The 121,896-nt window shown below is 44.5% G+C and overlaps 3 protein-coding genes and 1 long non-coding RNA gene across 4 annotated transcripts in view; 2 read left to right on the top strand and 2 right to left on the bottom strand.

The window, feature by feature from the left end:
• The window catches only part of fam151b (family with sequence similarity 151 member B), a 24,125-nt gene extending 5,139 nt beyond the window's left edge, over positions 1-18,986 (top strand). Inside the window, exons 2-6 of the mRNA XM_033018734.1 lie at positions 1,707-1,832; positions 6,291-6,441; positions 8,318-8,532; positions 17,070-17,205; positions 18,763-18,986. Of these exons, the coding sequence (XP_032874625.1) occupies positions 1,707-1,832; positions 6,291-6,441; positions 8,318-8,532; positions 17,070-17,205; positions 18,763-18,907 (773 nt within the window). The 3' untranslated portion in view covers positions 18,908-18,986. The remainder of the gene's footprint in view (positions 1-1,706; positions 1,833-6,290; positions 6,442-8,317; positions 8,533-17,069; positions 17,206-18,762) is intronic.
• A 37,249-nt stretch (positions 18,987-56,235) lies between these two features.
• Positions 56,236-90,190, bottom strand: LOC116971501. Its single transcript, XM_033018735.1, has 3 exons — positions 89,948-90,190; positions 56,832-57,009; positions 56,236-56,749 (listed from the first exon to the last, which is right to left on the bottom strand). The coding sequence occupies exons 1-3, from the start codon at positions 90,148-90,150 to the stop codon at positions 56,516-56,518; spliced, it is 615 nt and encodes a 204-aa protein (XP_032874626.1). The 5' UTR covers positions 90,151-90,190; the 3' UTR covers positions 56,236-56,515.
• A 1,668-nt stretch (positions 90,191-91,858) lies between these two features.
• Positions 91,859-112,046, top strand: LOC116971503. The gene is made up of 3 exons (XR_004411509.1): positions 91,859-92,140; positions 110,414-110,416; positions 112,010-112,046. It is a non-coding gene; the product is annotated as an uncharacterized LOC116971503 (long non-coding RNA).
• LOC116971502 lies at positions 107,356-121,693 on the bottom strand. The gene is made up of 4 exons (XM_033018736.1): positions 121,181-121,693; positions 109,649-109,865; positions 108,000-108,177; positions 107,356-107,915 (listed from the first exon to the last, which is right to left on the bottom strand). Exons 1-4 carry the CDS (start codon positions 121,602-121,604, stop codon positions 107,682-107,684), a joined length of 1,053 nt encoding a protein of 350 aa, XP_032874627.1. The 5' UTR covers positions 121,605-121,693; the 3' UTR covers positions 107,356-107,681.
• Between the last annotated feature and the right edge of the window lie 203 nt (positions 121,694-121,896).

Raw genomic sequence — 121,896 nt, forward strand, 5'->3', positions numbered from 1 at the left:
CCAGTGAATACAAGCTCCATTCTTTTATCATTGGGGATGATCAGCCATGATCACATTGAATGGTGGTGCTGGCTCGAAGGGTTGAATGGCTTACTCCTGCAACTATTGTCTATTGTCTATCATCATATGACAGTCCTGCCATCCCCGGACATAATCTTGTAAACCTATGCTGCACTCCCTCAATAGCAAGAATGTCCTTCCTCAAATTAGACCAAAACTGCACACAATACTCCAGGTGTGGTCACACTAGGGCCCTTACAACTGCAGGACCTCTTTGCTCCTATACTCCTCATCTCGTTATGAAGGCCAACATGCCATTAGCTTTCTTCACTGCCTGTTGTACCTGCATGCTTACTTTCAGTGACTGATGTACAAGGATACCCAGGCCTCATTGTACTTCCCCTTTTCCTAACCTTACACCCTTCAGATAATAATAAATAACCTTCCTGTTCATGCCACCAAAGTGGATGACCTCACATTTATCCACATGATACTGCATCTGCCATGCATCTGCCCACACACCCAACCTGTCCAAATCACCCTGCATCCCCATAGCATCATATAACCATATAACCATAACAGCACGGAAACAGGCCATCTCGGCCCTTCTAGTCCGTGCCGAACACTTACTTTCACCTAGTCCCATCTACCTTCACTCAGACCATAACCCTCCATTCCTTTCCCGTCCATATACCTATCCAATTTATTTTTAAATGATAAAATCGAACCTGCCTCCACCACTTCCACTGGATGTTGCGATGATACAAGGACGCCAGCTGTGTCACTTTCTGTCTGTAGGCAGATTCCTCCCCATCCTGGATCAGTCCAATCAGGGTTGTGTCATCCGCAAACTTGAGAAGCTTGACAGAGGAGTCAGTGGAGGTGCAGTCATTGGTGTAGAGAGAGTAGAGGAGAGGAGAGAGTACGCAGCCGTGTTTGAGAAACTCAGTGAGTCCGGCAGCATCTGTGGAGGGAAGTGAATAGGCCACGTTGTACTTAGTTTGATTTTTTAGGGCTATTGGAGTATTGGTGTTACTGGCCTTGTGTGGGGTGTATCACTGCCTAAAGTTATTTTGTTGCTTAATTGAGACTTCTCCTGGTTAAATAAAGGTTAAATAAATAAATAAATTGATGCAAATCTTTTTGAATATTATTAATCATCATTTATTTCTGCAGAAATTCCGGCATAGATTGCTCTTGTGTTTGTACCCATTCTTCATGTGGCTATTTTAAACTGAAAACATCTCTTTATATTTTTATTTGCTTACTTAATTTCTGTGTAAAGTTAAAATCTGCCTCAAAATTCATCCGTGATAGTGTAGACAATAGACAATAGGTGCAGGAGTAGGCCATTCGGCCCTTCGAGCCAGCACCGGCATTCAATGTGATCATGGCTGATCATCCCCAATCAGTAACTCATTCCTGCCTTCTCCCCATATCCCCTGACTCCGCTATCTTTAACAGCCCTAACAATCTCTTGAAAGTATCCAGAGAACTGGCCTCCACCGCCCTCTGAGGCAGAGAATTCCACAGACTCACAACTCTCTGTGTGAAAAAGAGTATCTCTACTAATACTCTGTAGAAAACAATCCTCTTATCCCCTGTAACTCTGCTTGAAGTATTCTACCCACTCGACATAATATGAAAGCTCAATGCAAAAATATTTCCTTTTCTGATTATGACCTAAGAACTGCTTTGTTGTTTAGGTGGCGGTGGGGAAAATGCAGTGGAGTACTTTTTTAAACAAGGAAGAATCCATTCCAAAGATGCCCTGGAAATCATCTGGTATCACGCTGCCAACAAAATAGCACAAATGAATGAAGCATTGGAAAGTAAGAAACTATAAGTCACGAACGGAAATATCACGCGTGTAAAGCAATTCTGATCCAGTGGATGAAGGCACTGCATGGTGTGCAAGTAAGGCCCCAATTTAGTTTAGGTTAAGTTAGAGATACACCACAGAAACAGGCCCTTTGTCCCACAGATTCCGCGCCTACCAGCGTTACACTAGCACACAATCCCCGTTACACTAGCACACTCTACGGGCCAATTTACAGTTTTTACCAAAGCCAATTACACTACAAATCTTGGAGTGTGAAGGAAACCGCAGCACCCGGGGAAAACCAATGCGGTCACGGGGAGAACGTACAAACTCCGTACAGACAGCACCCGTAGTCAGGATCAAACCCGTTCTCTGGAGCTGTAAGGCAGCAACTCTACCGCTGCACCACCGTGCCGCTGCAATTCTTCGCTGTACTGGTCTCAACTGAACAATGTTTTGATCTAACACCCGTTGAAATTGATAACAAATACGGCTATATTGAATCGTGAAAGCCGTGGAGTAGATGTATGAAATATAATTTGAATGCTGACTTAAAACATTGTGAACGGTAATAACTCAATGTGTTTCCACATAACTGCAAAACAGTTTAAATGGCAAAGTTATATTCAACATTACATTTCAGATAGGAATATCATATTTAAGTGTTTGACAAAGTAATGAGAGAAATATTTTGTTGTTCCAATTTAATCCATTTTTATCGCTCTTTTCAAATAATTGTATTTGAGAGATACACTTACTGTAAGAGTTTCCAAACACAAGCAAACTATTTGCAATGAATTCACAATAGTAATATAAATTGTCGACTTGGAAATGACAGAAATGCAGTCGAATGGTTTAGGAGATTTAGTGCCCGGTTAATTTGACCGAGACTCTGTTTTACTGCATTGCTTGCTTTTGTTTCCTTCCAGCTGCAGTCTGGAGAAATACAAATCATAAGATCATGGTACATGGTTCTTTATTTCCCTCGTGTACCAAGGTACAATGAAATTCATTTTTGTATACAGTTCAGTACATATCACCATAAGCACTTAGATACATCTTAGATAAACATGTGGCGGCACTGCCTTGGCAGCTGCGGCTCGCCTGCAGTCTGTTCTTTCTTTTTTTGTTGTTTTCTTGTCCTGTTTTAGCTAGTTAATTTAACCATATAACCATATAACAATTACAGCACGGAAACAGGCCATCTTGGCCCTTCTAGTCCGTGCCGAACACGTATTCTCACCAAGTCCCATCTACCTGCACTCAGACCATAACCCTCCATTCCTTTCCCGTGTATATATATCTATCCAATTTATTTTTAAATGATAAAATCGAACCTGCCTCCACCACCTCCACTGGAAGCTCGTTCCACACAGCTACCACTCTCTGAGTAAAGAAGTTCCCCCTCATGTTACCCCTAAACTTTTGTCCCTTAATTCTCAAGTCATGTCCTCTTGTTTGAATCTTCCCTACTCTCAGTGGGAAAAGCTTATCCACGTCAACTCTGTCTATCCCTCTCATCATTTTAAAGACCTCTATCAAGTCCCCCCTTAACCTTCTGCGCTCCAAAGAATAAAGACCTAACTAATTTGAGTTATTAGGTTGTGTATGTGTGGGGGGGAGGGTTGGAGAAACTTGTATTAGTCTCTTCCTTCGGGGGGGATGCAACCTTTTCTTGTCGTATCCCCCGTCTCCGTCTCCGTCTGCGCTGAGGCCTAATGGCGGAGCTGGCGGCCTCCAACTGGGACCGATCTCGAGGCTCCGGAGGCAGAGCCAGCCAGGACTTTCCAGCGCTAGGCTGGCCGACTTCGGGGCTGTGGCTGCGTTCCGGCGGTGGCCCGACTCGGGGCTGAGGCGGTGTTCCGGCGGTGGCGGCGGCCCGACTCGGGGCTGAGGCGGCGACCTGAATTCGGAGGCTAGGCCGCGGGCCCAGTGGACGACATCGTCGGGAGCCCGCAGGTCACAGGTTGGTGACCTGTTTTTCCGGAGCTCCCGCAACAACAGCTTCGTCCGCTGGGCTGGAAGGCGGCAGCTTCGGTAGCTTCGACCACCCCGGGCCGCGGAGTTTGAACCGGCCCGTTCGCGGAGCACGGTTGAGCTGCGGGACTTACTTGCCATCACCCGGTGGGGTCACAACATCGGAGGCCTGGGTCGCCTCAGCGCAGAGGGAGAACAAGGAGGGAAGAGACAAAGACTTAAGACTATTGCCTTCCATCACAGTGAGGAGGTGCCTGGTAGACTCACTGTGGTGGATGTTAAATTTGTGTTTATTGTGTGTTTTGTTATTTTATTATATGTATGACTGCAAGGCACAACATTTCGTTCAGACCGAAAGGTCTGAATGACAATAAAGGATACTTTGACTTTGACTTTGAGATACAGCACAAACGTATAGCAGTTATAAACGGAGACAATATACATAGTCGCCAGTTTTCGGTGCCTATGTCAAAAGACTTTGGATCACAATTATGCCATTCAGCCCATCGAATCTGCTGCACCATTGAACCATGACAGGTCTATTTTTCCATCACTGCTCCATTCTCCTGCCTTCTCCCGTTACCTTTGACGCCCTGTCTAATCAAGAATCTATCAATCTCCGCTTTCAAAATACCCAATGACTTGACTCCACAGCTATCTGTGGAAATGAATTTCACAGATTCACCACTCTCATTTAATAGACAACAGACAATAGGTGCAGGAGTAGGCCATTCGGCCCTTCGAGCCAGCACCGCCATTCAATGTGATCATGGCTGATCATCCCCAATCAGTACCCCGTTCCTGCCTTCTCCCCATATCCCTTGACTCTGCTACCTTTAAGAGGTCTATCTAACTCTCTCTGGAAAACATCCAGAGAATTGGCCTCCACTGCCTTCCACAGATTCACAACTCTGGGTGAAAAAGTGTTTCCTCGTCTCTGTTCTAAATGGCCTACCCCTTATTCTTAAACTGTGGTCCCTGGTTCTGGACTCCCCCAACATCGGAAACATGGTTCCTGCCTCTAGTGTGTTCAAACTCTTAATAATCTTATAGGATCCTCCTCATCTTCATTCTAAAGGTACGTCCTTTTATTCCGAGGCTGTGCCCTATAGTCCCACGAGTGAAAACATCCTCTCCACATCCACTCTGTATAGGTCCCTCATAATTCGGGAGGTTTCAATGAGAGAGGTACCTTGGTATGCTTGTAAAGAGGGAAGAAGATCTAGCGTGCCCAAACGTGGTGGCTTGAGGTGTACGGCCTCGCGGGGCCGGTCCCACTTCCAACCGCGGAGCCGTCTGGAGTTGTGCGGGGCTGGTCCCGACATCATACTCACCAATCAGCTGGGCAGGAGGCGGGCCTACTGAATTTGGACGTCGCACGGCATCGGGCGGTTACGTCATCACGCAACGGCACGCCGGGCGGTGATGTCATCGCGCAACGCCACGCGCTAGGCGTACGCCGTCAAGACGCTGCGTACGGCGTCAAGACGCTGCGTACGGCCTCAATGCGGCTGCAAGCCGACAGGCCGTTGCCGCGCGGAATTTTTGGACAATGTCAGTTTTTCGGGGCCCAGCGCGATGTCGGGACCAGCCCCGCACAACTCCATACAGCTCCGGCGATCGAAGTGGGACCGGCCCCGCGAGGCTGTATGGCTCAAGCGACCACGTTAGGTCGCGCTCGCCGCATGCTGGTGGGACAGGCCCTTAAGGAGTTTAAATCTCTGCAATCTTCCACTGCAGAGAAGTATATTGCTTGCTATTTGTACATGTGTAATGGGGGTCATGATGTCATCTAGCTCAGATAACCTAAGGCAAAGAAGCAGATATCATATTATTGGATGACATTCAAGCAGTCTTCTTGCTGCTGACACATACGAAGTGCTGGAGTAACTGGGCAGGTCAGGCAGCATTTCTGGAGCAATAGGATGGGTGACGTTTCGGGTCGGAATCCTTCTTCAGACTGAAAGTAGATAGTGGCAGGGTGGGGGTTGGCTGAAGAGCTGGAGGCGAGAAAAAACCAGGACCCATCAGGGCTGGCCACAAATTACCTCGGTGGACACACTGTTGGCTAAAATAGGTGTGATCTCAAGAGGAACCATGTGCAGAATTGTGGAACTGGTAAAACAACTAGGTTAAAGGAAGGAGGCAAGGAGGGAGGGGATGGGGAGTGTGAGATGGAGTTCCTTAAAATTATAGAATTTAATGTTCATACCACTGGGTTGTAAACTACCCAGGTGGAATATGAGGTGCTGTTCCTGCAGTTTGCAAGTGGCCCACTCTAGCAATGGTGGAGGCCCAGGACGGAAAGATCAGTATGGGAATGGAAAGGGGAGTTGAAATGGTTGGTGTTTACGTGCAAGGATCGCAGGTCGGCGATTTCTAAACTAGCCTTAATGTTCTTGAAAGTTTGAATAAAAGTTGTGCTTTGCAATAAATGTTGGGTATTTTGGATATCATTGCGAACACTTACCTTACTTCTACATTATCATAGGTGATGCACATATGATTGAAGCAGATATTATTTTTGGCAGCCAAGGTCCAATTATGGCCCATTCTCCTGCGACTGACAATGACAACACTTTGCAAAATTGGTTGAATGAGGTGCTGCCATCAGATAAAGGCATCAAACTGGATTTTAAAAGGTACATCCACTAAAAAAAATCCATATTATTTGTTGAGAGTTTGATTTTGATAACCTATCAATGAATACTCTTCCATTCAATTGGTCAGTGGCAGTGAAAGTCTCTCATTTTAAACGGGACTTCAACTAGTTTGGCAGAGGGTTTGAGTGATGAGAAGTTTAAAGAATCAAAAATCCACTCTATCCAGGCCCTTCACTATTTGGTGAGTTTCGATCAGGAGAACATTTGTAAGTTTTCACTGCAGATATTTTCTGTCCCTCCTTGTGAATAATTGCTGCCTATCCGCAGACCGGGAGGTAGATGTTTGGTGGGGGTGGAAGTAAGAATTATTTTGTTCAACTAATTAGGGATAGGAATTTGTTATGAAAAATTTGGATATTTCGCCAGTCGGAACAACGGTCTTATATTTGTTTAAAAATCAATGTCAAAATGACCGAGGAAGAATAAAATCAGATTGTTCTATAACAACAGTTACATGGATAGGAAAGGTTTAGAGGGATATGGGCAAAACGGGGGCTGGTGGGACTAAGGTACAGGGGGCATCTAGGCTGGCATGTGCATGTTAGGCCGAAGGGCCTGTTTCCATGTTGTATGACTATGTAAGATCAATTCTATGCGCCTGTCCCACTTAGGCAACTTTTTAGGCGACTGCAGGAGACTATGCAGTCACCACATGGTTGCCACGTGGTCGCGGGTGGTTGCCGGGGAGTCGCCTTCATGGTCGTGAGGAGTTCCCACATTCTGGGAACTAGTCGTGGCCTTATTATGGCCGCTGTTAATTTTCCAACACGTTGAAAAATTAACGGCGGCTAGAATGAAGCCGCCATGGAGAGTAGGGGGAATTCTCGAGCCGTAGGTGGGTCGTCAGGAGGTCCTAATGGGTTGCCAGGAGGTCAGAGGTTCTCGTAGGTTGTAGCCGGTGCTGACCGGTGAATTTCATTGGCACATTGGGAAAAAAAGCTAAGCAGTTGTTTTCAGAACCAAGGATAATAATGTTAACTGTCTGCCGAGCTTCACAGCCGTGTATCTCTGGCTTCTTAAATGTTGCTTCCACTCCTTCTCTCCCCTTCTTCCCCCTCTCCCCCCCCCCTCTTTTAAAGGACTTACTGTACACTGTGCTTCCTGTTCATCGCGGTATATGTCTGTTTCACCATTGCTTTGCACCGTGTGAATTTCACTCAGACAGCGCTCTCCCCGCTTGCCCTGTCCCCCGCCTGCATAACAGGCTGCTGAAGGAAGAGATGTGTGTGTGTGTGTGTGTTCCACTCTGACAGTCGCCATTCCAGTTGCCGGTTTTTCAGACCGTCGCCGGCAGTCTGCTGAAAAATCGCCTAAGTGGGACAGGCCCATTAATTACAAGGCTTTTGCATTGTCCTAAAAAAACAGCACATAGTGTTTGAGTCTAGTCAAGTTTAGTCAAAAGCTTTTGTTGCGTGCTAACCAGTCAGCGGAAATATAATACATGATTACAATCGAGCCATCCACAGTGTACAGATACACGATAAAGGGAATAACGTTTAATGCTAGATAAAGCCAGTAAAGTCTGATCGCAGATAGTCCGAGGGTCTAAAATGAGGTTGATAGTAGTTCAGGACTATTCTCTGGTTGTGGTAGGATGATTCACTTGCTTGATAATAGCTGTCCCTGTATAACCATAAGACATATAACATATAACCATTTAACAATTGCAGCACGGAAACAGGCCATCTCGGCCCTTCTAGTCCGTGCCGAACACTTATCTGGAGGTGTGCGTTTTTTTTCACACTTCTGAACCTTTTGAGACGTGCGCTGTGTGAGAGTTTGTGACATTAGTGGTCACAGTTGTGCCTGGTCCAATTACTTGGCATTAAAATCCAATCCTTTGTTATTTTTGAAGTTTGTCAGCTGTGGAACCTGCGATGAAAATGTTAGTTTCAATGAAGCGTTCCCTCGTGCGGCCAGTGTGGATCAACGCCGACATCCTGCCGGGATCGAATGCGAGCAGTACAGCACTGATCGCCAAGGAGTTTCTGCACACTGTAACGTCGTACCTACCCGATGTAACGCTCTCTCTGGGATGGACAACCAACATGTTGGGTGACCAAACGCAAGGTAATGCTTGTGGAATGTAATAACATTGATTTGGTGAAAATGGACCGATTTAAAGGAAGCACTAGGAGGTGGCGACCACAGCATGATGTTTTAATCTGCAATTTGAGAGGGAGAAGGTGAAATCGGATGTGTCGGTATTGCAGCTGGGCAGAGGGAACCACAGAGGGAGGAGCTGGCCTAAGTTGACTGGAAAGAGACCCCAGCAGGGGTGACGGTGGAACAGCAAGGGCAGGAATTTCTGGGAATAATTCGGAAGATGCAGGACCTATTCATAGAAACATAGAAAATAGGTGCAGGAGGAGGCCATTCGGTCCTTCGAGCCAGCACCGCCATTCATTGTGATCATGACTGATCGTCCCCTATCAATAACCCGTGCCTGCCTTCTCCCCATATCCCTTGACTCCACTAGCCCATAGAGCTCTATCTAACTCTCTTAAATCCATCCAGTGATTTGGCCTCCACTGCCCTCTGTGGCAGGGAATTCCATAAATTCACAACTCTCTGGGTGAAAATTTTTTTTCTCACCTCAGTCTTAAATGACCTCCCCTTTATTCTAAGACTGTGGCCCCTGGTTCTCGACTCGCCAACATCGGGAACATTTTTCCTGCATCTAGCTTGTCCAGTCCTTTTATAATTTTATATGTTTCTATAAGGGGGCCCCTCATCCTTCTAAACTCCAGTGAATACAAGCTTAGTCTTTTCAATCTTTCCTCATATGACAATCCCGCCATCCCAGGGATCAATCTCGTGAACCTACGCTGCACTGCCTCAATCACAAGGATGTCCTTCCTCAAATTAGGAGACCAAAACTGTACACAATACTCCAGATGTGGTCTCACCAGAGCCCTATACAACTGCAGAAAAACCTCTTTACTCCTATACTGAAATCCTCTTGTTATGAAGACCAACATTCCATGAGCTTTCTTCACTGCCTGCTGTACCTGCACGCCAACTTTCAGTGACCGGTGTACAAGAACGCCCAGGTCTCGCTGTACCTCCCCCTTACCTAACCTAACCCCATTGAGATAATAATCTGCCCCCTTGTTTTTGCCGCCAAAGTGGATAACCTCACATTTATCTATATTATACTGCATCTGCCACGCATCTGCCCACTCACTCAACCTGTCCAGGTCACCCTGCAACCTCCTAACATCCTCTTCACAGTTCACACTGCCACCCAGCTTTGTGTCATCTGCAAACTTGCTAGGGTTGCTCCAAATTTCCTCTTCCAAATCATTAATATATATGGTAAACAGTTGCGTCCCCAACACCGAGCCTTGCGGCACTCCACTCGCCACTGCCTGCCATTCTGAAAAGGATCCGTTCACTCCTACTCTTTGCTTCCGGTCCGCCAACCAATTTTCTATCCATGTCAACACCCTACCCCCAATACCATGTGCTCTAATTTTAGTCACCAGTCTCCCGTGCGGGACCTTATCAAAGGCTTTCTGAAAGTCTAGATACACTACATCCACTGGCACCCCTTCATCCATTTCACTTGTCACATCCTCAAAAAATTCCAGAAGATTAGTCAAGCATGATTTCCCTTTCATAAATCCATGTTGACTTGGACTAATCCTTTTACTGCTATCCAAATGCCCCATTAGTACCTCTTTAATAATTGACTCCAGCATCTTTCCCACCACCGAAGTCAGGCTAACTGGTCTGTAATTCCCCGTTTTCTCTCTCGCTCCTTTCTTGAAAAGTGGGATAACATTAGCTATCCTCCAATCCACAGGAACTGATCCTGAATCTATTGAACATTGGAAAATGATCACCAATGCGTCCACTATTTCTAGAGCCACCTCCCTGAGGACCCTGGGGTGCAAACCATCAGGCCCAGGGGATTTATCATCCTTCAGTCCCATTAGCCTACCCAATACTATTTTCGCCTAATGACATTTTCTTTCAGTTCCTCTACCCCCTTAGATCCTCTGTTCTCCAGTTCATCTGGAAGGTTGTTTGTGTCTTCCTTAGTGAAGACAGATCCGAAGTACCTATTCAACTCTTCTGCCATTTCCTTGTTGCCCATAATAATTTCACCCGTGTCTGCCTTCAAGGGACCCACAATTGACATTGCTACTCTTTTTCACTTAACATGTCTAAAGAAGCTTTTACTGTCCTTCTTTATATTCCTGGCCTGCTTCTCCTTGTACTTCATCTTTTCAGCCTGTATTGCCCGTTTTGTTTTCTTCTGTTGTCTTATGAAAGTTTCCCAATCCTCTGGCTTGCCTTTACAATTCCTCAACTCAATCCACAGTGACTCTACCTCGTCAGTCCCTATGTCTTCCCTCGCAAGGGACTGAATTCCATCCCTCACCAGCAGCTAACCCCCTCCTCTGCCCACCTGCCTGTCCTTTCTATAGGATGTATAACCCTGAATATTAAGTTCCCAGGCCCGATCCTCCTGCAGCCACGTTTCAGTAATCCCCACAATGTGATATCTACCAACCTCTAACTGAGCCTCAAGCTCATCTACTTTACTTCTTATACTTCGCGCATTCATATACAATACTTTTAATTCCTTACGCATCTCACCTTTCACATCGATCCCTATTACACTTGGCCATACGCTCCTATCCCTTTGTGAGCTTCCTTTCCCGTTAATTCTGGGGTCATTAACCATCCCTTTACTCTCTTTCCCTTGAACTCCATCCTCGACTATCCTATTTGGTACCCAAACCACCCTTATTCAGTTTAAAACCACCCGTGTAGCAGTGGCAAACCTGCCTGCCAGAATGCTGGTCCCCCACCTGTTAAGATGCAATCCGTCCCTTTTGTACAGTTCCCCCTTACTCCAAAACAGATCCCAGTGATGTAAAATTATAATCCCTGCCCCGTGCACCAGTTCCTCAGCCACACATTCAGGTCCCGTATCTCCCTGTTCCTGCTCTTGCCAGCACGAGGAACTGGAAGCAAACCGGAGATAACAACCCTGGAGGTCCTGCTTTTCAGCATTTTTCCGAGCTCTCTAAAGTCACGCTGCAGAATATTCATCCCCTTCTTTCCGACATTGTTTGTGCCGACATGCACTACCACTTCCGGCTGGTCACCTTTGCCCTTGAGGATTTTCTGCACTCTGTCCGTGACATCCTGGATCCTGGAACCAGGAAGGCAGCACACCATCCTCGAATCCCGTCTGTTGCTGCAGAAACCCATGTCCGTACCTCTCACAATGGAGTCTCCAGCTACAATGGCGTTGCCTGACGTTGGCCTCTTTGCTTTTGGCTCAACAGCCCTTTTTGCTTCGCAAGCCAGTCCACCGCTCAGTGTGATAACGTCTTCTGTCCCGACAGCTTCTAAGTGGGTGAACCTGTTCACAAGAGGTACAACACACGGGGACCTTTGCATTCCAAGTTACCCACCCTTTCTCACCATAACCCACTTTCTCTCTTCCAGTACCTTAGGTGTAACAATCTTACTTGTCGAGGAACGACTCAGTTTCTCGGACGAACCTGAGGTCATCCACTTGCTTCTCCAGCTCCCCAATATGGTCCTTCAGGAGCTGTATCTGGATGCACTTCTCACATTTGTAGCAGCCAGAGGCACCAGCAGTGTCCTTGACCTCCCACATACTGCAAGCATCACACGGAATCAGCTTGCTTGACATCTCCTTCTTTCGTCTCTCCCTCTCCAGCGTTTTGCGTAGCCTCCTCTCCTCAGCCTCCTCGCCGAAGAGTCCAAAGAGGAAGAAAGATTCTAGGGAGAGAAGGAGGTGACCGTGGCTGACAAGAAAAGTCAAGGACAGTATAAAACTAAAAGGGAAGACACAAAGCATAGCAAAGATTAGTGGAAAGCCAGAGGATTGGGAAGGAGTCAATCATGGTTGATCTATCTCTCCCTCCTAACCCCAAACTCCTGCCTTCTCCCCTTAACCTCTGTACTAATCAAGAAGTCTTCATAGTGGAAGACACCAGCAACGTGCCTGAAATTCAAGAGAGTCAGGAGCTGGAAGTTAGTGGAGTGGCTGTAACTAGGGAGAAGGTGTTTGGGAAGCTGAAAGGGCAGAAGGTGGAGAAGTCACCTGGACCAGATGGACTGCACCCTACGGTTCTGAAAGAGGTGGCGTTAGAGGTTGTGGAGGCATTGATAGTGATATTTCAAGAATCACTAGAATCAGGAGTGGTTCCAAATGAGAGGTTTTCAAGAGAGAGTTAGATTCAGCTCTTAAGGCTAAGGGAATCAAGGCATATGGGGAAAAGCTGGAACGGGGTACTGATTTTGGATGATCAGCCATGGTCATATTGAATTGTTTAAGAAGGAACTGCAGATGCTTGAAAATCGAAGGTATACAAAAATGCTGGAGAAACTCAGCGGGTGCAGCAGCATCTGTGGAGCGAAGGAAATAGGCGACGTTTCGGGCCGAAATGTTGCCTATTTCCGGGTTTCGGGTCTGAAGAAGGGCCAATGTTTCGGGTCTGAAGAAGGGTTTCGGCCCGAAACGTTGCTTATTTCCTTCGCTCCATAGATGCTGCTGCACCCGCTGAGTTTCTCCAGCATTATTGTGTACCATGGTCATATTGAATGGCAGTGCTGGCTCGAAGGGCCGTATGGCCTACTCCTGCAACTTGGAAAATTGCCAATCTTACCCTGCTGCACAAGAAAGGAACAAGGCAGAATAGTGGGAACTATAAGCCGACTGTTAATCTGACTTCGGTGGTTGGCAAGCTTTTAGAGTCCATTATAAAGGATGAGGTTACAGAGTACAGGTACTTAGAAGTTCAAGATAAAATAGGCCGAAGTTAGCATGGCTTTGTGAAGGGGAGGTCTTGTTTGACAAATTTGCTGGAATTCTTTGAAGACGTAAATAGCAGGACAGGCATAGGAGACTCAGTAGATGTTGTATACCTAGATTTTCAGAAAGCCTTTGATAAGGTCCCACATGGGAGGCTGCTAAGGAAGATGAGAGCCGATGGTATCAAAGGGCCGATACTAACGTGGATAGCAGGTTGGCTGGATGGCAGACAAAGAGTGGCAATAAAGGGGGCTTTTTCTGGTTGGCTGCCTAGCGGAGTTCCGCAGGGCTCGGTGCTGGGACCGCTGCTTTTCACATTGTATTTTAATGATTTTGACGAGGGGATTGAAGGCTTTGTGGCCAACTTTGCGGATGATAGGAAAATAGGTGGAGGGGCATGTAATGTACAGAAAGCAGGGACTCTGCATAAGGACTTGGACAGGTTGGGAGAGTGGGCAGAGAAGTGGCAGATGGAATATAGTGTAGCAAAGTGTGGAGACATGCAATTTGGTAATAGGAAAAAAGGCGTAGATTATTTTCTAAATGGAGAGAGAATCCAGAAATCGGAGGTGCAAAGAGACTCGGGAGTGTTGGTGCAGGTTTCCCAAAAGGTTAATCTGCAAGTCAAATCAGTAATATAGAAAGCAAACGCAATGCTAGCATTTATTTCGAGAGGGCCTACATACAAAAACAGGGATGTAATGTTGAGGCTCTATCTGAGATGGTGAATCTGTGAAATTCTTTGCCACAGAAGGCTGTGGAGGCCAAGTCAGTGGATATTTTTAAGGCAGAGATAGATAGATTCTTGATTAGTACGGGTGCCAGGGGTTGAGGGGAGAAGTCGGGAGAATGGGGTTAGGAGGGAGATTGAATGGCAGAGTAAACGATGGGCCGAATGGCCTAATTCTGCTCCTATCACTTACGACCTTATGAACATAATGACAAGACCATCAATAATCTACCTGCACAACCCGTAATACTCCATTCAGTGCGTACCCATAAGCCCATCCAAATGTCTTTTAAATGCAACTAATGTATATGTCTCAACCAGCACATTTCATACATTTACCACCCTCTGTGTAAAAAATGTTGAAAAGATCATAAGATATCCTCTCCACATCCACTCTATCCAAGCCTTTCACTATTCTATACGATTCAATGAGATCCCCCCTCATTCTTCTAAACTCCAGTGAATATAGGCCCAGTGCCGTCAAATGTTCATCATATGTTAACCCACTCATTCCCGGGATCATTCTTGTAAACATCCTTTTGACCCTCTCCAGAGCCAGCACATCCTTCCTCAGATATGGTGCTCAAAATTGCTCACAATATTCCAAATGCGGTCTGGCCAGCACCAGTACGTCAGTCACAGGCCTCCTGTCCACGAAGCATGCAGGTTGAGCAGGCAGTGAAGAAAGCAAATGGCATGTTGGCCTTCATAGCGAGATATTTTGAGTTTAGGAACAAGGAGGTCCTACTGCAGTTGTACAGGTCCCTGGTGAGACCGCACCTGGAGTATTGCATGCAGATTTGATCTCCTAATTTGAGGAAGGACATTCTTGCTATTGAGGGAGTGCAGCGTAGGTTCACCAGATTAATTCCCGGGATTGCGGGACTGTATTAATCGAGGAGAAAGACAGTAGGGCGGAGGAACTTGGGGCAGTCAATGGAAGTGTCTTGAGAGCAGTCAGTGTTACCGTCGAAGAAGTACTGAAGGTGCTGTCGTGTATGAAGGTTGACAAAGCTCCAGGGTGTGTTCAGATATATCTGAGGACATTGCGGGAAACTAGAGAGGAAATTGCGGGAGACCTGGGTGATTTATGAGTCGTCCATAAATACTGGAGAGGTACCGGAAGACTGGAGGGTGGCAAATGTTGTGCCTCTTTTCAAGAAGGCTGTAGGGAAAATGCTGGGGACTATAGGCCGGTGAGATTAACATCAGTAGTTGGTAAGTTACTGGAGAACATTCTGAGGAATAAGTTATACAGCCATTTGGATGGACAAGGGCTGATTAGGGATAGTCAGCATGGTTTTGTACATGGGAGGTCATGTCTCACAAATCCGATTGATATTTCTGAAGACGTGACCAAAAAGGTCGATGAGGGCAGAGCTGTAGATGTTGTGTACATGGATTTCAGGAAGACATTCGACAAGGTTCCGCATGGTAGGCTGCTCTGGAAGGTTAGACCGCATGGGATCCAAGGATAGCTGAATGGATAGAAAATTGGCTCCATAGACGGAAGCAGAGGCTGATGGTGGAAGGTTGCTTCTCGGACTGGGGGCCTGTGACTAATGGTGTGCCTCAGGGTTGGTGATAGACCTGTTACTGTTTGTCATCTACATCATGATTTGGATGAGAACATACAGGGCAAGATTAGCAAGTTTGCTGATGAAACAAAAGTGAGTGGTTTTGCAGATAGTGAAGATTGCAGCAGGATCTGGATTGATTGGCCATGTGGGTGTAGGAATCGTTGATGGAATATAATACAGAGAAGTGTGAGGTGATGCATTTTGGGACGTCGAACAAGGGCAGGACCTACACAGTAAATGGCACACCTCTGGGTAGTGTTGTAAAGCAGAGGGATCTAGGAGTACAGGTGCATGGTTCCTTGAAGGTGGAGTCGCAGGTAGATAAGGTGGTCAAAAAGGCTTTTGGTACTTTGGCCTTCGTCAGTCAGAGTATTGAGTATGGAAGTTGGGAGGTCATGTTGCAGTTGTATAAGATGTTGGTGAGACCGCATTTAGAATATTGTGCTCAGTTCTGGGCACCATGTTGAAGGAAAGATATTGTCAAGCTTGAAAGGGTTCAGAAAAGATTTACGAGGATGTTGCCTGGACTAGAGGGTGTGATCTATAGGGAGAAGTTTAGTTGGCTGGGACTCTATTCCATGGAGCTCAGGAGGATGAGGGGGAATCTTATAGAGGTGTATAAAATCATGAGAGGAATAGATTGTGTAGATGCACAGAGTCTCTTGCTCAGAGTAGGGGAATCGAGGACCAGAGGACATAGGTTCAAGGTGAAGGGGAAAAGATTTAATAGGAATCTGTGGGGTAACTTTTTAACACAAAGAGTGGTGAATGTATGGAACAAGCTGCCAGAAGAGCTGGTTGAGGCTGGAACGATCCCATCCTTTAAGAAACAGTTAGACACGGTTTGGACAGGTTTGGAGGGATATGGACCAAGCACAGGCATGTGGGACTAGTGTAGCTGGGACATTGTTGGCAGGTGTGGGCAAGTTGGGCTGAAGGGCCTGTTTCCACACTGTAGCACTCTATTACTGACATTTGATGAAAGGATGGATCGACTTGGCTTGTATTCACTGGAATTTAGAAGGATGAGAGGAGATCTTTTAGAAACATATAAAATTCAAGGGATTGGACAGGCTAGATGCAGGAAAAATGGTCCCGATGTTGGGGGAATCCAGAACCAGGGGTCACAGTTTAAGAATAAGGGGTAGGCCATTTAGGACTGAGATGAGGAAAATCCTTTTCACTCAGAGAATTGTGAATCTGTGGAATTCACTGCCAAGAAGGCAGTGGAGGCCATTTCACAAGATGTTTTCAAGAGAGAGTGAGATATAGATCTTGGGACTAATGGAATCAAGGGATATGGGGAAAAAGCAGGAACGGGGGTACTGATTTTAGATGATCAGCCATGATCATTTTGAATGGCGGTGCTGACTCGAAGGGCCGAACGGCCTACTCCTGCACCTACTTTCTATGTTTCAGTGACATAAAGCATGCATGTGATTTGAAAACAATGAAAAAACGTCTTTAGAAATCAATTGACTTTTGCATCTAGGTTACACCTGGGAGATGGTAAAGGAGATGGAGCACATTTGCCAGACGCTAAGCCAGCCAGTAACGTTCCCTGTCAGAGCAGCACTGCTTCGATCGTCCTGGCCACAGTTTCGCTGGTTGCTGCAGCAGTCAGAAAGGTAAATGGAACCTTCTCCCAGCAGGTGGCTCACTTTAAACTTGCCTTTCCCTGAAGTCGACAGTGTTCTGATCAAAGATACTATTTTTGGTTCTGATTTTGCAGCTTACACATATTAGTAACTTTGATGCATAAATGATGCATTTATGCATTTGATGCATTCTCTTTTTCAAATCCTCATCTTTTCAGTTGTGTTTCATTTTATTTGTGCTTTTGTTAGAGGGCGGTGAATCTGTGGAGGCCAAGTCGGTGGATACCGATTTTAGGGCAGAGATAGATAGATTCTTGATTAGTTCGGGTGTCAGGGATTATGATGGCGAAGGCAGAAGAGTGGGGTTAGGCGGGAGATTTAGATCAGCCATGGAGTCGACTTGATGGACCGAATGGCGTAATTCTGCTCCTATCACATGAGCTTACACTCTCTGTGTTATCTGAAAGCGCGATGAGAGAAAGGGAATAGAGATCAGAAACAGTGCTTTTAGCCCATAGAGGGTGTTAGAGACAGAAACATTTCCCAGCAGTGGTGATAAAGAGGATTGTATCTGCACCATGAACGCCAGATCAATACATTCTGACAGGAGCCATTTATTTTTTTTAAAAGAGAGGGCGATGGTGGGACTGCAATAAAAGATCAGGTTGATTAGATTTGTTCTGTTAGGGTTTTAGAAAAAATGAGAGGAAATCTAATTGAAATGTACAAAATTCTGTCAGGATTAGACAAATTGGATTGGGGGAGAATGACTCCCTTGGCTGGCGAGTCATGAGGTCATAAGTAATAGGAGCAGAATAAGGCCATTTGGCCCATCACGTCTACTCCGCCATTCAATCATGACTGATCTATCTCTCCCTCCTAACCCCATTCTCCTGCCTTCTCCCATAACCTCTGACACCCGTACTAATCAAGAATCTTTCTATCTCTGCCTTAAAAATATCGAGGAGGTTAGGACTGAGATGAAGAGAAATGTCTTCATTCATTGGGTGCTCCAACCCATGGAGTTGGCTCTCGTGGAGCACTATTGGGGCAAAGTCATTAGTTTAGTTCAGGTTATTGACACGTGTCCCAATATACTTAATGAGATGGAAACTTCAAGAAACAAAAGGCATTAATGGGTGCATGGGCGTATGGATATAGTCATAGAGTGATACAGTGTGGGAACAGGCCCTTTGGCCCACCCACACCAGCCAACATGTCCCAGCTACATGAGTCCCACCTGCCTGCGCGTATCCCTCCAAACTTGTCCTATCCATGAACCTGTCCGTTTCTTAAACATTGGGATAGTCCCTGCCTCAACTACCTGACTCTGGCAGCTTGTTCCATACACCCACCACCCTTTGTGTGAAAAAGTTGCCCCTCAGATTCCTATTACTGCTGTTGAGTGAGGAACAGCCATGGTTGTTTTATATGGTAGATGAGTTTCAAGGTTCAACGCTCCAATTTCTCTGTTTCCATGTCTTATTATTGAGTGTTCCAATGTGTTTTGTATTTCACTGTGTTTTGTTGCCTGTTTGACCCCGCCTGTGATGAAAGTTTAGCCTGAGTAATTTTCCTTTCATGCAGATACAGTCTGACTGTGTGGACGGGAAGAGACGATTCATACACTCTTGAAGACATGTTATACATCCGAGAGGACTTCGACAAATCAAAGATCTATTATGATCTTTTTGAACCTAAAATCAGTGCCTTAAGGCAGGCAGCAAACTAGAAAACTGCAGACCTCAAATACCAGCAAGTTAATCACAAAGACAGAACTTGCATTTATTTAGTGCCAATTTTATACCACTATTAAATAAACTGAATGATATGATTAAATTTTGGAAAACGCTTCCGCTCTCATTGATAGGTAGAATTAACGCTATAAAAATGACTTTCTTACCACAATTAATATATTTGTTTCAAGCGATCCCAATATATATTCCAAAATATTTTTTCAAAAAACTAGATTCCACTATCACTAATTTTATATGGGATTACAGAACACATAGAATTCAACAAAAGCATTTGTGTAAATCTAAAGAAGTTGGGGGTTTATCATTACCTAACTTTATGTATTACTACTGGGCAGTGCATATTAAGAACATAATGTACTGGCTGGATAGTTCCACTCAGCAGTTGGAGTGGATAAGAATGGAGAAAGAGGAGTGCTATCCGCACGATATAGGAACGATCCTGCTCTCACCGATAAAATTGAATAGTATAATATATAAGAAGAACCCAATTATTCACAATATAATAAGAGTTTGGAAACAAATAAAAGTATCCTTGAAATGAAATAATTTATCAGTACTAACCCCACTATTGAACAACCCCGCATTCAAACCTTCTCTCATCGACAACACATATCAACAATGGGATAGACTGGGGATTAGGAAAGTAGGGGATATGTATGAATTGGGCAAACTGTTATCATTTCAACAATTAAAATTAAATTAAATTGAAGGATAATCAATATTTTAAATATATACAGGTATGTGACTTTATGAAGAAATATACACATAGATTTCAAACTATATTTTTAGACCCTTTAGAAGAAGCAATGAATATTAAGGCTGATTCACAAAAATTAATATCATACTTTTATAATAATGTATTATATAGAGAATCACCCTCAACAGAAGCACTAAGGGAAGATTGGGAACATGAGCTAATGATAAAGATCTCGAAGGATAGATGGGAAAAGTATTTGATGAATACACATAACTGTTCTATTAATACAAGACATAATTTAATTCAATTCAAATTATTACATAGACTATATTATTCAAAAACGAGGTTGAATAAATTTTATCCAAACGTCTCTCCCAGATGCGATAAATGTTTGTTTCAAAACGCTAATATAACACATTCATTTGTAGGATGTACAAAGTTGAATAAATTTTGGAGTGATATATTTGATATATTTACAAAGCTCTTCAAGTCAAGAATAGAACCCAAAATGGAATGGAGTATATTTGGAATAATAGGAGAAGATGCCAATTTAAATAAAGACCAAAATGTTTTTTTTAATTATGGGTTAATAATTGGAAAGAAATTGATACTTAAATTTTGGAAAAATACAACCATACCAACTGTTAAAATGTGGATTAGGAATATGATGGACATAGCACGCCTTGAAGAAATGAGACTCCGACTAATAGATAAATATGACCAATTCTTAAGGAGTTGGTCTCCTTTCATCGACTTTTTGGAATCATGTGATGCAGCGGTACCATAAGGATTGCTGATTTCAGTTCATGACGTGGATAGATTTACATCTCCGAATATAGATTTGAAAAATTCTCTTTTAAGGGGCCTTCTCTCCTATTTCTACTTTCCACTTTTTCTTTTTTCTTTTATTTTTTTATTTTTTATATACACACTTCACGTTTTTCTACTCTCTACCATCTATTTTTCCACTTTTTCCCCTTTCTATTGTTTTCTTTTTCTTGTCTTGCTTACTTCCTTCTCATAACATAAAACTAGAGGTTGTACATAGAATGGATTACGGTGTGACATAGTTGGCATCTAAAATTAGGTGCCACTGTATTGTTTTGTACTGTATTAACTTCTAATAAAATAAACAAAAACAAAAAAAAAAGAAAAAAAAAAAAAGAAAAAAAAAAGTGCCTTAAGGCAGGCAGCAAACTAGAAAACTGCAGACCTCAAATACCAGCAAGTTAATCACAAAGACAGAACTTGCATTTATTCAGCGTTTTGAACATAGTAAACCACCCCAAGATAATTATCAAATGCAATTTAAGACGCGTTGGGCGGCACAGTGGCGCAGCAGTAGGGTTGCTGCCATACAGCACCGGAGACTCAGGTTCGATCCCGACTACGGGTGCTGTCTGTACGGAGTTTGTACGTTCTCCCCGTGACCTGCGTGGGTTTTCTCCGAGAACTTCGGTTTCCTCCCACACTCCAAAGACGTGCCGGTTTGTAGGTTAATTGGCTCTGTATGAGTGTAAAAATGGTCCCAATGTAGACTATTGTTAAAGTGCGGGGACCATTGGTCAGTGTGGGCTCTTCCCATGTTGTATCTCTAAACTAAACTAAACTAAAGCATAGGTGAACCTGGCACTGGGATTAGCATGCCGCACTTTAATTTTTGTTATTCATTCAACGGACGTGGGCTTTGTAGGCCGAGCATTTAATTACCCATTCTGGATTGCCTTTGAGGAAGTGGTGGTGATATACCTCCTCGACTGTTGCAACTCATGAGGTGTGGACAAATCCAACAGGGCTGCCAGGAAGGGAGTTCCATGATTTTGACACAATGCCGGTATGAAATATTGTAATCGTACATTATCTCTTCATAATTCAAATAGTTGGCCTGGATTGGAGCATCATAGTTACAAGGATAGGCTCGTTTTTTTCCCCTGGAGTAGAGGAGCCTCAGGGGTGCCTGTTCCGTAGAGGAGGCTGAGGGGTGCCTGTTCTGTAGAGGAGGCTGAGGGATGCCTGTTTTTTTATAACTGCAGGTCAAGGGATCATGTCTCCTGTGTCTTTGCTCCAATATCATGGCAGTATTTCAAACTTGCCCTACCCATTCTTTGAACATTTGGAACTTACGGGCAGAAGTAGTAAAACATTGTTAACTCGGGTTTACATCTGTTGTCTTGGGCAAAGGTGGCTTAACAGGACCTTTGACCTATTTAGCAAGAAGAGCGTGTTTCTGGAAATACAGATAATATTCACCACCTTCAACGTGAAACTGATTCTGTAAAGTCTCATATCCAGAAATCCTTTATCCTTTCCCGGGGGGCACAATGGCGTGGCGGTAGAGTTACTGCTTTACAGCGCCAGAGAGCCAGGTTCGATCCTGGCTGCGGGTGCTGTCTGTATGGAGTTTATACCTTCTCCCCGTGACCTGTGGTTTTCTCCAAGATATTTGGCTTCCTCCCACATTCCAGAGACATACAGGTTTGCAGGTTAATTGGCTTGGTATAATTGTAAAATTGTCCCTAGTGTGTGTTGGAGTAGTGTTAGTGTGTGAGGATCGCTGGTCAGTGCGGACCTGCAAACGCGGGCCTATCTCCGTGCTGTATCTCTAAACTAAACTAATCTAAACAGCTGTGCAAAGTTTTATTCAACCATTATCCAGTCCAGGAAACCGCACCCTGCACGTGAAAAGGGTTCATTGAACTTTGAAACAATTTCCCAGCATTTGTTGTGTAAGTTCAGAATGTAGATATCAAATGTGATGGAGAACCATACATAGATTAGATGAACGTACTGTATATTTGGATGTAAGCCTTGAAACTGGATTGTATACCTCTGTTTTGTTTTCAGCATAATGCTTTTTAAAACCCATTTAACCTGAAGTAAACGATATTTGTAACACCCCTAGTTCAAACTAGACCAACTGTGTAATGCAACTGAAGTGAAATTCACCTTTGTGATTCCAATGCCGTTGACATGCCAGGGATACACGCAATGATGTTTTTGGGTGACATCATCTTAGCGTAGTTCAATTCTTTCGAAGCATTTGAGTGTTTCATACGAAACACCCAAATGAACATGGTCTTAATCGCACATCGCCAATATAGGATACGCACAGATGAGCAAAATACTTAGCTAACCTCAGGCCACCATCCTCTGCATTAAAACAACCCACTAGAGCAAGAATACATAACTTGCGATAATCTAAAAATTGAGTGCAATTCATAACCCATGATATTATCATTAATTTAATTTAAAATTTAAACGATTGTGGTGCGTAGGTCTCGAAACGAAAGAGAGGAGTCAGGTATTTCGAGAGGCACCTTTATTTGTGTTCCTCCCGGTTGTAGGGAAGCCCACGAGAGAAAGATGGCACCCAAACCCTTGCCTTTAAACCCTCTGGTTAAGGGCCGCCTCCGGACTGAACCATTCCCGTGCCGAGGGGTTTGACAGTTAGGATGGCCCGACCCTTGGGAGCCGCCACAGGACCCCCCCCCCCCCCAGAACCCGAGGCACGAAACGCGCCGGCGGGCGCACGACCCGGCCGGCCCGCATGCGGAAGTCCGCCGATCATGGGGCTGGCAGAGGCACAGGTGGAGGCACAGGTCGAGGGATAGGTCGAGGGATTGGCGGGAGGACAGGTGGAGTGACAGGCGGAGGGAGCCGTGAAAGGGGGCGCTCTCGAGGCCGAGGTTGGGCAACCAGCACCGGCTGGTCAATGTCCAGGTGTGCCGGCTTCAAACGGTCAATCAACACTGCCTCCGGCCGGCCCCCCATGTCCAGCACAAAGGTCGTCTGCCCGTGTTCCAGCACCCGGAACGGGCCCTCGTACGGCCTCTGGAGTGGCGTCCGGTGGGCAACACGGCGCAGGAAAACGTGTGGGCAGTCCCGGATGGCTGATGGCACATTTGCAGGCGAAATGTCCCATGGCGGGACGTCGGGACGAGTGCGAGCCTGCCAACTCGCTCGCGAAGGCGCTTTAAGGTGGATGAGGGCACTACCTGCTGCACCGGCGCCGACGGCATGGGCACCGTGAGTAGCGACCCGTACATGAGCTCCGCTGATGATGAGGCCAAGTCCTCTTTAGCAGCAGTCCGGATGCCCAGCATGACACACGGCAACTTGTCCATCCAGTCCGGGCCGGAGCGTCGTGCCTTCAGCGCTGCCTTGAGCTGCCGGTGGAACCTCTCCACCAGACCGTTAGCTCGGGGGTGATAGGCCGTGGTGTGGTGCAGCCGCACCCCGAGCAAGCGAGCCATGGCCGACCACAGCTCGGAGGTGAACTGTGGCCCCCGGTCCGAGGAGATATGCGCCGGCACCCCGAAACGAGCAATCCAGTGCGCGGACAACGCACGTAGCTGTTGAAGTGTGGGCCAGTGGAATGGCCTTCCGCCACCGCGTGAAGCGGTCCACCATCGTGAGAAGGTGGGTGATGCCCCGGGACGGCGCAAGAGGCCCCACAATGTCCACGTGGAGATGGTCGAATCGCCGGTGAGGTAGACCGAACTCCTGGAGAGGCGCACGGACATGGCGCTGGATCTTTGCCGTCTGGCACGGAATGCAGGTGCGAGCCCAGTGGCCAACCTGCTTGCGCAGACCGTGCCACATGAAACGAGCGGCAACTAGTGCCGTTGTCGCCCGGATTGATGGGTGAGACAGTCCATGGATATCCTCGAAAACCCTCCGGCGCCAGGCGGCAGGGACGATGGGGCGCGGCTGACCGGACGACACATCGCACAGGATCGTCGCTCCTCCAGGACCGAGAGGGACATCCGCGAGGCGGAGGCAGGAGACGGCAGTCCGGTAGGCGGGCATCTCACCGTCCGTGAGCTGTGCCTCTGCCAGGGCAGAATAGTCAATTCCGGGCGCCACCTCAAAAACAGCGTCGGTAGCGGGGCGGGACAATGTGTCGGCCACCCGGTTCTCTTTCCCCTCGACGTAGCGGATGGATGTGGTATATTCAGAAATGTAGGCCAAATACCGCTGCTGTCGTGCGGACCAGGGGTCGGAAACCTTCACCAGGGCGAAAATGAGCGGCTTGTGGTCCGTGTAGGCGGTGAACGGGCGGCCCTCCAGGAAGTAACGGAAGTGGCGCACTGCCAGGTACAGAGCCAGGAGCTCGCGATCGAACGCGCTGTATTTGGTCTGCGCGCGGTTGAGGTGCCGGCTGAAGAAGGCCAGGGGCCGCCAACCTCCGCCCGTCAGTTGCTCCAGCACGGCACCAACCGCCGACTCCGAGGCGTCCACCATGAGAGCAGTCGGGGCATCTTCCCGCGGGTGCACCAGCATAACGGCCCGAGCAAGGGCCTCCTTCGCTCCGCCAAATGCTGCCACTGCCTCGTGGGTCCATTCGACGTTCTTGTTCTGCCCACCCGCCAGGAGTTGATATAGAGGCCGCATGATGTGGGCGATGGCACAAAACGATGGTAAAATGCCACCATGCCGACAAAGCCCTGCAGGCCGCGCACCGTGCGTGGGCGGGGAAACCGACGGATGGCGTCGACCCTGTCCGGCAGGGGAAACCGCACCTTGCGAAGTCACGCGGTGGCCGAGGAAGTCGATCTCAGTTACCCCAAAACGGTACTTGGCGAGGTTGATAGCCAAACCATGCTCGCTGAGCCGCTGACAGAGCTGCCGGAGGTGGGCGCAGTGCTCCTGCTGCGAGCGACTGGCCACCAGGATGTCGTCTAGGTAAACAAACACAAACTCGAGGTCGCGACACACCCCGTCCATCAAGCGTTGAAAAGCCTGCGCAGCGTTCTTGAGGCCGAACGGCATCTGCGTGAATTCATACAGTCCGAACGGCGTGATGATCGCTGTTTTGGGTACATCCTCCGGGTGGACCGGGTTCTGGTTATAACCCCGTACCAGAACCACTTTGGAAAATATTGTAGCCCCAGCCAAGTGGGCGGTGAAGTCTGGATGTGTGGTACGGGGTATCGATTCGCGGTTGTTGCGGCATTCAGCCGTAGGTAATCCCCGCAAGGTCGCCAGCCCCCGCTTGCCTTAGGGACCATGTGGAGTGGGGACGCCCACGGGCTGCTTGAAGGGCGGACGATCCCCAAGGACTCCCTCGTGCGGAATTCCCGCCGTGCCAGACGCAGTTTATCCGGCGGCAGACGGCGTGCTCGTGCGTGGATAGGTGGGCCGGTAGTCTGTATAAAATGTACCACTCCGTGACTGGGGGTCGATGACCGAAACTGTTGGGTCAGGATATCCGGGAACGCGGCCAAGAACCGAGCGAAGCGGGAATCCACGGACGACAAGGGGCGTTCCACCGGCTGATCCAAACGTAACGTGATCGGCTCCATCGTAGCGGCGTTGACCAAGCGCTGACTCCTGACGTCCACCAGGAGGGAATGCGCCCGGAGGAAGTCGGCCCCGAGCAACGTCTGGGAGACATCAGCAATGGTGAACCGCCACGAGAAATGGCAGGAGCCGAACACGATCGGGACCATGCGCGCTCCATACGTGCGGATGGGGCTTACATTCGCCATGGTGAGGACGGGCCCCCGCTTACCGGAACGAATGTCGGCCAGCGAAGGGGGCAGGAAGCTGAGCTCCGCTCCAGTATAAACGAGGAAGCGGGTCCCGGAGCGGCGATCCCAAGCGAAGAGGCGGTGAATTTGGCCGGCCGCCGCGGGGACTATTGACAGCCGGCCCAGGCGTTTCCCGGGAACATGCACGGCTGGCGGCATTGCCGTGCTGCAGCACCCCAGCGCTGATGGTAGTAGCACCAGCGCCCCCTGTTGGTGGCACTTGGAGCTTGCTGGCTCCTGGTGGTGGCACTTGGAGCTTGCTGCCGCTGGACTGCAGGTGCAGTATCCGACACGGCTGCGGGGGGCGATCTTACATGCCGTTGGGCTGGAGCTTCCACAGCTCCTCCGCCCCACCGGTGGAAATCAAGAGCTGCCGGGGTGACGTCATCGGCGCGCCTGCCGACGGCCAGCGCGTTGACGTCATTAGGGCGCGCCATCCACAGCGCGTCGGTGCGCCTACCGAGTGCCCTGATGTCGGCGAAGGAGGCATCCGTGAGCTGAAGACGGATGTAGGCTGGCAGCAGATGGAGGTATATATATTTAAACAATAGGCACGGCGTGTGCCCATCTAGGAGAGCAACCATCTCTTTTAGGAGGCTTGATGGCCGTCTCTCGCCTAGGCCCTCCATATGAAGGAGCCTGGCAGCACGCTCCACGCTTCTTGGTGGCCGGGGGGGCTGCGAGGAAGTCCGTGACCTCTTCAACCGTGTCCTGGTCGAGGGCCCCCACCAGGTAATAGAAGCGGGTGGCATCGACTGTGATGCCCCGCAGGTTGAACTGGGCCTCCGCCTGCTGGAACCAGATGTGCGGCCGGGTGGTCCAGAAGGTGTGCAATTTAACAGAGACCGCGTCCAGAGACAGGGCCGGCCCGGCCTGTGAGGTGGTAGGGCTTTCGGCTTTCTCCATCATGACGACAATGGAGTGTCGGGGTCACCAACGTGGTGCGTACGTCTCGAAACGAAAGAGAGGTGTCAGGTATTTCGAGAGGCACCTTTATTTGTGTTCCTCCCGGTTGTAGGGAAGCCCACGAGAGAAAGATGGCACCCAAACCCCTGCTTTTAAACCCTCTGGTTAAGGGCCGCCTCCGGACTGAACCATTCCCGTGCCGAGGGGTTTGACAGTTAGGATGGCACGACCCTTGGGAGCCGCCACATGGTGAACGTTTCAAATAGGCTGTAAACTGCAAAGGAAATCCTGAACTTTTTTACTAATGAAGGACATTTTTTTAATTCTGGATTCTTGCGACAGCACTGAGGTCACAAGTCATTGCCTAAGTAACAAGATTATGCCGTGCCTCTTCTCAGCAGGTGAACGCAAATATGAATAAAGAAATATACGGCAACAGGTTTTGGGCTACTGATAAACTTTTCTCCACCAAGCATCTGTGTTGTGCTAATGGTAACAATAGACAAATAGGAAGGAGAATGGCATAAACAAAGGAATGTTTAGTATAGTTTAGATATACAGCACGGAAACAGGCTCTTCTGCCCACCGAGTCCACACCGACTAGCGATCTCCGCACATTAAAACTATCCTACACAGTAGGAACAATTTACAATTTTTACAGAAGCCAATTAACCTAAAATTGACCTGCAGTCAGGATCGAACTCTGGTCTCTGGCGCAGTAAGGCAGCAACTCTACCGTTGTGCCGCCCCTATGTTGGGTCAATCTAGTGGCTGTGATTTTTGGATTATGAGCAGCTCGGGTGGAGGGGGTCAACTTGCAAGGTGTTGTGGCAGAACATTCCGAGTAGTCGTCATGGTGAATTGTATCTGAAATCATTTAGGACTAAAGAATAAATAATATTTTGATTAAAGGGAACTGCAGCTTGAGTGACTAGTTACAGTTAAGGGTAAAAGTAGTATAAGGCATAGAATTCAGCAGTCGTATTGGAGTGTAAGATATGTGATATTTTATATCATAACTTCAGGCAGCATTGCATGTCATGTGTTTTGTAGTGTTTATTTGTGGGGGTTGGTTATATTTTAATAAATGTTTTAAAAGAGTTGTGTTGTGTTGGTCTATGAGCCGTAACAAATATTCCTCACTTGGACATTTTAAGACCAAACTCAGTCATACAGCATGGAATAAGCCCATCGCCCCACTTGCCCACACCGGCCAACATGTCCTAGCTACACTAGTCCCACCTGCTTGCATCTGACCCATATCCCTCCAACCCTGTCCTGTCCATGTACCTTTCTAACTGTTTGTTAAATGTTGGGATAGTTCCTGCCTCAACTACCTCCTCAGGCAGCTTGTTCCATACACCCACCACCCTTTGTGTGAAAAAGTTACCCCTCAGATTTCTATAAAATCTTTTCATCTTCTCTGGTCCTCGATTCACCTACTCTGGGCATGAGACTCTGTGCATCTACCCGATCTATTCCTCTCATCATTTTATACACCTCTATAAGATAGAGTCCCAGCCTACTCAACCTCTGCCCATAGCTCAGACGCTCTAGTCCTGGCAAGATCCTCGTAAATCTTCTCTGTACCCTTTCCAGCTTGACAACATCTTTCCATGGTGCCCAGAACAGAGCATAATACAGTCTGAAGAATGGTTTCGGCCCGAAACGTTGCCTATCTCCTTCGCTCCATAGATGCTGCTGCACCCACTGAGTTTCTCCAGCATTTTTGTGTACCCATAATACTCTAAATGCTGCCTCACCAACGTCTTCTACAACTGTGACATGACCTCCCAACTTCTATACTCAATATTCTGACCGATGAAGGCCAATGTGCCAATGTTTCCTTATCACAGCTGTACACTGTGAATGGATCGATTGTAATCATGTATTGTCTTTCCGCTGACTGATTAGTACGCAACAATAGATTTTCACTGTACTTTGGTACACATGACAATAAATCTAAACTCAACTTAAATGTGCAGTGGTGAAGGGTCACAGTTGTCCACCTGGCCTTTCCACGCGATTCTTATAATCATTCAGAATACGTTAATTCATGCAGAATACAACGGATTGGCTAATTTTAAGATTTATTGACAGGCTAAATAATACGACAAAAAAAAAAAAGAACAGAATCAGTCCAGCATGGTTAAAGCACTCTTTATAAAGGACCCCATTCCTTATGTTTAATGTTAAGCAGTTGCAGGTTTCTCTCTCGATAGAACTTCATGGAGAGATGTTGCACATGTATTAAATACATTTTGGGTTTCCCATGAAATTTACATCTCTCACAAGATAACCACAGGAGAATCCTTCAAATCTGACTGAGCACAAAGGCATCTGGGGATAGGAGTTATGGTTATGAATGGTCAGGGATCAACGGTTGGTCCAGTGAGTGCTATGTTTACATATCTGTTGTGCTGTTGCAAAATTCATTGTTCCATTTAGGGACATATGACAATAAAACACTCTTGACAGTGTGAACTGCGAGGAGGATGCTAGGAGGTTGCAGGGTGACCTGGACAGGTTGAGTGGGTGGGCAGATGCAGTATAATGTAGATAAACATGAGATTATCCTCTTTGGTGGCAAGAAGAGGGAGGCAGATTATTATCTCAATGGTGTCAGATTAGGAAAAAGGGAAGTGCAACGGGACCTGGGTGTCCTTGTACACCGGTCACTGAAAGTAAACATGCAGGTACAGCAGGCAGTGAAGAAAGCTAATGGCATGTTGGCCTTCATAAAGAGAGGATTTGAGTACAGGAGTAAAGAGGTCCATCTGCAGTTGGAAAGGGCCCTGGTGAGACCACATTGTGTGCAGTTTTGGTCTCCTAATTTGAGGAAGGACATCCTTGCTATTGAGGCAGTGCAGCGTAGGTTCACGAGGTTAATCCCCGGGATGGCGGGACTGTCATATGAGGAAAGATTGGAAAGACTGGGCTTGTATTCACTGGAATTTAGGATGAGAGGGAATCTTATAAAAATGTATAAAATTATAAAAGGACTGGACAAGCTAGATGCAGGAAAAATGTTCCCAATGTTGGGGGAGTTCAGAACCAGGGGCCACAGTCTAAGAATAAAGGGGAGGCCATATAAAACTGAGATGAGAAAAACATCTCAAGAGAATTGTGAATTTGTGGAGTTGTCTGCAATGGAAGGCAGTGGAGGCCAATTCACTGGATGAATTTAAATGAGTTAGATAGAGCTCTAGGGGCTAGTGGAATCAAGGGATATGGGGAGAAGGCAGGCACAGGTTACTGATTGTGGTTGATCAGCCATGATCACAATGAATTGTGGTGCTGGCTCGAAGGGCCAAATGGCCTCCTCCTGCACCAATTTTCTATGTTTTCTATGACATAAGGAAGCGATGATTTGCATGGAATAACATTTAAGAATTCAAAATAAAGACTCTTATGTTAGTGCAAGGCCTTTAACTGCAGAATTCAACAAGCACCTTGAATTATTATACTTTGAGTATTTAAAAATCTGAGGGGTAACCTTTCCACACAAAGAGTGGTGGGTGTATGGAACGAGCTGCAGGAGAAGGTAGGAATCATTTGGGACTTGAATGAAATGCCATGATTTTTTTTGTTCCTACTTCCAAGCAGATTAGTCGAGTTCATTTTCTGGATCTTCCAGAATATTGTGTATTTTTCCTTGCAACCATTGAAAGGTTTTATCTGCAACACGTTCGAAAAGGTTTACATCAGCGTGGTAATAGTGATACAGGCACTTCTGGTTACAGCAGTCATTTAAAACATCCAAAAAGTTGCAAAATGACTTTGACAATGTGTTCCACTGATGAGGTTCTGGGTACTTTTCTCTTGTATGTAAATAGAGAATCTACAAAAGGAAGGAACAGTGAGACATTTGAACAGGTTTGTAAAGTTAAGATAGTTAGAATATAACTGAACGAAAACCTACCTTCATAAAAAAGGAGTTGAGAAAAGGTTTTGTCTTTCCTCGGTAGTCACTGCACAGCTGATCCACGGTCCAATAATAACTATTGAGAGATTTTAATATTTTGAAGGCTTTTTTACAGTAGCCTCCTTTACCATCTATCTCCCCAAATACAAAAGCATCGATTCTTGAGAAGGAAGGTCTAGAGAAACAAGAAAGATTGGTGTCATTGTACCTTTGTTTGATTTGGTTATCAATTACACTAACTCCTATTTGTGCCCGGGAGTTTGCAATTCACACTGGGAGTTAACAAAGTAATGTAAATATATTTTATGTTTATATTATAAAGCATGGTGGCAGAGCAGTAGAGTTGATGCCTTACAGCACCAGAGACCTGGGTTTGATCCTGACTACAGGTGCTGTCTGTACGGAATTTGTACCTTCTCCCCGTGACCTGCGTGGGTTTCGTCTGGGATCTTCAGTTTCATCCTGAAACAGTTAATTATTAATCGATTGTTGTCATATTTAAGCTTTCCTGTTGTAAAAAGCCAATTGGTGTTGCATGATGGATACTTGGCCAAAACCATCATGGCAAGATTTTTTTTATGTAAGAAGAATAGGTCACAGCTCTCTTGCAAGTTTTTTTATGTACATTGAACAGTTTATTCAGATATGAAGGGGCCAGAGGATGCCATTGGGATGACTGGCTTTTGGCAAAGAGTGAAAAACAACTCCATATTTGGTGGCGGCTGATGGTTCCTGGTACATTACCACATAGAAAATAGGTGCAGGAGTAGGCCATTCGGCCCTTCGAGCCTGCACCGCCATTCAATATGATCATGGCTGCTCATCCAACTCAGTATCCCGTACCTGCCTTCTCTCCATACCCCCTGATCCCCTTAGCCACAGGGGCCACATCTAACTCCCTCTTAAATATAGCCAATGAACTGGCCTCAACTACCTTCAGTGGCAGAGAATTCCAGAGATTCACCACTCTCTGTGTAAAAAATGTTTTTCTCACCTCGGTCCTAAAAGACTTCCCCCTTATCCTTAAACTGTGACCCCTTGTTCTGGACTTCCCCAACACCGGGAACAATCTTCCTGCATCTAGCCTGTCCAACCCCTTAAGAATTTTGAAAGTTTCTATAAGATCCCCCCTCAATCTTCTAAATTCTAGCAAGTACAGGCCGAGTCTATCCAGTCTTTCTTCATATGAAAGTCCTGCCATCCCAGGAATCAGTCTGGTGAACCTTCTCTGTACTCCCTCTATGGCAAGAATGTCTTTCCTCAGATTAGGAGACCAAAACTGTACGCAATACACCAGGTGTGGTCTCACCAAGACCCTGTACAACTGCAGTAGAACCTCCCTGCTCCTATACTCAAATCCTTTTGCTATGAATGCTAACATACCATTCGATTTCTTCACTGCCTGCTGCACCTGCATGCCTACTTTCATTGACTGGTGTACCATGACACCCAGGTCTCGTTGCATCTCCCTTTTTCCTAATCGGCCACCATTCAGCTAATAGTCTACTTTCTTGTTTTTGCCACCAAAGTGAATAACCTCACATTTATCCACATTATACTGCATTTGCCCACTCACCCAACCTATCCAAGTCACCTTGCAGTCTCCTAACATCCTCCTCACAGCTAACACTGCCCCTCAGCTTCGTGTCATCCGCATACGTGGAGATGTTGCATTCAATTCCCTCGTCCAAATCATTAATATATATTGTAAATTGCTGGGGTCCCAGCACCGAGCCTTGCGGTACATTGTGAAAAGGACCCGTTTACTCCTACTCTTTGCTTCCTGTCTGCCACCCAGTTCTCCATCCACATCAATACTGAACCCCCAACACCGTGTGCTTTAAGTTTGCATACTAATCTCTTATGTGGGACCTTGTCGAAAGCCTTCTGAAAGTCCAGACATAACACATCCACTGGTTCTCCCTTATCCACTCTACTAGTTACATCCTCGAAAAATTCTATAAGATTCGTCAGACATGATTTACCTTTCATAAATCCATGCTGACTTTGTCCAATGATTTCACCACCTTCCAAATGTGCTGCTATCCCATCTTTAATAACTGACTCTAGCAGTTTCCCCACTACCGATGTTAGACTAACTGGTCTGTAATTCCCCGTTTTCTCTCTCCCTCCCTTTTTAAAAAGTGGGGTTACATTAGCTACCCTCCAATCCTCAGAAATTATTCCAGAATCTAAAGAGTTTCTGGGGCTACTTCCTTAAGTACTCTGAGATGCAGCCTATCTGGCCCTGGGGATTTATTGGCCTTTAATCCATTCAATTTACCTAACACCACTTCCCGGCTAACCTGGATTTCACTCAGTTCCTCCATCTCATTTCACCCCCGGTCCCCTGCTATTTCCGGCAGATTATTTATGTATTCCTTAGTGAAGACAGATCCAAGTAGTAATTCAATTGGTCTGTCATGTCCTTGTTCCCCATGATCAATTCACCTGTTTCTGACTGCAAGGGACCTACATTTGTTTTGACTAATCATTTTCTCTTCACATATCTATAAAAACCTTTGCAGTCAGTTTTTATGTTCCCTGCCAGTTTTCTTTCATAATCTATTTTCCCTTTCCTAATTAAGCCCTTTGTCCTCCTTTGTTGGACTCTGAATTTCTCCCAGTCCTCTGGTAGGCTGCTTTTTCTGGCTAATTTGTATGCTTCATCTTTTGTTTTGATACTATCCCTGATTTCCCTTGTTATCCACGGATGCACTACCTTCCCTGATTTATTCTTTTGCCAAACTGGGATGAACAATTGTTGTAGTTCATCCATGCAGTCTTTAAATGCCTTCCATTGCCTATCCACCGTCACCTCACCCCTTTAAGAATCAATTGCCAGTCTATCTTGGCCAATTACCGTCTCATACCCTCAAAGTTACCTTTCTTTAAGTTCAGAACCCTTGTTTCTGAATTAATTATGTCACTCTCCATCCTAATGAAGAACTCAACCATATGATGGTCACTCTTGCCCAAGGGGCAACGCACAACAAGACTGCTAATTTTACTTTGGAGTCACTTGAGTGACTACGTGAAGACCCCGTCCAGTACGCATGCGTGCCAATATCGTCTATCGCATTGCTTGACGACTGGCAGGGTGAACGTGATTCTCCTGCCAGCAACAGACCTGAGGTACGTTTTTTTTTAAACTTTCATGTTAAATCTTCTTGCAGGAAGCTCTACTTAGAGGTCCTGCTAAAAGTCCGGGGTTAAGTCGGGCCGGAGGGGAAACCCCAGTCTCGAACTTCAGGGAACCCCGGTCACAGGAAATCCCGCCCACGGGCCTAGGCGCTCGGAACCGCGGAATGCGGGTAGCGAGCGATGGCAAATTCACCTTTGAGCCGCTGGCAGTAGAACCAGCGGCTTCATATTGGTGGAGAACCCGCTCGGGAGACCGCGGGAAGCCGGGAATGGACTGCGGTGGATTCACCTTCGAGCCGCTGGCAGTGGAGCCAGCGGCTTCATATTGGTGCCGGGGGCACCTGGACAGCCGCCCCGGAGACCGTGGAATACGGGGAGCGACCTGAGAACCCGCTCCGTAGACTGCGGGATGCGAGAAGCGGACGGCAGTAAGTCACCTACTGTGCCGCTGGCAGTTAAACCAGCGACTTCATATACCCCCCCCCCCCCCCCCGAAACAGGATACCCCCCCCCGACATTGTAAATCGCGGCTATCCCTTTTATAGGGATCGCGGGGATATCCCGGCTGCAGCTACTGCGGGGATACCCTGATCGGGGGGGGGGGGGGGGAAAGAAAGCCCCGACTGGAGAACACCGTGGGGAAGCCCTGTTATAAGGGACCGCGGAGAAAAAGCTCGGGGGAGAAATAACCCGCAATGGAAGTGTTTCTACAAGGACCACAGAGGGAACCCCAGCTGTAACAAACCACGACCACGAGACCAGGCTCGGGAGGAGCGTTGCCCCGCAGCAGAAGGTTTAGAAAGGACATGCAGGTAAATTCCTTACTCGAAGGTCGTTTTGTGCTATTTTGTAAGAATATGTTACAGGAATGGACCGCATCCAGACTGACTGCGGAGGACCACGGAATTGCGGGCAGTCAGCAGCGGTAGACTGCACCTGGATCGCTATTGATCAGCAGTCTCCGACCTGGCACCTGCACAGTCGGAATCGACACCACAGACTGGTGGGAAAGCCAAGCAGAAGTCGGACAGGCCGAAGACTCGGACAAGTCGGGCTGTGAAGACTCACCGCCGGCGGGAGCAACTGTGATCGCATATCCCGCATGGAGCGTGTAGATGGTTTATGCATGCAACCAATAATATAGCTACCTCAATACCACTAACCACGCCTTAGTTACCAATTATAATAACGCCTTCTTCTCCTTCTGCGCAGTAGAGTAGCAGACTGGAGACAGTGACTGCTGATGTGTGTTTAACCCTGTGTTCTCATTAAAGACTAGTGTAAAGTACAAGTGTGTTTGATCACTCATTTACATGGTGTCAGTCGGAAAAGACTCGCGTCTCCTGTTTCCCGGGTTTTATTTCTTTTTCTGAGTTTTATTTCTTTCTCTGAGTTTTGCTTTCACTGACCATGGCATCCTCGTGCCGAAAGCCCGCGCCCCTCATCTTCGATTCTGACATCGCAGAGCGCTGGGCTACCTTCGAGTTGGACTTCAGCCACTACATCAACATCGCACATCGGAACGAGCCCGATGCGGTCAAAGCCTCTCTACTTCTCAACCTTGCCGGCCCCGATGCCATGAGGAGAGCAAGAACCTTCACCTACGACCCGCCGGTCTTGGGTCCCGATGATCAGGTACAGATACCTCTAGAGACTGCTGACGACCCGGTATGCCTGCTGCGCAAGTTCAGGGAGATTTGCGACCTGCCCTCGAACCGTATTTTAGAGAGGGCGCGTTTTTTCACCAGAAAGCAGCTGCCGGAGGAACCTGTTGAATGTTTCATTGCTGACCTGCGATACCTAGCCCAAAGGTGCCGTTTCGGTGCAATGACAGACCAGCTTACCAGGGACATTTTAGTGACGGGGATGCTCGATCAGAGGTTAAGATCGGAGCTCCTCAGGAAACCAGATCTGACTCTGAGCGAAGCCATGCACGCCTGCAGAATGGCTGAGGTCGTTGACCCGCAGGTCGGTCAGCGGGGGTCGGACACGAAATCGATCAATCTGACCGGGTTTAACAGACCGCGTCCTCGGATGGATAACATGAAATTTGTGCCACGGGCCAGCTACGGTCCCGGCGGGGTGCCCCCCAGTAAGTGCCCCAATTGCAACTACATGCATCAAAAGCAGTCGCCGTGCCCAGCTTACGGCAAATCCTGCAACTTTTGTAAGAAGTTAAATCATTTCTCTGCAGCTTGCTGCTCCCGTGGGAAAGTTCCACAGGCTTCTAGACCTAACTTAAACATGCTGATGCAAATTGGTAACCAGTATGGTTCCCAGTCCTCGCTAGACACGGCCCTTGATTCTGATCCAATTAATTCTCAAGGGGAGGCGAGCGTGTTCTCACTCCTCCACGCACCTGGCCGACTACCCGATCCGACTGTCCTGGTTACTGTCAACAATCGCAGTTTCCATGCTAAGCTCGACACGGGTGCCAAGGTCAACGTAATGTCAACAAGCCTGTTCAAGAAGATTAGAAACAATGAGCTCCTAACTGCAGACCTGGTCCACTCTGCATGCTTACGGGGGCGAGGTGCTGAGACCGATGGGAAAGGCCACCTTCATTGCGTGCTAAAGAAAACATCGCGGGCCCTGACGTTTTATGTCTTGAACTCTGACTGTGTGACTCTGTTGGGCAACCAGGCATGCCAGGACCTGGGACTGGTGTCGTTCGACCGAACGGTCCACAAAGTGCTGATTTCGCTGGATCCGATATCGGAATACCCTGACCTGTTTAACGATGAGCTGGGCAAGCTGCCCATCACCTACAGAATTGCCATTGGCCCTGAAGGTGGCGGCCGTGGTCCGCGCACCGCATAGAGTGTCCCACGCCATGAAAGACAAAGTTGAGTCGATGTTGAACGACATGGTCGCTATGGGAGTGCTGGAGGCGGTCAGCGAGCCCACCGAGTGGGTCTCCACCATGGTTGCCACCCTGAAAAAGGACAGAAACGAAATACGGGTGTGCATCAACCCGAAGGATTTAAACCTCGCAATCAGGCACCCCCACTACCCCATGAGGACCGTGGAGGACATTGCAGCCCAAGTCGGACAGGCCACTGTCTTCTCAGTCCTCGACGCGAAGAGTTCCTTTTGCAAATACCACTGGACAAGGGCTCCTCTGACCTGACGACGTTCTCGACACCGTTTGGTTAGATTTAAGTTTCTGCGGATGCCATTCGGCATCAATTCTGCGAGCGAGGTGTTCCAGAGGGCGATGGAACAGTTGTTCTCCGGCCTGCCGTGCGCCATCATCGTGGATGACATCCTGGTTTATGGAAAGGACGTTGCTGAGCACGACATGAACCTCCGCCGCGTCCTGGATCGGGCTCGGCAAATCAACCTGAAGCTGAACTCTGAAAAGTGCAGGTTCCGGGTCTCGTGCATAATCTCATCGACGGAGGTCAATTTAAAAACAATCCTAGCTACCATTGGTGGCTTTTTTGTAAGATATCGCTTTTTTGATAACTTACACTCACTTTTTTGGTTTATTCACAATTGTGTGTTGTATAACAATTTTTATGTACACTTTATGTTATGTTTTTCTCTTTCCCTTAATTATGTTTAATAGTGTCAGGAGATGTAAAACTACTGCAGAAATTATGAAGGACAACTCTGGAATCGGAATTCCGAGGTACTTGGCTGCATCACATGAATCATACAGTCTGGTAATAATAGTCAATGCAAGATAATAGTCGAATAAATATCGGAGGTCTCACTTTCTGTAGTTGGAACATCAGAGGTGCGAACAAGCCAATTAAGAGGGGTAAAATTATGGCACAATTAAAATCATTAAATATGGATATTGCTTTCCTACTAGAGACACATTTGAAACAACAAACTCAGATCAGATTAAGGGCAAACTGGATAGGTCAAACCTATTTTACTTCGGAGTCACGTGAGTGACTACGTGAAGAACCCCGCCACGACGCATGCGTGTCATATCGCTTCACGCTTGCGAAACGACAGGCGGGGTGGAGTGTCCCCCACAGTGGTAAGTTTGAAACCGCGACCTGCAGGTAAGTGATTTACTCTGCGGTAGTTTTTGTCCCCGCGCTGTTTTTACACAGGGGGGGGGGGAAGTTGGACAAAATAGTGTCCACAAGTGCTGCGAGTAAAGCTGGCTGGGGAGGACCGCGAAGTTGCGTGAGCCAGCAGCAGCTGAAGGCACAAGCCCCGTAAGGAATCAGCTGTGCCGACTTTTGGTCCCGCGCCGGCCAGAACACCACGGCCGGGCGGGAGACTATTCAAATGGGGCCGTCGACTTTTTGGACAAGTCGAAAACGGCAGGAGACGGGGTGGAAAGACGTTCCCCCGTAGCGACAATTTTAACTTGGACCTGCAGGTAAGAGCTGCGGTCTTTTTGTGTTTTTACCATGCTAATTACAGGTGGAGAAACCAACGGGCTGTGACAAAGCTGGTGGGCTAGATGGGATCAGCTGTGCCCGATGTCACCTCCGCACCGGCTAGATCCACTCCACGGCAGTAAGGACAAAGCTGGTGAGGGAGGACCGCGGAGCAGCGGGCAGCCAGCAACCAGCAGCAGCCAGCGGCACTCGGATCACCGATAGTGGGATCAGCTGTGCCCGATGTCGCCTCCGCACTGGCCAGATCCACGCAGCCGGGCGGAAAGGCTAGACACAAAAACAAACAAGGTCGTGGACTCAGAGGAGTCCGACTTTGAACAACCGCGGGCGGCCAGCGACCGAGAGCGCTGGAGCCGGATAGAGCGGTGTGTGGAGCATTTGCTCCAATGTGACAGACTCCGGGAGATGGAGTCGGGTCACTGTGGGCCCTATGATAAACCCACAGCAGTACCTCTTGAAGGGCTGCACAGTGCTTCTACCTCATCAGAGGGGAGCACTGCGGGTCAGTTCTGGGCTGACCTGGAAGAGGGGTCCACAGAAGGAAAGACAAGTGTGCAAGGGGTGCAGGAACAAGAGAACCTACTGGACTAATAAAATGGACTCCAACAAACACTGCAGCCAAAGACAGCACCCCTATGCACCCACCAGTAGAACTGGTGAAAGCTCGAAGGCCCGGTATTCAAAACATGAGTCTTTTTAGGCCATGGCCCAGGCCGGCCTTCTTGGAAGATGCGGGGACCTCCAACGCCAACCAAACCGAAAATCCAGACACCAGCACAACAACAGCAGCGAAGAACCTACACAAAGAAGTAAACCTGCCACTGGTAACTATGGAGGTAGGTGGGTCTGGTTCCCTACAAAATACAGGGAGCATGGAGGTTGTGGGGAGACTACACTCTTTTCTGAATGCATGGAGCATGTTAACAACCGATACTTACATCTTAAGCAGTATCCAGGGATATACAATAGAGTTTATACACAAGTACAGCCCTCCAGTTCAACATATACCGAACCGAATGTTCGTGCCTTCTGATAAAGAAAAATCAAAAGCGCAAGCTGAACTGGAGCGGCTTTACATAAAAGGTGTAATTGAGAAAACTCAACACGAACCATTAGAATTCGTGTCCAATATATTTATCAAAAACAAAAAAGATGGTGGTTGTCGCATCACCATATATCTGACAAAATGGATACCTTTGTTACTGCTAAACAATTAATTTCCAAAGGTTACTTCATGGCCAGCATCAATTTAAAAGATGCTTACTATTCAGTGCCTATACGAGGTGACCACAGATGCTACTTAAAATTCAACTGGATGGGCAACTCTGGCAGCATAAAGCACTGCCAAATGGGTCATCAGCCCCAGGCTGTTCACAAAAATTTTGAAACCAGCCCTAGCGTTTCTACAGAAACGTAAACACATGGTCATGGTATATTTAGATGACATACTCATTGTGGGCAAAACTTTGGAATTGGCCAAACAAACTGTAACAGCCACAAAACAGTTATTTGAAAAACTGGGATTTATTATCCATCCAATTAAATCTAAACTAACGCCTTCCACTACTATGGACTATTTGGGGGTTTCACCATTGACTCAGTTCACATGTCGGTCACTCTGCCTAAGGGAACGGCTAGAGATTTAATAGAGGCTTGCATAACCTCATTGACATCAGCAAACCATCCATCAGATTGGTAGCAAAAGTAATTGGCAAATGGTGGCTGCCTTTCCAGCCACACAATTTAGACCTCTACATTACCAAAACTTACAGAGAGCAAAAATACAAGCACTCTAAATTAATGCAGGTCACTTTGACAGACCTATGAAACTACCAATCAAGCTAAAATGGAATAAAATGGTGGATAGATAACATCTGGCTTTGTTCCAATCCAATCATTGTCAGTAACCTTTCCATGGTACTACAAACTGACGCCAGTGCACTTGGGTGGGGAGCCACCAATACCATCACCAGCTGTGGAGGTAGATGGACTGCTCAGGAGGCATCATTATTACTCACACTGGGCATAAACTACCTGGAAATGTTGGGTGCATTCCATGGCCTAAAGTCATATTGTACTGGATCATATCACCAGCATGTTAGACTACAGATAGACAATACCACCGTGGTAGCATACATTAACCACATGGGTGGAAACAAATCGACATCATGTGACAATCTGGCTAATACAATTTGGCAATGGTGTACCCAGAGAGATATTTGGATATCAGCCACTTACCTACCAGGAAGACTAAATTTAGTGGCAGACACCAGGTCACGCAAATTTAATGAAAACACCGAATGGATGTTGAATAAAAAAGTATTTGCTGATATTACAGCAAAATATGGAACACCAGATATCGATCTATTCGCATCCAGACTTAACCACCAGTTATCAAATTATGTTTCATGGCAACTAGACCCTGGGGCAGCGGCGACAGATGCATTTTCGCTGCATTGGGGGGGAAATTGTTTATTTACGCATTCCCTCCTTCCTGCCTCAGTCGGGTATTAAGGAAAATACAACAAGACTCTGCGTCTGGTATTGGTAGTACCCGATTGGCCTACTCAACCATGGTTCCCAGTGGTATTAAACATGGTATTAGAACCATGTATCACCATCCCACATAGACCAGATTTATTGCTACATCCCGTAACAAGGGATAGCCACCCATGCCATAAACATTTGAACTTATTAATTTGTAGAGTTTTAAAAACACCTCTACTACAACTGGGACTGACAGACCGAACAGTGAACATGATCTCGGCGGCCCAAAGACAGTCAACCAAAAAAAACCAGTATCTGGTCTATATCAGGAAGTGGGCGATGCACTGCCATAAAAACAACATCACCTACAGAGACATGAACATCCCGTCTGTTCTGGAATATCTGGCAGGCCTCCACTATGATGAGGGGCTCAGTTACAGTGCCATCAACTGCGCCAGAAGTGCCCTATCGACTTACCTATGGCAGCGTTACTCTGTTGGGACTCACCCACTGGTAACAAAACTTATGAGGGGAATTTTTAATACTAATCCCCCAAGAACCATGTACTCCCAAATATGGGATGTAAGTATTATCCTGAAGATGCTCAGGAATTGGTCTCCAGCAACAGCTCTGTCCCTACACAGATTGACATTAAAAACAGTCATGCTAATGGCATTGGTCACGGCACAGAGGGTACAGTCACTGCATAAACTAAGACTGGACAACATGACTTCCTCAACAGAAAATATTACGTTTCATATCTATGAGTTAGTAAGCAGAACAGACAGGGATCAGCAGGCCTCAATATACAATTTAGGTCATACCCAACAGATGACCGTCTGTGTATAATAAGACATCTGTCGTTATACATGGAGAAAACGAAAATCCTAAGAGGCAATGAGAAGGCACTTTTTGGTCAGCCACTAGCAACCACACAAAAGAGTGACGGTCCAGACCATCCCAAGATGGCTGAAACAGGTGCTAACACAGGCTGGGGTGGATACTAATATTTTAAAATCTCATTCCACCAGGGCTGCAGCTACATCGGCAGCGATACAGTTGGATGTACCAATGGACCAAATCCTCAAGGCAGCAGGATGGTCTGGGGGAAAAAACATTCCAAGTATTTTACAATAAACCAGTAATGAAACCTGGAACGTTTGCAGAAACAAATTTAAGTTCTGTAAATTAATTTAAACCCATAAAAAGGGGTTATAAATTTGTGTTAATAAATTTTATGATTTCAATGTCGAATTCATGTCCAAATTATGTTAACACAATTCCTCCTACAGTCATCAAGGCAGACGTGATGCATGGACTCGTTTCCACGGCATGAAATCACAGAGCTTTAAAATCTTCACGTAGTCACTCACGTGACTCCGAAGTAAAATAGTAAGATTAAACGAGAACTTACCAGTTTGAAGTTTGATCTGTATTTTATGAGGAGTTACGATGAGGGTTTACGTGCCCTCCGCTCCCACCCTTGATCATATACTTAACAGGTATCTCTTCTCTAATCTTACTATGTTTAGTCATTACAGTTATCTGTGATTTCACACCGCTGCTTTGAAGAATGACACGCATGCGTCATGGCGGGGTTCTTCACGTAATCCCTCATCGTAACTCCTCATAAAATACAGATCAAACTTCAAACTGGGAAGTTCTCGTTTAATCTTACTATTACTCCTCATTCACCTCTAAAGCAAGAGGCACGGCCATTATAATTCGGAAGGGTATACCTTTTAAATGAAAGAAATCCATATCTGATAAAGAGGGAAGATACGTTATAGTCACGGGAGAAATTTACAATACACCATTAACTATGATAAATATTTACGCGCCTAATTTTGATAACCCACAATTTTTAAAGAAAATAATAGATTTTATCGCAGAACATAATTATCAAAATATAATAATGGGGGGAGATTTTAATTGTGTTATAGACCCCTACTTAGATAAATCAATAAAGGTAGGGAAGCGTTTTGTTAAAACGAAGACCTGTGAATTTTTAAATACTTATATAAAAAATAACAACATAGCTGATGTTTGGAGAATAGCAAATCCAAGTGGTAGGGAATATTCATTTTACTCATCAGTTCATAAAACTTATTCACAAATTGACTATTTCTTATTGGACACAAAATTAATCCCGTATACGAATAAACCATCATATCATAATAGTATTATTTCTGATCATTCACCATTAACTTTTATACTTAAAATCGAGGGAATGCCGGGTATAAAACCTTTTTGGAGATTCAACGCACGCATATTAAATAACCCGCAGGGCTATGAGTATATAAAAGAACAAACAAAAAATTTTTTCGAAATAAATGACACGCCGGGTATTTCTGCACCGCTATTATGGGAAACCTTCAAGGCATATATTCGCGGCGTCATAATCTCTTACCAAAGTTTTCAAAATAAGGAAAATAAAAGAGAACTTCAGCGGATAGAACAGGAAAGAAAATTACTAGAACTGGACAATGCAACTGACCCAACCATAGATAAACATAAAAAGATAACTTTATTGAAATATAAAATCAATAGAATACTATCGGCAAGAGTAATAAGATTATTCCAAATTACAAAACAAGCACACTTCGAATTTGGGGATAAGCCACATAAATTATTTGCGAGGCAACTGAAGCAACAAGAAAAGGAAAAAACTATCACTAAAATTAAATCGGATAAGGGTGAGTTTCTAACACTGCCAAAGGATATTAATAAGAGGTTTGCCCAATTTTATCATAATTTATATACATCTAAAATAAATACAGATGTTAGTAAAATTACAAATTTTTTAGATAATTGCAATCTCCCAAAATTGGATAGTTTAGAACAAGAGCAATTAGGAGCACGGATTACTAGTGAAGAAATAAAACAAATAATAAACTCACTGAAAAATGGGAAGACCCCAGGACCAGATGGTTTTAGTAGTGAATTTTATAAAAGATTTCAGGAGTCAATTGTACCAAGATTATTCAATTTATACATGCAGGCTTATACCGAAAATAAACTACCAGAAACCCTAGCAGAAGTAACAATAACGCTTATACCAAAAAAAGATAAAGATTTAGATGAACCGGGTTCTTATAGAGCTATTTCACTTCTAAATACGGATCAGAAAATTTGAGCAAAGATTGTAGCTAGAAGACTAAATAATTATATTAACAATTTAATAAATACGGATCAAACGGGATTTATACCCAAAAGACAATCATTTAATAATTTGAGAAGGCTTTTCAATATAATGTACTCTCACAATGAGGACAATGAAGATATTTCAGTTGTTACGCTGGATGCAGAGAAGGCATTTGATCAGGTAGAATGGCAGTATTTATACAAGGTACTCCAAAAATTTAATACGGGAGAGAATTTTATTAGATGGGTTAAACTACTTTACGATAGACCTACAGCAAGAATATTAACTAACAATATGCTATCTCCAAAATTTTACTTATCAAGGGGTAATAGGCAAGGTTGTGCCTTATCACCATTGCTATTTGCCCTTATGATAGAACCGCTGGCCGAAAGGATTAGAAATCACCCGAATATTCATGGGTATAACACTAAGGACTCAAAGAATAAAATTTCATTATACGCTGATGATATCCTTTTATATATTACTAATACACAAACGAGTATACCCACCTTATTAACACTAATTGAGGAATTCGGCTCTTTTTCAGGATATAGAATAAATTGGAATAAAAGCGAAATTATGTCTTTAAAACCACAGGATTCGAGACACTTACTAAAATTCCCCTTCAAAATTGCAACAGAAAAATTCAAGTATCTGGGTATTCAAATTACGAGAAGACACAAATCATTATTTAGTGCCAATTTTATGCCACTATTAAATAAACTGAATGATATGATTAAATTTTGGAAAACGCTCCCGCTCTCATTGATAGGTAGAATTAATGCTATAAAAATGACCTTCTTACCACAATTAATATATTTGTTTCAAGCGATCCCAATATATATTCCAAAATACTTTTTCAAAAAACTAGATTCTACTATCACTAATTTTATATGGGATTACAGAGCACACAGTATTCAACGAAAGCATTTGTGTAAACCTAAAGAAGTTGGGGGTTTATCATTACCTAACTTTATGTATTACTACTGGGCAGTGCATATTAAGAACATAATGTACTGGTTGGATAGTTCCACTCAGCAGTTGGAGTGGATAAGAATGGAGAAAGAGGAGTGCTATCCGCACGATATAGGAACGATCTTGCTCTCACCGATAAAATTGAATAGTATAATATATAAGAAGAACCCATTTATTCACAATACAATAAGAATTTGGAAACAAATAAACGTATCCTTGAAATTAAATAATCTATCAGTACTAACCCCAATATTGAACAACCCCGCATTCAAACCATCTCTCATCGACAAAACATATCAACAATGGGATAGACTGGGGATTAGGAAAGTAGGGGATATGTATGAATTGGGCAAACTGTTATCATTACAACATTTAAAATTAAAATTTAAACTGAAGGATAATCAATATTTTAAATATATACAGATATGTGACTTTATGAAGAAATATACACATAATTTCAAACTATATTTTTAGACCCTTTAGAAGAAGCAATGAATATTAAGGCTGATTCACAAAAACTAATATACTTTTATAATAATATATTAAATAGAGAATCACCCTCAACAGAAGCACTAAGGGAAGATTGGGAACATGAGCTAATGATAAAGATCTCGAAGGATAGATGGGAAAAGTATCTGATGAACACACATAATTGTTCTATTAATGCAAGGCATAATTTAATTCAATTCAAATTATTACATAGACTATATTATTCAAAAACGAGGTTGATTAAATTTTATCCAAACGTCTCTCCATTAATGCAAGGCATAATTTAATTCAATTCAAATTATTACATAGACTATATTATTCAAAAACGAGGTTGATTAAATTTTATCCAAACGTCTCTCCCAGATGCGATAAATGTTTGTTTCAAAACGCTAATATAACATTCATTTGTAGGATGTACAAAGTTGAATAAATTTTGAAGTGATATATTTGATATATTTACAAAGCTCTTCAAGTCAAGAATAGAACCCAAAATGGAATGGAGGATATTTCGAATAATAGGAGAAGATACCAATTTAAATAAAGACCAAAATGTTTTTTTTAATTATGGGTTAATAATTGGAAAGAAATTGATACTTAAATTTTGGAAAAATACAACCATACCAACTGTTAAAATGTGGATTAGGAATATGATGGACATAGCATGCCTTGAAGAAATGAGACTCCGACTAATAGATAAATATGACCAATTCTTAAGGAGTTGGTCTCCTTTCATCGACTTTTTGGAATCATGTGATGCAGCGGTACCATAAGGATTGCTGATTTCAGTTCATGACGTGGATAGTTTTACATCTCCGAATATAGATTTGAAAAATTCTCTTTTAAGGGGCCTTCTCTTCTATTTCTACTTTCCACTTTTTCTTTTTTATTTTATTTTTTTATTTTTTATATACACACTTCACGTTTTTCTACTCTCTACCATCTATTTTTCCACTTTTTCCCCTTTCTATTGTCTTGCTTACTTCCTTCTCATAACATAAAACTAGAGGTTGTACATAGAATGGATTACGGTATGACATAGTTGGCATCTAAAATTAGGTGCCACTGTATTGTTTTGTACTGTATTAACTTCTAATAAAATAAACAAAAAAAAAAACAAAAAAAAAACAAAACAAAAAAAAAGTGCCTTAAGGCAGGCAGCAAACTAGAAAACTGCAGACCTCAAATACCAGCAAGTTAATCACAAAGACAGAACTTGCATTTATTCAGCGTTTTGAACATAGTAAACCACCCCAAGATAATTATCAAATGCAATTTAAGACGCGTTGGGCGGCACAGTGGCGCAGCAGTAGGGTTGCTGCCATACAGCACCGGAGACCCAGGTTCGATCCCGACTACGGGTGCTGTCTGTATGGAGTTTGTACGTTCTCCCCGTGACCTGCGTGGGTTTCCTCCGAGAACTTCGGTTTCCTCCCACACTCCAAAGACGTGCCGGTTTGTAGGTTAATTGGCTCTGTATGAGTGTAAAAATGGTCCCAATGTAGACAATTGTTAAAGTGCGGGGACCATTAGCCGGTGTGGGCTCTTCCCATGTTGTATCTCTAAACTAAACTAAACTAAAGCATAGGTGAACCTGGTACTGGGATTAGCATGCCGCACTTTAATTTTTGTTATTCATTCAACGGACGTGGGCTTTGTAGGCCGAGCATTTAATTACCCATTCTGGATTGCCTTTGAGGAAGTGGTGGTGATATACCTCCTCGACTGTTGCAACTCATGAGGTGTGGACAAATCCAACAGGGCTGCCAGGAAGGGAGTTCCATGATTTTGACACAATGCCGGTATGAAATATTGTAATCGTACATTATCTCTTCATAATTCAAATAGTTGGCCTGGATTGGAGCATCATAGTTACAAGGATAGGCTCGTTTTTTTCCCCTGGAGTAGAGGAGCCTGAGGGGTGCCTGTTCCGTAGAGGAGGCTGAGGGGTGCCTGTTCTGTAGAGGAGGCTGAGGGATGCCTGTTTTTTTATAACTGCAGGTCAAGGGATCATGTCTCCTGTGTCTTTGTTCCAATATCATGGCAGTATTTCAAACTTGCCCTACCCATTCTTTGAACATTTGGAACTTACGGGCAGAAGTAGTAAAACATTGTTAACTCGGGTTTCCATCTGTTGTCTTGGGCAAAGGTGGCTTAACAGGACCTTTGACCTATTTAGCAAGAAGAGCGTGTTTCTGGAAATACAGATAATATTCACCACCTTCAAAGTGAAACTGATTCTGTAAAGTCTCATATCCAGAAATCCTTTATCCTTTCCCGGGGGGCACAATGGCGTGGCAGTAGAGTTACTGCTTCACAGCGCCAGAGAGCCAGGTTCAATCCTGGCTGCGGGTGCTGTCTGTATGGAGTTTATACCTTCTCCCCGTGACCTGTGGTTTTCTCCAAGATATTTGGCTTCCTCCCACACTCCAGAGACATACAGGTTTGCAGGTTAATTGGCTTGGCATAATTGTAAAATTGTCCCTTGTGTGTGTTGGAGTAGTGTTAGTGTGTGAGGATCGCTGGTCAGTGCGGACCTGCAAACGCGGACCTATCTCCGTGCTGTATCTCTAAACTAAACTAACCTAAACAGCTGTGCAAAGTTTTATTCAACCATTATCCAGTCCAGGAAACCGCACCCTGCACGTGAAAAGGGTTAATTGAACTTTGAAACAATTTCCCAGCATTTGTTGTGTAAGTTCAGAATGTAGATATCAAATGTGATGGAGAGCCATACATAGATTAGATGAACGTACTGTATATTTGGATGTAAGCCTTGAAACTGGATTGTATACCTCTGTTTTGTTTTCAGCATAATGCTTTTTAAAACCCATTTAACCTGAAGTAAACCATATTTGTAACATCCCTAGTTCAAACTAGACCAACTGTGTAATGCAACTGAAGTGAAATTCACCTTTGTGATTCCAATGCCGTTGACATGCCAGGGATACACGCAATGATGTTTTTGGGTGACATCATCTTAGCGTAGTTCAATTCTTTCGAAGCATTTGAGTGTTTCATACGAAACACCCAAATGAACATGGTCTTAATCGCACATCGCCAATATAGGATACGCACAGATGAGCAAAATACTTAGCTAACTTCTCAGGCCACCATACTCTGCATTAAAACAACCCACTAGAGCTAGAATACATAACTTGCGATAATCTAAAAATTGAGTGCAATTCATAACCCATGATATTATCATTAATTTAATTTAAAATTTAAACGATTGTGGTGCGTAGGTCTCGAAACGAAAGAGAGGAGTCAGGTATTTCGAGAGGCACCTTTATTTGTGTTCCTCCCGGTTGTAGGGAAGTCCACGAGAGAAAGATGGCACCCAAACCCTTGCCTTTAAACCCTCTGGTTAAGGGCCGCCTCCGGACTGAACCATTCCCGTGCCGAGGGGTTTGACAGTTAGGACGGCCCGACCCTTGGGAGCCGCCACAGGACCCCCCCCCCCCAGAACCCGAGGCATGAAACGCGCCGGCGGGCGCACGACCCGGCCGGCCCGCGTGCGGAAGTCAGCCGATCGTGGGTCTTGCAGAGGCACAGGTGGAGGGACACGTGGAGGGATAGGTCAAGGGATTGGCGGGAGGACAGGTGGAGTGACAGGCGGAGGGAGCCGTGAAGGGGGGCGCTCTCGAGGCCGAGGTTGGGCAACCAGCTGGTCAATGTCCAGGTGCGCCGGCTTCAACCAGTCAATCGACACGGCCTCCGGCCGGCCCCCCATGTCCAGCACAAAGGTCGACTGCCCGTGTTCCAGCACCCGGAACGGGCCCTCGTACGGCCTCTGGAGTGGCGTCCGGTGGGCATCACAGCGCAGGAAAACGTAGGGGCAGTCCCGGATGGCTGATGGCACATGCGGGCGAAATGTCCCATGGCGGGACGTCGGGACGAGTGCGAGCCTGCCAACTCGCTCGCGAAGGCGCTTTCAGGTGGATGAGGGCACTACCTGCTGCCCCGGCGCCGACAGCATGGGCACCGTGAGTGGCGACCCGTACACGAGCTCCGCTGATGATGAGGCCAAGTCCTCTTTAGCAGCAGTCCGAATGCCCAGCATGACCCACGGCAACTTGTCCATCCAGTCCGGGCCGGAGCGTCGTGCCTTCAGCGCTGCCTTGAGCTGCCGGTGGAACCTCTCCACCAGACCGTTAGCTCGGGGGTGATAGGCCGTGGTGTGGTGCAGCCGCACCCCGAGCAAGCGAGCCATGGCCGACCACAGCTCGGAGGTGAACTGTGGCCCCCGGTCCGAGGAGATATGCGCCGGCACCCCGAAACGAGCAATCCAGTGCGCGGACAACGCACGAGCACACGTAGCTGTTGAAGTATCGGCCAGCGGAATGGCCTTCGGCCACCGCGTGAAGCGGTCCACCATCGTGAGAAGGTGGGTGATGCCCCGGGACGGCGCAAGAGGCCCCACAATGTCCACGTGGAGATGGTCGAATCGCCGGTGAGGTAGACCGAACTCCTGGAGAGGCGCACGGACATGGCGCTGGATCTTCGCCGTCTGGCACGGAATGCAGGTGCGAGCCCAGTGGCCAACCTGCTTGCGCAGACCGTGCCACATGAAACGAGCGGCAACTAGTGCCGTTGTCGCCCGGATTGATGGGTGAGACAGTCCATGGATATCCTCGAAAACCCTCCGGCGCCAGGCGGCAGGGACGATTGGGCGCGGCTGACTGGACGACACATCGCACAGGATCGTCGCTCCTCCAGGACCGAGAGGGACATCCTCGAGGCGGAGGCAGGAGACGGCAGTCCGGTAGGCGGGCATCTCACCGTCCGTGAGCTGTGCCTCTGCCAGGGCAGAATAGTCAATTCCGGGCGCCACCTCGAAAACAGCGTCGGTAGCGGGGCGGGACAATGTGTCGGCCACCCGGTTCTCTTTCCCCTCGACGTAGCGGATGGATGTGGTATATTCAGAAATGTAGGCCAAATACCGCTGCTGTCGTGCGGACCAGGGGTCGGAAACCTTCACCAGGGCGAAAATGAGCGGCTTGTGGTCCGTGTAGGCGGTGAACGGGCGGCCCTCCAGGAAGTAACGGAAGTGGCGCACTGCCAGGTACAGAGCCAGGAGCTCGCGATCGAACGCGCTGTATTTGGTCTGCGAGCGGTTGAGGTGCCGGCTGAAGAAGGCCAGGGGCCGCCAACCTCCGCCCGTCAGTTGCTCCAGCACAGCACCAACCGCCGACTCCGAGGCGTCCACCGTGAGAGCAGTCGGGGCATCTTCCCGTGGGTGCACCAGCAATACGGCCCGAGCAAGGGCCTCCTTCGCGCCGCCAAATGCTGCCACTGCCTCGTGGGTCCATTCGACGTTCTTGTTCTGCCCACCCGCCAGGAGTTGATACAGAGGCCGCATGATTTGAGCCGCGGATGGCACGAAACGATGGTAAAACGCCACCATGCCGACAAAGCCCTGCAGGCCGCGCACCGTGCGTGGGCGGGGAAACCGACGGATGGCGTCGACCCTGACCGGCAGGGGAAACCGCACCTTGCGAAGTCACGCGGTGGCCGAGGAAGTCGATCTCAGTTACCCCAAAACGGTACTTGGCGAGGTTGATAGCCAAACCATGCTCGCTGAGCCGCTGACAGAGCTGCCGGAGGTGGGCGCAGTGCTCCTGCTGCGAGCGACTGGCCACCAGGATGTCGTCTAGGTAAACAAACAGAAACTCGAGGTCGCGACACACCCCGTCCATCAAGCGTTGAAAAGCCTGCGCAGCGTTCTTGAGGCCGAACAGCATCTGCGTGAATTCATACAGTTCGAACGGCGTGATGATCGCTGTCTTGGGTACATCCTCCGGGTGGACCGGGATCTGGTTATAACCCCGTACCAGATCCACTTTGGAAAATATTGTAGCCCCAGCCAAATGGGCGGTGAAGTCTGGATGTGTGGTACGGGGTATCGATCCGCTGTTGTTGCGGCATTCAGCCGTCGGTAATCCCCGCAAGGTCGCCAGCCCCCGCTTGCCTTAGGGACCATGTGGAGTGGGGACGCCCACGGGCTGCTTGAAGGGCGGACGATCCCCAAGGACTCCCTTGTGCGGAATTCCCGCCGTGCCAGACGCAGTTTATTTGGCGGCAGACGGCGTGCTCGTGCATGGATAGGTGGGCCGGTAGTCTGTATAAAATGTACCACTCCGTGACTGGGGGTCGATGACCGAAACTGTTGGGTCAGGATATCCGGGAACGCGGCCAAGAACCGAGCGAAGCGGGAATCCACGGACAACAAGGGGCGTTCCACCGGCTGATCCAAACGTAACGTGATCGGCTCCATCGTAGCGGCGTTGACCAAGCGCTGACGCCTGACGTCCACCAGGAGGGAATGCGCCCGGAGGAAGTCGGCCCCGAGCAATGTCTGGGAGACATCAGCAATGGTGAACCGCCACGAGAAATGGCAGGAGCCGAACACGATCGGGACAATGCGCGCTCCATACGTGCGGATGGGGCTTACATTCGCCATGGTGAGGACGGGCCCCCGCTTACGAATGTCGGCCAGTGAAGGGGGCAGGACGCTGAGCTCCGCTCCAGTATCAACGAGGAAGCGGGTCCCGGAGCACCGATCCCAGGCGAAGAGGCGGTGAATTTGGCCGGCCGCCGCGGGGACTATTGGCAGCCGGCCCAGGCGTTTCCTGGGAGCATGCACGGCTGGTGGCATTGCCGTGCTGCAGCACCCCAGCGCTGATGGTAGTAGCACCAGCGCCTCCTGTTGGTGGCACTTGGAGCTTGCTGGCTCCTGGTGGTGGCACTTGGAGCTTGCTGCCGCTGGACTGCAGGTGCAGTATCCGACACGGCCGCGGTGGGCGATCTTACATGCCGTCGGGCTGGAGCTGTCACTCCTTCCACAGCTTCCCCGCCCCACCGGTGGAAATCAGGAGCTGCCGGGGTGACGTCATCGGTGAGCCTGCCGACGGCGAAGGAGGCATCCGTGAGCTGAAGACGGATGTAGGCTGGCAGCAGATGGAGGTATATATATTCAAACAATAGGCACGGCGTGTGCCCATCTAGGAGAGCAACCATCTCTTTTAGGAGGCTTGATGGCCGTCTCTCGCCTAGGCCCTCCATATGAAGGAGCCTGGCAGCACGCTTCACGCTTCTCGGTGGCCGGGGGGGCTGCGAGGAAGTCCGTGACCTCTTCAACCGTGTCCTGGTCGAGGGCCCCCACCAGGTAATAGAAGCGGGTGGCATCGACTGTGATGCCCCGCAGGTTGAACTGGGCCTCGGACTGCTGGAACCAGATGTGCGGCTGGGTGGTCCAGAAGGTGGGCAATTTAACAGAGACCGCGTCCAGTGACAGGGCCGGCCCGGCCTGTGAGGTGGTAGGGCTTTTGGCTTTCTCCATCATGATGACAATGGAGTGTCGGGGTCACCAATGTGGTGCGTACGTCTCGAAACGAAAGAGAGGTGTCAGGTATTTCGAGAGGCACCTTTATTTGTGTTCCTCCCGGTTGTAGGGAAGCCCACGAGAGAAAGATGGCACCCAAACCCCTGCCTTTAAACCCTCTGGTTAAGGGCCGCCTCCGGACTGAACCATTCCCGTGCCGAGGGGTTTGACAGTTAGGATGGCCCGACCCTTGGGAGCCGCCACACGATGAACGTTTCAAATAGGCTGTAAACTGCAAAGGAAATCCTGAACTTTTTTTACTAATGAAGGACATTTTTTAAATTCTGGATTCTGCGACAGCACTGAGATCACAAGTCATTGCCTAAGTAACAAGATTATGTCGTGCCTCTTCTCAGCAGGTGAACGCAAATATGAATAAAGAAATATACGGCAACAGGTTTTGGGCTACTGATAAACATTTCTCCACCGAGCATCTGGGTTGTGCTAATGGTAACAATAGACAAATAGGAAGGAGAATGGCATAAACAAAGGAATGTTTAGTATAGTTTAGATATACAGCACAGAAACAGGCTCTTCTGCCCACCGAGTCCACACCGACTAGCGATCTCCGCACATTAAAACTATCCTACACAGTAGGAACAATTTACAATTTTCACAGAAGCCAATTAACCTAAAATTGACCTGCAGTCAGGATCGAACTCTACCACTGTGCCGCCCCTATGTTGGGTCAATCTAGTGGCTGTGATTTTTGGATTATGAGCAGCTCGGGTGGAGGGGGTCAACTTGCAAGGTGTTGTGGCAGAACATTCCGAGTAGTCATCATGGTGAATTGTATCTGAAATCATTTAGGACTAAAGAATAAATAATATTTTGATTAAAGGGAACTGCAGCTTGAGTGACTAGTTACAGTTAAGGGTAAAAGTAGTATAAGGCATAGAATTCAGCAGTCGTATTGGAGTGTAAGATGTGTGATATTTTATATCATAACTTCAGGCAGCATTGCGTGTCATGTGTTTTGTAGTGTTTATTTGTGGGGGTTGGTTATATTTTAATAAATGTTTTAAAAGAGTTGTGTTGTGTTGGTCTATGAGCCATAACAAATATTCCTCACTTGGACATTTTAAGACCAAACTCAGCCATAGAGTGATACAGCATGGAATAAGCCCATCGCCCCACTTGCCCACACCGGCCAACATGTCCTAGCTACACTAGTCCCACCTGCCTGCATCTGACCCACATCCCTCCAACCCTGTCCTGTCCATGTACCTTTCTAACTGTTTCTTAAATGTTGGGATAGTTCCTGCCTCAACTACCTCCTCAGGCAGCTTGTTCCATACACCCACCACCCTTTGTGTGAAAAAGTTACCCCTCAGATTTCTATAAAATCTTTTCATCTTCTCCTCTGGTCCTCGATTCACCTACTCTGGGCATGAGACCCTGTGCATCTACCCGATCTATTCCTCTCATCATTTTATACACCTCTATAAGATAGAGTCCCAGCCTACTCAACCTCTGCCCATAGCTCAGATGCTCTAGTCCTGGCAAGATCCTCGTAAATCTTCTCTGTACCCTTTCCAGCTTGACAACATCTTTCCATGGAGCCCAGAACAGAACATAATACAGTCTGAAGAATGGTTTCGGCCTGAAACGTTGCCTATCTCCTTCGCTCCATAGATGCTGCTGCACCCACTGAGTTTCTCCAGCATTTTTGTGTACCCATAATACTCTAAATGCTGCCTCACCAACGTCTTATACAACTGTGACATGACCTCCCAACTTTTATACTCAATATTCTGACTGATGAAGGCCAATGTGCCAATGTTTCCTTATCACAGCTGTACACTGAATGGATCGATTGTAATCATGTATTGTCTTTCCGCTGACTGATTAGTACGTAACAAAAGATTTTCACTGTACTTTGGTACACATGACAATAAAACTAAACTCAACTTAAATGTGCAGTGGTGAAGGGTCACAGTTGTCCACCTGGCCTTTCCACGCGATTCTTATAATCATTCAGAATACTTTAATTCATGCAGAATACAACGGATTGGCTAATTTTAAGATTTATTGACAGGCTAAATAATACGACACTTAAAAAAAAAAAAGAACAGAATCAGTCCAGCATGGTTAAAGCACTCTTTATAAAGGACCCCATTCCTTATATTTAATGTTAAGCAGTTGCAGGTTTCTCTCTTGATAGAACTTCATGGAGAGATGTTGCACATGTATTAAATACATTTTGGGTTTCCCATGAAATTTACATCTCTCACAAGATAACCACAGGAGAATCCTTCAAATCTGACTGAGCACAAAGGCATCTGGGGATAGGAGTTATGGTTATGAATGGTCAGGGATCAACGGTTGGTCCAGTGAATGCTATGTTTACATATCTGTTGTGCTGTTGCAAAATTCATTGTTCCATTTCGGGACATGACAATAAAACACTCTTAACAGTGTGAACTGCGAGGAGGATGCTAGGAGGTTGCAGGGTGACCTGGACAGGTTGAGTGGGTGGGCAGATGCAGTATAATGTAGATAAACGTGAGATTATCCTCTTTGGTGGCAAGAAGAGGGAGGCAGATTATTATCTCAATGGTGTCAGATTAGGAAAAAGGGAAGTGCAACGGGACCTGAGTGTCCTTGTACACCAGTCACTGAAAGTAAACATGCAGGTACAGCAGGCAGTGAAGAAAGCTAATGCCTTCATAAAGAGAGGATTTGAGTACAGGAGTAAAGAGGTCCATCTGCAGTTGTACAGGGCCCTGGTGAGACCACATCTGGAGTATTGTGTGCAGTTTTGGTCTCCTAATTTGAGGAAGGACATCCTTCCTATTGAGGCAGTGCAGCGTAGGTTCACAAGGTTAACCCCCGGGATGGCGGGACTGTCATATGAGGAAAGATTGGAAAGACTGGGCTTGTAGTCACTGGAATTTAGGAGGATGAGGGGATATCTTATAGAATCGTATAAAATTATAAAAGGACTGGACAAGCTAGATGCAGGAAAAATGTTCCCAATGTTGGGGGAGTTCAGAACCAGGTGCCACAGTCTAAGAATAAAGGGGAGGCCATATAAAACTGAGATGAGAAAAACATCTCAAGAGAATTGTGAATTCGTGGAGTTCTCTGCAATGGAAGGCAGTGGAGGCCAATTCACTGGATGAATTTAAATGAGAGTTAGAGCTCTAGGGGCTAGTGGAATCAAGGGATATGGGGAGAAGGCAGGCACAGGTTACTGATTGTGGATGATCAGCCATGATCACAATGAATTATGGGCCAAATGGCCTCCTCCTGCACCAATTTTCTATGTTTTCTATGACATAAAGAAGCGATGATTTGCATGGAATAACATTTAACAATTCAAAATAAAGACTCTTATGTTAGTGCAAGGCCTTTAACTGCAGAATTCAACAAGCATCTAGAATTATTATACTTTGAGTATTTAAAAATCTGAGGGGTAACCTTTCCACACAAAGAGTGGTGGGTGTATGGAACGAGCTGCTGGAGAAGGTAGGAATCATTTGGGACTTGAATGAAATGCCATGATTTTTTTTGTTCCTACTTCCAAGCAGATTAGTCAAGTTCATTTTCTGGATCTTCCAGAATATTGTGTATTTTTCCTTGCAACCATTGAAAGGTTTTATCTGCAACACGTTCGAAAAGGTTTACATCAGCGTGGTAATAGTGATACAGGCACTTCTGGTTACAGCAGTCATTTAAAACATCCAAAAAGTTGCAAAATGACTTTGACAACGTGTTCCACTGATGAGGTTCTGGGTACTTTTCTCTTGTATGTAAATAGAGAATCTACAAAAGGAAGGAACAGTGAGACATTTGAACAGGTTTGTAAAGTTAAGATAGTTAGAATATAACTGAACGTAAAACCTACCTTCATAAAAAAGGAGTTGAGAAAAGGTTTTGTCTTTCCTCGGTAGTCACTGCACAGCTGATCCACGGTCCAATAATAACTATTGAGAGATTTTAATATTTTGAAGGCTTTTTTACAGTAGCCTCCTTTACCATCTATCTCCCCAAATACAAAAGCATCGATTCTTGAGAAGGAAGGTCTAGAGAAACAAGAAAGATTGGTGTCATTGTGCCTTTGTTAGATTTGGTTATCAATTACACTAACTCCTATTTGTGCCCGGGTGTTTGTAATTCACACTGGGAGTTAACAAAGTAATGTAAATATATTTTATGTTTATATTATAAAGCATGGTGGCACAGCAGTAGAGTTGATGCCTTACAGCACCAGAGACCTGGGTTCGATCCTGACTACAGGTGCTGTCTGTACGGAATTTGTACCTTCTCCTCGTGACCTGCGTGGGTTTCGTCTGGGATCTTCAGTTTCATCCTGAAACAGTTAGTTATTAATCGATTGTTGTCATATTTAAGCTTTCCTGTTGTAAAAAGCCAATTGTTGTTGCATGATGGATACTTGGCCAAAACCATCATGGCAAGGTTTTTTTTATGTAAGAAGCATAGTTCACAGCTCTCTTACAAGTTTTTTAATGTACATTGAACAGTTTATTCAGATATGAAAGGGCCAGAGGATGCCATTGGGATGGCTGGCTTTTGGCAAAGAGTGAAAAACAACTCCATATTTGGTGGCGGCTGATGGTTCCTGGTACATTACCACATAGAAAATAGGTGCAGGAGTAGGCCATTCGGCCCTTCGAGCCTGCACCACCATTCAATATGATCATGGCTGCTCATCCAACTCAGTATCCCGTACCTGCCTTCTCTCCATACCCCCTGATCCCGTTAGCCACAGGGGCCACATCTAATTCCCTCTTAAATATAGCCAATGAACTGGCCTCAACTACCTTCTGTGGCAGAGAATTCCAGAGATTCACCACTCTCTCTGTGAAAAATGTTTTTCTCACCTAAAAGACTTCCCCCTTATCCTTAAACTGTGACCCCTTGTTCTGGACTTCCCCAACACCGGGAACAATCTTCCTGCATCTAGCCTGTCCAACCCCTTAAGAATTTTGTAAGTTTCTATAAGATCCCCCCTCAATCTTCTAAATTCTAGCGAGTACAAGCCAAGTCTATCCTGTCTTTCTTCATATGAAAGTCCTGCCATCCCTGGAATCAGTCTGGTGAACCTTCTCTGTACTCCCTCTATGGCAAGAATGTCTTTCCTCAGATTAGGAGACCAAAACTGTACGCAATACACCAGGTGTGGTCTCACCAAGACCCTGTACAACTGCAGTAGAACCTCCCTGCTCCTATACTCAAATCCTTTTGCTATGAATGCTAACATACCATTCGATTTCTTCACTGCCTGCTGCACCTGCATTCCTACTTTCAATGACTGGTGTACCATGACACCCAGGTCTCGCTGCATCTCCCCTTTTCCTAATCGGCCACCATTCAGCTAATAGTCTACTTTCTTGTTTTTGCCACCAAAGTGGATAACCTCACATTTATCCGCATTATACTGCATCTGCCATGCATTTGCCCACTCACCCAACCTATCCAAGTCACCTTGCAGTCTCCTAACATCCTCCTCACAGCTAACACTGCCCCTCAGCTTCGTGTCATCCGCATACGTGGAGATGTTGCATTCAATTCCCTCGTCCAAATCATTAATATATATTGTAAATAGCTGGGGTCCCAGCACCGAGCCTTGCGGTACATTGTGAAAAGGACCCGTTTACTCCTACTCTTTGCTTCCTGTCTGCCACCCAGTTCTCCATCCACATCAATACTGAACCCCCAATACCGTGTGCTTTAAGTTTGCATACTAATCTCTTATGTGGGACCTTGTCGAAAGCCTTCTGAAAGTCCAGACATAACACATCCACTGGTTCTCCCTTATGCACTCTACTAGTTACATCCTCGAAAAATTCTATAAGATTCGTCAGACATGATTTACCTTTCATAAATCCATGCTGACTTTGTCTAATGATTTCACCACCTTCAGCTGCTATCCCATCTTTAATAACTGACTCTAGCAGTTTCCTCACTACCGATGTTAGACTAACTGGTCTGTAATTCCCCGTTTTCTCTCTCCCTCCCTTTTTAAAAAGTGGGGTTACATTAGCTACCCTCCAATCCTCAGAAATTATTCCAGAATCTAAAGAGTTTCTGGGGCTACTTCCTTAAGTACTCTGAGATGCAGCCCATCTGGCCCTGGGGATGTATTGGCCTTTAATCCATTCAATTTACCTAACACCACTTCCCGGCTAACCTGGATTTCACTCAGTTCCTCCATCTCATTTGACCCCCGGTCCCCTGCTATTTCCGGCAGATTATTTATGGCTTCCTTAGTGAAGACAGATCCAAGTAGTAATTCAATTGGTCTGTCATGTCCTTGTTCCCCATGATCAATTCACCTGTTTCTGACTGCAAGGGACCTACATTTGTTTTGACTAATCATTTTCTCTTCACATATCTATAAAAACTTTTGCAGTCAGTTTTTATGTTCCCTGCCAGTTTTCTTTCATAAATTATTGTTTGATTTGGTTATCAATTACACTAACTATTTTCCCTTTCCTAATTAAGCCCTTTGTCCTCCTCGGTTGGGGGGGGGGGGAGTGAAGCCCTGTTATAAGGGACCGCGGAGAAAAAGCTCGGGGGAGAAATAACCCGCAATGGAAGTGTTTCTACAAGGACCACAGAGGGAACCCCAGCTGTAACAAACCACAACCACGAGACCAGGCTCGGGAGGAGCGTTGCCCCGCAGCAGAAGGTATTCAAAAAGGACATGCAGGTAAATTCCTTACTCAAAGGTCGTTTTGTGCTATTTTGTGAAAATATGTTACAGGAATGGACCGCATCCAGACTGACTGTGGAGGACCGCGGAATTGCGGGCAGTCAGCAGCGGTAGACTGCACCTGGATCGCTATTGATCAACAGTCTCCGACCTGGCACCTGCACAGTCGGAATCGACACCACAGAATGGTGGGAAAGCCAAGCAGAAGTCGGATAGGCCGAAGACTCGGACGAGTCGGGCTGTGAAGACTCACCGCCAGCGGGAGCAACTGTGATCGCATATCCCGCGTGGAGCGTGTAGATGGTTTATGCATGCAACCAATAATATAGCTACCTCAATACCACTAACCACGCCTTAGTTACCAATTATAATAACGCCTTCTTCTCCTTCTGCGCAGTACAGTAGCAGACTGGAGACAGTGACTGCTGATGTGTGTTTAACCCTGTGTTCTCATTAAAGACCAGTGTAAAGTACAAGTGTGTTTGATCACTCATTTACATGGTATCAGTCGGAAAAGACTCGCGTCTCCTGTTTCCCGGGTTTTATTTCTTTTTCTGAGTTTTATTTCTTTCTCTGAGTTTTGCTTTCACTGACCATGGCATCCTCGTGCCGAAAGCCCGCGCCCCTCATCTTCGATTCTGACATCGCAGAGCGCTGGGCTACCTTCGAGTTGGACTTCAGCCACTACATCAACATCGCACATCGGAACGAGCCCGATGCGGTCAAAGCCTCTCTACTTCTCAACCTTTCCGGCCCCGATGCAATGAGGAGAGCAAGAACCTTCACCTACGACCCGCCGGTCTTGGGTCCCGATGATCAGGTACAGATACCTCTAGAGACTGCTGACAACCCGGTATGCCTGCTGCGCAAGTTCAGGGAGATTTGCGACCTGCCCTCGAACCGTATTTTAGAGAGGGTGCGTTTTTTCACCAGAAAGCAGCTGCCGGAGGAACCTGTTGAATGTTTCATTGCTGACCTGCGATACCTAGCCCAAAGGTGCCGTTTCGGTGCAATGACAGACCAGCTTACCAGGGACATTTTAGTGACGGGGATGCTCGATCAGAGGTTAAGATCGGAGCTCCTCAGGAAACTAGATATGACTCTGAGCGAAGCCATGCACGCCTGCAGAATGGCTGAGGTCGTTGACCCGCAGGTCGGTCAGCGGGGGTCGGACACGAAATCGATCAATCTGACCGGGTGTAACAGACCGCGTCCTCGGATGGATAACACAAAATTTGTGCCACGGGCCAGCTACGGTCCCGGCGGGGTGCCCCTCAGTAAGTGCCCCAATTGCAACTACATGCATCAAAAGCAGTCGCCGTGCCCAGCTTACGGCAAATCCTGCAACTTTTGTAAGAAGTTAAATCATTTCTCTGCAGCTTGCCGCTCCCGTGGGAAAGTTCCACAGGCTTCTAGACCTATCTTAAACATGCTGATGCAAATTGGTAACCAGTATGGTTCCCAGTCCTCGCTAGACACGGCCCAAGATTCTGATCCAATTAATTCTCAAGGGGAGGTGAGTGTGTTCTCACTCCTCCACGCACCTGGCCGACTACCCGATCCGACTGTCCTGGTTACTGTCAACAATTGCAGTTTCCATGCTAAGCTCGACACGGGTGCCAAGGTCAACGTAATGTCAACAAGCCTGTTCAAGAAGATTAGAAACAATGAGCTCCTAACTGCAGACCGGTCCACTCTGCATGCATACGGGGGCGAGGTGCTGAGACCGATGGGAAAGGCCACCTTCAATTGCGTGCTAAAGAAAACATCGCGGGCCCTTACGTTTTATGTCTTGAACTCTGACTGTGTGACTCTGTTGGGCAACCAGGCATGCCAGGACCTGGGGTACACAAAATTGCTGGAGGAACTCAGCGGGTGCAGCAGCATCTATGGAGCGAAGGAAATAGGCGACGTTTCGGGCCGAAACCCTTCTTCAGACCTGGGCCAGGTGTCATGCCAGGACCTGGGACTGGTGTCGTTCGACCGAACGGTCCACAAAGTGCTGATTTCGCTGGATCCAATATTGGAATACCCTGACCTGTTTAACGATGAGCTGGGCAAGCTGCCCATCACCTACAGAATTGCCATTGACCCGAATGTGGCGGCCGTGGTCCGCGCACCGCATAGAGTGTTCCACGCCATGAAAGACAAAGTTGAGTCGATGTTGAACGACATGGTCGCTATGGGAGTGCTGGAGGCGGTCAGCGAGCCCACCGAGTGGGTCTCCACCATGGTTGCCACCCTGAAAAAGGACAGAAACGAAATACGGGTGTGCATCAACCCGAAGGATTTAAACCTCGCAATCAGGCGCCCCCACTACCCCATGAGGACCGTGGAGGACGTTGCAGCCCAAGTCGGACAGGCCACTGTCTTCTCAGTCCTCGACGCGAAGAGTTCCTTTTGGCAAATACCACTGGACAAGGGCTCCTTCGACCTGACGACGTTCTCGACACCGTTTGGTTAGATTTAAGTTTCTGCGGATGCCATTCTGCATCAATTCTGCGAGCGAGGTGTTCCAGAGGGCGATGGAACAGTTGTTCTCCGGCCTGCCGTGCGCCATCATCGTGGATGACATCCTGGTTTATGGAAAGGACGTTGCTGAGCACGACATGAACCTCCGCCGCGTCCTGGATCGGGCACGACAAATCAACCTGAAGCTGAACTCTGAAAAGTGCAGGTTCCGGGTCTCGTGCATAATCTCATCGACGGAGGTCAATTTAAAAACAATCCTAGCTACCATTGGTGGCTTTTTTGTAAGATATCGCTTTTTTGATAACTTACACTCACTTTTTGGTTTATTCACAATTGTCTGTTGTATAACTTACCAATTTTTATGTACACTTTATGTTATGTTTTTCTCTTTCCCTTAATTATGTTTAATAGTGTCAGGAGATGTAAAACTACTGCAGAAATTATGAAGGACAACTCTGGAATCGGAATTCCGAGGTACTTGGCTGCATCACATGAATCATACATTCTGGTAATAATAGTCAATGCAAGATAATAGTCGAATAGATATCGGAGGTCTCACTTTCTGTAGTTGGAACATCAGAGGTGCGAACGAGCCAATTAAGAGGGGTAAAATTCTGGCACAATTAAAATCATTAAATATGGATATTGCTTTCCTACTAGAGACACATTTGAAACAACAAACTCAGATCAGATTAAGGGCAAACTGGATAGGTCAAACCTATTTTACTTCGGAGTCACGTGAGTGACTACGTGAAGAACCCCGCCACGACGCATGCGTGCCATATCGCTTCACGCTTGCGAAACGACAGGCGGGGTGGAGTGTCCCCCGCAGCGGTAAGTTTGAAACCGTGACCTGCAGGTAAGTGATTTACTCTGCGGTAGTTTTTGTCCCCGCGCTGTTTTTACACAGGGGGGGGAAGCTGGACAAAATAGTGTCCACAAGTGCTGCGAGTAAAGCTGGCTGGGGAGGACCGCAAAGTTGCGTGAGCCAGCAGCAGCTGAAGGCACAAGCCCCGTAAGGAATCAGCTGTGCCGACTTTTGGTCCCGCGCCGGCCAGAACACCACGGCCGGGCGGGAGACTATTCAAATGGGGCCGTCGACTTTTTGGACAAGTCGAAAACGGCAGGAGACTGGGTGGAAAGACGTTCCCCCGTAGCGACAATTTTAACTTGGACCTGCAGGTAAGAGCTGCGGTCTTTTTGTGTTTTTACCATGCTAATTACAGGTGGAGAAACCAACGGGCTGCGACAAAGCTGGTGGGCTAGATGGGATCAGCTGTGCCCGATGTCGCCTCCGCACCGGCCAGATCCACTCCACGGCAGTAAGGACAAAGCTGGTGAGGGAGGACCGCGGAGCAGCGGGCAGCCAGCAGCAGCCAGCGGCACTCGGATCACCGATAGTGGGATCAGCTGTGCCCGATGTCGCCTCCGCACTGGCCAGATCCACGCAGCAGGGCGGAAAGGCTAGACACAAAAACAAACAAGGTCGTGGACTCAGAGGAGTCCGACTTTGAACAACCGCGGGCGGCCAGCGACCGAGAGCGCTGGAGCCGGATAGAGCGGTGTGTGGAGCATTTGCTCCAATGTGACAGACTCCGGGAGATGGAGTCGGGTCACTGTGGGCCCTATGATAAACCCACAGCAGTACCTCTTGAAGGGCTGCACAGTGCTTCTACCTCATCAGAGGGGAGCACTGCGGGTCAGTTCTGGGCTGACCTGGAAGAGGGGTCCACAGAAGGAAAGACAAGTGTGCAAGGGGTGCAGGAACAAGAGAACCTACTGGACTAATAAAATGGACTCCAACAAACACTACAGCCAAAGACAGCACCCCTATGCACCCACCAGCAGAACTGGTGATAGCTCGAAGGCCCGGTATTCAAAACATGAGTCTTTTTAGGCCATGGCCCAGGCCGGCCTTCTTGGAAGATGCGGGGACCTCCAACGCCAACCAAACCGAAAATCCAGACACCAGCGCAACAACAGCAGCGAAGAACCTACACAAAGAAGTAAACCTGCCACTGGTAACTATGGAGGTAGGTGGGTCTGGTTCCCTACAAAATACAGGGAGCATGGAGGTTGGGGGGAGACTACACTCTTTTCTGAATGCATGGAGCATGTTAACAACCGATACTTACATCTTAAGCAGTATCCAGGGATATACAATAGAGTTTATACACAAGTACAGCCCTCCAGTTCAACATATACCGAACCGAATGTTCGTGCCTTCTGATAAAGAAAAATCAAAAGCGCAAGCTGAACTGGAGCGGCTTTACATAAAAGGTGTAATTGAGAAAACTCAACACGAACCATTAGAATTCGTGTCCAATATATTTATCAAAAACAAAAAAGATGGTGGTTGTCGCATCACCATAGATCTGACAAAATGGATACCTTTGTTACTGCTAAACAATTAATTTCCAAAGGTTACTTCATGGCCAGCATCAATTTAAAAGATGCTTACTATTCAGTGCCTATACGAGGTGACCACAGATGCTACTTAAAATTCAACTGGATGGGCAACTCTGGCAGTATAAAGCGCTGCCAAATGGGTCATCAGCCCCAGGCTGTTCACAAAAATTTTGAAACCAGCCCTAGCGTTTCTACAGAAACGTAAACACATGGTCATGGCATATTTAGATGACATACTCATTGTGGGCAAAACTTTGGAATTGGCCAAACAAACTGTAACAGCCACAAAACAGTTATTTGAAAAACTGGGATTTATTATCCATCCAATTAAATCTAAACTAACACCTTCCACTACTATGGACTATTTGGGGGTTTCACCATTGACTCAATTCACATGTCGGTGACTCTGCCTAAGGGAAAGGCTAGAGATTTAATAGAGGCTTGCATAACCTCATTGACATCAGCAAACCATCCATCAGATTGGTAGCAAAAGTAATTGGCAAATGGTGGCTGCCTTTCCAGCCACACAATTTAGACCTCTACATTACCAAAACTTACAGAGAGCAAAAATACAAGCACTCTAAATTAATGCAGGTCACTTTGACAGACCTATGAAACTACCAATCAAGCTAAAATGGAATAAAATGGTGGATAGATAACATCTGGCTTTGTTCCAATCCAATCATTGTCAGTAACCTTTCCATGGTACTACAAACTGATGCCAGTGCACTTGGGTGGGGAGCCACCAAAACCATCACCAGCTGTGGAGGTAGATGGACTGCTCAGGAGGCATCATTATTACTCACACTGGGCATAAACTACCTGGAAATGTTGGGTGCATTCCATGGCCTAAAGTCATATTGTACTGGATCATATCACCAGCATGTTAGACTACAGATAGACAATACCACCGTGGTAGCATACATTAACCACATGGGTGGAAACAAATCGACATCATGTGACAATCTGGCTAATACAATTTGGCAATGGTGTATCCAGAGAGATATTTGGATATCAGCCACTTGCCTACCAGGAAGACGAAATTTAGTGGCAGACACCAGGTCACGCAAATTTAATGAAAACACCGAATGGATGTTGAATAAAAAGTATTTGCTGATATTACAGCAAAATATGGAACACCAGATATCGATCTATTCGCATCCAGACTTAACCACCAGTTATCAAATTATGTTTCATGGGAACTAGACCCTGGGGCAGCGGCGACAGATGCATTTTCGCTGCATTGGGGGGGAAATTGTTTATTTACGCATTCCCTCCTTCCTGCCTCAGTCGGGTATTAAGGAAAATACAACAAGACTCTGCGTCTGGTATTGGTAGTACCCGATTGGCCTACTCAACCATGGTTCCCAGTGGTATTAAACATGGTATTAGAACCATGTATCACCATCCCACATAGACCAGATTTATTGCTACATCCCGTAACAAGGGATAGCCACCCATGCCATAAACATTTGAACTTATTAATTTGTAGAGTTTTAAAAACACCTCTACTACAACTGGGACTGATGGACCGAACAGTGAACATGATCTCGGCGGCCCAAAGACAGTCAACCAAAAAAAACCAGTATCTGGTCTATATCAGGAAGTGGGCGATGCACTGCCATAAAAACAACATCACCTACAGAGACATGAACATCCCGTCTGTTCTGGAATATCTGGCAGGCCTCCACTATGATGAGGGGCTCAGTTATAGTGCCATCAACTGCGCCAGAAGTGCCCTATCGACTTACCTATGGCAGCGTTACTCTGTTGGGACTCACCCACTGGTAACAAAACTTATGAGGGGAATTTTTAATACTAATCCCCCAAGAACCAGGTACTCCCAAATATGGGATGTAAGTATTATCCTGAAGATGCTCAGGAATTGGTCTCCAGCAACAGCTCTGTCCCTACACAGACTGACATTAAAAACAGTCATGCTAATGGCATTGGTCACGGCACAGAGGGTACAGTCACTGCATAAACTAAGACTGGACAACATGACTTCCTCAACAGAAAATATTACGTTTCATATCTATGAGTTAGTAAGCAGAACAGACAGGGATCAGCAGGCCTCAATATACAATTTAGGTCATACCCAACAGATGACCGTCTGTGTATAATAAGACATCTGTCGTTATACATGGAGAAAACGAAAATCGTAAGAGGCAATTAGAAGGCACTTTTTGGTCAGCCACTAGCAACCACACAAAAGAGTGACGGTCCAGACCATCTCAAGATGGCTGAAACAGGTGCTAACACAGGCTGGGGTGGATACTAATATTTTAAAATCTCATTCCACCAGGGCTGCAGCTACATCGGCAGCGATACAGTTGGATGTACCAATGGACCAAATCCTCAAGGCAGCAGGATGGTCTGGGGGAAAAAACATTCCAATTATTTTACAATAAACCAGTAATGAAACCTGGAACGTTTGCAGAAACAAATTTAAGTTCTGTAAATTAATTTAAACCCATAAAATGGGGTTATAAATTTGTGTTAATAAATGTTATGATTTCAATGTCGAATTCATGTCCAAATTATGTTAACACAATTCCTCCTACAGTCATCAAGGCAGACGTGATGCATGGACTCGTTTCCACGGCATGAAATCACAGAGCTTTTAAATCTTGACGTAGTCACTCACGTGACTCCGAAGTAAAATAATAAGATTAAACGAGAACTTACCAGTTTGAAGTTTGATCTGTATTTTATGAGGAGTTACGATGAGGGATTACGTGCCCTCCGCTCCCACCCTTGATCATATACTTAACTGGTATCTCTTCTCTAATCTTACTATGTTTAGTCATTACAGTTATCTGTGATTTCACACCGCTGCTTTGAAGAATGGCACGCATGCGTCATGGCGGGGTTCTTCACGTAATCCCTCATCGTAACTCCTCATAAAATACAGATCAAACTTCAAACTGGTAAGTTCTCGTTTAATCTTACTATTACTCCTCATTCACCTCTAAAGCAAGAGGCACGGCCATTATAATTCGGAAGGGTATACCTTTTAAATGAAAGAAATCCATATCTGATAAAGAGGGAAGATACGTTATAGTCACGGGAGAAATTTACAATACACCATTAACTATGATAAATATTTACGCGCCTAATTTTGATAACCCACAATTTTTAAAGAAAATAATAGATTTAATCGTAGAACATAATTATCAAAATATAATAATGGGGGGAGATTTTAATTGTGTTATAGACCCATACTTAGATAAATCAATAAAGGTAGGGAAGCGTCGCGTTAAAAATAAGACCTGTGAATTTTTAAATACTTATATAAAAAATAACAACATAGCTGATGTTTGGAGAATAGCAAATCCAAGTGGTAGGGAATATTCATTTTACTCATCAGTTCATAAAACTTATTCACGAATTGACTATTTCTTATTGGACACAAAATTAATCCCGTATACGAATAAACCATCATATCATAATAGTATTATTTCTGATCATTCACCATTGACTTTTATACTTAAAATTGAGGGAATGCCGGGTATAAAACCTTTTTGGAGATTCAACGCACACATATTAAATAACCCGCAGGGCTATGAGTATATAAAAGAACAAACAAAAATTTTTTTCGAAATAAATGACATGCTGGGTATTTCTGCACCGCTATTATGGGAAACCTTCAAGGCATATATTCGCGGCGTCATAATCTATTACCAAAGTTTTCAAAATAAGGAAAATAAAAGAGAACTTCAGCGGATAGAACAGGAAAGAAAATTACTAGAACTGGACAATGCAACTGACCCAACCATAGATAAACATAATAAGATAACTTTATTGAAATATAAAATCAATAGAATACTATCGGCAAGAGTAATAAGATTATTCCAAATTACAAAACAAGCACACTTCGAATTTGGGGATAAGCCACATAAATTATTTGCGAGGCAACTGAAGCAACAAGAAAAGGAAAAAACTATCACTAAAATTAAATCAGATAAAGGTGAGTTTCTAACACTGCCAAAGGATATTAATAAGAGGTTTGCCCAATTTTATCATAATTTATATACATCTAAATTAAATACAGATGTTAGTAAAATCACAAATTTTTTAGATAATTGCAATCTCCCAAAATTGGATAGTTTAGAACAAGAGCAATTAGGAGCACGGATTACTAGTGAAGAAATAAAACAAATAATAAACTCACTGAAAAATGGGAAGACCCCAGGACCAGATGGTTTTAGTAGTGAATTTTATAAAAGATTTCAGGAGTCAATTGTACCAAGATTATTCAATTTATACATGCAGGCTTATACCGAAAATAAACTACCAGAAACCCTAGCAGAAGTAACAATAACGCTTATACCAAAAAAAGATAAAGATTTAGATGAACCGGGTTCTTATAGAGCTATTTCACTTCTAAATACGGATTAGAAAATTTTAGCAAAGATTCTAGCTAGAAGACTAAATAATTATATTAACAATTTAATAAATACAGATCAAATGGGATTTATACCCAAAAGACAATCATTTAATAATTTGAGAAGGCTTTTCAATATAATGTACTCTCACAATGAGGACAATGAAGATATTTCAGTTGTTACGCTGGATGCAGAGAAGGCATTTGATCAGGTAGAATGGCAGTATTTATACAAGGTACTCCAAAAATTTAATACGGGAGAGAATTTTATTAGATGGGTTAAACTACTTTACGATAGACCTACGGCAAGAATATTAACTAACAATATGCTATCTCCAAAATTTTACTTCTCAAGGGGTAATAGGCAAGGTTGTGCCTTATCACCATTGCTATTTGCCCTTATGATAGAACCGCTGGCCGAAAAGATTAGAAATCACCCGAATATTTATGGATATAACACTAAGGACTCAAAGAATAAAATTTCATTATACACTGATGATATCCTTTTATATATTACTAATACACAAACGAGTATACCCACCTTATTAACACTAATTGAGGAATTCGGCTCTTTTTCAGGATATAGAATAAATTGGAATAAAAGCGAAATTATGTCTTTAAAACCACAGGATTCGAGACACTTACTAAAATTCCCCTTCAAAATTGCAACAGAAAAATTCAAGTATCTGGGTATTCAAATTACAAGAAGACACAAATCATTATTTAGTGCCAATTTTATGCCACTATTAAATAAACTGAATGATATGATTAAATTTTGGAAAATGCTCCCGCTCTCATTGATAGGTAGAATTAATGCTATAAAAATGACCTTCTTACCACAATTAATATATTTGTTTCAAGCGATCCCAATATATATTCCAAAATACTTTTTCAAAAAACTAGATTCTACTACAGGTATCACTAATTTTATATGGGATTACAGAGCACACAGAATTCAATGAAAGCATTTGTGTAAACCTAAAGAAGTTGGGGGTTTATCATTACCTAACTTTATGTATTACTACTGGGCAGTGCATATTAAGAACATAATGTACTGGTTGGATAGTTCCACTCAGCAGTTGGAGTGTATAAGAATGGAGAAAGAGGAGTGCTATCCGCACGATATAGGAACGATCTTGCTCTCACCGATAAAATTGAATAGTATAATATATAAGAAGAACCCATTTATTCACAATACAATAAGAATTTGGAAACAAATAAACGTATCCTTGAAATTAAATAATCTATCAGTACTAACCCCAATATTGAACAACCCCGCATTCAAACCATCTCTCATCGACAAAACATATCAACAATGGGATAGACTGGGGATTAAGAAAGTAGGGGATATGTATGAATGGGGCAAACTGTTATCATTTCAACATTTAAAATTAAAATTTAAACTGAAGGATAATCAATAATTTAAATATATACAGATATGTGACTTTATGAAGAAATATACACATAGATTTCAAACTATATTTTTAGACCCTTTAGAAGAAGCAATGAATATTAAGGCTGATTCACAAAAACTAATATACTTTTATAATAATATATTAAATAGAGAATCACCCTCAACAGAAGCACTAAGGGAAGATTGGGAACATGAGCTAATGATAAAGATCTCGAAGGATAGATGGGAAAAGTATCTGATGAACACACATAATTGTTCTATTAATGCAAGACATAATTTAATTCAATTCAAATTATTACATAGACTATATTATTCAAAAACGAGGTTGAATAAATTTTATCCAAACGTCTCTCCCAGATGCGATAAATGTTTGTTTCAAAACGCTAATATAACACATTCATTTGTAGGATGTACAAAGTTGAATAAATTTTGGAGCGATATATTTGATATATTTACAAAGCTTTTCAAGTCCAGAATAGAACCTAAAACGGAATGGATTATATTGGAATAATAGTAGAAGATATCAATTTAAATAAAGACCAAAACGTTTTTTTAAATTATGGGTTAATAATTGGAAAGAAATTGATACTTAAATTTTGGAAAAATACAACCATACCAACTGTTAAAATGTGGATTAGGAATATGATGGACATAGCACGCCTTGAAGAAATGAGACTCCGACTAATAGATAAATATGACCAATTCTTAAGGAGTTGGTCTCCTTTCATCGACTTTTTGGAATCATGTGATGCAGCGGTACCATAAGGATTGCTGATTTCAGTTCATGACGTGGATAGATCTACATCTCCGAATAAAGATTTGAAAATTTCTCTTTTAAGGGGCCTTCTCTCCTATTTCTACTTCCCACTTTTTCTTTTTTTTTATATACACACTTCACGTTTTTCTATTCTCTACCATCTATTTTTTCTCTTTTTCCCCTTTCTATTGTTTTCTTTTTCTTGTCTTGCTTATTTTCTTCTCAAAACATAAAACTAAGCTAACTAAAATTGCTGAAGTGAATACTAAGGAGACCGAAAAACTCCGTGCCGAGAACAAACGCCTCTTAGAATTATTACATAAAACAAACGAGAAATGTATCGATCTGGAGGGACGCCAACGCCGTAAAAATTTGCGTATAGTTGGTCTGAGCGAAGGTCGTGAGGGGAGTCAAGATCCTCGAAAATTTGTTGCAAAACTTTTAATGGATATTTTGAATTTGGATCATGAACCCCTGTTGAGCCGTGCACATAGGGCTCTAAGACGGGCCCCTGGGATAGGTTCATCGCCCAGACAAATGATTGTAAAAGTGGCCTTTGACCATGTCTTCGAAGAAATGATGAAGATAATAATAAAAAAGAGAAACCTGAAATACGAGGGAGACAACATCAGTATTTTTAGAGACTTCCCTGCAGAAGTGGCCAAGAAAAGAGCTCTATTTAAAGAAACAAAAGGTATTCTGAGGAATGTACAGAATACTAAGAATCTGAGATATGGCTTGATGTACCCAGCAATACTGAGAGTAACTTATGATGACAAGGAATATCGTTTCGTTAAGCATACTGAAGCATTGAAATTCGCCCGAGGCATACAGCAGAAGCCAGAAGATGAAGAGAGAGAAGATGCGGAGGAAGAACCCGAGGGAGAAGGAGAGGACTGAACTTTTATCATCGACCTGTGGTTATGAAATACTCACTTAGAAGGAAGTGGAATAATGGGCATTTAGTAGTAGTTCTGTATTAATTATTAGAAAATATTTAATTATTCCATGATAATAGTATTACATATTATAGTATTAAATACAATTGATATTAGTAATTAGCAAATAGTAATATGAATAATAGAAATAATTACTAAGTACTAAGTATATAAAGTTAGTACCCCACCCCAATATATATAGCATTTGAGATAGGAGCTGGTATAATCAACATCTTTTTTTTATTAAAAAAACGGAAGTCTTTAGATTAATGGCCACGTTAGTGTGGCTTTCACCTTCACATACTACACACTATACAAGTGTAGTTTCTTTTTTTTCTGAGCACCCTATTAACACTCTTTACTTTTTTTTTATTATTGATATTTCTTATTGTTTTTGTTTTTTATTGATCTTATATTATATATTATTTGAATGTAGATGTGAAGGATATTGTGTATTTAGTTTAAGAAGACATAGATGTGGATTAAGGTGGAAAGAAATTCTCATTGGATTGATGTCCGGGTGCAACGGGGAGCTGGGTGAGTCAAGAAGGCTACTCCAAAAAAAGCCGCCCTAATAGTAAAATGCATGATATAAAGGTGAAGACTGGGGGTGATGGAGTAACCTTCTGCAGTTGGAATGTAAAAGGCATTAATGAACCAATTAAAAGGGGAAAGGTATTAGCTCAGTTGAACAGATTGAAGACAGATGTCATTTTCCTTCAAGAGACTCATCTTAAAAAAGATGCTCAACATAGATTAACAGCTAAATGGATTTCTAAGGTGTATCATTCTACATTTATTCATAAATCTAGAGGAGTTGCAATAATTATTCGCAAAGGTATACCTTTCATACAAAGTTCTATTATAGAGGATAAAGAAGGCAGATATGTAATAATTACAGGGGAATTATATTCAAAAAAGGTAATTTTAATGAATATATATGCCCCTAATTTTGATAATCCATTATTTTTTAAGAAAATATTTAATAATATTCCTATATCCACTCAACACAATTTAATAATTGGAGGTGATTTAAATTGTACTTTAGATAATTATCTAGATAGATCATCCGCAAAAAGGAAAGCTGCCTCGAAATCAAGTAAATTCATAAATGCTTTTATCAATACATCTAATATTAAAGACATCTGGAGGTTAGATAACCCATCCGGACGAGAATATTCTTTTTTCTCGCCCGTACATGGAACCTATTCGAGGATAGATTATTTTTTAATAGATTCTAAATTACTTCCTTTTACGTATGATGCAAAATATCATAATATTATCATCTCGGATCATGCGCCATTAACATTTAAGATAAAATTAAAAGATATATCTAATAAAACTACTACCTGGAGATTTAACCCTCAGATATTAAAGGACAATGACTGTTGTAAATATGTGATGGATCAGATTAAATTATTTTTTGAAACTAATGATAATCCTGAAACTTCTCCATCACTATTTTGGGACACATTTAAGGCATTCATGCGTGGCGCAATAATATCCGCACAAGCACATCTCAATAAAGAAAATCGAAAAATAGAACAAAATTTAGAAAATGAGATAAAACGTCTAGATAATGAAAATATAAAACAGCCTTCCAAAGAGTTAAGTAATAAAATTGCATCAGTAAAATATAGATTAAATAAAATATATTCTAATCAAGTGATTAAACTTTTTCAACAAACTAAGCAAGTGTATTTTGAATTTGGAGATAAGCCACAAAAATTACTAGCACGACAGCTTAGAAAATTAGAAGATGAGAAGATGATACACGGAATTAGATCTGAGTATGGAAATATATTAATTACTCCAAAAGATATTAATGATAGATTTTTACAATATTATAAAAATCTTTATTCGTCAAAACTAACAGGACAAACAGATAGTATGGAAATATTTTTACAAGAATGTCAAATCAATAGCTTAGATCAGGAAGGTAGAGAATTGTTAAATGCTGAAATAACAGTAAAAGATATTATAGAATCAATTAGTTCGCTTAAGAACGGAAAAGCAGCGGGCCCAGATGGCCTGAGTGCAGAATTTTATAAAAAATTTCAAGATCTGATTTCCCCAAGATTACAAATAATGTATAGATATGCATATGACCAAGGAAAATTACCAGAATCTTTAAATGAATCCACAATTACACTCATCCCTAAAGTAGATAAGGATTTGGAAGATCCTGGATCATATAGAGCGATTGCCCTTTTAAATACAGACCAAAAAATATTAACTAAGGTCTTATCTAGGAGATTAAGTTTAGTGATCTCTAAATTAATACATTATGATCAAACAGGTTTTATCCCAAAACGTTACTCATCCCATAATCTCAGACGTTTGTTTAATATTATATATTCAAAAAGAATACGAGATACGGAACTAGCGGTTATATCACTAGATGCAGAAAAAGCGTTTGATCAGGTGGAATGGATGTATTTATTTAATATAATGGAAAAGTTTCAATTGGGGGATAGATTTTGTAAATGGGTAAGAATTTTATACTCGAATCCTATGGCAAGAATTTTGACTAACCAAATTTTATCAGCCAAATTCAAACTCTCTAGGGGATGCAGACAGGGATGTCCGTTATCACCCTTATTGTTCGCATTGGTGATAGAACCATTGGCGGAAAAAATTAGATCTGAACCTGAAATATATGGCTATAATACTGATACAACAATTAATAAAATTTCTTTATATGCAGATGATGTTTTGATTTATATTACAAAACCGGAAATTAGTATTCCCAACCTGCTAAACATTATAACTAAGTTTGGTGCATTTTCTGGGTATAGGATTAATTGGGATAAAAGCGAGATTATGCCAATAACAGGAATAAATCTTAATACATTACAACAATACCCATTAAAAGTAGTTACAGACAAACTTAAATATTTAGGGATTAACGTAACTAAAACTCATAACTCATTAATAAAATCCAACTATCCTCAACTATTAGATAAACTTAGAAAAAATATTTTATATTGGAAAACACTGCCTATATCCATGATTGGTAGAATAAGTGCCATAAAGATGGTATTTCTACCGCAGTTGTTATATTTGTTTCAGGCTATTCCTTTTTTTCTTCCGAAAACTTTTTTTTAAAAAATTGATAATATTGTCAATAGCTTTATTTGGGATTATAAAAATCACAGAATAAATAAAAAACATCTATGCAAAGCTAAGATAAATGGAGGATTAGCACTTCCAAACTTTTTATATTATTTTTGGGCTGTTCAGATTAAGAATATGAATTTCTGGTGGGTAAATATGGATCATGAACCGACATGGTTAAATATAGAAAAGGAGGACTGTCTACCTTTCAATGTAGGTTCGATAATTTTTGCACCAACGGAAGTACAAAAAAAATATTATAAAGACAACCTAATAATATATAATAATAGACGTATTTGGAAACAAATAGTTAAGACTCTACACTTGGATAATCTCTCATTTAGATTACCAATTATGAATAATCCATCGTTTAAACCTGCTATATTAGATGGGGGGTTTAAACAATGGGATGATTTAGGAATTACAAGGATAGAACATCTGTATAGAAAAGGAAAATTTCTTTTATTCCAGGAGTTACAAGATATTTATGGATTGTCTCCACAACATTTGTTTAGGTATTTACAAATTAGAGATTATATTAAATCCAATACACAAGATTATAAAAATAAAGAAGCAGGATTGTTAGATGAACTGTTTAATTTATATCCAAATACAGAAAAATTAATAGCCTATATATATAACATCATTTTGGATAAGGAGAATCCAATAACGGAAGTATATCGTCAAGCATGGGAAAATGAAATGGGATTGGCTATAACAAAAGAAAACTGGGAAGAAAGTCTACAACGAATACACCGGTGTTCATTAAACGCCAGACATATACTGATACAATTTAAAGTATTATATAGGTTACATTATTCGAAAACTAAATTAAATAGTATTTTTCCGAATCTCTCCGCTATTTGTGATAAGTGCAAGAAAGCAGAGGCAAATTTAATACATAGTTTCGTTACATGTCCTAAATTGAATTATTACTGGACAGAAATCTTTAAAGTTATTTCTGAAGTCATCAAAGTTAAATTGGACCCTAACCCAAAGCTAATAATATTTGGAATTCCGGATTTACATCTATCACTTACAGTAAATCAAAGAAATTTCTTTGATTACTGTTTAATAATTGGAAAAAAAATCATATTGAAATTTTGGAAGGGAACATTATCCCCCACAACCAAAATGTGGGCAACAGAGATGATGGAGACGTTACATCTGGAAAGAATTAGATTTGTCCTATTGGACAAGTATAATTCTTTTGAACAGATATGGTCTCCATATATACAGTATTTAGAGAAGTAGCTGTTCTTGGCAACACAGCTCGACGTGCACCCTGCGGGATTTGGTGAGAATAGTTCATTTTTATATTGGAATTACATATATGTCTTTATTGATACTATCACTTGTAGTAGTGTTATTAATAATACATATTGTGGTTACTAAAAATGTTTTTTTTTTTTTTTTTTTTTTTTTTTTTTTTCGTTTCTCTTTTCTTTCTTATATATAATCAAATTATTATTTAATCACTCTCTTAATGATTTATTCTTTCTCTATTCTTTCTCTATCATTATTTCTAAAAAAACAGTAGATAAGTATTACTAGTGTTTTACTTAATGCAAATTGAATTAATTTGATATAAAGTTGTTTGAAGCATTGTAATTGATTACCTTTAATAAAAAAATATATTACAAGATAAAAAAAAAAAAAAAAAAAAAAAAAAAAAAAAAAAAAAAAAAAAAAAAAAAAAAAAAAAAAAAAAAAACCATAAAACTAGAGGTTGTACATAGAATGGATTACGGTATGACATAGTTGGCATCTAAAATTAGGTTCTACTGTACTGTTTTGTACTGTATTAACTTCTAATAAAATAAACAAAACAAGTTCTCATTAAAGACTAGTGTAAAGTAAACAAAACAAGTTCTCATTAAAGACTAGTGTAAAGTACAAGTGTGTTTGATCACTCATTTACAGAGCGGTTGATGGATCAGAAGCTCCAATGTGACATGCTCCAGTATATGGAGCCTAGTCACCAGGGGGTCCTGGGACGCCCATGGCAGCACCTTATTGAGGGCTGCATAATGCATCTCCCTCGACAGAGGAGAGCATTAGGAGTCACTTCTGGGCTGACTCTGAAGACAGGGTTTTGGCTGAAGAAACCACAAGTGTGCAGGGGGTGCAGGAACAACACTACCAGCAGCAGGAGCTCGACGAGTGGCCGTCGGGTTCAGGAAGGCCACATCATCACGCAAGACCTCACATCTTCGACGGCAGCACCCCTACGCACCCACCAGCAAATCACAATGAACTGAAGCTGGTGAAAGCTTGAAGGCTGTACAACCAGGACAAAGGTCTTTTTTAGGCCACAGCCCAGAACGGCCTTCCTGGAAGATGCGCCAACCTCGTACTCGAGCTCCTCTACCTCCCAGGAGCAGATGTAAAATCATGCACACATGGTTGAGGCAGCTCCTGGGTCGGGTTGCATAATTCCTCCCATTCGGATAAAGATATGGAACCTCATCGATGATGTCTCCTGTCACGGATACAAGTTGGTAATATTAAACTGGTTTGAATATTTACACTGGTTTGGGATAACACTAGATTAGTTTATACGGCACACAGGTATGGTTGGAGTTGCCTTTCAAGACAAGGCTCACAAGAATGGGATGTGGACTGATCATTGTCAACAGCCTCAACCCGCATGTGCAGTATAGACTTTTCTGAATAACTTCCATGTGATCATTTCCGCTCACAGGGTTGAAGATATTTGAAATTTAACTGGATGAGGCAACGATACACTCAGCAGCATTGCAAAATGGGCTAACTCCAGTTTCCAGATTATTTACCAAATCACTACTATCAGTACTTCGGCTGCACAGAGCTAACAAATAAGTAGCATCAGATTGGATGATATTGAACATACTGTATTTTACTAAATTAGCCTTATCAGCCACATAGCTATATTTGAGGAATTGGTTCTCACCCGTCCAGTTAAATTTAAATTAAGTTGATACCAACTGAAACTATTGATTGTTAGGATACAATCATTTATTTATTGTTCTGGGATCAGCTATGAGACAAAAAATTAGACCTCTGCTATTTTTAGCTGAAACAATCAAAGTCACAATGATGGACAGCTTTGCTCCACTAAACCTCTTATCCGTAAATCTTCAGTCATTTCCAAACTGATGCTATTTCCCAAAGATGGGTAATTTACTAATACCATCTCTAGTTACGGAGGCAGATGGGATTAGCATGAGTTATCAAGTGTTCAGTCATGGTATCAACTGCCAATGGACACCAGGTGCATTCTGTGCTTTAAAGGGTGTGTGGATATGCATATACGGCATGCACAAGTCCAAGGTGATACACTTTGGTGGTGGTATATGTTAATCACAAAGGTACAATCAAATCAAAGTATCTGGTGATAGTTTTACCAAACCGCATTTAGCACTGGTGTATTATTATGCAAAATCAATGACAACACAGAATGAATGTGTGATCACAAAGTATTTAATGACAATGTGGATTGATAGAACACTAACTATTGAGTTGCTTGCATCCAGTTTCAATCAACAGTGAACGAGGCATACAGTGGCGAAGGGTGCATTCCCGCTACACTAGGGAGGAATGTTCTTTTATGTCTTCCTCCATTTGGCCTCAATAGACGGGTCTTGCAAAATTCAGCAAGATTCCCGCTTCCGGGTTTTCATAGTACCTGCCTGGGTTATATACCTATGGCTCCTGCTGAGGCGAAGAATGAACATAAAACCTTGCATGGTTAATTCTGGATAAAAAGATGCTGGTTCAGTTGTGATGTTGAAACCATCCTCTGCATGATATAATCAATCATAGACTTACAGACTCTGAGAGATCGTTTCTGCGGCTCGGGTTGTCAAACCATAAGCGTTAAGAGTGCTCACAACAGTTTGCAGGGATAGCACCAAATAGCAGCAATCTGCATAGGAGATGGGAAGCATTGTTTATGCTTCCTTACGTTTAACTCGGCACGGTTGACTGACACATTAAAATTCAGTTTTATGGGATTATAACATTGTTACTATTCCATTACTGTGCCTTAAGTACCTCCTAATCATTTGGCTGATAAGTACATAAACCACTCTGTCCGGTCTCACCCTCTGATATCCAGAGAATTAAGGTATCGTCAGCTTAAAACCTCCCAGGCTTAGGGACGCAGTGATATGGTTGTTAACATTGTACTACGTCACTTCACAGATGGGCACCACCAACATCCCTGCCCATGGTCATACTCACGTACTAGTGATTACGCCATGGCACTGAGTACAGCGCTATGGGTCCAGTCATTGCAACACTGGATAGGATGATCATATCTGCGGGCTATAATAACATGTTTTGTTTATGATTAATCAAGCAGATTAGACAGGGAAACAAGACCAAACTAGAGTTGCATATCCCATGGACGTTGGGTTGCGTGTGATCACGCATTTACACCAGTATGTCAAGGTTCCTAAGAGCCTTATAGACTGACAGCAATATTATTAGTTACATAAAATCTTGTTAGAAGGAATCACTACAAACCTTCTCCAGATGGTTATATGGGTCTGGCATATACAGGAGTGTACATTGACATTGAGTCTCACTCCACCAGGACCGCTATACCTCAGCAGCAGGGATGCACCACATCCTAGCGGTTGCAGGATGGTTAAACTATTGTTCTGTCCAAATATTCAGAATAAACCTATTGCCAGATCAGGGGTATTTGCCAACTCTATGTTAGGTATGGTTCATACTTCCTCCAGGTTGAGGGAGGTTACTATTGCCACTATTATTCATTAATAGCATCAACATTTCTATATCTATGTCATGTCTGAATGCATTCTTAATGTTCACTCATCATTGGCCTACTGATGCAGTGTATGACGCCTGGACTCGGTTCCACGGCATGAAATCACAGAGCTTTAAAATCTTCACGTAGTCACTCACGTGACTCCGAAGTAAAATAGTAAGATTAAACGAGAACTTACCAGTTTGAAGTTTGATCTTTATTTTATGAGGAGTAACGTTGAGGGATTACGTGCCCTCCGCTCCCAGCCCTCTATCATAAAGTTCAACTGGTATTATGGTTCTCTTATCTTATTATGTTCAGTTCAATAACTGTTATCTGTGATTTCACACCGCTGTTTTGAAGATTGACACGCATGCGTACTGGACGGGGTCTTCAAATATCGAGGATAGTAAAATCTTTAGGTATGTGAAGAGGAAAAAAATAGTTAAGACCAAAATTGGACCCTTGAAGACTGAAGAGGGCAAATTTATTATGGGGAACAAGGAAATGGCAGACGAGTTGAACAGGTACTTTGGATCCGTCTTCACTAAGGAAGACACAAACAATCTCCCTGATATACTAGTGGCCAGAGGATCTAGGGTGATGGAGGAACTGAAGGAAATTCACATTAGGCAGAAAATGGTGTTGGATAGACTGATGTGGCTGAAGGCTGATAAATCCCCAGGGCCTGGTGGTCTGCATCCCAGGGTACTTAAGGAAGTGGCTCTAGAAATCGTGGGCACATTGGTGATCATTTTCCAATGTTCTATAGATTCAGGATCAGTTCCTGTGGATTGGAGGCCATTGTAATGTTTGAGACCACGTAAGGCCCTGTTGTGACTAGCACAAGCAGAAGGAAAACACGTCCGACATCTTGTAAGTATGATTTATTCCGCTCCACCCACGGACACTTCTCCAAGGTCACCTGCTCTCGATCACGAGGCACAGCCCTTTATATTAAAGGGGCACTGGCATTTACATATACATCACATCTCCCCCTTTACTTTAATTACAATTCTCCCCCTTCCCTTAAATTACCTTACATCCCCCCCTTCAACGTTGGTCAAAATTAATAACTTGAACCTTAATGAATTTAATGTGGATAAAGTACCACAAATAACACAGTGCTCCTCATACTACAAAACTATAAAATAATTGCCCAACAATTTTACATAACAAGTCGAGTTGGGGGATTTGACAATCGCCCACTTCTCGTGCAAGTCGTCTTTCCAACTCGTTCTGTGTCGTATTTCTGTTGTGTGCGAGTGTGGCTTGGCTCGCTTTGAGCCGATTTCCCCCACCACAGACCCTTGTGATGCGGCCTGTGATAGTTCGCTTGAGTTTGGGAGACTAGCTCCTTCTGGGTGAGGGGTTCCTCCTTGTGGGAGAGTGTTCGCACTTGTCTGCTGCGTGTTGCCAGGGCATGGCTCAGCTGCTTCGTGCGCAGGTCGTATGTCCTTCCTGTTCCTGCGGAACTCTGTACCGCTCGGTGTAGAGATGACGTAGCTCCGAGGGGACAGGTTTCTCTTGCAATACGGCCACGTTGCCACTCAGTTGGTTTGGCATGAAACCATACCTGTTGTTGTTGTTCCAGGCGCGGCAGCGGCTCGACGCTTGCCTTCACATTGAAGTATGCTGCCTGTTTTTCTTGTCGGATGGCCAGTTGTGGTCCCATGGGAGGGACATGATGAGGCAATAAGAGTGATAGAGGCGATGGCAATTTGCTTCTTAACAGTCTACTGTTCGGTAACTGTGAGGGGGCATAGCCGCCTGTCCCATCAAGTGGGATGTTGCGGTATTCGAGGATGGCGTACATCGGGTCACGGCCGCTGCGTTTAGCTTTCCTCATGATACCTTTTATAGTTTGCACACAGCGCTTTATCTGCCCGTTGCTCTGTGGATATATGGGACTTGAGGTGACATGGGCAAATCCCAGTCATCCTGGAACCTACGAAACTCAGCACAGACAAATTGTCTCGCATTGTCAGTCATCACCAAGTCAGGAATGCCATTCCGGGCAAACATGCCCTTCATCCCACGTATCACCGAATGTGACGTCATGTCTGTCGACATATACATCACAGGTAGCTAATGTTATCCCACTTTTTAAGAAAGGCGGGAGAGAGAAAACAGGGAATTATAGACCAGTTAGGCTGACATTGGTGATGTGGAAGATGCTGGAGTCAATTATAAAAGATGAAATAGTGGCACATTTGGATAGCAGTAACAGGATTGGTCCGAATCAACATTCATTTAAGCAGTGGAAATCATGCTTGACTAATCTTCTGGAATTTTTTGAGGATGTAACTGGGAAAATGGACAAGGGAGAGCCAGTGGATGTAGTGCACCTGGACTTTCAGAAAGCATTTGATAAGGTCCCACATAGGAGATTAGTGGGCAACATTAGAGCGCATGATATTGGGGGTAGAGTGCTGACATGGATAGAACATTTGTTGGCAGTCAGGAAACAAAGAGTAGAGGCAGGCAGGGAGTAGTGGGGTACCACGAAGCTCGGTGCTGGGATCGCAGCTATTTACAATATATATTGATGATTTAGATGAAGGGATTAAAAGTAACATTAGCAAATTTGCAGATGACACAAAGCTGGGTGGCAGTGTGAACTGTGAGGAGGATGCTATGAGGATGCAGGGTGACTTGGGCTGGTTGGGTGAGTGGGCAGATGCATGGCAGATGCAGTTTAATGTGGATAAATGTGACGTTATCCACTTTGATGGCAAAAGCAGGAAGTCAGATTATTATCTAAATGGTGTAAAGTTGCGAAAACAATGGAATCTGGAGGTCCTTGTTCATCAGTCACTGAAAGTAAGCATGCAGGTACAGCAGGAAGTGAAGAAAGCGAATGGCATGTTGGCCTTCATAACAAGATGAGTTGAGTATAGGAGCAAAGAGGTCCTTCTGCAATTGTACAGGGCCCAAATGAGACCACACCTTGAGTATTGTGTGCAGTTTTGGTATCCAAATTTGAGGAAGGACATTCTTGCTATTGAGGGAGTGCAGCGTAGGTTCACAAGATTAATTCCCGGGATGGCGGGACTGTTATATGTTGATAGAATGGAGCGGCTGGGCTTGTACACTCTGAAATTTAGAAGGGTGGAGGGGATCTTATTGAAACATATAAGATTATTAAGGGTTTGGACATTCTAGAGGCAGTAAACATGTTCCCGATGTTGGAGGAGTCCAGAACCAGGGGCCACAGTTTAAGAATAAGGGGTAAGCCGTTTAGAATGGAGATGAGGAAATACTTTTTCACACACAGAATTGTGAGTTTGTGGTATTCTCTGCCTCAGAGGGCGGTGAAGGCCGGTTCTCTGGATGTTTTCAAGAGAGAATTAGATAGAGCTCTTAAAGATAGCGGAGTCAAGGGATATGGGGAGAAGGCAGGAACAGGGTACTGATTGTGGATGATCAGCCGTGATCATGCTGAATGGTGGTGCTGGCTCAAAAGGCCGAATGGCAGACTCCTGCACCTATTGTCTATTGTCTAAACCAGTGCACTTGGAAGAAACTCATGCAGTCAAGGTCTATGTTTCTAAGTAACTTCAGCTTTTTGTATCTGCAGAGCTGCCACAAGTATCTTGATACTTAAGATGCTCTAAGTATCAAGAGAGCTGCTCTAATTCTTGAGAGTGAGAAATTGCATGGGAGCTTAGCGACTGAGGGGGGGTGTGGGAGGAGGGTGTCCCCCTTCCCACGGTAGGGAGCTTTTACACTTTTCAGCTTGAAATTGTGCAATCTAGTGCATACTGTAGCGAGTCTTTTAACTAACACTTGAATGCAACATTTATGCTTCAAATTGGATTAGGTATGAATAAGGTTAGACTAAATTACATTCCTAATTACATTCCACAATAGAACCTGGTTCTGATCAACAGGTGCAGCACATGAATGATCTTAGTATATTCATGTATGGAAATCAGATTATAATTCATGCTGTTCTGCATATATATATATATTAACAAAAATATAGAAACAAGGCAAGAGGAGTCAGACTTCCATCACTGTTCTGCACAAATAAATCAATCAACCTTACCCTTTGAGTAAAGAAACAAGACGAAAATAATGCCACATATTCAACCGTAAATGGTTCAATGAAATTAAGATATATATGTAAAACATATATATGGAAACAGGCCCTTCGGCCCACCATGTCCACACCGACCAGCAATCTACCATACACCAATTGTATCCGACAGGCCAGGGACAATTTACAGAAGCCAATTAATCTACAAACCTGCACTTCTTTCGGATGTGGGAGAAACCGTAACATCAGAGAAAACCATGTGGCCATAAGGAGAATGCACAAATACTGTACAGACAGCACCCGTAGTCAGGATCAAATCTGGGTCTGTGGTGCTTCAAGGCAGCAACTCTACCGCTGCGCCACCGTGCCACCCCATTAAATTATTTTTTCTGTAATATATTTATTATGGTGTCATGTCAATAAAGATGAACACATGATTCTGATTTCTGCTCTTAGTTGGATAACACACATGTCCAATCATCGTGTTTTATGGCTGATTTTCAACATCTTCAGTCTGAAGGACTCGACCCGAAACATCACCTATTCTTTCTCTCCAGAGATGCTGCCTGTCCTGCTGAGTTATTCCAGCTTTTAGTGTCTATCTTCAGTTTAAACCACCATCTGCAGTTCCTTCCTACACTCTTTGTTAAGCGAAACAGGTCCTATTCTCATAATATTATTCACCTCAGTATTTTCTTCACCTCCATTGCTGCAGAGAATATAATGCCAGTTATCAAATCTTTCTTCAAAGTGAAAAAAAAATTCCAGCCCTGCCAATCTCTATAATTAAAAGTCTCATCTTGACCACTTCCTGTCTGTGCTGTATATTGATTTTAGAAAAAATGCTACCATTATTGCAATGATTTTTGGCCAACTTAGTCCTCCTCCGCTGAGCAGGCCCCGAGGATTTTTCCCATCGATTAAAAATAAAAAAGTTATGATTGTTTAAAAAACCTTGAGATCCTCTCGCCTGTCAATCACCGCGATGAAGGTAACGCCCCTTCCGGGGGGGGGGGGGGGGGGGGGGGCGGGCAGGACTATAAATCCCAGCATCCCTGAACATGATTCAGTTTGGCAAGTAAGGTGAAAGTAAATCCAAAGGGTTTCTACAGCTATATTAATAGCAAAAGGATAACGAGGGATAAAATTGGTCCATTAGAGAGTCAGAGTGGACAGCTATCTGCAGAGCCAAAAGAGATGGGGGAGATATTGAACAATTTCTTTTCTTCGGTATTCACCAAGGAGAAGGATATTGAATTATGTGAGGTAACGGAAACAAGTAGAGTAGCTATGGAAACTATGAGATTCAAAGAAGAGGAAGTACTGACACTTTTGAAAAATATAAAAGTGGATAAGTTTCCAGGTCCAGACAGGATATTCCCTAGGACATTGAGGGAAGTTAGTGTAGAAATAGCAGGGGCTATGACAGAAATATTTCAAATGTCATTAGAAACGGGAATAGAGCCGGAGGATTGGCGTACTGCGCATGTTGTTCCATTGTTTAAAAAGGGTTCTAAGAGTAAACCTAGCAATTATAGACCTGTTAGTTTGACGTCAGTGGTGGGCAAATTAATGGAAAGGATACTTAGAGATAATATATATAAGCATCTGGATAAACAGGGTCTGATTAGGAACAGTCAACATGGATTTGTGCCTGGAAGGTCATGTTTGACTAATCTTCTTGAATATTTTGAAGAGGTTACTCGGGAAATTGATGAGGGTAAAGCAGTGGGATGTTGTATATATGGACTTCAGTAAGGCCTTTGACAAGGTTCCTCATGGAAGGTTGGTTAAGAAGGTTCAATTGTTGGGCATTAATGGTGGAGTAGCAAGATGGATTCAACAGTGGCTGAATGGGAGATGCCAGAGAGTAATGGTGGATGGCTGTTTGTCAGGTTGGAGGCCAGTGACTAGTGGGGTGCCACAGGGATCTGTGTTGGGTCCACTGTTGTTTGTCATGTACATCAATGATCTGGATGATGGTGTGGTAAATTGGATTAGTAAGTATGCAGATGATACTAAGATAGGTGGTGTTGTGGATAATGAAGTAGATTTTCAAAGTCTACAGAGAGATTTAGGCCATTTGGAAGAGTGGGCTGAAAGAAGGCAGATGGAATTTTATGCTGATAAGTGTGAGGTGCTACATCTTGGTGGGACAAATCAAAATAGGACGTACATGGTAAATGGTAGTGAATTGAGGAATGCAGTTGAACAGAGGGATCTAGGAATAACTGTGCACAGTTCCCTGAAGGTAGAATCTCGTGTAGACAGGGTGGTAAAGAAAGCTTTTGGTGTGCTGGCCTTTATAAATCAGAGCATTGAGTATAGAAGTTGGGATGTACTGTTAAAATTGTACAAGGCATTGGTGAGGCCAATTCTGGAGCATGGTGTACAATTTTGGTCGCCTAATTATAGGAAGGATGTCAACAAAATAGAGAGAGTACAGATGAGATTTACTAGAATGTTGCTTGGGTTTCAGCAACTATGTTACAGAGAAAGGTTGAACAAGTTAGGTCTTTATTCTTTGGAGTGCAGAAGGTGAAGGGGGGACTTAATAGAGGTCTTTAAAATGATGAGAGGGATAGACAGAGTTGACGTGGATAAGCTTTTCCCACTGAGAGTAGGGAAGATTCAAACAAGAGGACATGACTTGAGAATTAAGGGACAGAAGTTTAGGGGTAACATGGGGGGGAACTTCTTTACTCAGAGAGTGGTAGCTGTGTGGAATGAGCTTCCAGTGGAGGTGGTGGAGGCAGGTTCGATTTTATAATTTAAAAATAAATTGGATAGTTATATGGACGGGAAAGGAATGGAAGGTTATGGTCTGAGTGCAGGTAGATGGGACTAGGGGAGAATAAGTGTTCGGCACGTACTAGAAGGGCCGAGATGGCCTGTTTCCGTGCTGTAATTGTTATATGGTTATATGGTTATATTCTGAAAGATCGTGAGAGAGAGGCCACAACTCTCATTCTAGGCTGAGAATCAACTGAACTGTAAGTCTGCAATGTACTTATAATAAATGATTTGTTAGCCCTTAATGAAAATGAAATGAGTTGATTGGCCTGCCCTGTGCTTAAAACTGCAAAGGCAATGGAAGTGAAGTGAAAATGCATTCAGCTGTTTGGCTTGGCCTGCCCTGTACTTGAAACTGAAATGGCAATGGAAGTGAAGTGAAAATGCAATCAGCTGTTTGTCATGGCCTGCCCTGTACTTGAAACTGAAATGGCAATGGAAGTGAAGTGAAAATGCAATCAGCTGTTTGGCCTGCTCTGTGCTTCAAATGAAATGGAAATGAAATGAAATTAGTTTTTTGGCCTGCCTGAAACCAATAATTTCGGCCCACAAGGCCACTATTAGCCGAGAAACCAGTCCTTTGTGCCCAAAATGCCCGTATTAGCCCAGGAAGAGTATTTTGGTCCAAAAGGCCCGTGCCAGGCCAGGAAAAGTCCAGAAAAAAGTGCCTTTCACTGAGATTTCACTCAGATATTTTTTTTAAAGAGCTCCTTCAGCCCATCAGGCCTGTACGAGCCCAGGAGGAGTCCCTTTGGCCCATCAGTAAGTATTCCCCCTGCAAGTATTAAACCTCACCTCAGTATTTTTCTCCCTCCCTTCATTTGCTCCCTGTGAGATCCAGGCCAGGATAGACTTTCCTCTGTCATTGCTGTGATTTGCAGAAAAAGATGAAAAATGTCTAAAATTGATTCTCCACCCTCTCCCCCTTCTCTCTCACAGAGTCTCTCACCTGTTTTGGGCAGAATTTCTGGCAGTTTCTGAGCTGCCAGCCCACCAGGCCTGAGAGACTGAGCTGCCAGCCCACCAGGCCTGAGTGACTGATCTGCCAGCCCAAGAATCCATTCGGACAACAATGTCCATACTAGCCCTCTGGAAACCAGTCCCTTCGACCCACAACACCCATATTAGCACTCCAGAAAGCCCCCCCCTCCCCCGCCCCCCCCCGCCCCTACTGGCCAGCAATATTGGAATTGTTGGAGAGGTGGAATATTGCGTTGGGGGACCAACCCTCCCGTGTGAACATGGGACCCAATGGGTCCCACTTAGTCTAGTATGTTCATAAATTGCCTCTGGATCCTCTCCAGAGCAATTGCACCCTTTCTACACTGTGTCATAGTCTTACAGCACAGAAAAAGGCCCTTCATCCCAACTTGTCCATGCAGATCAAGATGCCACATCTATACTAGTCCCATTTATCCGCCTTTGACCCATATCCCTTTAAACCTTGTGTGTGCCAGTGTGTGTGTAAGGGTGGGTGTCTGTGTGTTAGGTTCTGTGTAAGAGTGTGTGTTAGGTTGTGTGTGAGAGTGTCAGTGAAGCGGCGACAACACCCGGAGTGTGTGGAAACTTGGCAATGTCCGGGGAGCATTTTTCTCTCCCCCCCCCCCCCCCCCCCCGGAATGTGGGCCGTCCCAGATGCTCTGTGTCCAGCTGGGATCCGAGGGAGGTGAGGGACTGTGACCCGGGGGTCGGGCATCGGAGCGGAGCTATAGCCCGAGATTCATCCCCGCGGCTCCGGAGGCGGCATTGACGCCCCCACTCACTCGGTCCGCTCCTGGCTCCGGGCCGGGGTTAAAACTCCATCCTGTGTGGACTGAGTGGCCGCCAGACATAGAGCCGCCGGAGGTGAGGGTGGGAGGCGTGAGCGGTGCCTCGGGGGGGGCGGTGCTGGGACCACCGCTGTGTCTCACCTATCACACCATCTGCACGGGAATGTGAATGCGGGTGAGGCAGCATCTATAGAGCGGTAGACAAAAATGCTGGAGAAATGCTTGAGGCTGAAGAAGGGTCAAACTCAGACATCGATGCCAAAGATCTTATAGCTCCGCTATAGGATCTTTGATCGATGCTGCCTCACCAGCTGAGTTCTCCAGCATTTTTGTCTATAGGGTGATTTCACGAAAGGTCACTGGAGCGTAAATCCCCACTCACGTGACCGAAAATTTTAACTGGGGGACAAGCGTCACTTCCGGTACATGTTAGTGGATGGGAAAACACGCACTTTCACACCCGTTAAAAACCGCGAAAACGGCCAGTTTTTGAGCTGCAATTTACTGAGCCAGTCGGGGTGACCGTGAGGCACAGCTACCTAAATTTACAGTCCAAAAAAAAGATAGAAACTAAGGTAAATACAAGAGGGAGCTGAAGGGGCCAAAACGGCGGAAGTTGATTGCGGACATTTTTCGTGGAGATTTAAAGATCCAAAATATCGGGAATTATCGCGTTTGCTCGCTGCATTTCATCAAAAGTGGCATTATTGACTTTGTTATCTTTATTCATTTGTTAGATGAAAAGTATTAAAAGTTAGAAACCCGTCAGTAAAATTGCTAAATCGCCCATGGTTCTCAGGTGGGTTTTAACATGCAAAATGAAAACGCGTCTGAAGCTCCATTTACCATTTAAATAATCGTAAACTCTCAATGCGTTTGGAAATCAATTTTACTGAGATGCAAGCTTACGATTATTTAAATGGTAAATGGAGCTTCAGAAGCGTGTTCATTTTGCATGTTAAAACCCACCTGAGAACCATGGGCGATTTTGCAATTTTACTGACGGGTTTCTAACTTTTAATACTTTTCATCTAACAAATGAATAAAGATAACAAAGTCAATAATGCCACTTTTGATGAAATGCAGCGAGCAAACGCGATAATTCCCTATATTTTGGATCTTTAAATCTCCACGAAAAATGACCGCAATCAACTTCCGCCGTTTTGACACCTTCAGCTCCCTCTTGTATTTACCTTAATTTCTATCTTTTTTTTTAAAAATATTTTATCGAGCGTGAGAACTTCTGTCATCAGCGTGAGAGCATGAGAATTGTGTCAAATGCGTGAGTCTCACGCTTAATGCGTGAGAGTTGGCAGCCCTGTATCTGTCTTTACAGATACACTGTTGTTTTATCCAGGATCTTACGAGATCAATTATTTGTTCAATTAAATGACTATTTAATGGCACGAAGACGCGACAATATTTTTTACCTCCAGTATATTCCCTGACAGGTCATATCTATCCCAATGCTTCTGATTTGCTCTTGTTGTTCACAGCTCAGCCACTTTGACTTGCCACACAACCAGCTTGGGAAAGGCCATTTCACATCGGAGAAAGATAGGGCATTTTCAACGCAGATTACCATGTCAATATCTATCCAGTCGATCATCAGAGGCAAAGCTGCAGCTGACATCTTCTTTTTTTTAACTGCAAACACAAGTTGATCATCAGTTAAAAGTTTTGGATAGCAGGTAAGTGCAATAGCAAGCGAAACATTAATTTCATTTAATTTGAACAAACACATGTAATGTAGTAGATGATAATGGTAACTTTTAAAACATCTGCTACGAAAGATAAAAATAAATGTTTGCAATACAGCAGCAATGATCATCTAGGACCAATGTTATCTGGGAAATTGTCAGAATTGCAGACGTGATGGGCGTCCAGTATTCAATCACTATTTACTTTTACTTTCAAATGAAATTGTAGCATTAAGGAAAGGATGTTTATCGCATGACTTGGCACATTACAGCTCTCAAACCTTTAATTAAAATTGCCATGTTCCAAATCATCATCCACTCATACACGAAGGCCTACCAGAGAATGGCCTTTATTCGCTACCTTATTACACAGACACTCTACCAACCTGCGTCCACTCTAGAGCAATATCCCGGTGAGCCACTGTGGCAGACGCCACCCGGCGAGCAATGGAGTCGGCGAGGCCGGAGCAGAGCCGCGAGTAGATGGAGCCCGCGGCTGGGGTCTGGGCCGGCACCACGGAGGTGTCCAGAGAGGACCCGGCGGTGACAGTGGAGAGGTCGGTGTGGCGGTCGATGATGGCGATGATGTCCGACGGACGAGGACGGACACGTGGAGTGAGGACGCCGCTGCCAGGGGAAGGAACAAAGGAGGACCCGGCGTGGGGGGACCACCGTGAGGGAGGGGAAGGAAAATGGACAATGGGGACCCGGTAAACCTATGCTGCACTCCCTCAATAGCAATAATGTCCTTCCTCAAATTACGAGAACAAAATTGCACACAATACTCCAGGTGCGATCTCACCACGGCCCTGTACAACTGCAGTAGGACCTCCTTGCTCCTAAACTCAAATTCTCTTGCAATTAAACCAACAATTGCTTTCTTCACTGCCTGCTGTACCTGCATGCTTACTTTCAGTGACTGATGTACAAGCACACCCAGGTCTCATTGCACCCCCTCCCATTTCCTAATCTGAAACCATTCAGATAATAATCTGCCTTCCTGGTCTTGCCACCAAAGTGGATAACCTCACATTTATCCACAATATACTGCATCTGCTATGCATCTGCTCACTCACCCAACCTATCCAAGTCACCCTGCAGCCTCACAGCATCCTCATCGCAGCTCACACTGCCGCCCAGCTTTGTGTCATCCGCAAACTTAGAGATGTCATATTTAATTCCCTAGTCTAAATCGTTAATATATATTGTAAATAACTGGGGTCCCAGCACAGAGCATTGCGGTACCCCACTAGTCACTGCCTGCCATTCTGAACAGGACCCATTAATTCAAACTCTTTGCTTTCTGTCTGCCAACCAGTTCTCTACCCATGTCAATATCATGTGCTCTAATATTTCACACTAATCTCTTGTGTGGGACCTTGCCAAAGGCTTTTTGAAAGTCCAGATACACTACTTCCATTGTAGTGTGGATGTAACTCTCCCTTATCCATTCTACTTGTTAGATCCTCAAAAAATTCCAGAAGATTAGTCAAGCATGATTTCCCCTTCATAAATCCATACTGACTTTGATCGATCCTGTCACTGCTTTCCAAATGCGCTGCTATAACATATTTAATAATCGACTCAAGCAACTTCCCCACTACCGATGAAAGGCTAACTGGTCTATAATTCCCTGTTTTCTCTCTCCCCCCTTTCTTTAAAAGTGGCTTCCCTCCAGTCCACAGTCCAGACCAGTGTCGAGAGAAATTGGAAAATGATCACCAATGCATCCACAATTTCTAGGGCCACCTCCTTGAGTACTCTGGGATGCCGACCATCAGGCCCTGGGGATTTATCTGCCTTCAGTCCCAACAGCTTACCAAAACCATTTCCTGACAAATGTGGATTCTCTTCATTTCCTCCCCCCCACTAGATCCTCGGTCCCCCAGTAGTATTTCTGGGAGATTGTTTGTGTCTTCCTCAGTGAAGTACTTGACTCGTTTAACACGCATTCGTTTAAGTTCTGCCATTTCCTTGTTCCCCATTATACATTCACCTGTCTCTGATTATTAGGGACCTACATTTGTCTTCACTAATCTTTTCCTTTTTAGATATCTAAAGAAGCCTTGGAGTCTGGTTTCATGCTGTTTTTTCCCCCTCAATTAACTTCTTTATCCTCCTCTGTTGAGTTCTAAATTTCTCCCAGTCCTCCGGTTTGCTGCTTCCTCTGGCCAATTTATATGCCTTTTCCTTGGATTTAACCCCCATAATAGAATTGCCCCATATTTTGACCTTTTGTCCTTTATTTGGGAGTGAGAAAGTTGGCAACCCTACTTTCCATCCTAATGCAGAATTCCACCATATTATGGTCACTGGTGCCCAAGGGGCTTTGCACAACAAGATCGCTAACTAATCCTTCCTCATTACACAATACCCAAGTCTCAGGCAGCTTGGGCAGCTTACAATCCAGTGGTATGAACGTTGATTTCTCTAACTTCAAATAACCCTTGCTTTCCCTCTCTCTCCATCCCTCCCCAACCTAGTTCCCCCTCCATAAGATTTAATTTACAATTTGAGAGGGAGAAGAGAAAATCGGAGGTGTCAGTATTACAGTTGACCAAAGGGGACTATGGAGCCATGAGGGAGAAGCTGGCCAAAGTTGACTGGAATGACAGGGATGACAGTGCAACAACAATGGCAGGTATTCCTGGGAATAATACAGAAGGTGCAGGATCAGTTCATTCCAAAGAGGAAGAAAGATTCCAAGGGGAGTAAGGGGCGACCGTGGCTGACAGGGGAAGTCAGGGACAGTATAAAAATAAAAGAGAAGAGGTATATCATAGCAAAGATGAGCAGGTAGCCAGGATTGGGAAACTTTTAAAGAGCAACAGAAGATAACTGAAAAGGCAATACGGGGAGAAAAGATGAAGTACGAAGGTAAGCTAGCCAAGAATATAAAAGAGGATAGTAAAAGCTTCTTTAGGTATGTGAAGAGGAAAAAATTAGTTCAGACCAAAGTTGGACCCTTGAAGACCGAAACAGGTGAAGACACAAACAATCTCCCTGATGTACTAGTGGCCAGAGGATCTAGGGTGACGGAGGAACTGAAGAAAATTCACATTAGGCAGGAAATGGTGTTGGGTAGACTGAAGACTGATAAACCCCCAGGGCCTGATGGCCTGCATCCCAGGGTACTTAAGGAAGTGGCTCTAGAAATCGTGGATGCATTGGTGATAATTTTCCATTGTTCTATAGATTCAGGATCAGGTCCTGTTGATTGGAGGGTAGCTAATGTTATCCCAATTTTTAAGAAAGGCAGGAGAGAGAAAACACGGAATTATAGACCAGTTAGCCTGACATCGGTGGTGGGGAAGATGCTGGAGTCAATTATAAAAGATGAAATAGCCGCACATTTGGATAGCAGTAGCAGGATCGGATCGAGTCAACATGGATTTATGAAGGGGAAATCATGCTTGACTAATCTTCTGGAATTTCTTAAGGATGTAACTAGGATACTGGGAAAGTAAACAAGGGGGAGCCAGTGGATGCAGTAGACCTGGACTTTCAGAAAGCATTTGATAAGGTTCCACATAAGGGATTAGTGGGCAAAATTAGATCTCATGGTATTGGGGATAGGGTACTGGCATGGATGGAAAAGTGGTTGGCAGACAGGAAATGAAGAGTGGGGATTAACGGGTCCCTTTCAGAATGGCAAGCAGTGACTAGTGGAGTACCGTAAGGCTCGGTGCTGGGACCGCAGCTATTTGCAATATACATTAATGATTTTGTTGAAGGGATTAAACGTAACATTAGCAAATTTGCATATGACACAAAGCTGGGTGACAGTGTGAACTATGAGGAGGATGCATGGCAGATGCAGTTTAATATGGATAAATGTGAGGTTATCCACTTTGGTGGTAAAAACAGGAAGGCAGATTATTATCTGAATGGTGTCAAGTTGGGAAAAGGTTGTCAAGTTGGGAAAGATCTGGCGTTCTTGTTCATCAGTCAATGAAAGTAAGCAGGTACACAAAAATGCTGGAGAAACTCAACGGGTGCAGCAGCATCTATGGAGCGAAGGAAATAGGCAACGTTTCGGGCCGAAACCCTTCATGAAAGTAAGCATGCAGGTACAGCAGGCATTGAAGAAAGCGGATGGAATGTTGGCCTTCATAACAAGAGGAGTTGAGTATAGGAGCAAAGAGGTTCTTCTGCGTACTGTGTGCAGTTTTGGTCTCCAAATTTGAGGAAGGACATTCTCGCTATTGAGGGAGTGCAGCGTAGGTTCACAAGGTTAATTCCTGGTGTAGTGTTTGACGGATAGTAACTGAATATCGACTCATGTTGTACCATGTCAGTATGTGGGTTTATTCCAGCCACGATGGCTGCGTGACTGATTCTGAGAAAAACATACATATGGGGGAAGAGCCCTCTTGTGGTACCTGTAAGGACAGTCTTACATAGACACAACACCCTGGATGGCGGGATTGTCATTGGCTGAGAGAATGGAGCGGCTGGGCTTGTATACTCTGGAATTTAGAAGGATGTGAGGGGATCTTATTGAAATATATAAGATTGTTAAGGGTTTGGACACGCTAGATGCAGGAAACATGTTCCTGATGTTGGGGGAGTCCAGAACCAGGGACCACAGTATAAGAATAAAGGGTAAGCCATTTAGAACGGAGATGAGGAAAACCTTTTTCACACGGAGGGTTGTGAATCAGTGGAATTCTCTGCCAAAGAAGGCAGTGGAGGCCAATTCTCTGGACACTTTCAAGTGAGAACTGGATAGGGCTCTTAAAGATAGCGGAGTCAAGGGATATGGGGAGAAGGCAGGAATGGGGTACTGATTGTGGATGATCAGCCATGATTACATTGATTGGTGGTGCTGGCTCGAAGGGCCGAAATGCCTACTCCAGAGATGCTGCCTGTCCCGCTGAGTTACTCCAGCATTTTGTTTCTATCTTTAGCAACGGTGAATGTTTTGTTTCAGGTAATCATAACAGAATGTAAATAATCAATTTAAACTCTGACATTGTTTAGATTAATTTGCTATTTTGTTCATTACTGCCCAAACCGATTGAGTAAAGCTGTTTTACATACGATGAGGGTTTATATGTTTTTACCTTGAAAGCCATGATCTTGCTTGTAGTAAAGTTCTTTGTATTCCTTTGCCAAATTATACAAACTCAAAATGGTTTCATCGTGAGAAAGCCATCTCCATTCTCCACCAACATGCTCTTCGACTCCAAACAGGTCTAAATGGTGATCAACTGCGGCAACCTTGAGTTTGCCCATCTGTAGGGGAATGAGGACATCAAGTTCATTCACCGCTTCTGTCTTGGTTCCGTCCGCGACGCTCCCAACTAGGATGAAGTAGTTTGCAAACAACTTGTCCCGCTCATGAATAAATTCAAGCATCTTTTTCAGCGTGGACTGCAAAGTTTGTTTTACTTCCTTTTTGTCTGAATCTTTCTTAATGATTCTTCTATAATATTCTTGCAGGGGCTTCTCTAATTGATCAATCCTTGCAGATATATTCTGATCCATCGTCCTGTGGATATTTTGCAGCGGTTCTGAATCCTTAGCTGAGACGTGTGTTGTGTTTGCGGCGAACCTCCCCACCCACACTTGAACTTCCTGTGCAACTGATAACGCAGAACGAAACACTCTGACAAAGTGCATTCCAGTCTCTTGAGCAATAGTTACTGTTTAACAAACACAAGCACTCGCATTTATTTTATTGACGCTATAGGGAGGTTTCACGGCAGTCGAGTCACGACCCATGACCCGTACTGTTGCTACGCTACTCCAAGTGGAGTACACGTGATGAACTGCAGGTAGGCACTGACCATTGTTTCCAGCATAGCGGGCCCGTTAAAACCCGCCGAAAATGTCAATTTTTGTGCTGTAAATAATTATGGAAATCGGGATAAGCGTGTGAGACATTTAGCCTACTGCAGAAGTTCCAAAAGTGAGGAGAAATGACGGTAGATAGAAGCGAGAGCTGAAGGGACAACAGCAGATAGAGTGCTTAGCGAACATTGGCCGTTTGCTCACTGCATTTCTTCAACTAAGGCATTATTTGTGTTTTTTCTAGATTCCTTTGGCATCTAAAGAGTTTCAGAAGTGATAAATCTGGCTGTAAAATTTTTAAATCGCCCATGGTTCTCAAGTGGGTTTTTACATACAAAATGAAAATGCCTCTGAAGCAAAATTTACAGCCAGATTCATCACTTCTGAGACTTTTTAGATACCAAAGGAATCAAGAAAAAACACAAATAATGCCTTACTGTTGATGAAATGCAGTGAGCAAACGCGATAATTCCCAATATTTTAAATTCCGATATCTGCACGGCCATTGTTCACCAGGCACTTTAGCTGCTGTTGTCCCTTCAGCTCTCGCTTCTCTATACCTTCATTTTGCTTCACGTTTGGAATTCTAAAGTCTCTCACACTTACACCGACTTACACAATTTTTTACAGCGCAAAAATTCAACATTTTGGCGATTTTTAACAGGTAGGAAAGTACGCGTTTCTTGCATTAATAACCTATACCGGAAGTATGGATTGAGCGGCTCCGTGCGTCAAGCCCTATGACCCAGTGACCTTACGTGCAACCCCCCTATTGACCAGGTAAGCAGGGAAGATATATTTAAGTTCATTAAATTCTAAATATCATATTTAGAGATATCGAGCAGAGACACAGACCCTTCAGCCCAACTTGTCCGTGCTGAGCAAGGAGCCTTCCTGCGCTCAATAGTGTCAATAGTGTCAATAGTGCTTTATTTGTCGCATGTGTATCTGCGCAGTGAAGTTCATTTTGCATGTATTACACATGCAGGCGCCACCATATTTGGCACCATTGTTCAAAGTCCAAAGTTTGGTCACCGTATGGTCGATGTACTGGAGCAGTTCCCGCGAACCGGCGTTCCACTCCTCTCGAAGCAGTGTTTCCACTTTCAAGGAAACTACCCGGAATTCTGGTGGTCTTCGGGTAATTTTAAGGAAATGAAATTATTTCCGGAAATTTCCCGGCACAGTAAAACTTCCACAACTGCGCATGTGCGACTGCCGCCCCAATTTCACATGCGCGGATACCGTGCCCACTGCGCACGAGCGTGGAGACGCGAACGGGTCCAATCTGGCCCGCGGGATGATTTGGAGGAAAATAGTATGTACTAGACTAAGTGGGACCCATTGGGTCCCAGCATCACATGGGAGGGCTGGTCCACCAACGCAATATTCCACCTCTCCACCAATTCCAATATTGGTGGCCAGTGGGGTGGGGGGGGGGGGGCTTTCTGGAGTGCTAGTATAGGTGTTGTGGGCAGAAAGTACTGGGCACAATGTCCATACCAGTGGGCTAGTATGGACATTGTGGGCCCAATGGATTCTTGTACTGGCAGCTCACTCATTCACGGCTGGTGGGTTGGCAGTTGACTCACGGCTATTCCTTGAAATTCCATTTCAAGCAGGGTGCAAGGCCACCAAATTCAAGTGCAGTTTCTTACCACTTCAAGCAGGGTGCAAGGCCACCAAATTCAAGTGAAGTTTCATACCATTTCATGCCGGGTGCAAGGCCACTAAAGACAGCGAGTCATGACTTCTCTCTCCTCCATCTTGCAAAGACTGAGCCACACCAACACTTCTGGGTTTTATAGTCCCTCCCACCAGAAGGGGCGTGGCCTTCATGGTGTGATTGACAGGAGAGAGAATCTTAACATTTTTTAAAGACTAATAACTCTTTTATCTTTCATCGATGGGAAAAATCCTCGGCACTTGATGAGCGGAGGGGGACTCTGAGTAAGCTGGCCAAAAATCACAGTCGTACATGGTAGCGTTTTTTCTAAAATCAATATAAAACGCAAACAGGAAGTGGTCAAGATTAGACTTTTAATTATATAGAAGGCAACTTTAATTAGGCAAGGCAACTTTAATTAGGCAAGGCAACTTTAATTAGGCAACACAACTTTAGCATTTCTAAACCAAAGGCGACACAGCTTTAGCATTTCCAAACCAAAGGCAGCACAGCTTTAACATTTTCAAACCAAAGGCAACACAGCTTTAGCATTTCCAAACCAAAGGCAACACAGCTTTATTATATACTATAAACTATATTTTCAATTAAGGGCACTGACAGGTCAGTAAAACCACTCACAGTTTAGTAGACATGTGTTCGGTGTTATTCACAGCTCAGACTGCGAGACGTGACCCTCTCGCTCCCCCATCTTGCAGAGACTGACTGAGGCACTCAACACTTCCGGGTTTTATAGTCCCTCCGGAAGGGGCGTGGCCTTCAGGAGAGAGAATCTCAACATTTTTAAACACTAATAACTCTTATTTTTTATCGATGGGAAAAAATCCGCTTGTCCTGCGAAGCGCAAGGGGACTCTGAGTAAGATGGCCAAAAATCACAGCCGTAAGTGGCAGCATTTTTTCCAAAATCAATATACTGAACAACAGGAAGTGGTCAAGATCAGACTTTATTAATATAGATATTACTATATTTATGACCATCCGGCCCGTCAGCCGCGTCACAATTGAAAATGGCGCCGGTGACGCGGTAGGGATGCCGTCTCCTCACGCATGTGCAGTGGGCCCGGTATCCATGCGTGCACAGTTGGGGCGGCAGTCGCACATGCGCAGTGGGGAAGGCTTAAAGCGCTTTCTCACGGGGCGACTTGACGCAAGATGTAACCAAAGTGAAGTGGTCGTGGTCTAGCACGATACCACATGATATAACGGGGGGTAGATAAAGAGTTCCCACGGGTACTCGGCATTTCTGTTATTTGTGCGAGTGACTTGTCCGTCTCCCGAGCTTTCCCGTTAAATCTTGAATGAACATTGTGAATCCCCATTCATAAAAGAGAAGGTAATTGCGCGGGAGGGTTAATAATTGACAATCTGCTGCTGCCTGCCCGCTGAGTTAAAAAGTTCCCACGGTCACGATATACAGTGTATCGTGAGTCTTGCGTGGGAACTTTTTAACTCAGAGGGCAGGCAGCAGCAGATTGTCGCTCCCTTCAGTTTCACCCCACCTACACCCCTCTGCTTCCCGGCCATGTGTGTGACCCCTTCCCTCCCCTCTTCAGCTCCCCGCCCATTGCACCGGCGCGGGGGCTTTGCACTGTCTTTATGTCGGCGATGGCAGCAGGTCAGTGCCAGTCACCGGAGACGTCAGGACCAACGGGACACCGACCCCCAGGCCCACTGCAAGCACGGAGATCCCAGAGACCTACAGCCAGCAGCAGCGCAGCCTCGTTCCAACTCCAGAGGAACACGCTCCCCATAGGGACAGAAGCTGATGGTGTGCAAGGTACGTCTTGTTCTTGGGGTTGCGGATGAGGGGGCGCAGCTCGGGCTGACGTCTCCGGCCACCCCCCTGTACAGGAGCTGAGACTGGGAACTGTGGGGTTGTTTGCAGTTGCAGAGGGAGGGGGCAAGGGCGGTACAGTTCACAGTCTCAGCTCCAGTCCAGGGGGGTGGCCGGAGACGTTAGGACCAACGGGACACCGACTGCAAGCACGGAGATCCCAGAGACTCACAGCCAGCAGCAACTCTAGCCCAGCCCCACTCCAACTCCAGAGGAACCCAGGTTGCGGATGAGGGGGCGCGGATTCCTCTGGAGTTGTAGGGACAGGGAGACACAGCGGCTTTTGAGAATGGTGGGCAATCACTTCCAAAGTTCTGCCCACACAGTCAGTACACCTCTCCTACACTTGTCTCCCACACTAAGATCATCTCACAGAGAATGATCCCAGCCTAACAGCATGTTCATTCCAGATTACTCACCTTCTGTCCCCTCTGTCCAGCTTCCGGGTTCACCGTTCGCAGGAGTTCCCACGGTAACCGCAAGAGTTATTACGGATATCGCACTGGCCACTACGTGCATATAATGTTTCAATGTTCAACCACAAGTGTACAAGTCACTCTTGGAGAAATTCAAACTTGCTTGAATTTTCTCCCGAGTCACCAAGTTACACGAGTACCTGCCGTTAGCGCCACGGTGGTCCACGGTGGTCCACGAATGCCGTACGGTTATCGCACGGGGTTCCCACGATGTTCAACTCTGGTTAACTCTTGCGTCAAGTCGCCCCGTGAGAAAGCGCTATTACCGGGCCAGGAAATACGATCAAATTCCAGGTAATTTGGAATTCTATTTCAGTAAAAATAAATTTGAGGTGTGGAAGCACTGTCTCGAAAGTAGACACAAAATGCTGGAGTAATTCAGCGGGACAGGCAGCATCTCTGGAGAGGAGGAATGGGTGACGTTTCGGGTCGCTACCCTTCTCACCCATTCCTTCTCTCCAGAGATGCTGCCTGTCCCGCTGAGTTACTCCAGCATTTTGTGTCTACCTTTGATTTAAACCAGCATCTGCAGTTCTTTCCAACACATTTTGTCCCTCTCCTTTCCTCGCCCGGCCATCTTTGTGTACCGGGAGCGCCTCCTTGAAGGTGCTGGAGGCCAAATCCACATTAGGCAGGAAATGGTATTGGGTAGACTGATGGAACTGAAGCCTGATAATTCAGCATGGATTTACAAAGGGGAAATCATGCTTAACTAATCTTCTGGAATTTTTTGAGGATGGAACTATGAAAATGGACAAGGGAAAGCCAGTGGATGTAGTGTTCCTGGACTTTCAGAAAGCATTTGATAAGGTCCTACATAGGAGATTAGTGGGCAAAATTATGGCACATGGTATTGGAGGTAGAGTGCTGAGATGGATAGAAAATTGGGTGGTTGAAACAAAGAGAAGGGATTAATGGGTCCATTTCAGAATGGTAGGCAGTGACTAGTGTGTACTGCAAGGCTCGGTGCTGAGACCACAGCTATTTACAATATATATTAATGACTGAGATGAAGGGATTACAAGTAACATTAGCAAATTTGCAGATAACACAAAGCTGGGTGGCAGTATGAACTGTGAGGAGGATGCTATGAGAATGCGGGGTGATTTGGGCATGTTGGGTGAGTGGGCAGATGAATGGCAACTGCAGTTTAATGTGGATAAATGTGAGGTTATCCATTTTGGTAGCAAAACGGGAAGTAAGATTATTATCTAAATGGTTCCCGTTTGGAACCAATCAATTTGGGAAATGGGGAGGTACAACGGGATCTGGGGGTCCTTGTTCATCGGTCAATGAAAGTAAGCATGCAGGTACAGCAGGCATTGACGAAAGCGAATGACATGTTGACCTTCAAAACAAGATGAGTTGAGAATAGGAGCAAAGAGGTCCTTCTGCAGTTGTACAGGACCCTAGTGAGACCGCACCTGCAGTATTGTGTGCAGTTTTGGTCTCCAAATTTGAGGAAGGATATTCTTGCTATTGAGGGAGTGCAGCGTAGGTTCACAAGGTTAATTCCCAGGATGGCGGGACTGTCATATGCTGAGAGAATGGAGCGTCTGGGCTTGTATACTTTGGAATTTAGAAGGATGAGAAGGGATCTTATTGAAACATATAAGATTATTAAGGGTTTGGACACGCTAGAGGCAGGAAACATGTTCCCCCTGTTGAGGGAGTCCAGGACCAGGGGCCACAGTTTATGAATAAGGGATAAGCCATTTACAATGGAGACGAGGAAACACGTTTTCACACACAGTTGTGAGTCTGTGGAATTCTCTGCCTCAGAGGGTGGTGGAGGACGGTTCTCAGCGCCAGACATTCGTGCCTCCATTCTCCTCAATCTGGCTGGTACAGAAGCCACTCGACGTGCGCGCAAGTTCCACTATTCCCCAGCGCAGGTAAACACTGCGGGTATTCAGATAGCCCCAGCAGATACTATAGATGACCCCGTCTGCCTACTGAACAAGTGTGAGCTACGCACTAATCTCGTAATGGAGCGCCACAGATTCTTTCCACGCAGCCAAAGCCAAGGCGAGCCTGTCGAAGCCTATATCAGTTCTTTAAAGCACATCGTCAGCCGATGTGAGTTTGAATACCTATGTGATAGTCCTATACGTGACAGACTGGTTTATGGTATTCTCAATGACAAGTCGCGTGATGAACTTATACGTGATGCAGATCTCACTCTGGAAAGGGCTGAGAATCGCTGTCGTGTTGCAGAGATGACAGACTCTCACATTAACTCTCTGGAGCAGAGTCCCCACTCTACCTATGATGTATATGTTCAATCAACCAACCAACCAACCAACCAACCAACCAACCAACCAACCAACCAATCAACCAACCAACCAATCAATCAACCAATCAATCGATCAATCAATCGATCGATCGATCAATCAATCGATCGATCAATCAATCGATCGATCAATCAATCAATCGATCAATCAATCAATCAATCAATCAATCAATCAATCAATCCTTTATTGTCATTCAAAAATACACCAGCAAATGCAAGTGAATGAAATTTTGTTGCATCTGGCTCACCGTGCAACATAAAATAACAAAAGGATAAAATAGATAAAAAGATAAAATAGATAAAAAGATAAAATAGATAATAGTGGCGGCACATTATATGGAATTCAAGAGTGTGATGGCTGATGACCTGGCCCAGCGCCGGCCTTCACATGTGCCCGGTAGATCAGGTGACGGATTCATTAGTAATGTTCGCATGCAGCCACTCGTGAACAATGCCCGGCTTATGGAAAACTTTGCCACTACCTTAAACGCAGAAATCATTTCATCCGCTGCTGTCACTCACGTGGGAACGGAGCAGAGACAAAGCAATCTGTGGCCCTGCTACAGCAAGAACTTACCCACGTAACTCCCACATCAACCTCTCTGACTAACGAGGACATGTTGCCTGCTATCATGGGTAGGAGTATAAAGATACATTCCTTGTCGGACTTGTCTTGTAAACACTGAGATCCCATGGTCGCTCTCCTCATTAACGGTATGAGTGATATTGCTAAGCAGACACTGGAGCTCGTTGCAACGTTCTGTTCTTATCTGAGCTCAATAGGATTCGAAAAGCCGAGGTCATCAATCAAACCGCCGTCACATTACTACCATTCGGAGGGGGTGCAGCGCTCCCTGTTGGAAGTCGAGTTACAGTGCCATCTAGCGTCACGTGTCAACAATCTGAGCTTCTTTATTGTCTGAGCAAAAGTGACCTCTCTGCTAGGCATTGACGCCTGTAACGACCTAGGTCTGGTCACCTTCGGTTCATCAACTGTCTACAAACTGCAGCTTTACTCAACAGTCCCTGGCACAATACGGAAATCTCTTTGACAACAAGCCGCGCAAGCTTCCCATCAAGTACACGATCATGACCGACCCTGAGATCCTGCCAGTTGTCCGTCCTGCACACCGGATTCCTCATGCTATGAGGGATCGCGTACAAAAATAACTCAACAGAATGGAGACTCTGGGTGTGATTGCCCCTGTCATTGACCCATCGGACTGGGTCTCAACCATGGTAGTAGCAACAAAAAAGAATAAGGAAGAAATAGGGATTTGCATCAATCCTGAAGATTTAAACACTGCCATCAAACGACCACACTATCCCATGCGTACAGTGGAAGATGTCGCAGCGCAGCTGGGCAAGGCAACAGTATTCTCAGTTCTAGATGCCAAGAGTTCATTCTGGCAGATTCCGTTGGATCACAACTCTTCCAAGTTAACCACTTTCAACAGACCCTTCGGACATTACAAATTCCTGCATATGCCGTTCGGCATAAACTCGGCTAGTGAAGCATTTCAGCGCAGTATGGAACAACTATTTGCAGGTTACCCATGCTCTATCATTGTTGATGACATTCTTGTTGCTGGACAAACAGTCCAAGAACACGACGCTAATTCAAAGAAAGTTCTGGACCGCGCTAAAGAGATCAACTTCAAGTTCAACCCCCTAAAGTGCAAATTCCGAGTGAGCAAGGTGAACTATGTGAGTCATATGTTCACCAGTGATGGTCTCAAACCAGATCCATCAAAGACTATTGCAATTAACGAGTTACCAGCACCCACTGATGTGACCAGCCTGCAGAGATTCCTTGGCATGGTAAACTACTTGGGGAAATTCATTCCGAATTTCAGTGAACAATCGGCCCGACTGCGCCAGCTAACCCACAAAGACATTGTTTGGTTCTGGCATAAACAGCAGCAGAGGGCGTTCGACGCTCTTAAACAACAAATGTCTTGTGTCCCCACCTGCCACACTGACTTGTGACGCCTCCCAGTATGGTTTAGGAACAGCTTGCCTCCAAAACAACGGGGAAGGCAACAGACCTGTTGCCTATGTTTCTCACACCATGACCGACATGGAACAACGCTACGCTCAGATTGAAAAGGAGCAGCTAGCGGTCGTTTTTGCTTGCAAGAAGTTTAATGACTTTATCTTCGGAAGAACGGCGACGATTGAAACTAACCATTAACCACTAATCAGCATTGTGAACAAACGGATACACGCTGCTCCAGCGCTCCTCCAACGTATGATTGCTACAATTACAGAAGTATGACATTGTTCAAGTTTACAAACGTGGCAAGGACATGCACTTGGCTGACACCCTGTCCCGAGTATCCAGCGACAACGGCCCGACCATACCACCGTTTCCGGCTTCTCATGATCCGGTCGTCTCACCCATGACCATGCCACCTCGACCCCTGGCAAGGTCTCCAGTTTCATCGGCAGGGATGCTGCTTCAATCTCCTGCACCTGTTCTACCACCGATCACATCTCCGGTGAAGGGAGGAAATGCAGGATTGTACCGTACACGCGCTGGTCGCACCTGCAAGCCTAATCCTTTAAGAGAGAGTTAGATCGATCTCTAGGAGCTAGTGGAGTCAAGGGATATGGGGAGAAGGCAAGGCACGGGTTATTGATAGGGGACGATCAGCCATGATCACAATGAATGGCGGTGCACGCTCGAAGGGCCGAATGGCCTCCTCCTGCACCTATTTTCTATGTTTCTATGTTTCTAATCCAAAGTACCAGGATTATGTTTAAACTGCCTCTGGTGTTAATCCCTTCAGTTTACTTATACCTACCACATGTAATGAGTGGTACCTTTATTTTGCATGCGATTTTTACATCTATTTTATTATGAGTTAATTAAGAGGAATGATGTAGATTAGTCTGCCTTTACTATATCTATCCCCACACGGATTATGCGTGCTGCACATTCCTTATGTAGTCCAGTCCAGAGCTTCATCCCTTCCCTGGACTGCTAGTATAGTTAAGTTAATGCGTCACTGTCTCTCGGAAGACTTGATGCAGACAACGGGGATGAAAGCATGTAATGTTCCCTCCGCTTGTACTGCAATAAAGACTATGAGCTATAACCTCTATGTGTGTGTCTCATAGAAACATAGAAACATAGAAAATAGGTGCAGGAGTAGGCCATTCGGCCCTTCGAGCCTGCACCGCCATTCAATATGATCATGGCTGATCATCCAACTCAGTATCCTGTACCTGCCTTCTCTCCATACCCCCAGATCCCTTTAGCCACAAGGGCCACATCTATCTCCCTCTTAAATATAGCCAATGAACTGGCCTCAACTACCTTCTGTGGCAGAGAATTCCACAGATTCACCACTCTCTGTGTGAAAAATGTTTTTCTCATCTCGTTCCTAAAAGATTTCCCCCTTATCCTTAAACTGTGACTCCTTGTTCTGGACTTCCCCAACATCGGGAACCATCTTCCTGCATCTAGCCTGTCCAACAATGTTTAATGTTTTATGTGTCATTCCTAACTGTCACGATATGTCATGTTGTCACTTGCGGGCGGAGCACAAAGGCAAATTCCTTGTATGTGAATACTTGGCCTATAAAGTTATTCATTCATTCATCTCCTGAATGTGCAATCCCGAATCCCCACCTTATCCCAAAGATGTTACTAAGATCAGCACAGCACAACAATAATGTGGTCGATTACAGTTAATTGCAACTTTTACAGTTCAGATTTTTAGTTTAGTTTAGTGCTGCAGCGTAGATACAGGCCCATCAGCCCACCGAGTCCACGCCAACCATTGATCACCTTTCCACACCAGTTCTATGTCATCCCACCTTCTCTTCCACTCCCTACACATTAGCGGGAATTTTACAGACTGTCAATTAGTCCACAAACCTTCACATCTTTGTATGTGGGTGGAAACCGGAGCAACCATTGGAAACCAATGCGGTCACAGAGAGAACGTGCAAACTCTACACAGACAGACCACCCCAGGGCAGGATGGAACCCGGAGCTCTGGCACTGTCAGGCAGCGGTTCTATTAACTGCGCCTCTGCGCCACCCACAATTAACTATATATTTAAATGTTCTTCCTAAATATTTTTGTTTTGTACCAAAGACTAAAGAACTATATCCATAACAGATCAAAACTCCTCACATGGAATTATAGTTTCTTCCTATTTTCTTCCCAGCTGTTATCAGGCAACTGCACCACCCCACCACAACTAGAGAGCAGTCCTGAACTACTATCTACCACATTGGTGACCCTGAGCGCATCTTTGATAGGACACTGGCTTTATCTAAACATTATTCCCTTATCATGTATATGTACACTCGATTCTAATCATGAATTGTCTTTCCGCTGATTGGTTTGCACGCAACAAAAGCTTTTCACCGTACCTCGGTACATGTGACAATAAACTAAACTGAAATGTGCAGTGGTGAAGGGTCACAGATGTCCACCTGGCCATTCCCCGTGATTCTTGTCATCATTCAGAATACTTTAATTCATGCAGAATACAAAGGATCGGCTAATTTTATGATTTATTGACAGGTTAAATAATACGACATTTTAAAAAAAAAGAACAGAATCAGTCCAGCATGGTTAAAGCACTCTTTATAAAGGACCCCTTTCCTTATTCTTAATGCTAAGCAGTTACAGGTTTCTCCCTTGATAGAACTTCATGGAGAGATGTTGCACATGTATTAAATACATTTTGGGTTTCCCATGAAATTTACATCTTTCACAAGATAACCACAGGAGAATCCTTCAAATCTGACTGAGCACAAAGGCATCTGGGGATAGGAGTTATGGTTATGAATGGTCAGGGATCAACACTGGCACTTATTATGGAGCCAGCACCGCCATTCAATATGATCATGGCTGATCATCCAAAATCAGTACCCCGTTCCTGCTTTCTCCCCATATCCCTTGATTCCGTTAGCCTTAAGAGCTAAATCTAACTCTCTCTTGAAAACATCCAGTAAATTGTCCTCCCCTGCCTTCTGTGGCAGAGGATTCCACAGATTCACAACTCTCTGGGTGAAAAATGTTTTCCCCATGTTTACATATCTGTTGTGCTGTTGCAAAATTCATTGTTCCATTTCGGGACATATGACAATAAAACACTCTTGACATAAAGAGCGATGATTTGCATGGAATAACATTTAACAATTCGAAATAAAGACTCTTATGTTAGTGCAAAGCCTTTAACACTGCAGAATTCAACAAGCATCTAGAATGATTATACTTAGACTATATAAAAATCTACGGGGTAACGTTTCCACACAAAGGGTGGTGGGTGTATGGAACGAGCTGTTGCAGAAGGTCGGAATCATTTGGGACTTGAATGAAATGATGATTTTTTTTGTTCCTACTTCCAAGCAGATTAGTCAAGTTCATTTTCTGGATCTTCCAGAATATTGTGTATTTTTCCTTGCAACCATTGAAATGTTTTATCTGCGACACGTTCGAAAAGGTTGACATCAGCGTGGTAATAGTGATACAGGCACTTCTGGTTACAGCAGTCATTTAAAACATCCAAAAAGTTGCAAAATGACTTTGACAACGTGTTCCACTGATGAGGTTCTGGGTACTTTTCTCTTGTATGTAAATAGAGAATCTACAAAAGGAAGGAACAGTGAGACAGGCTTTGTAAAGGTTTGTAAAGTTAAGATAGTTAGAATATAACTGAACGAGAACCTACCTTCATAAAAAAGGAGTTGAGAAAAGGTTTTGTCTTTCCTTGGTAGTCACTGCACAGCTGATTCACGGTCCAATAATAACTATTGAGAGATTTTAAGATTTTGAAGGCTTTTTTACGGTAGCCTCCTTTACCATCTATCTCCCCAAATACAAAAGCATCGATCCTTGAGAAGGAAGGTCTAGAGAAACAAGAAAGATTGTTGTCATTGTGTCTTTGTTAGATTTGATTATCAATTACACTAACTCCTATTTGTGCCCGGGAGTTTGTAATTCACACTGGGAGTTAACAAAGTAATGTAAATATACTTTATGTTTATATTATAAAGCATGGTGGCAGAGCAGTAGAGTTGATGCCCTACAGCACCAGAGACCTGGGTTCGATCCTGACTACGGGTGCTGTCTGTACGGGATTTGTACCTTCTCCCCGTGACCTGCGTGGGTTTTCTCCGGGATCTTCAGTTTCCTCCCACACTCCAAAGATGTACAGGTTTGTAGGTTAATTGGCTTGGTATCATTGTAAATTGTCTCCAGTGTATTGGATGGCGTTAGTGTGTGGGGGTCACTGGTCGGCACGGACTCCGTGGGCTTTTTTCCATGCTGTGTCTCTAAACAAAATAATATTGGCTAGGTAGCACTGGATATTCAGTTTCCGTGTATCTGTTGGACAATACAGTAATACAATAATAATATAAGCAGACAGTTTAATCATTATTTAACATAGAAAATAGGTGCATGAGTAGGCCATTTGGCCTTCGAACCAGCACCGCCATTCAATGTGATCATGGTTGATCATCCAAAATCAGTACCCCGTTCCTACTTTCTCCCCATATCCCTTGATTCCGTTAACCCGAAGAGCTAAATCTAACTCTCTCTTGAAAACATCCAGTAAATTGTCCTCCACTGCCTTCTGTGGCAGAGGATTCCACAGATTCACAACTCTCTGGGTGTAAAATGTTTTTCCCCATCTCAGTCCTAAATGTTCTACCCCTTATTCTTAAACCGTGACCCCTGGTTCTGGACTCCCCCAACATCGGGAACACTTTTCCTGCATCTAGCCTGACCAATCCCTTAAGAATTTTATGTTTCTATATGAATCCCTCTCATCCTTCTAAATTCCAGTGAATACAAGCCCAGTCGATCTATTCTTTCATCATATGTCAGTCAGTTACTTCTCATTTTAATTGTTTTATCAGTTTAGCTTGAGCAATTTTTGCATTTCCACTGCTAAAATTCCCTCTTTGGATTGATATTTATGTATGTTTGATTATACATTTGTGAAGTATCTTGCAATAATTTAGTTTAGTATAATAGTTCAGAGATACAGCATGGAAACAGGCCCTTCAGCCCACCGAGTCCAAGCCAAGTCACTGGAACACCAAGTTCTATGTTATCCCATTTTCACATCCTACACACTAGGGGCAATTTACGGAGGCCAATTAACCTACAAACCTGCACGTCTTTGGAATTTGGGAGGAAACCAGTGCACTTGGTGGAAACTCATGCAGTCAAAGTCTATGTTTTTAAGTTACTTCAGCTTTTTGTATCTATCTTTGCAGATATACTGTTGTTTTATCCAGGGTCTTACGAGATCAATTATTTGTTCAATTAAATAACTATTTAATGGCACGAAAACGCAACAATATGTTTTACCTCCAGCATAATCCCTGACAGGTCATATCTATCCCAATGCTTTTGATTTGCTCTTGTAGTTCACAGCTCAGCCACTTTGACTTGCCACACAGCCAGCTTGGGAAGGGCCATTTCACATCGGAGAAATATAGGGCATTTTCAATGCAAAGTACCATGTCAATACTTATCCAGTTGATCACCAGAGGCAAAGCTGAAGCTAGCACCTTCTTTTTTGTAACTGCAAACACAAGTTGATCATCAGTTAAAAGTTTTGGATAGCAGGTAAGTGCAATAGCAAGCGAAACATTAATTTCATTTAATTTGAACAAACACATGTAATGTAGTAGATGATAATGGTAACTTTTAAAACATCTGCTACGAAAGATAAAAATAAATGTTTGCAATACAGCAGCAATGATCAATGATATTTGGGAAATGTCAGAAGGTCAGACGTGATGGGCGTCCAGTATTCAATCACTCTTTATTTTTACTTTCAAATGAAATTGTAGCATTAACGAAAGGATGTTTATCGCATGACTTGGCACATTACAGTTCTCCTAAACCTATGCTATACTCCCTCAATAACAATAATGTCCTTCCTCAAATTACGAGACCAAAATTGCACACAACACTCCAGGTGCGGTCTCACCAGGACCTCCTTGCTCCTCAGCGGCGCCCACTGCTGGGGTCTGGGTCGGCACCACGGAGGCGTCCGGAGAGAGCGCAGAGATCAGTACGGCGGTCGATGGCGCCGACCGGCGGACAAGGACAGACACGTGGAGTGAGGACGTCGCTGCCGAGGGAAGGAACAAAGGAGGTCCTGCCGTGGGGGGGGGGGGCCGCTGTGAGGGAGGGGGAAGAACAATGGACGATGGGGACTTGGCGTGGGGGGGTCACCGTGAGGGGGGGGGGACAAAGGGAGACCTGGCGCGAGAGTACTTTGTAAGTGCCCTTTATTTGCATATCCTAGCTATGCAAGCAAAGAATTTCACTATAGCTTGTCACATATATCAATAAAGCATTCATTCATTCATTAAAGATCCACAAAGAATCCTTGATACAAGCCCATATCATGAAAGCCACTTCTCAGCAAAAGCAAGCTTTGATCATGAGGTCACACGGTCATAAGTGATAAGAGTAGAATTTCATCATATGACAGTCCCGCAATCCCGGGAATTAACCTGGTGAACCCATGCTGCTCTCCATCAATAGCAAAAATGTCCTTCCTCAAATTAGGAGACCAAAATTGCACACAATACTCCAGGTGCGGTCTCACCAGGGCCCTGTACAACAGCAGTAGGACCTCCTTGCTCCCAAACTCAAATCCTCTCGCAATGGCCAACATGCTATTAGCTTTCTTCACTGCCTGCTGTACTTGCATGCTTACTTTCAGTGACTGATGTACAAGCATCTCCCCTTTTCCTATTCTGACCATTCAGATAATAATCGGTCTTCCTGTTCTTGCCACCAAAGTGGATAACCTCACATTTATCCACATTATACTGCATCTGCCCACTCATCTAACCTATCCAAGTCACCCTGCAGCCTTATAGCATCCTCCTCGCAGCTCACACTGCCACCCAGCTTTGTATCATCCGCAAACTTGGAGATGTCACATTTAATTTCCTTGACTAAATCGTTAATATATATTGTAAATAACTGAGGTCTTAGCACCGAGCCTTTCGGCACCCCACTAGTCACTGCCTGCCATTCAGAAAAGGACCAGTTAATTCACACTCTTTGCTTTCTGTCTTTCAACCAGTTCTCTATCCATGTCAATACCCAACCCCCAATACCATGTGCTCTAATGTTGCACACTAATCTCTTGTGCGGGACCTTGTCAAAGGCTTTTTGAAAGTCCAGATACACCATATCCACGGGCTCTCCCTTATCCATTCTACTTGTTACATCCTCAAAAAATTCCAGAAGATTAGTCAAGCATGATTTCTCCTTCATAAATCCATGCTGACTTTGACCGATCCCATCACTGCTTTCCAAATGCGCTGCTATAACATCTTTAACAATTGACTCAAGCACCTTCCCCACTACTGATGTAAGGCTAACTGGTCTGTAATTCCCTGTTTTCTCTCTCCCTCCTTTCTTAAAAAGTGGAGTTACATTGGCTACCCTCCAGTCCACAGGAACCGATCCAGTGTTGAGAGAACATTGGAAATTGATCACCAATGCATCCACGATTTCTAGGGCCACCTCCTTGAGTACTCTGGGATGCAGACCATCAGGCCCTGGGGATTTATCTGCCTTCAGTCCCAACAGTTTACCTAACCCCAATTCCTGACTAATGTGGATTCCCTTCAGTTCCTCCCCCCCCACTAGATCCTCGGTCCCCTAATATTCCTGGGAGATTGTTTGTGTCTTCCTTAGTGAAGACAGAACCAAAGTACTTGTTTAAGTGTTCTGCCATTTCCTTGTTTCCCATTATACACTCACCTGTCTCTGATTTTACTTCGGATTCACGTGAGTGACTACGTGAAGAGCCCGCTCAGCACGCATGCGCGGCATTGCGTTCAGCAGTGCAACAGCGGCCGCATCAGGGGTCAGGCACTCCCGCTACAGGGTGAAAGAACGGACCATCAGGTAAGTACCCTGAGGTCGGTTTTCTTTCACAGGAGAGCCTACTGCTTTGTTTCACAGTCAGAGAACAAAGGCTCTTGAACTAACCTGTCCCCCGCTCGACTCCAACGGAGGAGCGTTCCATCTGGGGGGAGTGCAGCAACAGGCGGTAGGACCGCTTACCGGGCGCTCCGCCATCCCCGACACCGTGCCGAGCCCTGTCCCGCTAGCGCCTGAGCAGCGGGCTGGATGTAAAGCTACCGAAGAAGCGTCCGGCCGGTGGCTTCCGACTTGTCGGACGGGGACGTCTCTCCACCCGCACGGGGGAGAGACAGCCGCCTGAGCCGCATGGAGCGGCTCCTGGAGCAGGAGCTCCAGCGAGACGTGCTGCGTGAGGGGCGCTCTCGCAGGGGGAGTTCAGGCAGTCCCTCCACAGTGCCTTGTGCACTGGCCATCGCTTCCTCCTTACCCAAGGGTAGCTTTGGTGACCAGGACTGGGCTGGTCAGGAAGAGGGGATGCTGGCTGAAGAAGTCGGGAGTATGCAAGGGGTGCAGGACAAGGAAGATGTGCTGGGTGTGGTGGACCGCTACGTGGCAGCCCCACGTGCAGGAAGGCCATTAGAGCCTAAACTAGCGGCCAGCATCAACCACCTCTCCAACAGGTCCCTACAGGAGCAGGTGGTTAATGAGGCCTTAAAAATGTACACAGCTCCAGAAAATTGTGAGTCCCTCAAAGTGCCGGCTGTCAACAGCCAAATCTGGGGGCACGTCGGGACAAATATTCAGAACCAGGAGCTGATACTGCAGCGGATCCTCAGGCTCCTGACGTCAGCCATCACATCATTGCTCTTTCTGTGGACCAGACGGAAATGAGCACAAACCAACAAGACACTCTCGCACTGTTGTACAAACACGCAGTTCGAGATAAATAACCTCCGTAAATAAATCATAAGACCTGTCCTAAATCCAAAATTCGCGGGGTTGTGCAAAACCCCAGCCACTGAGCCAGACACACTGCTCTTTGGCAAACACCTCACGAAAAAAGTAAAAAATATGGAAGAGTCCTCTAAAACTTTTGGTCTCATGAGGGCAGGCCCTGGGACGAGCAAACCCCAAACAACAATACCCAAGCGGCAGCACCCCATCGCGTCCACCAGTCGACGTCTACCATATGGGACTGGTGAAAGCTCGGGGTCCGCATTTTATCACCTGAAGTCTTTTTTAGACCAAGGCCCAGAGCGGACCCCATGGAAAATGCGCCACCCCCCAACATCACCGCCACGTCAGACAATGGGCAAGACTCGCTGGTCTAGGAAGAGACAGAAGAAACACCCATAACCATGGAGGTAGGGGGGTCTGGTTCCTACCAGCATATAGAAAATAGGGGCGCAATACTAACAGGGGGGAAGTTACACCTGTTTAAGGAACCATGGGAGTCTATCACGAGTGACAAGTATATACTCAATAGCATTAGTGAATACAAAATACAATTTATACTAGAAAAATTGCCACCAGTTCAATGTTCACCCCAGAGGGCCTTTTCCCTCTCAGTTAAAGAGAAACGAGATGGACAAGCTGAACTGGTGAGACTAATCACTAAGGGTATCATGGGAAAAAAACAAAACATGAACCCTTGGAATTTGTGTCAAATATATTCACTAAAACTAAAAAAGATGGTGGGTGTCGCTTCATCATTGACTTAACTTCACTAAATATGTTTTGTTAAGTATGTACATTTCAAAATGGAAACGTTTGTTACTGCCAAACAACTGATTTCCAAAGGATACTTCATGGCAAGCATTGACCTCAAAGATGCTTACTATTCAGTACCCATTCACAAGGATCATCGCAGATACCTGAAATTTACCTGGATGGCAGTTTAAAGCATTACCCGATGGATTAACATCAGCCCCAAGATTATTCACCAAGATACTAAAACCAGCCCTGGCAATATTAAGAAGACAAAAACATATGGTCATGGCATATCTTGATGATATCTTAATAGTAGGCAAGACCATGGAATTGGCATGTCAGCTGTGTCAGCTACCAAACAGTTGTTCGAAACCTTGGGATTTGTCTTACATCCAGATAAATCTAAGTTGAAGCCATCCACAACCATGGACTACTTGGGCTTCACAATTAACACAGCCCACATGTCTGTGACTTTTCCAAAAGACAAAACAACTGAATTGGCACAATCATGCAACAATTTAATGGTCAACGAGCGACCAACTATTCGACAAGTAGCAAGAGTAATTGGGGAAATGGTAGCAGCATTTCCGGCTAAACAATTTGGACCTTTGCACTATCAAAACTTACAAAGAGCAAAGGTACAGGCACTAAAACGACATGCAGGTCATGACCGGATCATGAAATTACCCACTGAAGCAATATCAGAACTACAGTGGTGGGCAGAAAACGTTTGGCATAGTTTCAGCCCTATCATCATCATTAACCCTACTTTAGCTATCCAAACAGATGCCAGTACTCAAGGCTGGGGAGCGACTAACTCCATATCCAGCACAGGTGGTAGATGGACTTACCTAGAGTCATCATTACTACTTACACTGGGCATTAACTATCTAGAGATGTTGGGTGCCTTTTATGGTTTTAAAAGCATATGCATCGAATATGCATCACTTGCATGTACGGTTACAAATAGACAATACTACGGTGGTGGCCTACATTAACCATATGGGCGGCATAAAATCGATATCATGCAACAAATTGGTCAACACAATTTGGCAATGGTGTGTCGAAAGACATATTTGGCTATCAGCAACTTACCTGCCAGGTAAGCTAAATACAGTGGCAGACACCAGGTCACGCAAATTTAATGACAACACCGAATGGATGTTAAACCCCAAAGTGTTTGCAAAGATTATTTTAAAAAAAATTTTTTTTTTTTAAAATGGCACGCCAGATATCGACTTATTTGCATTAAGGCTAAATCACTAGGTACCTATGTATGTCGCTTGGGAACCAGACCCTGAGGCAGCAGCGGTAGATGCGTTCGTGCTGGATTGGGGAAATTTCTTCTTCTATGCATTTCTTCCCTTCTGCCTCATCAGCCGTGTACTACGCACAGTACAAATGGACTCTGCTTCAGGTATTTTGATAGTATCTGACTGGCCTACACAGCCATGGTTCCCGTTACTCCACAACATCCCTCCGAACATCCACAAGAAAACAGTACTTGTCCAGCATCAAATAATGGGAGAAGTACTGCTTGGATACAGGGACCACCTACTCAACCGCTACAGTTACCAACGCACTGGAATTCCTGGCGAACCTTCACCACGATGAAGGACTCAGCTACAGTGCCATCAACACAGCTAGAAGTGCCCTGTCTGTCTATTTAAAACAAGCTCCAGGACAACAGGCCATGGGGTCCCACCCGCTGGTGGTCAAACTAATGAAGGGTATTTACAACTCTAACCCCCTAGACCAAGGTACACCCATATATGGGATGTCAGTATGGTCCTGACATACCTCAGGGGATTGCCACCAGCCAGATCCCTCAACCTGGAACAATCTATGCTCAAAACACTCATGTTGATGGCACTTGTATCTGCACAGAGGGTCCAGTCACTACACCTATTGCGACTGGACAGCATGCTCACAGCTCCAGAACAGATCTCTGTCATTATCCAGGGACTGATCAAACAGAGCAGACCAGGAACACTTAATCCAATCGTGGAATCCCGGGTTTACCCGCCAGAACCACGGTTATGTGCCATGACCCACCTACTGTCCTACATAGACACAACCAAAAATATTCGAGGGAGTGAAAAAGCCTTATGGGTCAGTCATAAAAAACCTTATGGTCGGGTGACGAGCCAAACCATTTAGAGATGGCTCAAGCAGGTACTAAAAGCTGCTGGGATAAACACTAACATGTACAAATCTCACTCCACCAGGGCAGCATCCACGTCGACGGCCAAAAGAATGGACGTGCCTATAGACCACATCCTGGCTACAGCAGGATGGTCGGGGGAAAGAACGTTCAGAACTTTTTATAATAAGCCGTTGGCAAAACCTGCTTTATTTGCAGAAAAAAATTTACAGACTGCAAATATTTAATTTAAGCCCAGGGGAGCAATTTAATTTCTTTGTTGTTATTGTTAAAAAATACCATTGTGTTTTTCTACAAACAGATTCATTGGTTGATTACGATAACACACTTCCTCCCTCAAGGACTTCGGCAGTGAATGAAGTAATAACTGTTACACGGTTTGAAATCACAGAGCTTTAAAATCTTCACGTAGTCACTCACGTGACTCCGAAGTAAAATAGTAAGATTAAACGAGAACTTACCAGTTTGAAGTTTGATCTGTATTTTATGAGGAGTTATGATGAGGGATTACGTGCCCTCCGCTCCCACCCTCAATAATATGGGTCAAACTGATAACTGATGTCTCCTTTTCTTTACTATGTTTATTTCAATAACTGTGTCTATCTGTGATTCCACACCGCTGCTTTGAAGTATGCCGCGCATGCGTGCTGAGCGGGCTCTTCATGTAATCCCTCATCGTAACTCCTCATAAAATACAGATCAAACTTCAAACTGGTAAGTTCTCGTTTAATCTTACTATTATAAGGGACCTACATTTGTCTTCACTAATATTTTCCTTTTTACATATCTCAAGAAGCTATTAGAGTCTGTTTTTATATTTCCCACAAGCTTTCTTTCATGCTCTCCCCCCCCCCCCCCATGTTAATTAACCCCTTTGTTCTCTATTGAGTTCTAACTTTCTCACCGTCCTCCAGTTTGCTGCTTCCTCTGGCCAATTTATCTGCCTTTTCCTTGGATTTAACACTATCCTTGATTTCCCTCATTAGCCATGGCTGAGCCGCCTTCCCCTGTTTTATTTTTTCACTAGACAGGGATGAACAATTGTAATTCATCCATGCGATCTTTAAATCTTTGCCATTGCATCTCCACTGTCAACCCTTTAAGTATAATTTGCCCGTCTATCCCAGCCAATTCCCACCTCATACCTTTAAAGTCTCCTTTCTTTAAGTTCAGGACCCTAGTCTCTGAATTAACCATTCCGCTCTCCATCCTAATGCAGAATTCCACCATATTATGGTCACTGCTGCCCAAGGAGATTTGCACAAGATCGCTAACTAATCCTTCCTCATTACACAATACCCAGTCTCGGGCAGCTTGGGCAGATTTCAACCCAGTGGTATGAACGTTGATTTCTCAAACTTCAAAAAACCCTTGTTCATCAGTCAATGAAAGTAAGCATGCAGATACAGCAGGCAGTAAAGAAAGTGAATAGCATGTTGACCTTCATAATGAGAGGAGTTGAGTATAGGAGCAAAAAGGTCCTTCTGCAGTTGTACAGGACCCTAGTGAGACCACACCTGGAGTAGTGTGTGCAGTTTTGGTCCCATAATTTGAGGAAGGACATTCTTGCCATTGAGGGAGTGCAGAGTAGGTTTACAAGGTTAATTCCCAGGATGGTGGGACTGTCATATGCTGAGAGAATGGAGCGGCTGGGCTTGTATACTCTGGAGTTTAGGTGGTTGAGAGGGGATCTTATTGAAACATATGAGATTATAAATGGTTTGGACACGCAAGAGACAGGAAACATGTTCCTGATGTTGGGGGAATACAGAACCACGAGCCACAGTTTAAGAATAAGGGGTAAGCCATTTAGAACGGAGACGAGGAAACACTTTTTCACACAGAGAGTTATGAGTCTGGAATTCTCTGCCTCAGAGGGCGGTGGAGGCCGGTTCTCTGGATACTTTCAAGAGAGAGCAGGATAGGGTTCTTAAAAATAACGGAGTCAGGGGATATTGGGAGAAGGCAGGAACGGGGTACTGATTGGGGATGATCAGCCATGATCACATTGAATGGTGGTGCTGGCTCGATGGAATGAATGGCCTACTCCTGCACCTATTGTCTATTGCCTTGCTTTCCCTCTCTCTCCATCCCTCCCCCACCCTACTTCTCCTAGTTCTCCTAGTCCTGATTAAATTTGTATGTATGCCTCGTTGTCAACTTCCTATCAGCTAACAATGAACCAAAGGGAGGTTGTACGGCATGGAGGTCACGACCCATGCAACGCCAACTGGGGTACAAGTGGTGAATGTCAGGTGAGCATTTACTACGGCTGCCAGCACAGCCAGCCCTTCTTCTGTCCCAGCATCCGGACTCCACACTCTGGTTCCACGCTCGCGGACCCCGCGCCGTCTGTCCCCACGGTCGGGGGATCGGTTCGGTGTGTCACCCACAACCCGTGACAGTGCGGCCGCACAGGGGGAGACGGGGCAGAGGGCGGCCGTGGCCGGACAGCGCTGACCGCCAGGGGCTGTCCCGAGGGATGCGCTCCTTCGGCCGCTTACACCTTGCTCGGGTTCAGAGCAAAGATGTCAGGTAAGTTCAGAGCGTTTGGTTCAGAGCGCTCAGTCACCCTTCACAATTGTCTTCAGCGCAAAAATTGATAATTTCGGCGCTTTTTAACAGGTAAGAATGCGTTCTTACCTTATACAAAACGCCAAAATGGTCAATTTTTGCTCTGTAAATAATTGTGGAAATCGGGGTAACCAATTGTGGTAATTGTGGTAATCGGGATAAAAATCACAAACCATACGTGATGCAAGCCACGGAATGGCATAATTGTTAGTAGTTAATTGGACATAGTCAACCTCAGCAAATTGACAATATCCTATTGAAAGGGAGTGGGTGTTTAAGCTGTCAGGACATTTTATTATTTGCCAAAATATACATCTCAATAGCATAATGATAGAAAACTTACTTTTCCACACACTACTCGTAAAGGGGCTGTCCCACTGTACGAGGTAATTCAAGAGCTCTCCCGAGTTTAAAAATAAATCAAACTCATGGTAAGCACGTAGAATGTACGTAGCGGGTACGTCGGAGCTCGGGACGTCTCTTAGCGGCTCGTAACGCTACCCGGGAAACGCGGTAAGCTCGTGAAGACTCGTGAAGATTTTTCAACGTTGAGTACCTACGAGCGGCTATTACCGTAATTCTCTTGAGTTCGAATCAGGGGAAACTCGGGAGAAATCGTCAATTAGCTCGTACAGTGGGACAGCCCCTTTAGTCTGGAGATTTTTTTAATGATAAATGTAGCTTCAGAAGCATTTTCTTTTTGCATGTAAAAACCCACTCGAGAACCATGGGCGATTTAAAAATTTCACAGCCAGATTTATCACTTCTGAAACTTTTTAGATACCAAAGGAATCAAGAGAAAACACAAATAATGCCTAACTGTTGATGAAATGCAGTGAGCAAACGCGATTTCAATCTTGATATCGGCACGGCCAATGTTCACCAACTACATTTAGCCGTTGTTGTCCCTTCAGCTGTCGCTTCTCTCTACCATCATTTCTCCTCACTTTTGGTATTCTGAAGTAGGATAAATGTAGGTATGTTGCAAAACTTACCTTCAGCGGCGCTGCAGTTCTGTCGCTGCCCGTGTGTGCGATTTTGGCGCCTTTGAGAGGGGGGCGGGTTTAAAACGCGATTTTCTCTCGGCTATTCAAATCGAGGTTGTTCAGCCTACTTAGTTGCTGACGAAAAATCGCTGCGACATTAGTTCGCTGCAGCTATTTTAAAACTAAATTGGTTTATTTAATTGTTATAGTAGGTTAAAAATCATCCTCTAAACCCGCGACCGCCGCCAACGGGACGGATCTCATGTAGGGGACAACGCAAAGTAGGCTGTTTATTTTTACATTAAAAAGCGCTTTTTAAGATCCCTTTATACAAAATTTTATGTTGTGAGTAGCTAATTTGGGGGCCCATTAAATCCTGCAGTATTTTTCTGGGCATATGGGGTACAAATACACCGCAATGGGAACATTCCAAACCAGCCCGTTCCACAAAATCCCACTTGCAAGCTGATTTAAATGGCCATTCATTTACAGCAATTGAACACTAAATTCCTTCCATTTGGCCTATAAATTAATGTCAATGAGATTTAAAAATCATGTTTTACTGTGAATTCTTGTGTGAATGTTCTTTGGACACTTAGGCTATTTAAAAATTTTCATCTTTCCTTAAGAAATGAATAGATGTTTAGATCTAGTAATTGAATTTTGGAATTAGCTACAATTGGGTAACTAACTAATTATATGCTTTAATTTCAGGTCATCCAAGTAAGATTGTTTAATATTTGTTTCAAAATGCTTCAATCTATAATAACTGAAAATTTCTTTCAGTTCTCTTAATTTTTAATAAAGTTATGGGCTTTAGACTGTCCTCGATCACAGCTTTTGTGTTAAGTCAATGGAAAATCAATAGGGAACAAGATGCTAATTTCCGAGTATGAAAGGCCATAACTTTTTTAATACTGAAGATGTGAAAGTGAATTAGGTGTCAAATTAAACTTCTTTTTATGCTTTATCTGATGGGATAAATTGCAGACTTGATTTTTAAAATCTCAACATTTTGTAACATTGCTAATAAATGCCTCTCCCGGCTACCCCGACTTCCACAATTATTTCCAGCGCAAAAATCAACCATTTTGGCGTTTTTTAACAGGTAAGAAAGTACTCGTTTTGTGTATTTAACAATGTATGCTGTAGGTTGTCGTGTCCTCCAGATGGATAGAGCTGCTCCGTGCATCACGCCCTTTGACCTGATGACCTTACGTGCAACCCCCCTATTCTACATTTCCTTATCACCATTTGTTTTGATCTGTCGTTTCCACACCTTATCCTTCCTTATCTCTAGGTTCTCTCTCCCCTGACTCTCAATTTGAAGGATCTCGACCTGAAACGCAGTCACCCATTCCTTCTCTCCAGAGATGCTGCCTCTCGCTGAGTTACTCCAGCATTTTATGCCTATCTTTAGCAACAGTGAATGTTTAGTTTCATGAAATCATAACAGAATCGTTTTAAACTCTGCATTGTTTAGATTAATTTGCTATTTTGTTCATTACTGTTTAAACCGATTGACTAAAGCTGTTTTACATAAGATGAGGGTTTATATGTTTTTACCTTGAAAGCCATGATCATTCTTGTAGTAAAGTTCTTTGTATTCGTTTACCAAATTATACAACCTCAAAATGGTTCCATCGTGAGCAAGCCATCTCCATTCTCCACCAACATGCTCATGGACATTAAACAGGTTTAAATGGTGATCAACTGGGGCAACCTTGAGTTTGCCCATCTGTAGGGGAATGAGGACATCAAGTTCATTCACTGCTTCTGTTTTGGTTCCGTCCGCGACACTCCCAACTAGGATGAAGTAGTTTGCAAACAACTTGTCCCGCTCATGAATAAATTCAAGCATCTTTTTCAGCGTGGACTGCAAAGTTTGTTTTACTTCCCTTTTGTCTGAATCTTTCCTGATGATTCTTCTATAATATTCTTGCAGGGGCTTCTCTAATTGATCAATCCTTGCAGATATATTCAGATCCATCGTCCTGCGGATATTTTGCAGCGGTTCTGGATCCTTAGCTGAGACGTGTGTTGTGTTTGCGGCGAACCTCCCCACCCACACGAGTTGAACTTCCTGTGCAACTGATAGCGCAGAACGAAACACTCTGACAAAGTGCATTCCAGTCTCTTGAGCAATAGTTACTGTTTAGCAAACACAAGCACTCGTGTTTATTTTAGGAGCGATTGACCATTTTAGCAGGGAAGATATATTTAAGTGCATTAAATTTCAAAAATCATATTTAGAGTCTATGGGTGCTGTGTGTATGGAGTTT

Source organism: Amblyraja radiata, chromosome 3 (genome assembly GCF_010909765.2).
Source record: "Amblyraja radiata isolate CabotCenter1 chromosome 3, sAmbRad1.1.pri, whole genome shotgun sequence".
NCBI lineage: Eukaryota > Metazoa > Chordata > Chondrichthyes > Rajiformes > Rajidae > Amblyraja > Amblyraja radiata.

Excerpts from the sequence above, each read along its gene's own strand:
- LOC116971502 (XM_033018736.1), bottom strand. The coding sequence starts at position 121,604 with ATGGATCTGAATATATCTGCAAGGATTGATCAATTAGAGAAGCCCCTG. Across the intron at positions 108,178-109,648 it reads TGTCAGGGATTATGCTGGAG|ACCTTCCTTCTCAAGGATCG; the intron begins GTAAAACATATT and ends TTGTTTCTCTAG. Across the intron at positions 107,916-107,999 it reads TCAACTCCTTTTTTATGAAG|ATTCTCTATTTACATACAAG; the intron begins GTAGGTTCTCGT and ends TTCCTTTTGTAG.
- LOC116971501 (XM_033018735.1), bottom strand. The coding sequence starts at position 90,150 with ATGTCAGCTGCAGCTTTGCCTCTGATGATCGACTGGATAGATATTGAC. Across the intron at positions 57,010-89,947 it reads TGTCAGGGAATATACTGGAG|ACCTTCCTTCTCAAGAATCG; the intron begins GTAAAAAATATT and ends TTGTTTCTCTAG. Across the intron at positions 56,750-56,831 it reads TCAACTCCTTTTTTATGAAG|ATTCTCTATTTACATACAAG; the intron begins GTAGGTTTTACG and ends TTCCTTTTGTAG.